The sequence below is a fragment of the Sceloporus occidentalis genome, unplaced genomic scaffold (assembly GCF_023333645.1).
Source record: "Sceloporus occidentalis isolate IW3139 unplaced genomic scaffold, rSceOcc1.0.p SCAF_6, whole genome shotgun sequence".
Taxonomy (NCBI): Eukaryota; Metazoa; Chordata; class Lepidosauria; order Squamata; family Phrynosomatidae; genus Sceloporus; species Sceloporus occidentalis.
In genome coordinates this window covers 99,805,616-99,932,780 of record NW_028316986.1, presented here as the reverse complement: position 1 = coordinate 99,932,780, position 127,165 = coordinate 99,805,616, and the positions used below count along the sequence as shown (strand labels likewise).

Genomic DNA, 127,165 nt, shown 5'->3' with positions numbered 1-127,165 from the left:
GTGGCGCCAGAGGAGATCCCTAGCAGCGTCGAGCCAAGGCAGTCAAAGCGGTCTCACACTGGGTTACTTCTGCAGTGTGTTTTGGACCTCAGAGGACTTCAAGCCCATTAAAGCTGTATCCACACTGGAGAAATGACCCGCTTTGGCCCCGCCTTAAGTGCTCCGCTCCGCTCTGGACCCCACAACAAACGCCAATTCCCAGAATTCCATAGCCTTGAGCCAAGACACTTAAAGCGGGTCCAAACCGGGTTATTTCTCCAGTGTGGATGCAGCCAAGCAAGGACAACAAAAGAGAGTCAGTCACTGCCACACTGCAGAAACAATCCTGTCTGAACACCGCTTTTAAAAACTGCTCTGGCTCAATACTGCGGAATTCTGGGAAATAGTTTGTTGTGGCACTGTACTGGTAATGTGGTCTAGGACCTTGGGTAAATCACACTCTCACCACATTACCACATCACCATACACTCTTATAGTACTCTTATTCCACTTTTACTGCTCTGGCTGCCTCCTGTTGTGATAACTGCCCTGCTACAGATTAGTGCCACAACAAACTTTTATTTCCCAGAATGCCGCAGCATTGAGCCAAGGCAGTTTTAAAACGGTGTTCAGACAGGATTGTTTCTGCAGTGTGGTTGCAGCCCCCTTGGGGTGCATCCTCAGGGTGACTGGGTGTCCTCCTCGCCAGACACTGCAAAGTGGAGGGCCTTCAAGGAAAACGGAGGACGTGACCAAATAAAAGCGAGAAGCACTCCTACAGATAGAAGTCCATGCTTGCTAGTCAGGCTCAAAATGGAGGGCGTTTTGAGATTCATCCTGGACAGAAGGTTGAAGTGGAGGACATGTCCTGGGAAAGGAGGACGTGCGGTCACCCTGGTGCATCAACACTACAGGATCAATGCAGTTTGACACCACTTTAGCTGCTGTATCTCCCTCTTAGGGAACCCGGGATTTGTAGTTTTGCAAGACCGCAGCACTCTTTTGTAGAGAAGGCCAAACAGGGAACTACAAGTCCTAGGATTCCATAGGAAGCCACAGCACATAGAGAGTGGTGTCAAACTGCCTAATTTCTACTACATTCCAGATGGATAGGCGAAGTCAAAGAAACCAGGGCCATGAATCATCAGGGTCTGAGAAGGGCAATTGTTAGGGTGATTTGGGTCGTCATAGGTCCAAGTCTACTCAAAGGCCATTAACAACAAAGATGTAGCCCTGGCCAGAAGGGTGGTATCAGGCAGGGCAGAGTCGGCCCTCATGTCTTTGTCACGGCCAAAACAACTGTGCGTATATGTGTGCATTGATGTAACATTGTCCTGGGAAATGCTACAGACGCATAGAAATATGGTAGAAGTGAACAAAGTGTGGCCCTCCAGATGATCTTGGACTGCAGCTTCCAACAGCCCTGGCCAGCTTAAGCAATGGTGAGGATGTTGGGAGTTTCAGGCCAACAATGGAGTTTATTGCACGGGAGGAATTTCTCTTAATTTCAAATGAAAAGAAAGTGGGGCCAGAACGCATTCACATGAATTCGCTAGTTCAGCAAATTTACATGAATTCGAATTGCGTTCAAACTGACTTCCCATTGCCCAAAAATAGCTTGCCATTGCCCGAAATTGCGTGTGGTCACCTCACGCAATAATGTGAAACCCCATGATTGTGTTCAGACTGACTTCCCATTGCCCAAAATAATAATAATAATAATAATAATAATAATAATAATAATGTTTATTTATATACCGCTTTTCCAAATTAGATCAAAGCGGTGTACAACAGGAAGTACAATACAAAGTAAAAAAAAACAAACATAACAGGCCTCTCTCCCCCTCAAGATGGTAGTCGGAAGGAGGGCTTTTTCTTCTTACTGGCAGGCAGTTGGAGCTTTGCCTGCCTCTCTCCCCCCAAGATGGTGGCTGAAATGGTGTGTGGTAGTCTATGTCGCAATAACGTTAAACCCCATGATTGCGTTCGGAATGCCATTGGATTATACTTTCAATTTTCCTTGTCTGATAATGTCCAATACTGAGAACACATCAGTTACTTCGCCCACCCTCTATCCATTACTCCCAGCTGCAAAAGACTCACCGATTCAATGGGAACTTGGCACATCAATATTTATGGAAAGACTGTTGATTTTGTGGGCTTTAACTTGGGCTGCAACAGTTGTAGCCCTGTTCCCCAACCACACTTATGTATCAACATCATAGAGTTGGGACAGATCACAAGGGCTGTCTAGTCCAGTGATTCTCAAACTTTGGTCCTTCATGTGTTTTGGACTTCAACTCTCAGAAGCCCCAGTCACTGTGGTCAAAAGCCAAGAATCCTGGGATCTGAAGTCCAAAACACTTGGTCTAGTCTACCCCCCCCTCCCCCCCGCCATAAAGGAATACACACTTAAAGCACTTTTGAAAAATAGTCTTCCACCACATCTCGCTGTTGATTCATGTTTTAGCTTGTGTTTTCCTAAGACCTTGTTCACATGTTCTGCTTTCAAGCCAGGTGTCACCCATCAAGTACTTGTGCATTTAATTTTTCTTGCCTCAATGTAGCATCTTACATTTATTGCTACTGAAATTAATTTTGTTAGTTTTGATCCAGCTCTCCAGTTCATTTTGAATTCTGATTCTGTCACAAGGAGATTTTACTATGACACACACAGTTTTGGTATTTGCAGAATTGATAAGCATGCCTTCTATTCCATCTAAGGAAAGTTGTGAATAGATCCCATTAAAAACAAAAGGAAAGACAGACTAGCTTAGTAGCTGAGAAAGTACCTTGTTAAGCCCTTTTGCACATTTGTAAGTAAACTAGATCTGCAAAGGATTAACAGTGCAATCCTGGGCATGAGTTTCCTTGGAAGTGGCTTTTTGTTTTTGTTTGTTTGTTTGTAATTTTATTGTTTGATACAAACAGCCTTGGGATGCTTTGGACAAATAAGACAATAGGACAATTACTTGGGAGAGATGGCCCATTGAATTTACAAGGACAAACCTAGGAGCTTATCACTCATTTTTTAAAACCGGCTCCAGCCTTCTGGGCTGGAGCCAGGATGCAGGATGGAGGCAGGATGATCACTCACTAAATTGCCGCCGAACCGCTGGCCACCATCAGCCACCACCATCCCAGCTGCACTCCGCCAGCACTTTTTAGAAGTCAGAAAGCTTCCGACTTCTAAAAAGTGCTGCCGGAAATGAGCTGTGTGTGTGTGTGTGTGTGTGTGTGTGTGTGTGTGTATTATAGACAAGCAGTCTCTATAACTGTTGTACAGCCATGAGTCAGGTGGGACACAAATGTGGATGCAGGGACTGCTGTAGCACTTTGTGTGGCTGATGCAATGAAAATGGTTGCTGGCTACATAAGTGTGCACCTGGAGTAGTCAGAACTGGCTAAGAAAAAACCTCTTCAAGCAGGTTATTATAGAGTGAAATGTCCCTCTTTTATTTTTAGAAATAATAAGGAGCTGGTGTCATCCCGCATTCACAAACTTCACAAAATGGTAGCTCTCAGAACAGAATATGAAATATCATGCTTGGTGTACAATGGGTCACCCACTGGCTCTATTAGTAAAAAGGTGGGTAAAATGTGGTCTTCTACATGTAGTCTGCAACTTGTATCAGCTGCAGCCAGCATACTATAGAGAGGGATGCTGGGAGTTATGGTCCAGCATCTGGAGGGTCACATTATAACAATGGTGGGAAATATAGTGAAATGACTAATCAATAGTGCATTGTATGTAATCATCATACAATGCATCTGGTACCAAGCCGTGACAAAGATTGAGTGTGCTGCCCTCCAGATGTTATGTGACTGCAATTCCTATCAACCTTACTATAGCTAGGCATAAGTGATCATGAGGAATGTAGTTCAGCAGCATCTGGAGAGTCACAGCTCCCCTAACCCCCATGCAATGACATATCAACAAGTACATGGTAAGAATGAGATTTCAGTGATATCTAATGGAGTTACAATACATCATTTGAATTTAAGGGAGGGTAACAGGAAAGCCGAATACATGATCTAAGAATTGCAATGATTTTTTGTAGCTGGGTGTGATGGTGACAACTTGGCACTGCCCAAAACCTCATTTCCCTTTTTAAAACCCTTTAACTCTTTTGTCACCTTGTGCCACGCCTGCCACCAATCAGTGACAAAGACCTGCTTCCCCTCCAAACTGCTCATGGGGACTAAATACCAAAATATTTCCCTCAATGTTGGTAGTGTATAACTGTATCTTTGAAAGGATGCCAGTCATTTATTGAAACATCATTATAAGTTTGTTTGAAGGTTAACTTAAATACAGTATCACTTGTGTGGGTTACTTTTCACATTTGATACATTGATACACTTTATTTGTTGCACTGTTGTACGTTTGTGGTTTCTTGTCCTTATATTTGTTTGTTACAGTAACCCCAAACCATTCAAAATCTTGATTATACTTCTGTTTCTTACAACTTTGCTAACTGTCTGTGCTTCACTTTTCACTGTCCACTACTCTCCTCAGAGACCAACACTTCGCTTCTCCCAGGACATGCCTTTCCCTGCAGTACAACCTAGCTTCTCAGGCTCTTCATCCACTCAGGGTAATTCATATTTTGATCCTCACTAGTCCTAACCAATTCCCTCCCATGGGTACCCAAAACTGTTTCAACTGCCCTTCTCAGTAGAACAACCTAGCCACCAAGGCTCTTCACCCTCAGGGCACACTCAAATATCAACTCTCACTTTGAGTTCTGTCCCTAACTAACTAACTAACAACACCAACATCAACAACCCTCTATCTTGTCTCCTGCTCTATTTATACCTACAGTACTTCTAACCCTACTCTCGTTGGCTAGGCTTGACCTATCCTGACTGGATGTTGCCAGGGCTTCCCTCTACCTGCTCAAACCTGCCTTATCACCACGCTGGGCAAGCCATTCTGAGCCTCAGGAAGGCAAAAGAAAACTCCTTCTGGACAAATCTTGCATAAAACCCAAAATATGATAGGTTTCCTTTGAGTCCCCCTAAGATGGAAACAGCTTGAAGGCACACACTAACAACAAGCATATGCTGAAGTAACCAAAGGGTTGGCAAAGGGTGCTTGTGAGGAAGAAATTTGGTAGATATACTAAGACCAGGCATCGCTAATATTAGTGCAAGCTGGATATGCCTGTTAGCCGCAACAAATTAAAGATGGCTGCCCCCCAATGAGCTTTCACAGAAATATCTTCTAGCACCACAAATCAGAAGACCCTGGGTAGTTACATGATCTTCCCCTCCTTTGTGGACATTTGTGATAAGGAAAAAGACTGAAGTGGAAGAAGAAACCAGAATTACAAATGGCAGGCGACAGGACCCTTCCTCTATAATCGCAGGGTTTTATATCTGGAAGCACCCTGAGACCTCAGCATTTCCCCTTACACAGATATAGTTTTTACTCTAAAGTAAGGCTGGAGTAGCAGGAAAAAAACCTGTAGCATGGGAGGACTTTGCTGATAGGGCTTATGTCAGGTGTAGAGTATGTGGTGATATTCCTGTAAAATAATGTATTTTTAAGTTTTTTGAACAAAATGAGTTATGTTTTCAGAAACTGCCACTGATACAAATTTTATAGCTATTTTTAGCTGATGTAGGCAGAAGAGAGACATGTCTTCCTAGAATCTTTTAAACTAACCAACTGCTATTTATTGAATACCTTTTTACGTGTGTAGGCTGAACATAAAAAGCAAATAACAATGCAATGTATCACAGATCTAAGTGAACGGGGGAAAAACCTTATTGATTCATACTTCAGAAAAATGGTTCTAAATGTTACATCAAGATTTTTTTATCTATATCTTGGTGGAGCAGGATTGGTTATTTCTTCCATAATTTTATTTTGCTTCACATACTGGTGCAATTGTGTTCCTCCCCATCCCAACTAATTATGTACAATCCTCCGTCACTGTACCAAGTTAGAAGGGGAACTTCACATGCAAACAGGTAATTTCTCCACAATTTCTAAGCTAAATTTAATAATTAATAATAATAATACTTATTTATTTATACCCTGCTCTTCAGCCAACACTATCAGAGCGGCTTACAGTTTGTTAATTAGACATTTCAGAGATGTGTATGTGTATACACACACATACACATCTCTGAAATGTCTAATGAACAACCTATAAGCCGCTCTGATTTCACAGTAAACAAAACATTCCACTAGATATTCAAGAAGGTAAAGGGGGCTGGATCCAGTCCCCCTCCCTGCAACTTCTCTTACATACATCTGATGAAAAGGATTCTTTTATAAAGGATGTGTGGAATTAGCTGCTATATACTTGATCTGCTGGACTCAAGCCCCAGCCTAAGTGCACAAAAGTAAAATACTGTACAATTGTATTTCAAATGTATGAAAGCTGACAACTGTTTATAACACACTTACAAGACAATGCTGCCTCAGGGCATTTGAGGAGAAATGATATAAAACCCATTTTATACAGTGTCCTGGATATTTAAACTTTTCACTGTTCTAATTGGGCTAGTTTAATTGTTTTTTAAAGTGTTGTTTTAATGTGTTTATACATATTATACATACACACACACATATATATAGTGAGCCGCCTGGGTCCAACTTGGGAGAAAGGTGAGATAAAAATAAAATAAAATAATAAATATTCCTAACCATTGCGCTGGTGTATGTGTGTTTCAATAACATATGTTTTAACCTACTTTATTTTTTTCTGTTAATTTTTTTTAACTTTTGTATTTTGTTAATTTTTAGCAAAATGATTTTTAATTGTTGTAATACAACTTGGAGAAAAGGTGGGATATAAACACAACAACAATAGTTAACAACAATATAAAGCAAATGTTTAGGGTCAACAGGGTCAGGATCTTTAAAAATAATAATAATCGCTGAGCAGCATTTTGCTTGTGTAACTGGACATTTCACTTCTTTCATCACACTGTAGACTCTTTCACCACTGAAAAGTTTCTCACAATGGTTGGGACACACTCAGGAAGACTGTGAGGTATGGAACAGAATGTGCTCCTAAATGTGGGTATCTCTGGCACATATGGTGGTTGCTCCTTGGGTAAAATGATGAAAGGGTTAGTCATTAGAAATTTGAGAGAAACTCACCCCTCCCCTGGGTAATACAATAAAGAATAACAGTATAATTCAAGCTCTGATCCTAAATTAACAAAAATGTAAAAGAATTAATATATAGAAACTTTGTATCAAACATTTAAACACTCATCTGCAGAATCTTTCCTATTCTCTGATGTACCTCAATCTGTAAGGAGAGGCAGGAAATATAAATACAATTATTATTATTATTATTATTATTATTATTATTATTATTTATGGAAGAAGGAAGTATAGCAATGGAACTGTCTTTCCTTGTTTTCATGGTGGAAGACTGCTGTTTGAAGACAAAGTCTACTTGCATAACACATAGTAGGAAGAACAAAAAGCATTTTAAAATTAGAAATTTGAAGTGAGCACTAAACATTGCTACACCCAGGAGCTATATATCCATCTCATCTTTAGTACTATACTAATCAAGTGATATGGTCACCTCAGAGAAGAAAAAGAAACAAGACAACAAATACTTCAGAACATCATAGCAAAATTATCCAGTGTGTTTTATTTCATGTAACAGCCAAGAAATCTGACTTTGATTCAATATGGCTTTCTTTTAGTGTAAAGGCTGCGTATACTTACAGTTAAATCCATAAACCATAGAGTATCTGCCAAGGACTGCTTTAGAGTAGCAGCAGATCATTAGAACAGTGCTTCCAGTGAAGCTTTCAGGTTGAGTTTACAAGAGATATATTTTTAATTTTTTGATTTAGAATATTTTATATTTTTATATGAAAACATACAAATTATTCTTTTATACATATGCTAAATATAAAACTTATTATTTTAACTAGTGACGGTACCTTTGATTATTATGCTCCTGTATAACGGGAAGACATAGTCAGGACTTCAGCAGATAATGAAGAGCTATGTTTAGTATCTAAGGATAAAAATCTTATTTAAAATAACCAAGCAATCTCCCCCTTCCCCCCTTTAAAGATACAAAGATCAAATCTTAATGTACATTCATAAAACAAAGAAAAAATTCTCCCTGAGATTACCAGTGTTGATTACATTGTGGTAATCTTGGAATTAACAACAACAGCATCAACAAAAGTATATAAACCAGATTTGCCAGTGAAATACATCTTCTCTGGAGATAACTTTTATAACTGTAAGACAGGTGTAACAGAGTGGAAAATGAAGTTCACTTTCTGTATGAAAAAGGTCACATGGTCCCAGTCTTAAGTTTGTAATGGAAAAAGGAACATTTCCCCTTGCAAATTAAGTATGCTGGAGCTCTAATGAACACTTTACATGGTTTGTTATGTATAACTGATTTAGCACTATTTTTTTCTGTAAAGCCCAAGTTTTGTCCAAAGGATGATAATGTCCTCAAAATGCAGATTTCCATAAATTATTCTTCGCTTACACAGCATGACATAGTGTAGTACCCCAAAATCTTCTAAAGAGCATTGTAAGTATTTATAAAATATTTATGCCAAAATTTAGATGAAATTCACCAATAAAATGTAGTAATTCTAATTCCTAGAGGGCAGATCAATCGTAGAGAAGAAATAAGGATGCCTTTAAAAAACAAACAACCTGCTCTTAAATTCACTCAGTTCTAAAGGCCATCTGCTATACTACTATATGCTTATTTATTTTGCATTCTTCAACACTTTTAGAGTAAACACAATTTTCAAAGTCAGTTCTACAAGATAACTAAATAAAAATTAAGGGATTTAAATATTGCCACAGTCTGATTGTTTAAAAACTGTTGCCAGTTTATTTTGTATACAATAACCATGCAACTGATTGCATATGGGGAGGGCAACAAGAGAGGAAAGCCTGTCCTGAACCAAAGAAAATATGTATTTATAGGAAAAGCGGAAGGAAGCTGTAATTTTCTTCTATGAAAATTTATTATGCAATAATTACAAAGTTTAAATATTTTTTCATTTTAAAATAAAAATAAGTGTCATTAAGCACATTTATATTACCATGTCGAGTGATTCCAACAAATATCACATAAAATACAGTGCATTTTCAAATCAGAGACAAATACTTTCTCATTCACAGTGTTTGACATATTACAGGGAAGCTTGTTCACATAAGGATTTATTTTAAAGTCATGCTCTTATGAACAGTCCACACCACTCTGTGCCACACACAAAATAATCTCTTAGAACGTGAAGTAACGGGCAAACCATTCCTGGCGTTGCGGATCTGGTGAAGCCACTGGAGAAGCTTCATTCTGAGGAGGGCTAAATTCATAAAAAGAAAAGAGAGACTTAACCCACAACCAATGGAGAAACTGCAAAAGGCCTAGAAAAAGCACAGTGAAGCCAATGCACAGTTAAGCACAAAATCTACATTTACAATTAATATATCACCCCTGAACAGCACATGATTTAATGCCCCTTTTTTCTACCTCTGATCATCCACTCCATTGGAGAGCATCAGCAGCACAAAGTCACTAAGCCACATGACAGGGTGGAAAAACAATATTTTGAGAAATAAAAAATGAATGGATTGCTGCTTTTGTTTAAAAATGTAATATTGTGGAAAAAGTTTTTTTTTTTGGGGGGGGGGTAGATCCTCTTTTAGCATCCTTTTCTTCTGATCATGTTTGTTGCCAAAAGTATGATGCAAGCATCATACTCTTAAAGACATGCTGAATGATTACTTGTCCGTAATGGAACAATTACATACTTTAAATGTTTCGTAATGCAAATGAAATACTGTAGTTGCATGCACATGGAGAATGAATACATTATAACAGGGAATCTAGTGCAAAATGAACATAAACATACATTCAAAATAAATCTGCATGATATAATTTCTATATACAATTTAATGTTTCAGTAAAATGAAACTTGTGGCTATTAAAATTAAGAAAATAATCCCTACCGTTTTGAGGACAATACAAGGCACGAAATAATTTGCAAATGGAAACTCCGGCATCACAGTCCATGAATTCATGCACATGCATGTTAGTGACGCCTGAACACACAAGCATATCACATGCGTAGGGAAAAAATAAGGAACATTACATATTACAGGTATTCCACTTTGCCTTTAGAAATAAAATGCTAGTACTTTGTAATCTAACTATTCGATCCCCTGTCCCCAGATCTATTTTGGAGGCAGCAGTGAGATGGAATTAAAAAGCAGGATGGAGAAGGCATTTACTCTCTCCAAAATATGAAGCATTACACATTTTGGTCTGGTAGTAAAACTCATTTCGGCATTTCCTAAAGCAAGCTAAACTTGAGTATTTTAATGCTGAAGCACAGCATTAAATGATGCCTAATATATGCACATACTGACATATATTCTAAGCTTGCTTCCAACAAAGATTTTTCCCCCTGAGGTAAGGAAAAGGAATAAAACAATACACATTCATCTAATAAGGTAAACAGTTTTGTCAGGGAAGAATCACTTTTACACAATAATGAACTTTATTATGGGGATTATAACATGTTATAGCCAGTAATTACACAAAACATTTAACACAATTGTTCATTGATGTAAACAATTGAAAACACATGAACTGTATTTGATAGTGTACCTCCTTAAAAATTTAAAAGGGTTTTAGACAAATTATGCAAGGAGGGGAATCACATTAAACAGGTTTTACAATAAAAAAGGGATACTGTAAAGAGGCTTAAAATATAGTGTGAAAATTAGAATTTCAAAATAAAATTTGTACTCCGTGTTCATCTAAAGACAGGTGGGGTTCAGCTAAAAAGAAATCAAAATTTTCTCCATGTTAGGAAAAACAAAAACAAAAACTGGTGAGGCAGTGCTCACCTCAAAACCGTCTTGGGCTCTTTGTGTGGTATTGGCTGTGGAAGTGGTCTGCTGCTGTTGAACTCAATATCGTGGATGGGTGAATTAGGAATAGGGTCCAGGCGTTTAGCATGTCCATTGCCCACTCCGCTAGATTCCAGAGCACTTAGATTGGGGACACTCACAAACCTGTTTGCTGATTTATCATTCTTCTTCTTTTGCTGCATTAAAAATAACAAATGTGAGGAAGGGCCTATACAGATGAGGCAACTGCTGGTGGTGGGTTTCAAATTTATTTTTATTTTCCAGAATGCTAAAGCTTAGGGGGTATTTATTTATTGCAATTTTACCCTGTTGCATTTGGAGTAATTATCCAGATGGATATGAAAGGCAAATGCTTCAGTCACTTGAATAATATTAAAGCTAAGCTTTAAATAATGTTAACACATTTAGTCTGTATTGAAATTATTGCAGCAAAACAATGGGAACTGCTTCTTTGTTACTGCTAACACAGTACCAGCCCCAATTCACTAACATCCTACTGTACAAATGTAACAGGAGAATATCATAGCATAATTTTAAAAACATGTTAATTCCTAGTATAATTACAGTCATCTCCTTAGCCCTATTCAATTGAGCTGAAAACTGGATTGCAAGCAAATTCTGTACCAATGAATTTCATTTCTAAGGAAAAATTTAAAAAGCCAGAAAGAAGGAACAAAATTGTCAATAAAAAAGTATATTAAAACATTCATTTTCAACTATATTGCTTCTCTAGATAGAACACTTATTCTGAAAAATGCAAGTTTAAATTAAATGGCAACATTAGTTCTAAACAGGAATTAAGATAATCAGAATCCAAACTGGAATGCTGTAAATGATTCAGGAAATAATGGGCTTGATTAGCCTTTCCAAAAATCTATCAGATTTTTTTTTAAATCAGGTTGTAGCTTCTTCTTTTTTAAATTTGGAAAATGCATCCCAGAGATGTTTTTATCTATGGAAATGGAAAGAACATTATAAGAGCCATACTGGACTAAACTAAAGGATTATCTAGATCAGCATTCCATCCCCATAGTGACCAACTAGGTGGCTATGGAGGGCTCACAGGAGGACATAAATGTAAGATTATCTTCTTGCGTATCTCCCCAATGCCTGCTACTGAGAAGCACAGCTGTCATGACCAGTAGCCATTCGTAGAATAACTATTCATTATATTTTCAAGTTCTGTTATCTTGTCATTTTTACATTGTTACTAAAGCACTGGTTTTTGTAATTAGTTTAAAAGGATTAAAATATAGTTTCCACAGAAAATCTTGTTCAGAAAAAGTCCTTTCAACTGTCATTCTAATATTTTTGTTTCTACATCTTTTCATTATTTCCGTTTGATTTGTTTGGTAAATAGTGATAGCCTCTTAATTTTTCATTTCACTGCCTCTTTTGATACCCACACAGTCAGTTTCTTTTAAAAAATGTAAGTGGTAATGGAGGCTCTAATTTCTGCTTTCTTTGCTTTATTTTTCCACTTTCATTGTTATAAAGCTATATTGCTATAAAACTATAGCTGGAAATATAGCAATATAACTTTACAAAAATGAAAGTGGAAAAAGAATACTATAATTATAGTACTATAGTACAACAGTATACATACTGTTTAAAAATCTCCCAAGAAGGAGACTCTACCATACTCCGAGGGAGTGACTTCCACTATTGAATAGTTCTTATTGTCTCGAAGTATAAATAGTATAAATATAGCACAACAGTACAAGTAATAGGGATCTAGGGGTCCTAGTATACCACAAGTTGAACATGAGTCAACAGTATGAAGCCAATGCGATTCTAGGCTGCGTCAACAGAAAGATAGTATCTAGAATCTAGATCAAGGGAAGTAATAGTGCCACTCTATTCTGCTTTGGTCTGGGCACTACAATTCAAAAAGGATGTTGAGAAGCTGGAGCGTTTCCAGAGGAGGGCAACCAAAATGGTAAAGGGTTTGGAAACCATGCCCTATGAGGATAGACTTAGGGAGCTGGGTATGTTTAGCCTGGGGAAGAGAAGGTTAAGAGGTGATATGATCGCCCTGCTTAAATATCTGAAGGGGTGTCATACTGAAGATGGAACAATGGGTTCAAATTACAGGAACACACTCCCTCTGACAGTGGTGGAGTCTCCTTCTTTGGAGGTTTTTAAAGAGAGGTTGGATGGCCCTCTGTCAGAGGTGCTTTGATTGTGAGTTCCTGCATGGCAGCTGGTAGACTGGATGGCCTTTGAGGTCTTTTCCAACTTCATGATTCTGTTTTGTATGAAAAATGAAAAGAAAAATGAGTGAAATAAAATCATTAAGTAAAGCTTCCACATCCATCAAGTGGAAGCAAAAGACTGACACTGGTGGAAAATAAGAAAAATGTTTCCTGAAGCTATTTGTTACTAATCCCACAGTCCTGATCAACTAGAAGCAAAGTCAGGAAGAATCTACAAACAGAAAACTTATATATAAATGACTGGAAGTCCTGAAAGTTTCACTAGTTATTTATGCTGCTTACAGCAGATGAGCTAGTGCTACATTTCTGTTTTACCCGGAGTGGCCACAAATCAATTTGATAAAACACAATACAGAAAAATGTGACCATGGCATCTTTATTCTCTCCAGTGGGCAAGTATCTGTAGTAACTTCTCTAGGCAGCTATTCTGTAAAAAGACAGGACTAGAGTGAAGAAACATTATTATTATTATTATTATTATTATTATTATTATTAGTAGTAGTAGTAGTAGTATCCTGCTCTTTTTTTAAAAAAAAATTAAGTTCCTGCCAAAAGAATATAAAAAAATAATGATTCTTTCCACTAGATGGCAAAAATGCTCCAGTCTTCAGAAACAGCCTTAAGTTTTAGAGAAAATGGGCTGAAGTCATTGATAGTACTTTCACATGATTTACAGTCACAAAAATAGTTACAGTCACCCTCCACATTCATGGGTTTGACATTCACTGTTTTGGTTATTTGCGAACATTAAACCCTGAGCTCCTCCCACCTTGGAAAGGCTTGAGAGATGCTTCTCCCATGTCCTTCCAGGAGAGCAGGGGCCAGAGGAAGGGAGAGCTCTGTTCCCTGAACCCCTCCTGCCCTGGAAATGGCTGCTGCGTGCGTGTGTGTGAGGTTATTTGCGTTTTTTTCCATATTTGCGGGGGTCTTGTTCTCCTAATCCCCGCAAATGTGGAGGGCCAACTGTATTTGGTTTATGTATCAAGTCAGAATGTCAGTTTATCGATATTATCTGTTACATTTTCTTTGGTCCCAACAAACACACTACCTAACTGTGAATTTTGTAAATTTTCTTTTGGGCCAACAAAATTGGCTTCTTCTCCATATCAGATGTGCTAGGGGCAAGGTTTTTTTATCCCATCAATAATGAATACATATTCCGTGCACAAGAAAATGATCAAATGGAAGGACTTTTTCTGTTAATGGAGGGGACTTGGATCTTGTGCTTACTCCAGATGGAGAAAAGCAGGGAAATAACTTTGGCCATTTTCTGGGTTCCTCTCCAACTCTCAGTGCCAATTGTCACACTGTTCTGGATGGAACCCCATGTCTGTAGAGGAGAGTTTCAAGGGGCAAAGGTGGTGGAGGAGATACTGGCAAAAGCTGGTTTCCTGCCTTCCACACACTGGAGTCAGGTTAGTGGGAGTTCCACTCCTGGCAAGTCCAGATCCAACACTAATCATGCAGGGATTAACACAGAACGGGAGAGGAACTATCACAGGCCTCCACTATTATTAGGACAAACATATTTTATGTGCACTGAATCCTAACATGTTATACTAATATATTAGACAACTAATCACTACATATAATTAATGTAAACAAGTGAATTATATTGTATTAGATTAACAAAAAGATTGATTTTCAAGAGGCACAGTGGCAATCCAAAACTGAAAAAATTTAGCACAGGTAGATATTACTATCAACTTATTTTGAGAAACTCCTTTATCAAGGGAAAAGTCACAATTAAAAAACCAACATCATACCTTCCAAAAATTAGAACCCAATCATAGCAATTGTATTAAATATTACTATGTGATAGATACATTTAACATATTTTTCAACACCATTACAATAAGCTTCATACAAAGATATAAAATCATATGAGCCTCAGTACTCAAAGAATGCACAATAATGCATAAAACAAAGTACATAAAAACTTTGAAATTTCACTTTAAACTCTCACAGCAGAGGCTACTGGGGAAGATATCCACCTGTGTAACTTTCTTTATGGCTTTCAGAATTCCCCCCACCCACAGTTGTTATTCATTTATTCTCTTTGTTCAGTATTAGCAAGCCATCGTTTTAGCATTATAACTATGATACATACCTTCACCAGAGGATTAATAACACCAACATTAGGACTTGCATTAAACACTTTGTTGAAGTTAGTCTCCCTATTGACTAGTTCCAGCTGATAGAATTTTTTGTCATCCTGAGAAAGAACAAACAATAAAGTTCATATTGTATCAAACATATTTAAAAAACAACAATTACATTTTCTTATCAGTTATCCTGGCATATCAAGCTACTATGCTTGTTCACAAATCATTAAGAAATGTTCATATCTGAAGATGATGAATTTGAACTAAGTTCAGTAATGTATAAATAAGAGTTTAGAAGACGACAATTTTAATCCTCAGCAGTGCAACTGTTATATTCATATTGTGATTTAAGTCTAGCTGCTACCATATAAACTATTACCTAGTCCCTTATTTGGTGTAAAGCTGTACATGGGGTTATATTAGCTTTCCTAACTATCTTTGCTAGAATTTTGTGTATTGGTTTCATCTATGGCCCAACTCTCTGCTATACTGAATTCTTAGCCAGTCATTTTACCATTACACCACAGCAATAGCAAGTAAATTTCTATACCGCTTATCAGTGAACCAAGTACTCCCTAAGCGGTTTACAATGTACAAGCTGGGTACTCATTTTAGTGTCCTACAAAAGGATGCAAGGCTGAGTGGACTCTGGAGCACTGCCTGTGTTTGAACTCATGACATTGTGACTTGCAGTACATGCATTTAACCATTGTGTCACCAGGGCACCATCAGGGGAAAAAGCTACTATGCTCTTGTTGTTGTTGTCTGCCCTCCAGTCAACTTCGACTCATGGTGACCCCATGAGATACTTCCAAGCTCCCCTGTCCATGACTGCTTTGCTCAAGTCCCGTACACTCCGGGCCATTGCCTCCTTAATTGTATTCTATGGGATATTAATTGTTGCCTTGTGCTAGTATTCAATGTCTAACATTGAATCATAACTTCCTGATCGACAGTGGAACACACTCCTTCGGAGAGTGGTGGTGTGTCCTTCTTTGGAGGTCTTTAAAAAGGGGCTGGATGACCATCTGTCATAGGTGCTTTGATTGTATGGCAGGGGGTTGGATTGGATGGCCCTTGTGGTCTCTTTCAACTCTATGATTCACATCAATTGTAGTGACATAGAATACTCAGAAAAAACAGTTGTTCTCATCTTGCTTTCCCCTCCTTTTTCAGGAACCCATAGAAGGTTCCATGCTTGCAGAACCCCCCCCCCCCCCTTTGCAAAATAACTGAAAACATTAAATTATTTTTAGGAAACAAAATCATTTTGATTTTAAAGGAAGCTGCCATTAACATTTAATGTTACTTTTATTACATTTCAGCCACCATGAATGGACTGAAAAAATTACTTTCGGTTTACAGCCCCCCTTATATGAATCTTTATATGATCCTGAATGGATTGAAATAACTGGGGTTGGGCAAGGGAACACTGCTGCTTTGTCATCAGTAAGCAATTAAATGCTTACAGATTGGTAAAGCAGTATTAAGTGGTTGTAGGCTGCAGAAATAGAGCCAGAACTGAATTATTTTTGAAATGTACTGTTTTACAACTAGGGCCATCTTTAGGCTAGAAAAATGATTCCTAAACAAAGAATCAGTATTAAGAGCACAAAATCAGATACAAGAATAACTGGAATTTCTAAAGTTTATGTAACTGAAATAAAAATAATTCCAAGTATCTTGTTTTTCTTCAGACATATCTGCTCTTTATCATTGTGTTCTACTAATGTTTCAGACCTTTCAGTTTGCTTTATTTCTTGGTAGCTCATACCAAAAAGAGAACAAATTGTCTTACAATCAGTTTCTTTATCAGTTGATCCCTCTCAGTGATAAGGTCTTTCAACTCAGCAATAAGCTGCACGTCTTCTGGTCTTGATTCTCTGTTTTGATACTTTTCTTCCATTTCTTCTAAACTTTATAGGACATAAAAACATGGTTTAATAACAATACAAACTTCAAATATAATGCCATAACTTTGGCTGCATCTTCACTGAAGAAATGATACAGTTTGACACCACTTTAAACTGCCATGGATCAATGCTATGGAAATCTGGGATCTGTAGTTTTGTGGGATCTTTATCCTTCTCTGTCAGAGAGGTCTGGTGCCACAACAAACTGTAAGTCCCCAAATTCCATAACACTGAGCCATGGCAGTTAAAGAGATGTTAAACTGCATGATTTCTGCAGTGCAGATGCAGCATTTGTACTAACAAACCAACTCTATTAAGTAACAAATCACAAGGGCTATGATATAATCCCTCCACAAACATGCAGGTTTCTTCCATCATCAGCTACAATAAAGGAAATAAAATTATGAGTTTGCTGACCTCCCCCTGTCACAATCAGTAATAGAAGCCATGCAAACCAATGTTGTCTACTTCTTCAGTAAATATACACTATAGTAGATCAGCTAACATGCAAGACAGTATTGGATTAACTGCAGAGAAAACAGAAACACCACAGAAGAAAAGTAACAGTTAAATCACGAAAATTGTGAAAAAGGACTAAACAGTAAAGAAGCATTAAAGGAGAGAATGGAAATAAGCACACAATTTCTAAAAACATAGAGAAAACCCAAGAAAATAAAGCCTTGTATTTGTGGAAATTCTAATAACTTCTCAGTATAACTGCATATTAATATTTGGCATCACTCTAGTTCTGAACAGGGATTTGAGGGTGAACAAACTAATGCTAAATCATGACAAAACAGAAGCCGTGTGTATTAGGAAATCTCTTGATATGGATGGAGCTGCACACCTCATTCATGGTGACTTTGCACCCTCCTGAAGAGCCAGGTATGAAATCTAGAAGTGTGCCAGCACAACTGGACTTCATCTTTTTTCTCCCTAACCCCATCGGAACATTTGCTCTGTAGGCTCACAGTTCCTCAAAGGATATTTTGCAGGCATTACAGGAGGAGCCAATATTGCTAGCTTCCCAGTACTGCTGATGGAAGAAGTTCCAACAGTGGAATTATGCAACTGGATCCAATCTTGAATTTTATGTTCTAAGTGTAAATCTACAGTGCTATATAAATAAAGCATAATAATAATAATAATAATAATAATAATAATAATAATAATAAGTGGAGGTGCAAATGGCAACAGTGTCCAGGAGTGTTGTGATCCCCTCAATAGAAGAGACCCATATCTGTGAGACATAACTTTGGTTACATACACAATGAAACTATGTGAGGCTACTTTTAAAGAGTGTTTGGAATCTTGGTACAGAATTCAGGAATGCTGGTAGGCTCAGAACAGATTAATCTTTTCCCAAACTTACTACAATGTCTATTTCTGTGGTTTTGACCTGAGAGCCTTTACTGTGTCAGAACATGGACATCTGAAAAACTACTTGTACCAATGCAAAGCTACAAGTTTTATGATCAGCCATTGAGGGGCTGGATCATCTGGCTTAGGTAGAAGAGATACTAATGGACGGTACAGACAGCCCTAAAGGGCTGGCTTGGAGCCATCCTTTGAGCACTGGATTGGGGCTATTCCTTCCTATATGCTTGAAAAGCTTTTATTGTTGCTATTAAAACCATCTCTAGCTTCACCTAATTCTGAGCTATAGCTTTTTTAACACTATACCTCCAAAATCTAGGCCACTCTTCTATCCTCGTCTTTGGTGAGATGCCCTTTTTTCTACATTTTCAAGTGTATGGATTAGAAGTTCCATTTATTTCTATGTCAAAAATAGTAATTTCATTTAAAAGAACTTTGTTTTCTGCCCTTCAAAATTAATATAAAATTTCAAAAATGTTACCCCCCCCCATTTTCTACCTTTTACTTCCCTTAGAGGACAAAACAGACAACAAGGAGATGGAGACAGAGATAAATGGCATGAAGGGGACCAAAGAGATTCAGGCAGACACAACTGTAAATGAAAACAAGCTTCAAGCCCTAGCTTTGCACAAGCCCTAGCTTTACCTAGCTATTTCTCCACATTATGTTGAGAATACCTTGGCATGCCCCTTTGTTATATCAGTGCTGAATAGACACTCAACCTGCAGCCACTATTGTACATATTTAATGTTTCAGACTTTCAAATGTATTTTATACTGGCTTGCATAATTTTTTATCTGTTGACTAGGGCTGTAAATAACACTTGCAAATGTTCACATCTACAATGAGAAAGGGTTAACAGCTGTGAGAATTTTTTAACATTTTGGGATATGTATTTTGCAAATAAATAATTTGTAACTCGTCTTTTTTTGTACAAAAGCATTTTTGCACAAAACAGTATACTTTATGCACAAAACAAAAGGAGTTATTTGTGTATATGATTGTTTTGCAAAAAAATAAATAAAATACAGTTGGGTCTCTGTAGCAACGAATTCCATATCCATGGATTCAACTATCCATGTCTTGAATATATATGCAGTCGGCGCTTCTTACACAAAGATTTTTTTATACATGGATTCAAGCATACATGGTTTGAAAATGTTCCAAAAAAGTATACATTTCAAATATCAAACCTTGATTTTCCAGTTTTTATAAGGGACACCATTTTGCTATGTCATTATATTTAATGGGACTTGAGCATACACGGATTTTGTTATACACAGGGGGATCTTGGAACCAAACCCCAGCGTATAACAAGGGTCCACTCTGTGTGTATGTGTGTGTGTATTTATTCCAAAAAGCAAGCCTTGATTTAGTCATTTTATATAAGGTATACCATTTTACTATACCACTATATTTGATGAGATTTGAGCATCCACAGATTTTGGTATCCATGGGGGCTTCTATAACTAATCCTGAGGGCCCACGAAGGGCCCACTGTAAATGATGATTTACATACTTAGTGTAAATACAACTGTAAGTATGACAGAACTCAGTGTTTACCATTTTGAATAGGCATATATAGGATAGCATAGCAGATATAAAGGTTGGAGTATGCATATTTTAAAGCAAGCAAGAGAAAAATCTGAAAATATTTTTTAAAATAATTCATGAATTACAGGAAAAAAATTAAAAATCTACCATTTCAAAGAAGAGCCTTCTAGGACATAGAAAAAACAGAAACCTTGATAATTAATTTTGTTAATTAAATTTTATTTACCAAACATTTGGTTCTTCCTAATATGTGCCCACCTGACTGCCATTTAAAATTTTCTCAAGCATTTCTTTTCTTTTTTAAAAACATAGAATATGTGTCAGCTCTTTCTGTATCTTTTGTCCTGTAAGTTCAATATTGTGCTTATTGTAAATGTTTCCACCAAAGTTAAATATAATTGGGTGTACCAAACAAGACAGGAGTAGGCATCGTATTTAGAAGTTTTTTCACATGAGCATGCCTAATATTAGTAATAATTTACTAAGGAATATTATAGATCACTCCACTCAAACTAAGTCCATATATGAAATTTTTTAATGTAATAAAACTTACGAAACTTGCAAAGCTGAATTAATTTCCTTGAGCAGCTCTTGAGTCTTATTAAAATCTGCCAGAATGCTTTGTTTCTCTCTGATGTGGTCTGCTGTCATGACATCCAGCTCTTTCTCATGTTTCTTGTTTAAATCTTGTTCATACAGCCTGTTTAATTTATTTTATGTTAAAAAAAGTTATTCTTACATCAGTCAGCTTTGTTAATCTTGATTTCCTGCCATATTTGCAAAGGCTTTGTGTTCAGTGTCACTGATAACAGATATGAAATCTAATTGTACTCAATGTGTTTCTCTAAACTTCTAGCTTATTTCATGAAAAGTCATCTCCTTTAATGCTTTATAAACATACTGGATTTAAACAAAATGCACATCAGACTGTTTTAATTAACATTAATTTGTTGGTTAAAAATATACCTTACTAACTATTGGTTTCTAATCTGGACAAATTAAACTATCTGTGATAGTTCAAATCTTAAACTGTACTGCCTCATCAATCAATATTGCTGAAGCAGTTTTAATCTGACTGCCTAAAATGTTCTATGGACTTTTAAAGTAAGTTCTGTCTTTCATTTGTTTTGGAATCAACCAGAACTTGTTACTTGACATCGCCAATATTCATACCTAATCTGCTGGTTAGATTCACTTCGTATTCTGAGAACTTCTTTTCCTTTGAACTCCAGTTCCTTGGTTAGTACACTTATATTCTCATGCAAAGCAAGTATTTCCTTATCCAGTTCTGATATATGGTGATCTCGATGCCTCAGTTCATCCTGCAGATCTGAGATCCGGCGCACAAATTCTTTTTCCTATTAAGCAAATATCACTAATAAAGAACTGTTCATAACATTCTTGTGAAGCCCTTATCCTCCTGTTTGAAAACACTAGACTTCCTCATTTTAAAATGTATATTTACTTGTCAATAGTTCAGATTAAGTTTTGAAAGACTAGCAGTGGGAGCCTGTGGAGAATTTACAGAAAAAGCTGTGCTTCTTTCTTCACACCCAACAGAATTCAGAACCGCTCTGCAGGCCACTGCCTTATACTACTAAGGATGATCCCCCTACCCAGCCCTCCTTCCACCACAGAATGAGAAGTCATATCCAGAATGTTAACACAGAGAAGAAATGAGGGAGCTACTGGGGATCATATTGACCCTACTGCTTTTTTATTACAGCATTAAATAACTTCTGATATTATAGAGCAAGGGTGAGCAATTGACAAGGATCTGTGGGCTGTACATGCTTCCTCCAGCCTTTTGGAGGGTTGCCCTCAAATGAGTGGGGTTTTTCTTGAAAAGGCCATTTGCATCCTTTAATGGATAGCAGACCCAATTTCACCACCTTAGTGCCCCTCCACCCTCCCCCAGCAAATCAAACTGAAGGAAGGCTTTTTCAAAGTCAGAAGTGATGCAAAATAATTTCTAGGTTTTTTTTGGGGGGGGGGACCCCCATGAACCTCAAACTGCACACAACAGGCTGAAAATGTGGCAAAACTGGTCCACATTATCTAGAAGGTGCTAAGTGTCTAGAGTTTAAAAAAAGAAACTAAGGAGACAGGTATAGAGGCTGACTAGAATCATACAGTGGTCTCTGATTGGACTGCTAATGGCCCACAGGCAGCATTTTGCCCATTCTAGATACAGATATTCTCCTTTACCTGCATTTAGGCATTTAGGTTTCTCAATATGGGGGTTTGGATCTAAAGTTGTTCTTCTGTAAATGCAAGAGTTCTTTTGATTCACTGAAGGGTACTTGAGCCAGCAGAAGTTTCCATTGGCAAAAAATTGGCTGGTGGCGGGCGAAGCATGATTGTTTCACTATTTGCCTCTATCACATCTTAAGCCACACCCCACCCCTCTCTGGAGGTTCCCTTGATCTGCCTGAGCAGAATTTTATGGGTCTGCAGGGGCAAGAGAATCAGGAACAGTTGCCTCCAATTCTTCTACCACGGAGCAGCCTGTCAGTTCCACTCAGAAAATCTTCTAGGTATTAATACAAAACATTATGGAGATTAAAACAGGATAAGTATAGGGTGGGAATCATCTTAAGCAGTTTTGTATGTTTAAAAAAATCAGCTAAGAGAAGTTGTATGTACCCTTTGAGAATCTACGTAGAATGGGACTAAGAACTATCTTGTTCAAATTAAAAAAAAAACCCACTGGATTATGTAAACAGCTAGACTGAACAGAAGATGCTGTTCTGTCTTTTTGAGATTGCCTCACTTTTGCATTCTGTGTATGTGTGTGTGAGGAGACTGAGAGTTTGAGAGAGAGCGATTGAGAGAGGGAAATGCACATGCAGCTACTCTGTCTGCCTCCCTCCCATCTGCTGTCCCTAAGACTCAACTGGGATGAGTTTTTCTTCTTCCTTCTCCAGAACCTAGGAGGAGTCTGCCCAAAAATGTTTCAGGAGTATCTCTGTTGATCTGAATATCCCTCTCTGCTTTACCTGTTGTGGAACCAACCAATGCAATCCTCAATATCCAATGTTCAACTGAGGAGTGGACAAAAAGGAAAGCTACCACCAAACCCTACATATACACCACTGTCTCCCTACTGCTGCCTTATATACCTTACTTTTGATGCAAAGGATGTTATAAATAAATATTATTGTTATTTATTACAACAACAACTATTATTATTATTAGATTTATATACAATTCTGGCCTCCTCGTTACCTTCTGTGTTTCATTCTGTTTTTAAATTAATCTTTGTTGTTGCATTCCCTCCCTCTTTTCTTTTGTGCTCCTACCTTTCCATACATTTATGAACTCTCTCCTACACTCCTATGCTCAGAGTGGGATCCCTCTTTACGTATTTGTTTTCATGAGTATTATCACTTAAAAGCTAGGGGAGTGTCTTCCAGATTAAATCTTATTTGGAATGCAGAGAAATGGCCATGAAGCAGATTTTCACGCATGCAGTTATTTTAGCCGTTTGGGGGAGAACATGCCTTCTTATTCTACACAGGTGATGTTGTTTTGACTAGATAAATACTGTCATTCATGCTACTGTGAGACTGAGTGGTGTAGTGGTTTGAGCGTTGGACTACAGCTCTGGAGACCAGGGCTCAATTCCCAGCTCGGCCATGACACCGACTGGGCGATCCTGGGCAAGTCACACTCTCTCAGCCTCAGGGGAAGGCAATGGCAAACCTTCTCTGAACAAATCTTGCCAAGAAAACCCAGTGATAGGTTTGCCTAGATCTGAAAAATTACAATCTCTATATGGTGTAAACAAATATTTTGTGCCATAATTAAAAGGATATTTACACTCCCTTTCCAAATAGGAAAGAAAAGTACCTGATGCCTATTGAGCTCTATACTTCTTTCCAGTTCTATTTTAGCAGTTGTTAGTTCCTGTTGATGGTTATGTCTTAGTTGATCAATTGCTGCTGCATGCTGATGATTTAATTCTGAACGCAAAGATGCTAGGAGATAAATAAACAAATTTTAAAAGAAATATCTCCTTAAATAATAAGAAAACCGAACATCCTATTACCATAGGTTTATTGCTTTCTAGAACAGAAAAACTTCTAGCTTTCAAAGAAAATGTTTTTTGCTATTTCTCACCCTCTGGAAGATGTGATTCTTTTTTTGTCAATATGAATGAATAACTGAAAATGTGTAACAACATAACATGGAAAAAATTCTAATTGACAACAACAGAATTCCAGATTAAGCATTAGCAAGACTGTAGAGTTGCTCCACAGTATTATTAGCTGGTTGCAAATAACCTACACATCTATCACATTTTCTTGACACTCAAGCACTGGAATTTCATTGCTCAGAAAATGCTAGAAATTTTGAGTGTGGCATGGAATATGACTACCTATGATATTCATAAAGAACAACCCAGCTCCCCTGCCCCGTGGCCCTGGTGTTTTGTAATGCTTTAAAGTTTTGGTTTACTTTTTATTATTTATGTACTACTTTAAAATCTGAGAGCTCTCCTGTATTCTATTCAAGCAAAGCAGCACTAATATATTTCTCTGAAAATTAAGCAGGCAGTAGTAAAATTCCTTGTACCTGCCCAAATTCCCACGCACAGGAGTACTGACTGGAGGGATGTAAATCCTTGCTTATTCTGTTCTCATGTGCACTGGTAAAATATCCAAAGTATACCCCTGAGCAAACGTTTTGTGGATTTTTGACAATTCTGGTACTTTTAAGGAAAAACTTTGTTTTGCATAGAAAGCAATATTTTTGTGGAGAAAACACGATGCAGTTTCTGGTAATTTCCTGTTTTCTGCACAAATCATTGCTTTCCATACATTTTTTGCACTTTTTGCAGAACAGAAGGGTGGAAAATCCTCTTATAGTTTCCCATGTGATTTGAAAAAAGCGTAACGTGCCAATAACAACATTTTTCTGTAGGAAATGTTCTCTTTGCATCAGTTTTCAATTTTATTCTACTAGAACTATTCTTCCAGCCTTCACAAGTTTCAATTTCAAACTTTAATTAATATTTGCAATCATATTTCATTTTAATTCTGCTTTTTCCTGGCTTTCTTGATACTAATCATGCTTTCCACACAAAACAGGAGTGGGAGTAATGTGGCCCATGTGCCTCTTGCAAGCCCCACAGTGATTCTGTGGCTCCTGGAGGCCCAAAGGTTATTATGCTTTTTCAATACAAATGAAAGGTGGAGTTTCTTAATTAAAAACAGGAGAATCACATTTCAAGGGCCTTGGTTCTCTTCTGAAACAAGTACTTCCATGTCTTTTTTAAAGCAGAAGATCCATTTTAAAAAATCCATAACTTTGTTTAAAACCAGAAGTGATTTTCCAGTTACTTCCTGTTTCATGCAGAAGGACTGATGCTTGAAGTTCCTGGGACTATTAAAATGCAGCCCTTAAGCTTGCTCACCCCAGGTACAGAAGCACTTACAGAAGTGTTAAGATGAACAAATGCTGATAAGTCACAAGATGTTGTTCAAGTTGCACCGTAGTACAATAAAATCTATTAAATTACATGCTAAAATAATAATAATAATAATAATAATAATAATAATAATAATAGCAGCAGCTAATCTTAGACTCCCAGATGTTGTTGGATTAAAACTCCCCAAATCCCTGACAATTAGCACTATTAGCAAGGTGTTCTAGGAGTTTAAGCCCCCAAATGTCTGAGGACCCAAGGTTGGCAACCATCACAATAATTTATGGAATATTAACTATACCTCAGAATCAGCCAGATTCTTTCCCTTTAAAAAGCTAGATTTAACACAATGTATAGCAATCATGTCAAGTCTTGCCAGAACATGTTAACTGTCCTCAGCACCAGAAATAATGGCTTAAGTTGTAAACAGTGACATGAAAGTACAGTACCTAACATAGCTTTTCCTTCATCTTCCAATTCGAAGCGAAGAGTCTGCAGTTCCTGTTCCATTTCCAGTTTGAAAGCATCCATACTTTGTCTGTGAGCTTCTTTCAGTGCCTGAAGTTCTTCTGAGTGCTTTTGTTGTAAACATTCCTCTAGTTCCTAAGTTATTTAAAAAATAAAATTGCTCTACATGTAGATAAAATGTTTAACAATTGATTAGGGATATAAATAATATTAACAAACTTGACAAGTAGTGTTTCAACATATTAAGACAACTCCATAAAATAAAGTCAACTTCAGGGACATTTTTTTGCCCCATGGAAGAACAAGCAAACCAGAGCTTTTCCCATTAGCAGCAGCAAGAGCATTTTTTTAATGCCAATATACCATATAAGGCGACCTCATATATTAAGTTGAGGGCAAGTTGGGGGGCCAAATTTATGGATTTTCATATGACTTGTGGATAGGTCAAGTATAAAACTTAGGGGCATGTAACAAAGGATGTAAATGATGAAGCAAAGGAAAATTCTACCAAAGAAATTACAAAATTCTGACAGGCATAACTGTGTATGCTCACCCTAAAAGGATGGATGGATGGATGGATGGATGGATGGATGGATGAGGAGGAGGAGGGAACTATAATTAACCGTGGCTGTGCAATGTGTGAGGGAGGCAACCAGGCATAGGTGAGGCTAAGAATATGTACATATATCAAAAAGGATGAAAAGTCAAATCAAAGAAAATGGCAAAGTTCTTACTTTAATTTCAGTGTGATAACTTTGCCTGATTTTAACCGAAAAAAGCTGACAAACACACACAAATGTCTATTTCAGATCTTTCAAAGCCAGATTCCTCTTAGCATTCCCTTAAGGGGAAGTGCCAAAGAGCTGCCACAGCCACCATTTTCCTGACCAGACATTCAAAAAGGTCAGAAGTGGCACCACAGCAGAGAGAGTAGAGGGGGTCCGATGCTCCCGGATTAATTAAACTCTTGCCTTTTTCTACTCTGTTCAGAGAGGGCTATGGTTCTTTTGTTGTTGTTGTTAAGAGTTAAGGTACAGTTCTTACACTGACCTGTGGACTGGTTGACCCAGTTTTTAAGGGTCAATCTTTGACTAAATATTTTATACTTATACATGAATATATACAGTAATTACAGACAAAGCATGACCACTATAAAGAGAAAAGTATTCATATGCTCGGGGAAACACCATTTGCAGAAGTTTAAAATGTTCAGAACTCATGTGCTATACTATAGTCATGTGCTATACCAGGGCCGCATTCTGGGTGTCCCAGGATGGATTAGAAATCCTCCTCCAAGGTTCAGCACAGACTCCTCACCTTCCTGCTCTCATAGGTTTTTCCTCTCAAGTTTTTCTCAATTTAAGCAATTAGGAGGATAGTGGGCAAATAAGGGTGGGGGCATGATGAGGGTAGAGGCCCCACTGGATGCACAGTATTCAACTTTGTCGTTACCACAGCTTTCAGAGATCAATTTTAGGAGTTCCCAAATGAAGATGAGCAACCTTTCTTTGAGCAAAAACACAGTTCATGTTTCTGTTTCTTGTGGCCTGTCATTTGAAAATGCCACATGGTACAGAGGTAGAAATGAACATGCCTTTTGTTTTTGTTGTTTTGTTTCTTCTAGATTCTGAAATGCAAGAATATGGGCTTCTTTCATGGATTTATGCCTCTGCTGATGCTCTTCTTCCAGCTCTTCAATTTCTTGGGCCAGCCTCTGTCGCTCCTGACTAAACTGTGCCTGCAGCTGCTGCATTGATGTCTGAGACTGGGAAAGCTGCATTTCCAAGTTCTGCTTTAGCAGGGAGATCTAGTTCACAGAAATACAAAGTTCAATAGAAATTCAAATTAAAAAAATACTGTATTTATATTTCATCATAGTTTAACAAATAATATGGCCAGAATCCAGGAAAATACATGGATGTATATCTATATTGCTTTACCCTCCCAAAGAGTAGTCTTCCCATGCTACATCAATCCATGTTTAATATGAAAAGGGGAATAGATGGGCAGTGAGGACACTAATGGTATATTTTGCTCATAAAAACTCTTGGGGTTTAAAACAATTTCTCTCTGGATTATGACCTCTTGTTAATTAACACATTCCTTTTAACAGAAAATGAATACAATTGAATTCAGTGATGCTTACTCCCAAGTAACTGGATAGAATTACAGTACTGTTTCTTTTTCATAAAAAGAGAAAACAAATCTAATAACACAAAACAAAAACAAAAGAAAAATATGTATAATATCCTATCCCGCCTTTCTTTCATTTCCTCTCTCCCACTAGTCTTCCTGAACTCAGTGGTTTTCTTCCAGATAACTGGGTATAATTGTAGCCTCAAGCCACTTTTAAAAAAATCACAAAAGCTGGTAGTGTCATGATCTTGTCTTTCAGATGCATGTGTATTTCACAGAGGTGGTTGCTGTATTGTTTATATAAATGCAGTCTATTTTTTTATAGCTGAAAATGGTTGTTTTAGTTTCCTAATGTATTAGAGATATTCTGTACCTCAATTCTCGAATATGTATACAGTTGGCCTTCTGTTTTTGTGGGGGACCCATTCTGGACCCCCCCCCCCAATTAAAATGGAGGCTTGCACATATTCAAGCTTCCTAGGCTTGAATGGGGCGCACCTTTGGAAATAGCACAGGTCTCCCCTCTGTGAATATTCGAGGTGGTGGATCTCAGATCCACAAGTTAGGAGGGGCAACTCTTTATACTTAAAGTAGCACTACACCACTATTTTCATTAATCAGAGTGTATTTAATACTTGCAAAACTGTTTAATATGTTACATTGTGCCACATAAGCAATGATAAATATTATTTTGAACTTTCTAATCATGTTCCTTTAAATCAGTGGCAGTTAGGCCCACATTTTGAAACTGACCTTTTCCTATCGGGTTAAGTCCAAATAGTAGCCTTTAGTTCACCAATGACTTGGTGCACTTCCAATTAGCGTACCTGCTAGTTAGACAGGAAACAATATACAAATCACACTCAGCACCTTTTGGTTTGGGCAGCTCTTTTAACAGTGGGTTTTGTGACAAATACCATCACTGGGTCCAACACAAACAGACTGTTTGTTGTTGTTGTGTGCCTTCAAGTTGTTTCTACCTTTCTGTCCCTATGGCGAACCTATCATGGGGTTTTCTTGGCCAGATTTGTTCAGAAGAGGTTTGCCATTGTCTTTCCCTGAGGCTGAGAGCATGTGACTTGCCCAAGGTCACCCAATGGCTTTCATGGCCAAGCTGGGAATTGAACCCTGGTCTCCAGTGTCGTAGTCCAATGCTCAAACTACTGGCTCTGTATTCTCCAAAAAACATGAAAGTACACTGCAGGATTTGATGCCATAGGTTTAGTACTGTATATAAAATAGTTTAGATTAATTGTGTGAGAATGAGGTAAGTAGTGGCTGTTGGGAGGGAGAAGGGAATGGAGTCGTGAAGTGAATGCTAATTGGTGGAATGCTTGAGATTTGCATGGAGCAGCAGGGGAATGGCAGTTTAGAGTTTGCATGAATGGAAGTCAGCTTAGTTTGGAGCTTGAGAAGAAGAGTGCAGCATGGAAGAAGTCTTTGAGAGCGCTTTGAGTCAGTCAAGGGTTGGAGTGAGAAAAAAGAGTTTGAGTTGAGTGGTTGGTAAGGGTCTGATTTAGCCTGCGAGGGGAGACTACGGTGTTTTAAATGTTATAAATAAATAATATACTGTTTTATATATACGTTCTGTAAATAAAAGTTTTTGTTTATTTTTATACAATTTTGGCCCCCACAATCCTTATCATTCTGAGAGTTAAGTTTCAGACAAGCAGTCTGTGGTAGCATCATTGAAGGTGGAGTGCTGTTGGGGATAATAGCAGTGTAAATTCTCACAGGAACCTTGCCAGCATTTAAACTGACCCCACAGATGGTGTCATAAAAGGGGAACAGTAGGAAGTCCTTGTGTGTGGTAGAGGTGGGTATCAGGGAAAGCCCTCACACTGTTTGCAGAGAACATTGTGGAAGTCTTCACATTGGGTGGGTCAACAGTAAAAACCAACCAATTTGGTGGTCCCAGTAGTGGGATATCTGGTGTAGGTAGTGGTAGATATAAATTAAAATCCCACACAGGAGTGTCTGGTGTGTTACCTCACTTTGTGCAGGTGCTAGCCAGTTCAGATTGGCCTGAATTATATTGTTAGTTCCAGTCAGTGATAGCCCACTGAATCAGTAAAGCTTACATGGGAGTTGACCTATCAAGTTGCCATTGATTCAATGGGTTTAGTGTAGTTGGGACTAACAACAGGATTTAGGCCTTTGACTTGGATAGAGGAAATACCATTCTCTGAAAGAGTTTACATGAAATAACTTAATAGACTAAATAGCCTACCTCCCATTTCCCAAGGTGTACTCAGCTTTGAATAGCATATTGGTAAGGTCTTTCAGACTGAGAAAGGTAGCTGTTAAAATCAGTATGGTTAATATAGAATGCATTAATCTGTAGTGGCTCACAACACAATATAAAAGAAGATTAGCAACTATTACTATTATGGCTAAACTCAAAAGTTCGTAAATTGAGGTATATTTACATCATGATTATAGTTGATAAGTGAAATGAAGAAGAGGGCTCCCTTGTCATGCAAGCTGAACTGCTGAAATAACCTCTTCTACACACATCAAGCAATATATAAAATGCTGGCAACAGAACAGGTACAGAAATAATTGGCCACACTTTAGAAACACACAATATATTCTGATTATCTGTGTTCATTTGACTTGCTGAAGCCACAACAACATTATCTGATCAGCTTTCTTTTTTCCGTCCCCATAGAACCCACTCTTGTTCTCTTTGTTGGGATTTTCAGTTAATGACAAGAGCTCAGAAAACCTATGCTAGGTAGCAGAAGAGTCGGAAACTGAGAGAAGCAAATAGAGTGAAGAAAACCATGTGACTCCTGTCTTGCACGGTTGGTGAGGTACAAACCAATTGTTGTTATGTGACTTCAGATTATTTCTATGATTTATGGCAACCCTATCAAAGGATTTACTTGGCAACATTTGTTCAGAAGGAATTTGTTATTGCCTTCCTCTGAGGATGACAGAGCATGACTAGCACAAGTTCATCTAGTGCAGTGGTTCCCAACCTTCCTAATGCCGCGACCCTTTAATACAGTTCCTCATGTTGTGGTGACCCAAACCCATGAAATTATTCTCATTGCTACTTCATAACTGTAATTAAATAGGTGTTTTTCAATGGCCTTAGGCGACCCCCATGAAAGAGTCATTCGACCCCCAAAGGGGTCCCGACCCACAGGTTGGGAACCACTGATCTAGTGTGTTTCCATGGCTAAACAGGGATTTGAATCCTGGTTTCCTGGAATTTTAGTTCAACAACCAAATCATTATACTATCCTGGCTCTACAAGCCCATACTAGTGGTTTTGTCCTTGCTTAATTCTGTGGTCTTTGCAGAATATCCACAAACCCATAGTAGTGGAGTTATCCTCTACACTGACCATAGAATTTAACAATATATAACTGTATCACAATTCATATATATGTTATATGTAGATTTAGAAAATAATATTAAAATTTAGAGATATAATCCAACAAGCTAAAAGACAAACATTCTTTGACAAACTGAAAGATAACCACTGCCAGCACTAAAATCACGAACATTCACTGTAATTTTTCATTTGAGTTTTCCCTTCCCCTTGCAATCTTGGATTTTTGTATGCGGTAGTAGTAACTAATAACCTTGAGAAATGAGGTGAGCCCTGACAACAGAAGGAAACTTGTAGCTTCAGTTTAACACTGGCTAAAATGTCTAACCTTATATGTTTAAGAACTGTTGCTGTTGTTATGCCTTCAAGTTGTTTCCAACTTATAGCAACTTTACCAGGTGGCCCAATTGTAGGGATTTCTGGGGTTGAGAAAATAATAATAATAATAAAAAGAGAGTGTGTGGCTTGCCCAAGGTCATCCAGTGGGTTTCCATGGCCAAGCAGGGAATCAAAACCTGACCTCCAGAGCTGCAGTACAACATTTAAACCACTATACTGTTCTGAAGTAGCTATTTAGTATTATAGCAAATTGTGTGTTTTGCCACTTGATTACTACTAAAGGATTACTACTACTAAAGGTTTGCTTAAGCAGAAGGCTTTCCTTAGTTTCATCTCTGCTACATATGCTTTTGAACATATTTGAATCTTCTATTCTCTTTGGGAACTGTGGGGATTTTAGCATTTATGTACCCCCAGGAAATCAATCAAAATGAGTAAAAGGCTACACTCCCCTGAGTCACCATTTGAAAGCCTGATTAAGCTCAAAACTCAACATAGAATCACAGAATAAAGGTTAATTTTGAAGAAAACTGCAGGCTTTCATCCTGATCAATGTGTCAGAAGGAATTTAAAAAGCAACAACAACCCTACCCACCTAAACCAGATTAGATATTAAAGGGAATAGCTTGGAAGCAGAATCCCATTCTACAACTTGATCAGCTTGTGAAAATGCATGGGGGGGAGGGGCCTGAAGACAGCTAGTGCTGAGCCATTAAAAGCCAAGATGACTTGGCTAGATTTAACCAGCTTCTTTAACCAGCTTCAAAACGGAGTTGAAAACCATCCTGTTCAGAGAAGCCTTCCCAGGCATTGCATAATTGTCGCTTACTATTTGATGTTCTTTTGGTGCCTGTTTATCGAACCATTTCCTGTATTGCTATGTACTGTATATGTATTATCCTACTTGAGAGTATGTATTTTCCCTGGAAGAAGATTAACCATCCATTATGAAGCCAAGCCCTCCCTCCTGTCCATCTGCCTTGGTCCAGGCCTCGGAGGTAGAGAGGAACTGCTGGACCTCTTACCCTTTCCCTCCACCACTCCCTTCTCCTTCTGTGTCATGTCTTTTTAGATTATAAGCCTGAGGGCAGGAAACTGTCTAATTAAAAAGATTGTATGTACAGCGCTGTGTAAATTTACTGCGCTTCATAAATAAAGGTTAATAATAATAATAATAATAATAATAATAATAATAATAGATTCATCTTGTAATGGTTTAGCCCTAAATTCAATTGCTAGTCCCAACTAGAGTAAATCCACTGAATCACTGGAAAATGATTAAGTTTCACAGAGACTAAGAATTGGATTCAGATATTAAATATTTGTTTCTTTCAAAGCACATGTGCATTTCTAAAGTTTGTCTCTGCCAACCTCACAGTATTCCTACTCCATCATATTGCTGTGTTCTACTTTGTCATCTCAGCATTAATTTATACAGTGGCAAAATTATAAATAATGTTTGGCAGTGGTACCTATGTACTTAGCAAAGACCAGGCTTGGACATAAACCTTGTTCTCTAATACATACTTCTGTAAATCAAATTAATCACTGCCATACTGAAACAGGTACCTGTTATATAAAGAATCTTGTTGTATTGTTATTTGGCAAAGAAGAGTATGAACAGTACCATCAATACTGGCAGAGACAGTAAAGACAAAATGGCTTATGTGCATTGCAAACATGCATAAAACAGTTTTAAACAAATAAACCAGTTTTAGAAACTTACTTTCTATTATTTTTTGAAGGAGAAAAGAAATGTTTAGCAACATAATCTAAATTAAAATGATGTGGATTACAAAAGCTACCTTGTTCTTAAAATAGAAAATGTGTGTATAAAGAAACTGTATTCAGCTACCATATTTTAAATCTTACTCTTCTGACGCTTATTTATTTTCCTTTTACCAGACTGTTGATATTAGAAACCAACATGGAACTCTGCAAAAAGCCTGTCCATGTCATTATGTAAAGCTCTCAATGATAAGCTTTTATACTTCAGCAATTTCCCTTATCTTCTCAAGTCTTTCTCACCATATCCAATTAAATTCCCCTCAAACATACTGAGCAGCTTTTTATAAGTGACTGTGAGGGGGCTAAGAGGGTTGCAGAGACAGGGTGAGCAAAAATTAGATGCCCTCATTTAAAGAAGTGAGGACACACTGTGCGAAGTCAGAGCAACCACTGAACACAACCCATATGCATTTAGTAAAAGGACAGATTTCCCAAATAGCGACCGAAGTAGCCCAATACTGTTACACAGTAGATATCTTGAACACCCCCCTTTCTGCTCCTCTTTTATCCTGCCATTTAATAAGTTAATGAAATATTGATTTTTTTTAAAAAAATATGCCTTCAGGGTAAATAACAAATTGTTTAAAATAAGGTACTTAAAAGGCAAGATGGAAATTACTAAGAAATGATATTTCCATTTTTTATTATGGCTATAATACAAACAACTGTTTGTACAGGCAGTGGGAAAACATATATACAGACTACTCTGTTTTGAAAATATTTACTATAATGGAACACCCATCTGGAGGGGCAAGCTGATTTAATTTTTTTTTAAAAAAATCACACAAACAGAAGAGCTGTTTGTGTGGTATGTGTGTCTTTTTCCATCTAGAACTACAACCCACATCTGAACAACCATTGGCACACTAAGGTCTAATTCCAATTGTTAGTCTCAATGTTCACACACACACAACCTAGTTATTACTGATTAAATTAGACTGTTTTGGTTAGGAGTGAAAAGGATTTGGGCCTAAAGGTTTAATCCTATACACACTTGCCTTGGGATTCTATAGGATTGCATTGTAAGGGACTATTTTAATGGAAGATAAATAATTTCATATAAACTGGCATTCTATATGAGTAAACTGGGGCATAGCCATGAAGATTTGCCCATAAAATCTTTGTCACTATAATTCACTGACACAAGGATGTTTACTATTTTGATAGTTCTGAAGAAGGAACATATTAATATTCTTGCATCTATTCTAAACATTACTTTTAAATATTAGCTGGGATTCAGACAAGCACATGTATTAACAGAAGACACTTTTGTATTGAGAAAGGGAAGTACCTACTCCACCTCTATTCCCATCTACCTCTCTTAAGGGGTCCCCAACCATCAAGCATGGTTGGTGTGTGTATGCATGGGTGGGTAGGCGGGTGTGTGCGTGCATACAAGGTGTTCTGCGCAAGGGCACTTGATCCCACCCACTCTCTTTCACATCAGAAGGAATTAGGGTAGTTCACCCATAACTGAATTGCATTATTTACAACAAAATACCACACATTTCATGCTTTTAAAAAAGCTTTACCATGTGCAAACATACTGCCTGCAAGCTTGTTTTTACAACATATAAAATAATGGTGTGATGTCAAATGATATAAACACATACACATATGAATGAAAGAATGAATGCAGCACAGAGCTTTTTATTAAGTTAAAGGGTAATATTTTACCTTCAACATTTTTTTTAATTTCAAAGGCTAATGCTTTGAAGCAGCATTGGCCAGTATGCAAGCTGAGAAGTGCAAGCATGCCTTCATGTATAATTTGTAAGTGCAACTCACTTACATTGCTGATAGATTTATGCAAAGCTTCACCGAGACAGTGCCGCTATGAAGGAAAGATCACAGAAATAAAGGGAGACATTCAGAAATAACTAAGATGGCATAAAGAAGGGATAGTAAGACACAGAATATTAATATTAATTTGACAAGGAAAATATGTTGAAAATTGATTGGGAAAAGTTCACATAGAACAATTTTGCTATGGCTTGTTATACAAGTCCACTGAACACATATGAAATGGCAACATAAAGCACTGTGCCCCCTTTAAGAAAAAACTGGAAAATTGGGGCAAAATGGTATACATTTCACATTTTTATTATTCTATGATGTTAAATTATTATTTTTAAACTCCAAATTGATATATATATGACATTTCAACAAGTATCTATTGAAGGAACAATTAAGTATCTATTAAGCTTTTCATCATGAATATTTGCTAGCATATCTTTTTAAACATTTTAACCAAATGTTCACTTGCCTTTTTGAAATAGTAAGCCCATACATTTTGCCATTGTTTTTTTTAAATTGGCAACATAATTATCTAAGCCTATTTTTTAAGCATCATTTTTATTTTTAAATATGAACTTTTCTTAAAGATTATTATTTACTGGTCCATAGCAAAATGACATTTTGTATATATTAGTGTAGAGCCATTTACTAACAAGCTGAAGATGTACGGTCAGCATGTATAAGTGGTGTATCACCATATACATCAGACACAACATATATATGAGCAATACAATTGTTAAAATCGTGTGATGGATAATTTCTTTTCTGGATACATGATTTATGATTCAGACACCACTCACTTTCAATTATTTCATCTTTCAATCAAACCAGCAAGGTCTTAATGTGATTCATACTGATTTATGGACATTTCTTCCTTAATATCTTTGCCAAAGAAACATGAGTTATATTTTTTCAAAGTCTGGATTTACAAAGAAAGAAATTCAGTAGAGTAACCAAAATACTAAGGTCTGCTCTCCATAACCACTGAATTTTTATCCACGTATTCAAGCATCCATGGCTTGAAAATAATTTTAAAACATATAAATTCCAAAAAGCAAGCCTTGATTTTGTCATTTTGTATAAGGTACATCATTTTACTATGCCATTGTTTTCAATGGGACTTGAGCATCCATGGACTTTGGTATCCACTGGAACCAAACCCCAGTGGATACTAAGGGCCCACTGTATTTCCAATAATTGAGATGATCTTAATTGAGAAAAAAATAAAATTTGAATTAAAATAAGAAAAACTTTGTTCAAAAGACAAATACCATGAACTAAGAAAGAAAATTGCTTTTGTACTTACAGCAAAGATGTTTGTTCCACTGAAAGCCATATTCTACACTAGTTTGTCACTGAAGCTGTCTTGCTTATTTAAATCAGGTGTGTATCAAATAAGTCTTTTCAAAACTGGCTCTGGACTGTAATATTTTTGTTTACTTTGAGATTTATAAGATTAACAAAAGGATGTTGTTAGCCATATCGGATGTATTTATTATGTATATATTTTGTATTTAAAATTACATAACCTATTTTAATCTATACATATTGGCAATTTATATGATTGTTTTGTTTTGCTAATACGCATATGCAACTGGGGCTCAGATTCAATGCTTAAGCACTTCACCTCATTTTCCTCTTTGATGCGAAGAACATGGTAAAAATATCTATCCTTCCTTAATTATCAATCCTGCAATTCTATGCAACACTACTCAGAAGTAATCCCCACTGTATTCAATAGGACTTACTCCAATGCAAATGTATATAAGATTGCAGAACTAAACTGTTTTATAGTGGCATTTCTAGAAGGTGTTTCTTAATGTACTACATGCTGAACATACCACAGTGCAGAATTTATCCTATTTAATTTTTTTGTTTGTTTGTGCACAGGACTGGTGGGCATCACTTGGGATTTAAATCTATGTTCCATCTGTCCATTGCCACTGGTTTCACTGATGACACTTTCAAGTCCTGAGACATTAGAGGAGTACATGGGGAAATTAACTCAATCTTTTCAGGGAAAAAGATGTCAAAAATACAGTGGCTTTAATAGGAAACACTTAAAATGTGATACAGAAAAAGAGGATACATTTTTCCCCAGTATCCGTTAGCAGAAGACATTCTTGCTCCAGTGGAATAAGATTTAGTAATTTCTTTATGGTTTCAGCCATTCCTATTTTGCCTTTTTGGTCAAATAGATTTGTAATTTTGAAAATTGCCTGACCACTGGTAACATCTGCATACAGCTTATCGTAATGATTTTCTATCTTTAGGTAACATTTGTAAATACAACAAAGAATTTCAATACACAAAACAATTTCCAATATGAATAGTGAAGTACATGTTATAATCCAGAGACTTACTCCCTGACAGCCTTCAGCTCCATGCACTGTTTTTGTTTTGTTTTTAAAGGAAAGCCAAAAGAAAAAAGAAAGAGTTGAGTCTCTCTTGCCTGAAATGCTTGGGACCAGAGGTGTTTTGGATTTTGGGTTTTTAAAAGATTTTTCAATACTTGCATTTCCATATATATATATATATGTACACACACATGATGAGATATCCTGGAGATGTGACCCAAGTCTGAACACAAAATTCATTTATGTTTCTTATATACTTGATACACATAGCCTGAAGGTAATTTTATACAAAATTTTAAATAATTTTGTGCATGAAACAAAGTTTGTGTACACTGAACCATCAGAAAGCAAATGTGTCACTACCTTAGCAACCCATGAAAAAAGTTTTGGTTTTTGGAATATTTTGGATTTTGGAATTCTGGATAAGGAAGACTCAACCGATATGTAGTTCAGATACTTTACCAGGTTCAGTTATGCTGCTATTTAGGATTTTAATTTTCCCTCTCCCCCAGAAGTTGTGTCCTATGCTGAGCATTACCGTTTCAACAATTTTATGTTTTCACATTTTAGATTTATTGCTATACTTCATATTCTGAATGGCATGAGCTTTTGAAAGAGGATGTAAACAGTCTGTTGAATAAAAACACATTTTCCAGTACTTTAATAAAAGATTCTTCTTGACTTTGGATTGCATACATTTCTTCTTATTCTTCTAGTTCAGAAGCAGGCACCTTATGGCCCTCCACGTGTTGTAGGAATGCAGCTCCCATAAGCCCTAGCCAACAAAGGCAATGGTGAGGAATTGTGGGAGTTGCAGTGCAGCAACAGCTGTAGGATTACATTTCCCTATTCTAGCCCAGATATGCAAAGTGGACAGAGCAACTATGGCTTTGTCTTTACAGACATTTTTCCAGTTCATTACTGACGCTGGCATATTCATAATTTAAAATACTGTATTTCTTGTTGGGTACCTTCAAGTCATTTCTGACTTATGGTAACCCTAAAGGGAACCTATCACAGGGGTTTCATGGCAGAATTTGTTCAGAGGAGTTTTTGTCTTTGCCTTCCTTTGAGGTGGAGAGAATGTGACTTGCCCAAGGGATTCCATGGCTGACAGACTTGAACCATGGTCTTCCAATGTCCTAGTTCAACAGTCAAACCATTACACTATGCTGGTTCTCTTTAAAGATATAAAAATATGATATACAGCATCTATAAAAACAAAACAAAACAAATACAATAGCCACAAACCTCTGCTTATGTTTCTTTATCACGCCTCCAATTTTAATTAAATGGTCTCTGCAACAATATAGTCCTCTTCACATGTAATTTAAACCTGTTAAATGCAGGTAATCAGTCTAATTACCTGATCCAAGAGATCTTCCACTTTCTTTTGCCAGCTGTCTCTGGCAGCATTTTTTTCTCTCTCCTTTAGCTGTAAGAGCTGAGTCATTGCTGACTTTTTATCTTCTTCATGCTGAAGCCTCAACTCTTCTCGAAGTTTAGTACATTCCTGCCTAAGAAGAAGAGAGAGAACTAAAACACAATCTTCCATGTAGAAGTACTGGGAATTTCTGAAACTCATTGTTTCAGAAATTAAGCACCTTTCTGTGCTTAATTCATCTAAAACAGGGGGAAAAGAGCAATGAAAAAAACCCAACACTTGCCGAAGATTCTCTGTCCATTTTATTTCCAGATCACGGGCCATTCTGTCAACTTTGAATTTCTCTTCTTCTCTCATGGCCACAATCATTGCCTCATGCTGTTGTCGTTCCTGGTCTAGTTCCCCCTAGACATACAAACATTTACATACAGTTAAAATATACAAAATTTATCCATGTCACTATTTTGTTCCGAAGGAACATTAATGTCTTTCTCAAATGCAGAAATAATGCCAGTAATTTTTAAATTCTCCAAGAATTCTCAAATATGATAGACAAAGGTTCTGAGATTACACCTACAGGCACCATTAGAATCCTTTGGTACAGTTCAATAATACTAATGAAGCTTAAATTAATTTAAAGTAGATAAGTATTCCTGTACCAAGGATGGAAAAATATTTTAAAAATGACTGAAAACAGGTTTCCCAAGTGTCAAGAAGCCCAATCAAGTACAACTTCAGATGGACAAAAATGTTCGCAGTCTGGGAATTATTCCACATGAAAAATGCACGTGGCCTTTTGTGTAAAGAAAGACTGCAAATAACTTTCCCACCCAGAAAATATGGGCTTGGGTATATCTCAATTGTAGTGGAGTGTTCATCCGTGCCATCCCATGAATGAGAAATTGGATTTACCATGGGATTCATTCAGGGATAGCAGGAGGCTAAATCCACACCCTCCCAATTATGGGGGGAATGTTAGCAAGACACTAGAGTAGTTAGGGCCAGATAAACAAACTGGTTGAAAGAGGCTGAGGCTCAATGGTTGTAACTGAAAAAGAACATGCACTCCTGCAGATCAGATGTGTAAATTTACAGCGCTTTATAAATCAAGGATAATAATAATAATATTAATAACAGTTGGCATGCGAGAAAAACCCAATCATAGTGGATTGTTCCTCCATGCCATCCCGTGAATTAATTGTTGTTGCCTGTAAGAACAAAATTTACCAAGATTTACACCCCTAACTTGCACCACCTCTTTACTGATTTTTGGGTTATCATCTCCACACTGTATCATTTCTTTTGTTTCCAACAGGTCTCACTTTTTTGTTTTTGGAAAAGACAAGAGAAAACGTATGTGTTGAGTATCTTCTCTCTTTCACCTATCAATATTTCATCATCTACTCCTTCTTTCTTGTACTTCCTCATGATTTGAACCTACTCCCACCTCCAAAAGTCTGTTTATTGTTTTTAACCTCTTTTAAACCTGAGCTTATTCTAAGCTTAGCTTGTTTGTACTCTTCTTTAGTTATGTTAGATGCCTCCTGCATTTCCTTCTTGTTTTGATATTATTGTGACATAAATATCTCAGCTTTAAGACAATCATTTTCTGTTCGAGCAATTCAGACCATGACATCTTACCTAGTATTTCCTTTATAGGTGGAGTTATATAGGTACATTTACAATAAGTGACACTTTAGTAAATGGGTAAATATCATGCATCTTCTATATCAGGGGTAGGCAACCTGCGGCCCGCGGGCCGGATCTGGCCCGCCAAGGCCTTCCCAGCAGCCCCCGAGCAGTCCTGCCGCGATTGCCGCCGATTTCCCCCGTTTTTCGCCGCTCCGGGCGCCATTTTGTTTTTCAAAATGGCGGCCGAAGTCTCGCGTGACCTCAGGATGTCAAAGGTCACACGAGATTTTGGCCGCCATTTTGAAAAACAAAATGGCGGCGCCCAAGTAGGAGGCCTGGTGCAGCCCTTGGAGCACTCCAACAGGGCTGCAGGAGCTGCAGTAGGCCTGCAACAGGCTCCACCTTGCTCTCCACCCTCCTCCTCCTCCTCCCTAAGAGCAGGGAAAGGAGGAGGAGGAAGCAGAAGGAGTGCAGAGCCAGGGAGAAAGGAAGCCAGAGCAGCAGCTGCAGCCACAGCAAGGCCAGAGGTCGGTTCATTGGGGGAGGGGGTTAGCTGGGTGTTCTTTCTGCAAACTTCCCTCTCAGCACCCTGTGGATTTTCTGGGTTGAAACTGTGTGCATGCTTGCTGCAGTTTATTTTCAATTGCATTGTAGTAATTTCCTTGTTTGTAAGTTTATTAGTATTATTATTATTATTAGTACTACTACTTGCCCTGGGTGTTCTTTCTGCAAAATTCCCTCTGAGCACCTTGTGGCTTTTCTGGGTTGAAACTGTGTGCATGCTTGCTGCAGTTTATTTTCAGTTGCATTGTAGTAATTTCCTTGCTTGTAACTTTATTCTTAGTATTATTTATTATTATTACTACTTGCCCTGGGTGTTCTTTGTGCAAAATCCCCTCTCAATGAGAAAGAGCAGGAGGAGGAGAAAGAGGAGGAGGAGGAGGAGTGTGACTTTCCAAAGTGCATTTCTGTGTATTTTTGGTGCATTTATTGCTGAAAGGTCTGCTGTAACAATGATAGTAGTGGAGGTGGTGATGATGATGATGATGCTTCGGTGGAAGCTCCGCCCCGTAGGGTGGAAGTTCCACCCCTGTCATGTGGCTCTGCCCCTGGAGGGTGTAAGCTCCACCCCCAGCATGCGGCTCCACCCCTGGAGGGTGGAAGCTCCACCCCCCGGCTTCGGCCCCCCAGTTGTCTGAGGGACAGCAACCTGGCCCCCGGCTCAAAAAGGTTGCCTACCCCTGTTCTATATGCATCTTAATCTGGATGACAGAGCTGAGCTGATATATATATATATATATATATATATATATATATATATATGGTGTTACCTCAACATTATACAGTGAATCTGTGGTCTCTCTCAGTCTTGCTCTGGTTAACTCCAGCTCTTTCTGCAGTATTTCCTGAGTTTCCTGAAGACTGGAGATGTGTCCTTCTGCTGTACCAAGACCCTGCTCACTTTTTCTTACCAGGTCTTGTAGACGGCCCATCTACAATACAAATAGAAAAAGAATAATTGGCAAACCTAACAAAGATTAACTTTAGGTGATTTAGTTATGTTTGCTGAAAGCTGCTCACCTTCTTAGCATTTATGCATTTTTTCTAAATTTAAATATCACAAGTATGGATAAAGGAACCTTGTCCTAAATTCATTTTATAGTTCAGTTTTTTTAAAAAAACATACAAACATAAACATAACAAATATTTCAATAAAAAAAGATATGTCACAATGATGTATCTACCTCAGTAGCAGATATGCTTGGCACTTGTCATCTACCCCTATTTGCAGAAGTAAGGTTTAATTTTTCAGGAAAGTAAGCAATACTGCAGCAAACCCCCATGGTTACGCTTAGTAGTCCCATGACCATCTTCCACTCATTATTTGTTAAGAGGAAGTGCTTAATTCTATAAGGTCATGCTCATGCCTTTACTCCTAAATATTTTCTGGAAAATTAAAAAGATTTCTGTAACATGATTTTGAACGAAGCAAATCTTTTATAACTTTCTATTCTATCTTAGAATGTACGCCTTGGGCAGGCTTTTATATACTTTTTAATTTTACCGACTTTGTACAGCGCTGTGTATAATTACAGCGCTTTAGAAATAAAGTTTAATAATAATAATAATAATTCACAATTTATCTCAAACTAGAGAAAGCAACACTTTTATTTGTCCTCAATCAATGCCTTCCCTCTCTACACAAAATATGAGTCTATCTTCAAAATACAGCTTTTTAAGGCAGGTTAAAAGTAAGTAGCTTCAATAAGCCACTGAATTAAAGGACCTCCTTCATGAAAAAAATCCATGATAATACAATTAGTTATAATCTACACAAACTAAATACAGTAAAACCTGAACTTCTCCGTGACAAACTTTACCCAACATTAAAGAAGCACTTTTATATCCAATGTAGATGCATTTTGCATTTGGTGTTAGTGACCATAAATTCAGCAGATACAGGTCAAATGAGTGATCCATTTGACCTTCGGTCCTCAATCAGTGATAAGTCGAGAGACAATTTTCAGGGGGAAAAGACTTGTCAACAAAACAATACAGAACAAAATAAAACAAAAACCCTTACAACACAATCCTATTTCATGCACTGCCTGAAGACTTGGTAGCTCCTAAATATGGAAAGGAATCTGGATACAATGGAAGAGGAAATCAGCACTACCTTAGCAGCATAACCTAGCCACCAAGGCTCTTCACCCCTCAGGGCTTTCAAACATCATCCCTAATGCTATTTGAAAACACTGAAATTCTGGACCATGCCAACACTTATCAGGTGAGAACGCACAGGGAAGCCATTGAAATCCATAAACACCCAGACAATTTCAACAGGAAAGGAGAAATCCTGACAGTAAACAAAGTTTGCCTACCAGTTCTGAAAAACACCAAAATCAAGACCCTGCAAATGAACACCCCACCCCCCCGGATCAGGCGGATTTTCCAGCAGACAATGGATCAATTAAATAGACACCCTGAGGCATTGCCATTCAGCAACAGAACAATAAACAGATTAACATGTAAATCACTTCCTCTCAACCAATGGTATAATTTGGTGGCATCTGCAAATCTGATAAGTATGCCCCCAATTCTGTCATCCAAGTCATTGATAAAGATGTTGAATAGCACTGGACCCAGGACAGAACCCTGTGGGACCCCACTGGTCACTTCTCTCCAGGATGAAAAGAAGCCATTGTTGAGCACTCTTTGGGTTCGGCCAGTCAACCAATTACAAACCCATGTAACAATTATTTTGCCTATCTCACATTTTACTGCTTTACTGAAATCAAGATATACTATATCCACAGCATTTCCTTAATCTATCAAGCTGGTAATTTTATCAAAAAAAGAGATTAGATTTGTCTGGCATGACTTGTTTCTCTGAAACCCATGTTGAGTTTTTGTGATTATAGAATTGCCCTCTAGATGTTCACAGACTCTCTGTTTAATGATCTGCTCTAGAATCTTTCCTGGTACTGATGTCAGACTAACTTGACGATAATTGTTTGGATCCTCTTTTTTCCCCTTTTTGAAGATGGGGACGTTTGCCCTCCTCCAGTCTGCTGGGACATTTCCTGTTCTCCAGGAGTTCTCAAAGAATATTGCCAATGGCTCCGATATTACATTTGCCAGTTCTTTTAATACTGTTGGATGTAGTTCGTCTGGTCCTGGAGACTTATATTCATTTAGATTAACAAGGTGTTCCTGTACTATCTCTTTACTTATTCTATGCTGAAATTCCCCTAAACTGTCCTCTGCTCCATTTTCCTCAGGTTGAACACCCTTTGTCTTTTCTGAGAAGACTGAAGCAAAGAAGGTGTTGAGTATTTCTGCCTTTTCTCTGTCCCCTTTTGGCATTTTGCCATGCAAATGAACAGAAATGCTTCCATTTGTAAAGACAAGATGACTTGATAGAATCTTTCCTTGATGCTGACAGTATCACTGCAAGACAAAGCAAAGCTATGAAGTTATCTTCCATGCTGAGAATCTCATCATTTTGAGCTCAGGGTGGAGAAGGACAGGTTGCACACCAGTAACTGCAGTTCTCTGGGTGATCAATCAGTACATTCAAGAAAGTAATGAACAGAATACAGCCTTCCCAAACATGGTATCGGCTCAAGACCTCGAGTCCACTCTGTAATGTGAAATGAAAGTCATAGAATGGGACCAGGTAGCTGCATGGCAAACATCTTTGATAGAAACACCAGTCAGGAAATCCTAGGAGGCAGCAGCCACCCTGGTGTAGTGGGCTCAAACCTGAGTCCTTTCGAGCCAGTTCATAAGACACATGGATAGTAGACAGAACCCACCTCAAGAAGCATTGTGAGGAGCTAAGTAGTCTCTTTTTTGATGCCAGGTAACAAACAAACAATCTGGGAGAAGTACAGAAGGCTGCAGTCCTGTCCACATAGCAGGTTAATGCCCTCCATATATCAAAGCAGTGTCACCACCTCTCACAGTGCTCACAAAGGGGGTTCTGAAACAGGGAAGGCAACACAATGACCTGGTTGAGGTGGAAGGATGCCACCACCTTTGATAAGAAGGTGATGTCTGGTCTCAACACAACTTTGTCCTGATGAAACTGAAGATATCGATCATTCATCCACAAGGCACAAAGTATGTCAGTTTTCCTTGCAGTTACAATGGCAACAGGAAAGGCAGTCCTCCATGACAGGAGTCAAAGATCATATGTTGTCATTGGCCATAGAAACTACTGGAGCAGGCGGTACCTAGGTGGTAGATAGTATCAAGTGCTAGATAGCATTGAAACTGTCGGTACCAAGGATGCATTCTTGTGGGGCTTTGAAACAGTTGTTGATGCTGGAAACAGAGACTCATTCCAAGCCAATTGGTCTGCAACTGGGAGAGACTTCTCCCAGCAGAAGAGCTTCAACATTTGGGTCTGGTTATTCAGGGCTTCAGGAAATCTTTATTAAGAAACCAAAGATCCAATCCAGTGACTTTCATTGTGAGAACTGACCAACAAATGTTAAAAATGCCTAATTAAACTACACAGAATTTCAAAAATTCTTATTTGTTACAATCAATAAGCACATTTCTCTTTTCTTTCCCACAACTTCCCTTTCACTTTGTAATTAGAGCCAGAGGCTTTCCCATAACTGACCTTGACCAAGTTTGCCTTCTGTCCTATATTATCTCAGCACCTGTGCCTGAGCTCACCTTTCTAAATCATATTACTACTAAAATATTCCATCACTAAATAACCCAACATATTATAGCGGGAAAAAAGCATATGCAACTCCTGACACACGAAAGGAACATAGTTAAATAGGGAACTTAGAGGCCACAGAATCAAGGATCAAAGAGAGTGGGAGGAAGAGCTGAAGTAAAGAAAAATATTATTCTTTTTGTATAGATAGTGGTAGGTGACCCAGCTCCACCAGGGATAGCCTGAAGAAAGTGGCTCCTCCCTCCTGAATTATCATCTTCCGGCCTCCTATTCCCCTCCAGCTATGTTCTGACTGTGTGGGGGAGAGGCTTGCGTACCCTAATGAAGTTGTGAGCTATGCTGGCGGTGGTATAATAGCCACTGGTAGGGCCTCCCATGCCAGACAGGTCACAACCAAAGGGTCTGACCAAGAGCGCCAAAGGGCAGGATGGGCTCTCTAGCCTTATGGCAACCATCCTAGGAGAAGGAAACCTCTAATCCCAAACCTGGGCAGATGGTGCTCGTCTAACCCTGTAAGGTCAACCATCTAAGAGAAGGAAACTCTCATCAAACCTACGACCTGAGGACCTCGCTGCCACCGTCCATGCTTGTCAAGGCCTCAGCAGTTGAACCTCTGGTTTAAAGGGCGAGGCCAGTTCTGTGCATGCTGTGCTCCACCAGAAAAATCCATTGCACAGGCTCGAAGGATACATCCAACGTCATCAACGCGCTTGTAGAAAGCATGGATGAGTTCTTCCTGAATCTTCGTTCACAAAGTAAAACCAAGAAGAAGAAGGTAGGTGATTTGCAAAGAAAAATGAAGCAGAAGCAGGAGACTAGATGAAAAAGAGAGAAGGGACTACTCAGACAGGAGAATACCCATCACAGCTACTCTACTGGCAGACTAAGAGAAACTGAGGGATAGTAGCTTGGCAGACTGGAGTATACACAGTAGGCAGGAGGGGGAGGCTACTCAGTCAAGATACTCAACTCTACAACATTCTCAGTGGGGTCTCTCTGCGGGCGCAAAATCCATTTGTTCGAAGCAGAGAGACCACAAAGAAGTATGAGTCCAGAAATGAGAATACTTTGCACAAAAAACAAAGCACACACAAATATATATGTGTGTGTGCGTGCAGCTGAATAGTACTTCCCTACTCGGAACTCTTAGCCCAGCTAGTAGCGTTCTTGATTTCACTGACAAAAACTAGGTGCAAGCACAATAGAGATGTAGAAATTCCGGAAATTTTGAAGCCATGGGAGGAAAAACATTTTTTTCAATTTTTTCAGGAAAAAAAAAAGGAAATTTTTGGGAAAATTGAAAAAAAATGCAACATTATGACTTTCTACAGATTGAAAGCCACGCTGTTACTTTAGGAACATAAAATATGACTATGTACAATTTCATGTGACATAAAATGATCACAATTGGTATATTAAAAACAGTGTATTCAAACCATTATTATAAACAGAATTTACTTTTATTTATTTTTAAAGTATTTATAACAAATGGAGTAATAATCTCCTGAATTTTGGTTTTGTTAGTTTATGTGGAACAGGCCAAAAAACAAAACAAAACAAAATACCTCCGAAAGAAAAAGAAAAACCACAGAAGAAATCACCAACATTAGTAACAAATATTATATATATATATATATATATAGATAGATAGATAGATAGATAGATAGATAGATTTCCTCTCCACAGTGTCAAATAGACGTAAAGCACCCATTCCCTTAAAACGAATTTTGGGGGGGGAGTGTGTGGACGGGAGGAGGGACTAAAATTCAATTAACAGGCATAAAATTTAATCAGATTCATTTTCCAAGCTCTGGGATGCATCCACACTGCAGAAATATTCCAGTTTGATACCATTTTAACTGTCGTGGCTCAGTGCTAGGGAATCCTGGGAATTGTAGTTTGTTATGGCACCAAAATTCTGAAATAGAAGTCTAAATGTCTCATAAAACTACAAATCCCAGAATTCCATAGCACTGAGTCATGGCAGTTAAAACTGGTATCAAATTCTATTATTTCTGTAGATGGAGTACTAGTTATCAGTATCAGTCTCTGTTTCTGCTTTGTTATGTTTGTCACCATCACAGTTATCATCAACTTCTAAAAACTGCAGTTTTACCCAGATTAAAAGAGGCTTATCTACCCTTCCGCATGCCAGTTTCTTTCTTGAATTAGTGTGTTTCCAAACATAGACCAGATTCTTTCAATGCCCCCTAAAGAAAGAAATGCATCTTGCTCTTGCATTGGAAAGTTCAGTTTGTAACCTAGGACTTGCTTGTCCTCATTCAGTGCACAGAAATTAGAATAATCTGATATTATACATAGTTTTTAGAAATGATTTGGGGAATACCATATACAATGGATCCTTACCTTACGTAAGGGATCTGTTCCGGACCCCCTGCATAAGCCGAAAAATGTGTACCCTCAAGCCCCATTGAATATAATGTGGCTTGGGCGTGGCAGCACGCATTAGCACCATTCATTATATTGCCATGTGGCTTCAGCATAAACTGAAAGGCACATATAGTGCACTTGTGTATGGCACGGGTGCACTGTATACTTGACTATAAGTTGACCTAATGTGTAAATCGAGGGCAGGTTTTGGGGCCAAAATTATGGATTTTGATACGATCCGTGGATAAGTCAAGGGTAAAAAAAAGGGGCATATTACAAAGGATCTAAAAGATGAAGCAAAGGAAAACAATGCCAAAGAATTTACAAAATTCCAGCAGGCATAACTATGCTCACACTAAAGGCTGGATGGATAAGAGAGTAGAGGGGGGTCAGTGCTTCCAGGGCAAATTATACTCTTGCTTTTCACTAGGAGGATAGTTCCTGTTTTTAAATAAGAGTTAAAGTACAATCTTACATTGACCCTTGGAAAAGTCAACTAAGTTTTTTGGGGTAAATTTTTGACTAAAATTTCTAGAATTACACATGAGTATATACAGTATATGAACATCTTGTCTTAAACATTTTTATTCATCATGCTAAAATAAAAAAAAAATCACAACCAGTTTTCTTCTTTTTTTCAATTTTTCCAAAACAAAAAAGGTTTCAGGAAAAAAACCCAGGTTTTTTTTTTCTATTTTTTTCTGGGCCTTCCTATCTCTAAACCCAAGGAGATATTCCCAGGGAGAAAGCAAGCCTCAAAACAGGAGTCTTCCACATGTACACCAGAAACCATTTAAGAAAAGACTTGTTGGGAGGAGGGGGAAGAGCCAGGGTGTCAGAGAAAGATGAAAAGCAGGCAAGGAATTCAAAAACAACAGGAAGAGAAGGAGGAGGAGAGGGAGGAAGACAAAGAAAGCTGGTCGGAACAGAGAACCCAGAAGAAGAAGAAGAGGAAGAAGAAGAAGTTATAAGGGAGGAGTCAGGGCAGGAGAAGATAAGAATGCAGGGACAGGTGGTTTCGGAAGGGAGGACACGGAAGAAGAGGGTGGAGTGAGGCAGCTGTGGTGAGGGAGACAGCAGTGGAATTTATTCCCTGAAGGGATGGAAAAACAGCTGCTTTACAAGAAGGGAGAGGAAAACCTCTGCTTGGAACATATGAGTGGGTGAAGTTGAGACCTAGGAGAAATTCTGCACTTGGGTGGAATCCCCACTTGTGCTCAAGAGGCAGTAGAACATAGCCATCTGCGTAGTTTGGAAGGAGTCTGGTGGGATGTAAGAGGCAGGCGTTGGGAACACGGCCATGGATCTGACTTGTTAGAAAAAGCAGATTGGGAAGCCTCAGAAAAGTGTTTTCCAGCATCCACTAATGTGTTAAAAGAGCTTTGTACAAGGATTTATGATTTATATGCAGTAGACCACACATCCTGCTCGTTGCGTCCAAGAAAGTGCCCTTTCTGTCTTTCTTTCTTTTTTTCTTTCTGTTTTCTATTCAGTCTCAGCAGCAGAATGCATTATCAACCTAGTTCAGGGGCTGGGACAATTATACAAGGGCACAAGGAGCCCCTGGCCTAATTGGCCTTGAACCAGGGAGCTGGGCAGGTGCTTACCACATATGGAGTGAGAAATGCCAGATGTCTACTCTGGGTTCAGAAAAGGAAGAAGTGCTAGAGATCATATTGGCTAATGGAGCATATCAAAGAATTTCAGGACAAAATCAGCCTGTGCTTTACGGATTACAGCAAAGCTTTGACTGTAGATCATGAAAAACTATGGATTCCTCTCAAAGAAATGGGAGTGCAACAACATTAGATTGTTGATATATAATCTATATTCTGGGCAAGAGACCACCATTAGGATAGAATATGGAGAAAGAGAATCGTTTCCAACAAGTCTGGCTGGTTTAAACCAGATTGTTTTAAAACTTGGGTTAAACCAAATGACCTTTAAAAAACAAAACAAAAAATACCCCCTTAAAAAGATTATTCATATATATATTTTTAAAAGTCTGGCTATTATTACTACTTTCCAATCTTCTTACTGGAACAAAAATGACTGTTTGAATTTAAACATTTTAACTTTATTTAACTTTATTTATGTTCATTGATACACCAGCATCCAGTATCAGTTGTTTCTTTTTAATCACTTTATTTTATAGTGCAAGAAATGTCATTCAGAAACAAATCCTTCAATTAACACAAATCCAGTCACGACAACTTGTTATAAAGGAACACTTCTTTAAGAACCATTACTATTTAAGCTAGTGGCTTAAACATTGAAAATGCAATTTGAGTACTTTGTATTTTTATTTTATATAGTCTACATATAGCAGAATAGGAATAAACAGTAAAAAATGTTTTATTGAAAGATGCAATTAAAATTAAAATTAAAAGATTATTGCGCGTGTGCGCTTGCGCGCACACACACACACAATCTTAGCCCAAACTGGTTTCAAAAACTCATTTAAAAAAAGACCTGTTTTTTTCTACCCTAGTCCTGGTTTCCAATTGGCAAGGAGTTCAGGCAAGCCTGTATTTTATCATCTAATCTGTTTAATTTACATGTAAAACATTAAATGGGAGGCAGGATTAGACAGAGGGAAAATAAATTTGAAATGTGGTGGTGGGAAAAAGCTCTACGGGTACCATGGGCTGTTAAAAAATACAAATAAAGACAACTTGATGGCACACAACAACTACAGTAGAGTTTCATTGGTTTCCCCAGTGGTTCAAGCAGTAGCGTACATATTTTTGTGATCACTAGGCATACTAATTGTCTACTACTTGTCCAATTGGTTACTCACTAGAAACTACCCTGGATTCTTCCTTTGTGCACAGTCTGGATACAAGCTATACTGACTGAATTATGAGTGTGTATGTGTGTGCCTACATACACATGCTCACACATGCTCGCACACGCGCACACATACACACACACACGTACATTCTGCTTTTCTAAACTTACTTCATGGTAGGCTTCACCACTGTCTTTTCCTCTTTTTGTAAGATTTTACTTTTACTATTATATCGCTTCAAAATTATTTTGTTATTATAAGGTTCTATGATTTTACAGTCATATTAAAATTACAATATTATAGTTTTGTGATTATACAGTAATGTATAATGTTCTGTATTATGTGGGCTTCAAATATTAATTTTTGTGGACATATCTAGCTATAGCTAAACTGTTTTATAATGTAATGTAGGAAACATTCTTCCCATCCACTGACTATCTTGAGCAACCACAATGAGGATCTCCTTAGTCAAAGCACCACTCTAGCACAGTTCTCCCTCACTGTCATCACAATTCACTCTCCAAGATTACACCAACATCTAACATCGGCATATGGATCCTGAATTCTGGCACCTCTTTTTGTGCACTCCAAAGTTTATGGGCTTTATATAACAACTGGGATCATGGGCCACTGCAAGAAATGAAGAACAAAAGGACTATCTTTTGTGTAAGCGTCTCTAGATCCCAGACAGTAAGAACTGTCAGGCCTCTCAGCAAATAACCTGCTAGACAGTGATAGACATTTTGAAGTTTTAACAGATAAAGATCATCACAAGTTTTATTTGTTTCCTCCCCACTTTCAAATACTGTATATACTCATGTATAAGTCTAGAAGTTTTAGTCAAAAAATCCTGAGTAGACTTATCCACAGGTCAATGTAAGTACTGCACTTTAACTCTCATTTAAAAAGGAACTATCCCTTGGTAACGGCAAGAGTGTTATCTGTCCTGGAAGCACTGATCACTCTCTACTCTCTAGCCCATCTAGCCTTTCGTGTGAGCGCCTACAGTTATGCCTGCTGGAATCGTTGGCACTGTTTTCCTTGCTTATCCTTTAGAACATTTGTTACAAGCCCGTAAGTTTTATTCACAACTTATCCATGAATCAAATCAAAATAAATAATTTTCACCCAAAAACCTGTCCTTGACTTATACAAGAAGTCATCTTATAGTCAAGTACATATGGAAACTGGGAAGAAGGGAGAAGAAGAAAGTCATTTTGAGTAGGCCCACTCACACAACATCCATTGTTATCCATTAAGTCAATACCACAAATTATTACTTCTATTGTCTTGCAACAGGAGTTGAGACGCAACAGCAAAATGGTGTACGTAACTACTGAAGAGGAAGCTGGCATAATAAAATATATTCCTGGTGATGTGTACAAGATTTCAGCCTGGGTAAAGCACTTCTATTCTGAAAAGTTTGTAGTTAGTTTTAAAACTCTTAACTAGCAATTGTATAAACAATTATTCATCTTGAAATGATGGATTGTCTAAATAAGCCTTTCAGGGTACTATGAAAAGTCTTTACTATGACAAAATATGAGCAATTTAATTATTTGCAAAATGCACAAATTTTAACATTTCAGTAGTCGACCATTTGGACAACAAACATAAAAACAAGTTTTTACAAGAGCACTGAACTGTTTTAAGAAAATTACAGCAAGTTGCATTTTTTTCATTAACTTGGGTTGCATTCTATTTTAAAGATAATACGGGACATTAAAATTTTCCTGGTACTAACCAATACCATTATAAAATTATTTCAGAAAAATAACCCCTTTTTTTTTTTATAAAAAAAAAGCAGCATAGCATTAAAAATGAATGCAAAAAACATTGGAGGCATAAAATAACAAATATTGCTTTGATTTTATTACAAAGATTCTTGCTCAGTATCAGGAAATTTGCAATACCTCAGCTTCTAAACCCTAAACTGTTAATTTCAATTATGGTTTGTGGAAGCAAGCCAATTTCATAAACTACACTTTGGATGTGGCTTGCTTCCATTAATCATAACTAAGATTCATCAAAATCTGTCCAACTTTGTACAACATTTCCAAATTCCTCTTCACGGCTGCACCAGAGAAAAAAGGAACATGCAAGCATGGTGTCAAGGTTAGACTCACTTTTGGAATACTAGTTTTTTGTTCAGCATGCACATCAGGCACAGTTTATATTGTTCCTCACTTGTTGTACACTGTAATGTGTAAACTGGGATTCTATGTATGTATTTGACATTTGGCCCTAAATACTGATGCTAGAAGCAAGGGATGAGAAGCAAAGAATAAGCACATTAAACCAGGATTCATGGCTGGTTTCCATAAACAAAGAAGAGACTGGAAAAGTCTAATACAAACTAGTCCCCAAATACTGATCTTGCCTTAGACATTCTGAAATAGTGACAAGCATAATATAAATCTGTTACCAACTGCAATTAATTATGTCTCTGTTTTGTGGGGGCAAGAAAAATGGCTGGTCAAGTTTCAATATTTTTTATAAAAGAGGAGCTCTAAAGTGAACTAGTCTCTAAATTCATAGGGACAAGAGTATAAAAATCATTATAAAATTTTAATCTTAAATGTTTAGCTACTCTGAGGCAGGTTATCTCAGCTATTTAAAGGATATGGTTAAACAAGAAGGTCTGTCAGTAGAGCAGAACAGTAAATTAATCAACCTATTTAACCAGAATGAAAATGTATGGTGTACTCTATCTAATAACTTAAAACCCCTTCTCCTTCATTCCTAGTGCTTACTGCAAGACAACACTTTTAGAACTTTATGATATGGGAAGCAATATCATGTGTGTGTGTGTGTGTGTGTGCGTGTATGGTAACACTGGTGATTAAAACTACAATTCTACACTCACTTACCTGGGATTTCTGTTTCACTCAGGAAGTATTATCTATTTCATTACAGAATTGTGCTTTAGCAGATGTTTCAAAACTAGCTTAGAATCACAGAATCATAGAATCATCGAGTTGGAAGAGACCACAAGGGCCATCCAGTCCAACCCCTGCCATGAAGGAAATCTAAATCAAAGCATACCTGACAGATGGCCCATCCAGCCGCTGCTTAAAGACCTCCAAAGAAGGAGACTCCACTACACTCTGAGGGAGTTTGTTCCACTGTCGAACAGCCCTTACTGTCAGGAAGTTCCTCCTAATGTTGAGGCGGAATCTCTTTTCATGCAGCTTGCATCCATTGTTTCGGGTTCTAGTCTCTGGAGCAGCAGAAAACAAGCTTGCTCCCTCTTCAATATGACATCCCTTCAAATATTTAAACAGGGCTATCATATCACCTCTTAACCTTCTTTTCTCCAGGCTAAACATACCCAGCTCCCTAAGGCGTTCCTCATAGGGCAAGGTTTCCAGACCCTTCACCATTTTAGTTACTCTCCTTTGGACACGCTCCAGTTTCTCAATGTCCTTTTTGAATTGTGGTGCCCAGAACTGGACACAATATTCCAGGTGGGGCCTGACCAAAACAGAGTACAGTGGCACTATTACTTCTCTTGATCTAGACACTATACTTTTATTGATGCAGCCTAAAATTGCATTGGCCTTTTTAGCTGCTGCATCGCAGTGTAGACTCATGTTCAATTTGTGGTCTACTTGGACTCCCATATCCCCTTCATACGTAGTCTCGTTCAGCCAGGTGTCACCCATCCTATATCTGTGCATTTCATTTTTCCACCCTAAGTGGAACATTTCTCCATGTTGAAATTCATTTTGTAAGCTTTGGCCCAGCTTTCTAGTTTGTACAGGTCGTTTTGAATTTTCATCCTGTCCTCTGGGGTATTAGCTACTCCTCCTAATGTGGTGTCATCTGCAAATTTGATAAGTATACCCCCAATTCTGTCATCCAAGTCATTATTAAAGATGTTGAATAGCACTGGACCCAGGACAGAACCCTGTGGGACCCCACTGGTCACTTCTCTCCAGGATGAAAAGGAGCCATTGTTGAGCATCCTTTGGGTTCTGCCGGTCAACCAATTACAAATCCATGTAACAGTTATGTTGTCTAGCCCACATTTCACTAGTTGTTTGTAAGAATGCAGGACTACTGTTCAAAGGGGGAAAAAAGCCCTGAAGGGCAATGGCTACAGAAGTTCTTGACCTGGAAAGTAAGACTCTCCAACAGGGTGAAGATGGGGCTCCTTATTCTTAAAAGGATACAAAATTAGAAATCCCTATATAATGCCCAAGCACAAAAGGTATATAGTGGGCCCTTGGTATCTGCTGAGGTTTGGCTCCCTCCCTGTGAATACCAAACTCTGTGGATGCTCAAATCCCATTACATACAATGTGGTAGTAAAATGCTCCTCCTTATATAAAATAGCAAAATCAAAGTTTCCTTTTTAAATGTATATATTTTTGGAATATTTTCAAGCCGTGGATAGTTGTTTAATCTATGGATAAAGAATCCCATAGATATGAAGGGCCAACTGTAATACATTATCCATTTAGCCACAAAAAGAAACTAAAGCCCCAATTACAATTCATCTGCCAAAAATAAAAAGTAAAAACAAACAAACAAATACTTATGAAAAATAGGTATGTTTTAACTATCTAAATTGATGTCAGAAAAAGAACTGAAAAAACCAACAACAGTGTAATATAGTGGAAAGGTAGGGAAATGTATATTCAATTTCTCTCAGCCATTTTCAGAAAGGTAGTTATGTTAGTATGTTCCCATATAAAAAGAGGTCAGAGGTCTTGCACAAGCTAAAATCTCAAGACGTGTATTAGGGTCCATGAAAAATTATACTGCAATAAATTGCCACAGAACTCCTTCCTCTTTTTATCACTCAGTCATGAAACTCAGTGATGATGTTACTCAGCACTATCTCTTAATACATATTAGGGTAGCTCTGAAGTTAAAAGGAGGAAATCCCAGTTGTTTGGAGGAAGAGAGGGATATAAAGCCAAATAAATAACCAAGATGTCTTGAAAAATAATTCAGCCTATACATGTAGTGAAAAGAAGCAGTTACATGCAAGGATAATAATAATATAGATTTATTTCTAGCCCACCCAATCACGGAGAATCAGGGCAGGTTACAACAATAAAACACATCAAGTTACAGTAAAATTTAAAAAAAAAATCAAACCCTAAAACCTACCCCCCATATCCAACATTAAAACATAATTAAACAATGATGATATAACATTAAAAACATTAAAAACATTCAATTAAAAATAGAAAAATTCAATAAATACATGGAAGGATAGTTTTTTCTTTTGTTTTGGATGGATCAGACAAAGGAAAAGATCTCACCAGAGCACAATGTTTCCATGGTGGTGGGATTGTGTACTCCTGTGAAGCAAGAGGCCATGCTGATGGTAGCAGTGCTGTTAGTAGGGTCTCCCATGTCAGATAGACTTTTGCTGAGAAGCCGGAATAAACATGCCAAACAGCTACTAGCTAGCAGCAGTACTTGTGGTGGGGGTGACATTCAAGGTCAATGGCAGTGGCACCATAGCCCTGGGGGCACAGTGGTTAAATGCTGGTACTGCAGCCAAAATGCTGTGAGTTCAATCCTTCAGGGCTCCAGATTGACTCTGCCTTCCATCCTTCCAAAATGAGTACCCAGATTGTTGGGTCAATTGGTTAACACACTGTGAACTGCTTATAGAGTGCTTAGTACTATAAAGCAGTATAGAAATATAAATACTGTTGCTATTGCTATTGTTAGTACTGTGCAGAAGGAGGCATTGTAACCCCTTTTGAAAGCCTTTTACCATAACACTATAATGAGACAATCTAAAATGAAACAAGAGAGTGCCAGAAGATTAAACTCCTAGGATGATGGCACTCAGAGAACTACTAGGATACAGCAGAAGACAATTACAGAAGACAATAGCTATGCAGCTAATGATGCAACTGCTCTCAAGCCAAAAGGATGTTGTGACACTGAAGTGCTCAGAAGTGAAAGGAAAGTCTGAAGCTGCAGATATTATACTAGTATGGAATGTGAAAAGCCAGAATAAGGGGAAGCTAGATATAGTAAAACAAGGAATCGAACATATAAATCTTGTAATAGTTGGAGTGAGTGAGAGAAATTGAGCAAGAATGATACAAAAAATGGGGTGATGTTAACAGTGAGGAGAGATGTAGCAAAAGGAGTCAAAGGATATAATCCAAATTCTGACCAAATCATATAACTAAGACTGAAGGGAAATCCCATCAATATAGTTTTAATCCAAGTTTATGCTCCAACTACATAGGCAGAAGAGGAAATTGAAAGATTCTCTGCTGGAGTCCAGGAGGAAACTGATCACATACGAAAACAGGACTTGTTGTTAATCATTGGAATGTAAATGTAGGAAATAGAGAAAAATCAAAGATTGCAGGGAAAATTTGTCCAGAGTCAAGAAGTGAAGCAGAACAGCAACTGAATGTCGTGAAACTAACAGCTTGTTTCCTGCAAACACATTCTTTAAGTAACCAAAGAGGAGACTGATACATGGACATCACCTAATGGCCAATAAAGAAGTCAACTAGACTACATAGTTGAAAGCAGAAGATGGAGAAACTCCATTCTTTCTGCAAAAACAAAACCAGGAACAGATTGTGGTACAGACCATGAACTAATATCAAAATTTTAGAGTAAAGACAAACACTAAATCAACCATCATTCTAAAATATGATCTGAAGAACATTACATGGAATGTAAAGATAAACTAAAGACAGGTTTGCATTATTAGGCCTAACTGACTGGGAGCCAGAATAATTCTGGACTGAAGCCAGGGACATTATCAGGGAGGAATGAAAAAGAGACTGTAGCCAAAAAGAAGGAGATGCTTCAATGGATAACAGATGAAATTCTTCACACAGTTAAGGGCTGACAAGAAACAAAAGTAAAAGGTGACATAAACTCCTGAATGCATCTGTTCAACTACTTGTGTGCAGACACAAGGACAACTATTATAATAATCAATGCAGATAAATAGAAGGTGACAACAACAACAACAACAACAACAACAAAAAGAAGAACATGGGAGTTCTTCCACAAGATCTGTGAAATGAAACAGAAATTTAAACCAAGCAAAAATGCTCTACGGCCATTAGAGTAACAAATTACATGAGCAAGTAGAAAACAAAAGACAATGGAAACAATCACTGAAGAGGAATATAAAATAATATAAAATATAAACTTCCAATTTTAGAAACTGAAGTGGAAGCTGTACTCAAGAGCACCAGGAAGAGACAGAATCTGCTCTAGTTCTAACTAAAATCTGACAACAGTTATGGAAAACAATACACTGGTCCAAAGACTGGAAATGGGACAGGCTGCATACCTGTAACTGTAGTTCTTCAAATGGTCATCTGTTCACTTTCACAAATGGGTTATCCAGCACCTACACAGTGCACTGTTCAGAACCTTCTAGAAACCAACAGAAGTGTTTTGGCAATAGCCTCATCTACCTCCAGTAACCCTGTTATAAGGGGCTTCCTGCTTGAACCATAGATTGTAAATGCTCATTATATCAGTATACCAATTTTGCAGTATCTAATACAGAGGATATCAGGGATTGCACTAACCAAAGGACCATGCATTAATTTTCTATGTAAGCAAAGTGATGCCCTAAATTTTAAAACAAAGACTTTGATCATATATCAAGCAAGAAATGCCAGATGTCCAAGATGGGGTCAGGCAAGGAAGAGGCACTAGGGAATTATATCACATGCATATACATTTGCATATACAGGCCCTTGGTATCCATTGAGGTTTGGTTCCAAGACCCCCCGTGGATGCCAAAGTTTGTGGATGCTCAAGTCATATTCAATACAGTGGCATAGTAAAATGGTGTCCCTTATATCAAACAGCAAAATCAAGGTTTGCTTTTTGGAATTTATATATATATTTAAATGTTTTAAAACTGTGGATGATTGAATCAGTGGATGTGGAGGGCAGACTGTATTGGACAATGGAATGCACCAAAGAATTTCAGAAGAAAATCAGCATGTGCACTGGATTGTGCAGATCAGGAGTTCCCAACCTATGCTCCAAGGAGCCCTTAGGGCTCTGCATGCACTTCCCAGGTGTTCCACAGCCGCTCCAGGAAAATGAAAGAAATAAAAATGGAATGAAATTAAAGAATAAGAATATATTCTTATATATAATCCGAAACACCATTAACTTGTAAGATATAGGGTAGGCCTCTTAGAGGCTCTGCCATAGAAATAAGGGCTCCACAAGTCAAAAAGGTTGGGAACCCCTGGTGTAGATCATGAAAAACTATGGATTACTCTTAAAGAAAGGGGTGTGTCACAACATTTTATTGTTTTGATGCCTAATCTGAATTCAGGACAAGAGGCACAACAGAATACAGAGAAACGGAATGGTTTCCAATTGGCAAGGCACTCATGCAAGGCTACAGGTTACCACCCTATATGTTTAAGTTGTATGCTGAACATATCATATGTAAAGCAGGATGAGACTAGGAGGAAGAAGGTGTGAAAACTAGAGGAAGGAACATAAACAATTTAAGATATGCATCTGACACCACAGAACTAGCAGAAACCAGCAAAGGCATGGAATAATTACTAAAGAAAGTTGTGAAAGAAAACGCAAAAGTAGGTTTACAGTTGAACATTACGAAAACAAAAAATAATGACCACAGATTGATCCTTTTGGGAGAGGCAGGATATAAATAAAAATTATTATTATTATTATTATTATTATTATTATTATTATGATAACTTTCAATCAGATAAATAAGACATCAAAATAGTTCAAGATTCCCTTTAAAGTAGATGATGAAGACACTGAAATAGTTCAAGATTTTCCATAGCTTGGCTCAGTCATTAATCAGAATGAACACTGCAGTCAAGAAATCAAAAGGTGACTAGGACTTAGAAAGAAAGGAACTAGAAGTGTTAAGACATATAATTAGGATGATCTTTGCTATCTTGTTTCCAGTTTCTATGTATGACTGTAAAAGATGGTCAGTGAAGAAAGTTGACTGAAAGATAATCATTTGAATGTGGTGCTGGGGAAGAGTTCTATGGATACCGTAGACTGCTAGATTAAGAAGCAGAGTCCTCCTTCCAGTCCATCTGCCTTGGTCCAGACCTCAGAGGGAAAGAAGAACTGCTGGACCTGTTCCCCTTCCCCACCACAATTCTCTTCTCCTTTTGTGTTGTGTCTTTTTAGATTGTAAGCCTGAAGGCAGGGAACCGTCTAATTAAAAACAATAATAATTGTAAGCTGTTTTGATAGCCTTTAGGGCTGAAGGGTGGGGTATAAATACAGTAAATAAATAAATATGAAAATTAATGGGTGCTACAACAAATCAAGTCTGAATTATCCTAAAAGCCAAAATCACTAAATTGAGGCTGTTGAGAAGGCACGACTCATTAGAAAAGACAATAATGATAGGTAACGGAGAAGGCAGCAGAAAAAGAAGACCATGGAGCCCTGGTGGCGCAGTGGTTAAATGCCTGTACTGCAGCCATTCACTCAAAACCACAAGGTTGCGAGTTCAAGACCAGCAAAAGGGCCTAAGCTCGACTCAGGCTTGCATCCTTCCGAGGTCGCTAAAATGAGTACCCAGACTATTGGGGGCAAATTAGCTTACTTGCTAATTAGCTTACTTGCTGTTCACCGCTATGATCTTTGGAATAGCGGTATATAAATAAAACAAATTATTATTATTATTATTATATTGTACATTGATAGACTCAATCTAGAAAGCCACAGCACTGAGTCTGCAATACCTGAGCAGCATTGTTGATCACAAGGTGACTTGGAGATCATTCATTCATATGGAACTGACACATGAAAATTAACTATTATGAGTAAGTTGATCCTTGCCTCTTGATTAGATGAGGTCAGCTTAGTTGTAAGTTCTTCTCTCATGTTTTCCAACTGCTGTCGAAGCTGATTCTTCTCATCTTCAAAGTGTTGCTTTTCTTTTTCAAATTGCTGCTCTAGCTCCTTAATAAAATAAAAAAAGAATAGAAAAAATATTACGCCAATATTCACTACATACTGAAGCAGGAAATTTCTTGGCATTTTCTTCATCTTATCACAAAACATGATACAGTCTGTTTTTCTCGTGAGGTTGTTTATTCTAAACATTACTTACAAAATAAATGGCAAGACCTGCTGTTGAAGAAAGTGCTCCGGTTTCTGTAAGTAATCCTTCACCAATAATTAATTAAAATGCCAGAAATATTAAGACTTCTTTGATTTCACACTTCAGGAAAGACAAAATGCTAATAAATGCATAAAATATAACATATGGATAGTCTATTACTAGGGTAATTCCAAACAAATGATTCAACCTAATACTGTACTGTACTTCATAGATTAGAAATGTAAAATCTTCCAGTCTAATAAAAATACTTCATTTCAAATTATTGTAACAAAACTACTGAACAGAAAAAGAGAACAGAACACACAAAAACTTTAAAATGCCAATAAAAGTAAAGGAGCTGTTGGTTTAATATTAATTTTTCCATCTGAAAACAATACAACAAAACTCCCAACTCACTCTCTCTTTTTCTCTGGATTTCTAAAAAAAGAAAAAAGGAAAAAAAATAGCACATCTCTCAATGGGAGATACATAAACAATAAATTTTGTCACTATTCTAGACTAGTAAATGTAAGTGTGTGAGAGCCAATATAGTGGTTTGAGCTTTGGACTATGAGTCTGGAGACAAGGGTCATCCCTGCTTGGCCATGGAAACTCACTGGGTGACCTTGTGCAAGTCACATTCTCTCACCCTCAGAGGAAGGCAAGGGCAAACCACTTCTGAAGAAATCTTGCCAAGAAAACCACATGACAGGTTTGCCTTAGGGTCATCATAAGTCAGAAATGACTTGAAGGCACACAACAACAATAGTAAGTGTGCCGCAAGGGATCAAAGAGGACTAGAAAGCAGAATTACAGTATTTTTTTACAACTAACATGGAGAGAAGTTCACATTTCCAACCAATGAAAACGAGCAACAATGTACTTTTTTAACCATCGTTTTGTACTGTGAACTTGTGTTTATTTTGGCAACTGGTTCTCAGTCACCAGAACATATGCAAATACTACTGCATGATCAAAATCTCATGATCTGCAGCCAATCTAAAGTCATTTCAGGAGCTCCTACAGCTCCATATATATTTTTGTTGTTTGCTCCCACTCATCCACCAATGGAAGAAATGTAAAAACTAGGAAGACTGGAAACCATCTCTAGTTAGTGTTGTGGAAGGGCGAGAAATGGTTTCCTGATTGTCTATTAACACACAACAAGAAAAGCGAGAGAAGGACCGCCTATTTTAAAAAAAATTCATATTGCAGCAATATGTGGAAATGAACTAAACTGAACTAGTTCATGTAGGTAAAGATTTTGCCGATCTGCTGAGTGAAAAATATTTGGAATGATTAAAGATGTATTGCAGTTAAACATTTTACTCAAAATCTCTTTACACAACCAAACTGGGAATGGTCCTCATATTATAGTTCTTTTACCATTTGCATCTTCTTTTTCTCCTTCATAGCACTAGCATGTGCTGCCTCAAGAGCAGTATGATGTTTCCATGCCAACTCCTCCAAGGTCTTAGAATGAGCCTCATTTAGTTGTGCAGCCTCCCCTTCCAGCCTTGCTTGCAGTTTTATCAGCTCCTTCTCATAATATTCCCGTTGTGTTTCCCTTGCTTCATTCACTTTCTGTTATGTCAAATAATGCAACAATTTCAAAATCAAAAAATCACATTAAAATATATTTTTCAAAACTACATTCACTTGAATGCTTGACATCACCTAGTTTGTCACTGTAGTAATTTTGATCCTTATGTCTAAGCTTTGATTATGCAACTCTTTCTCTTTACAACTTGATGCTGTTAAGGAGTGCTTCTCAAGCTTTCTGATGTACAGGACCAGCCATCCACCCTCCCCCCAATATGCAAGGAACTGGTATCTTATTTGTGATCACTGGTTACAGCCATTTTTCTTTCTTGGAAACCTGCCAAGGACTGGCAGTCCATGATTCATAGACTGAAACTGGTCCATGGATTAGGACTTTGAGTATCACTGTCCTAAACCAGTGGTCCCCAAACTATGACCTTTAAGAGATTTTGGACTACAGCTCCCAAAAACCTCAGCCATGTTGGCCAATAGTCTGAGATTGTGGGAGCCCAAAATCCCTTAAAAGGCACAGTTTGGGGACCATGGTCTTAAATGATAATAACATCCATAATCTCTTGCTGACTTCTTTATCTCGAGTTTCACCCCTCTTTCCTTTCCTTTCCAAAACTCATTTTCTCTATTAACTATATGTGACTTAAAAGCCAGAGTACAATCAATTCTAGATATAATTATGTTCACTAATATTCATTCTCTGTTACATCATTGCTTCTCTCCTATTCCCCTTTTCCTCAATATTCTATTAATTTCTTCCCTGTTAATCATATACAGTATAGACAAAGGATTCTGTCTTATTTTATTACAATGAAACAATAGGGAGCATCGAATAGAACATTAGCAAGTAACAAATAGTAATCTTTTAATCATACAGTGGGCCCTCCTTATCTGTGGACTTGCCATCCGCTGATTTAGGCAATACGGCAAGCCCATATTGTCCCCAACGGCAGCACGGACACAGCCACGCTGCCACTGGGGACAAGTGCCTTGCCCCCCACCTCCCTTACCTGCTTCCTTAATAAATAATAATAATAAAAATTTTATTTCTATACCGCCCTTCTGTGCAATCAGGGCGGTGTACAACATCATAAAACATTACAAAACAGGCCTCAATATACATGCAATTAAAGTTAAAATACATCAACATCAAAACAATCAAAACCAACTTGCCACTGTTGGCTTGGTGGGGGGAAGAACTAATTGGGGCAAGTATCAGGGAATGCAGACCTAAACAGAAAGGTTTTTAGCCCCTTTTTAAACTGGGCCAGGGAGGTGGCCGAGCGGAGCTCATTGGGCAGCGAATTCCAGAGGGTCGGGGCCGAGATGGTAAAGGCTCTCTTAGATGTGGAGGCTAATCTGGCCCCTGGGACCCTCAATAGCTGCTGCCCAGATGTCCTGAGAGTGCGGGGCGGATTGTATGGGGAGAGGCGGTCCTCAAGGTATCCTGGGCCCAAGCCATTTAGGGCTTTATAGGTTATTACCAGCACCTTGTATTGCGCCCGGAAGCGGATAGGCAGCCAGTGCAGATCCTTAAGCACTGGTGTTATATGACTGGCTCTGGATGTGCCTTCCTTCCTTCCTCTTTGCCCCCCACCCCAGATTGGCTGTGGGGGCAGAGTCCCAGCCAATCAGGGCTGGGGCCTGGACTTGAGTCTCGGAGCCCCATCCCTAGGCCCAACATTTGCGATAGAGCCACTAGCAGATTTTCTGTCCCCCACACTCTCAAGCAAAGAGTTGAACTGGAGGGGAATCCAAAACCCCCAACGAGCTCCAACAGCCCCTTCACCTTCAATGATGTTGGAGACACTCCCTCTTCCCTCCAAATCTAAAAGATTTCAAGTTCAGAGAGGGAACGCCACCGAAGGAGTGGTTTTGTGAAATGGGAATTCCCGTAACACTCCACCAAAATGCTTGCTCCCAACCCTAAACAGGACGGAGTCCTGACTGGCTGCTGGAGGACAGGTGGTAAATTGGCCTTTGTGGGCCCCAGGAAAGCCTGTCGTCCTCGCTCCTTCGCTTCAAAAAAGCCGCCTTTGGAGGGCAGATGATTGGCAGGCCTTTTATTGGCCCCAGGAGAGCCTGGCGTCCTCGCTCCTCCTCCGCTGAAACACCGCCTTTGGAGGGCAGATGATGGGCAGGCCTTTTATGGGCCCCAAGAGAGCCTGTCATCCTCGCTCCTCTGCCACCGAAACGCTGCCTTTGGAGGGCAGATCATGGGTGGGCCTTTTATGGGCCCCAGGAGAGCCTGGTGTCCTCACTCCTCCTCCACCGAAATGCTACCTTTTTCCACATGTAGTAGTCTCCTAAATCCTGTATCATGAAAACTCTCTACTCTTCCCTTTCCTGGCCTTGGATTCACCAGAAATACAGCTCTGGAAAATGGGGCAGATTTTCTGAACAGGTTTTGAGATACACAGGAGGCCAATAATGGGAGAAGAAATCACTGCCCCCAGCACTGGATCCTACAATTACTGTCTGACAACTTTTATTCTGACATATGACTGACTTTTCAGAAAGAACATTACATCTCTTACCTTTTCCAGTGCAAGAATTTGTTGTCTTTGTCGCTCATCTAGGCTTTGCGTTTTACTTTGTAACATATTTCTTTCTTCTTCCAGCTGAGACAGTTTGTCTTTCAATCTAGATTTTTCTGATTCCAAATCTCTTATTGTAACTTCCTGGGTCATTTGAGTAGCTTGAAGCATCCCAATATGACCTGTAAAAAGTAAACAATTCACTGAAAATCTGAGATACGTTTCCCCATCTGGGCTGTTAGCGTGATTTCACATACAGACTGTAGCTGTATGAAGGGTAAAAGCCGGCTTACCCCCAGGGTTTCCCAATCCATAGGGAAAACCCACTGACCATACCTTCAGCTCCCACAACAGCCTGACAACTGATGTGCAGTTGCACTACCACCCTCTCCCACCATGAGGAAGGACTCGCCATGATGGAGAATTCATGGCTACAAACCATGCCGCATCATTATTTTATCCCCATTCTGTCACAAATGCATGTGCATGAGTGCATTGATGTTCTGTCAGCAGCTTCCAACCACCCACCATCCTACCCAGCTGCTGGCTCATTGGATGCCCTGCGCAACTGGCCATTCTATTGCACAATCAACTGATTGCTTGTATGGTGCATCAGTGCATCTTGTGACACACTGACACAGCACAATCATGGTGCCCCCCCATACATACCCGCTTTCCCCCCATCCCCTAATGGCCCCATGTTGGACCAGGTAGTTTGTTCATATTTTATTAAACCCATTGTATTGTTGGTAACCTGACATGTTTGTGATCAGTTCACTCCACAAGGTGTGCGATGGGTTGATACTGCAGGTGACTCATGTACTTGTGCAATCAATTCATATGCAGGTGACCAAAACAAAAAAAGGCCAGCAACAGCATTGGCAGCTCGCCCAGCTTAGGATGCCTGCCCTAAGCACTTCCAATGGTCACCTTACCTCTCTTCCCCATATCCACATTAGTGAGCAGTGTGCACAGTGGTATAATAGTTGACTCTTTCCAGCTTGAATCAGAGCAAACTGAGATTTATTTTGCTTTGGCGTTAAGCCCCAGAACACAGTTTGCATCTGTTTTCCTCCCATATCAGCTATGTGCATCATCTAAACTGATGAATTCCTAAACAGGGTGGGGTAATTTTTTTCAGCCTGTGTGGACAGCCCCTGTGTTCACAACCTTTTGCCTGTGTGCTCTGCCCTTGCACCACCCCTTCCTTCCTCCCCTCTTGCAATAACTCAGAGGTCTTCAATTAATTGTCATTTTTCATTATTTCTCAACCAGTTTACCAGTTTCAGCACAAGCCAGTATTTAGTATTAATTTGGTTCACGTTTTGATAAATGTAAACCCTTGAAGTGTGAATATTAAGGACCTAAGTAGAGTAAAACGCCAGGTGTCTAGTGTAATAAACACCAGCTTGCCAGCTAGTTCTGGATATCAAGTTATGTAAACCAAAACAAAGGTGATAAAAGTCTGATGAGTGACCAAAGTATAGTAAAGAAACCAAAAAAGGTGTACTGCACTGTATGATAAACCTTAAGCAACTGATGCAATTATTCCACGGGTGATAGCCAGCAAGCACAGTGATGGCCAATCACTGGTTTCCTAGTGGCCTCATATAGAAGCCCAGAAATATCTTATTTCTGATTGGATGGGAGAATGTTTGTTGGTATTAATGGGGATTAGCTGGATCCATATCTGACTGAACAGACAGATAGCATAAAAGCTACCTTCCAGGACACAAGAAGCTTTTATAAAGCCTTCAACACGGTCAGATTTTGCTATGTATGCCAGTTATATGTTGATGCTGTTTCTGGTTGGTAAAATACCCTTTCAGTGATGATAAAAGAGAGGGTAGGGCAACTTCTTTTCTAAATGTCTGACAGCCAATATTACAGGCTATAAACATATAGAAGTTTAACTTCCTCTATGAATTAATATATAGAGATGCCTGCTAGAGATAAAGCAGATGATATGAAGCATTCCTTATAAATTCAAGTCTTCATGAATTAAGAATACCACCGTGTACAATGACAAGTTATTTATTAGACAATGAGAAGTCTGCTCCACCCCAAGAGGAGTAAATATGTATATGTTTGGCCATTTTAATACAATAGCTTGAAAGATCATTAAGGTGGCTGCTTCCCCAAAGTTCAATATTTAATAATGCTTAAGTGGCGTGTTGATGAGAAATCTACTTGTCTGGACTACACTGTTGATACTGAAGGTGATGTGAGGGACCGTCAAACTGATACAGGTTAGCTGATATATGGCAAAGAACCTTAAACCCACAGTCTAATGAGATAGGGGTCAGAAACCATGCCTGTTTCAACAGGATTTTAAATTATGTCTTAGAGTTGGCTGAAGTTTCTACTTATTCCAAACCTGGTAATCACAATTTCCTTATTCAGAAGTATCAGGAAATTATAGTTAATAAAGAATCTCATGGATAACTGGCACAATGAAAGTGCCAGGCATGGGCCTAGAGCTGCATTCCAGTTCAGAGCTGTGTAGTAGTAGACAAGTCTGAGAGGACAAATTCTCAGACAAAAATCCCAAAAAGTAAAGAAATACAACTGAGCACTAAAGTTAGAATCATCCAATCAATTGTATCTATCCCCAGGTATAGATGGGAGAACTGGACAATGAAGAAACTAGATAAAAAGAAAATCAACTCATTGGAGAAGAGTGCTGAGAATATTGTGGATAACAAAAAAGACAAAAAAAAATTTCTTGTGGCCCATTGGCCAAGTGAGAAGGCTTTGCTGGCCTCTCATTGGAGAGACCAGAACATTTAAATGAAAATGGCGCGCTTTCGCGGCCGTTAGACAGGGAGGGGGCAGGGCAAGCCTATTTAAGGCCCGCCTGCCCTTGACTCCCTGTCAGTTTGTAAGAGCTGGGTCATTGGACAGATCAAGCCTGAACTCTCCCTGGAGGCCAAGATGACTAAATTGAGGCTGTCATTCTTTGGCTACATCATGAGAAGGCATGACTCATTAGAAAACACAATAATTTTAGAAAAGGTATAAGACAGTAGAAAGAGAGGAAGATTGCACACCAGATGGCTAGACTCAATTAGGGGAGTCATGGGACTGAATCCACAAGATCTAAGGAGAGCAATGGAAGATAGGGAGCCTTGGAGGTGTCTAAGCCACAGGGTCGACTCAAGGGCAGCTAACAACTACAACATATTTAAATCTAAAGAACAATGTGTATAAAATGTATAATACTTGCCATGTATTTTCTATTAATACATCAAATGAAATCTAACATTTTGAACAGATACTATAGGTAAATCATACAGAAAGCATATAAATGTATATACACACATACTGGCTTTTAGTACTAGGTCTGTGGCCTGTTGCTGTAAACGTTCTCTAGCAGCTGCTAGCTCACTTTCAACCTCCTTGTGTTTACTTAACAATGACATTTCCTCTTCTTTGACGTCCTCTAGCTGTTTTTGAAATGCCTAGAAGAGTAGAGAACATTATTAAAATGATAAAGTAATACTCTTAAAAGTGAAGTCATAGGAATGAAATTTATCAATGCATGCGGCATTTCAGCATGGAAGGATCACCCAGTTTATAAAACAATGATAGTTAATTGCTTTATTTTCTGCACATTATAGCCTGTGTTGTAACCATTCCTCAAGATCTGCATGTTTCGTATATAAAACTGACAATGATCTGCATTCTACTGGTAGTCACAATAAGAACAGATTCATTTAATCTGGTGTTGAATAGTGAGCCATTACTTACATAAATACCATCGATTCAATGGATCTGCTCTGGTTTGGACCACCAATAAGATGCTAGCCAATATTTAAACTACTGTTTTGATGGTAAATATAACTGACGGTGAAAGAACTACCAGTAATCTAAAGCTAAATATAATGGACTTTACTCAACTTTCCTTTACAGAACCCAGTTTATAAAGATAAAATCCATTCAATAATCTTCAAATTCTTAACTACAAATTGCAGTCCTGATCTTGGTATTAATACTGTATGGGATACATTAGAAACTGTAGTTGGAGATGAAGGAATAAAATAGTTGTCAGCATTAAATAAAAGGTCTGGTTTAATTAGAATTCAGTTCCTCTCTGACATAAAATTTCTCAAGTCCAGACATAAATTAATTTAAATGAATGAATGGATGAATAAAACCATCTACTCTATGGCAAGAATTTTCATCTAAAAGCGAAGAGTTTAAAGTTCAAAGTATTTATAAAATTTCAAATAATTTACATTTTTTAAAATCAAAAATACTATGAATTTGGAATAAGAATTCTAAATTACTTGCTAACTATATTTGGGGGAAATTTATGTAGTATATCCTTGATTTAAACTGTTAATGGCAAAATAACCCATCGTCCTCATGAAATTAATGCTAAGTTTAAATAATTTTTTTACATTCATTTGTTTTTCAAACTCAGATGAACTATCAATTTATCAAATTTTAACAAGAGCTAAACTTCCTAAATTACTTCAAAAGCACAAAGATCACTTTAATTAATTGATAACACCAAATGAATTCCATCTTTCTATTAAAAGAATTAAGTCAAATAAATTGCCAGGGTTGGATGAGTTTAATGGCTCATTTTACAAATCATTTGAAGAATTATTGCCCCCCCCCCTTTTTTTTTTTTTTTTTTTTGTTATCTTTAATTCAATCTTTACTGGTAACACTACTCCCACCTCTTCTCTTGGAAAATGGCAAGAATAATTTTACTGTCTAACTCTAAACTTAGAGGAGCTGAATTCTTACTGAACCAGGATGCGAAACTTTTCACTTGCATTTTAGCCAATAGCTTCAATGATATTACACACTCATAGAATCATAGAATCGTAGAGTTGGAAGAGACCACTAGGGCCATCCAGTCCAACCCCCTGCCATGCAGGAAATCCAAATCAAAGCATCCCTGACAGATGGCCATCCAGCCTCTGTTTAAAGACCTCCAAGGAAGGAGACTCTATCACCTTCCGAGGAAGTGCATTCCACTGTCGAACAGCCCTTACTGTCAGGAAGTTCCTCCTAATGTTCAGGTGGAATCTCTTTTCCTGTAGCTTGCATCCATTGTTCCGGGTCCTGTTCTCTGGAGCATAAACTCATAAACTCATAAAGATCAGTATGGATTTGTTAAATATTGTATGGACAATTTTCTAACCCAATTTTCATTTTATTATATATTATATCTTATAGTAATCATTAAAAAATAATAAACTGGTTATTGCATCTTTCAGTGTTTCTGCAGACTTTGATATGGTAGAATGGAAATTTTTGTTAAACCTATGCAAATTCAAGGAATTTGGTGATACTTTATTGTTAACTTTGAAAACATTATACACATATCACAAAGCTATAATCAGAACAAATGGGATGGATTCTGGTCTTTTTGACATTACTGGGGGATCAAACGAGATTGCCAATTTCTCCTTACCCACAAAATCTGGCAAAACCTGATTATGAACCTTTTGCATTAAAGAAAGAAAAAAAAACCCTTAGTCTTACAAAAACTGTTCTATTCAAAAGCAAAGATACAAGAGGATTGGGTATTTCTATCTTATTTTGAAGCACTTCAAATTAGGCAGCTCTCTTGAGAGCTTGTCCCCCAGCCTGCTCTGGTGCAGAACTTCGGACATTGCACATTTTCTGGAGTGGCAAAAAGGTCCAGGGAGGGTGTTCCCCACCATGAAGCAATGAGATTGAAAGCTGCTTGTGACAAGGTCCTGTTCAGGAAAGCTGCCAACGGACAGCTGATAAGAGTGTGCCAGGCAAAGGTAAACAAAAGCAAGGCTTTATAGCAGCAAAGAAACAGTTCCGAAATGAAAATACCAGTCCAGCGTCCAATAGAGCAAAACCAAAAGCCAGTCCAGAGTCTAGGGTTCCAGAGGGCAGTTCCACAAGTCCAGTCCAGGGTCAAGAGTGCCAGAGAATAGGTCAATGAGTCCAGTCCAAGATCTAGAGGTCTAGGTCTATCTGAGGTCTAGGAAGTAAGGAGTCCAACAACAAGGTCCGAGGGAGTCAGAGAGAGCAGATTTCACCAAAGGAATGCAGATAGACTCTGACAAAGAAGCTCGGCGTCTGTCAGGAGTTTATATCAGGCCAGCTCCTTATCGCAGCTGCTGGGTGATTAATGAGCATTTCTCAGCTAACCTTCGGGAATGCCAAAAGCACGGCCTTTCAGTCCTACTTTGGCTGAAGTTAGATACCTTGCTCCTCTATGTCGCCCATGCCTGGAACTTCTGCTAGGGAAAGGCTGGGCTGCTGAGCCACAGGGTCCACTGGAGGTGATACAACCAAATCTCCAGGAGCTAGGAGAGCAGAGCTGGGGCCTGGCTCTGCCTCAGGTCCCCCCTGCACCTGAGGGCCAAGTCCTCCTCGTCGTCTTCTGAATCCTCCTTGTGACTGGCCATGACAGGTCCATTCATGTTGAAGAACCTTGTCTTGGCTGAAGGAATCTGCTAGAACAATGTCCTTGCCTATCAGTTGAACAGAACATTGAGGGCACCACATCCAGAGCTGTTGAGCAAGATGAAGAAGAACAGAGGAGTGAGTTCTGCCCTGTTTGTTGATATAACAGACCATGGTAGTATTGTCTGTAACCAAATGGACGACTCTGTGAAGGAGGTGATTTTCAAAATCCCAAAAGGCTTTGATGACAGCCATGTGCATTTCCATATCCGACGGGGACCAGCGGCCTTGTACACAGAGGTCTTCACAATGGGCCCTCCAGCCCATCATGTATGCATCTGTGGTGACCATCCTGGAAGGTTCTGGAGATTGAAAGGGCATCCCTCTGAGGATGTTCTTGGGGATAAACCACTGAAGAGAGGCACAAACCTGTTGAGGGAGCGTCAGCCGCTTGGATTGTTTGTCACTGAGGTGGTCAAACACAGAGAGAAACCATTCCTGCAAGGGCCAGAATCTTAGGCATGCCAAGTAGGTTATGACTGTGGTAGAGGCCATGAGGCCTAGAAGCGGTTGAATGTCCCTTGCTGTAGGACAGTTCTTATGGAGAACAGAGCGAATGTGGTCCCAAAGGGCTTCTGCCCTTCTGGTGGGTAGGTAGGCATGAGCCATAACAGAGTCCAGAGATGTTTCTATGTACTCTATCATCCTGACTTGGAGGGATTGACTGTCAGGCTCAAGTCAGTGAGGAGAGAGAGAGTGGTGTGAACATCTTGGAACAACTGTATGTGGGAGGACGACACTAGCAACCAATTGTCGAAAAGAGGAAAAATCTTGATTCCCTGGATGCGAAGTTGAGAGATGACCACTCTCATGCATTTTGTAAAGACACCGGGGCGGCGGGGGGGGAGTAGAGAGGCCAAAGAGTAGGATGGTATATTGATAGTGATCTCTGTCAACAGCGAAGCAGAGAAACCTGCGGTGCTGAGATCTGATGGTGATGTGAAAGTAAGCATCTTTTAGGTAGATCGATGCAAACCAATCCCGATAGAGAAAGGGGAGGATGGACTGAAGGGTCACCATCTTGAATTTCCATGGAATGATGTAGTGGTTACACAACCAACAAGCAGCAAGCTTACACTAAAATAGTCAAGGAAAGACTATATTAGCAGTATATTAGCATCTATATTAACAGTATCAAGTCTCAATAGCCACAAACAAACAACAGTATATACATGAAAAACACTGTGTTGTATCCTTGTGAATGTCAACCGTTCATCTTGCATCTGTCTGAGATGCGCTGAATGGCCCCTTTGTTGAGTAGGGAGGAGATCTCCCCTTGGAGAGGAGGGGAAGATGGAGTAGAGTGAAAGACGGCTAGAGGTGGAGTACTTGTAAACTCTATGGCATATCCCAGACACACAATGCTAAGTATCCAGGTATCTGTGGTGATTCGACGCCAGTTGTAAAAGTGGCAAAGTCTGGGAAAATGATGAGATAGCTGTGAAAAGTTTGTAGGAATTAGACATCCCCATAGATCTGTCAAAAATGAGATTGGAGGATGAGGCCTTTTTGGAGGATTGTTGTTGCTATTGTTGTTGAGGATAGTGCTGTCTGTAGGGCCTTCTAGAAAATTGCTGAGAAGAGCTCCTATACTGAGTAGAGGCCACAGAACGAGGCCTGGAGTAGTTAGAAGAGGTAGGCTGAGGGCGCCCCACTGTTGTTTCTGACCAGTGACACCCAACCTCTTGCCTGTAAGGCGTGCCTTGGCATGTGTCCAGAGAGTTGTCAGTCTTGGCTACAAAAAGGCCATCACCTTTAAAGGGCAGATCTTCAATACGCTTCTTAGCCTCCTCTGTGAGATCAGTAGATCTGAACCAAGCGTAGTGACGGAGTGCATCTGCACCGGACATCACTTTGGCCACACAGTCCACAGAATATCTAGCTGAGTGGATCTGTTGGTTGACCAAGGAAAGAACTCAGTGTAAAAGTTGAGGGTAGCCACTTTTTGTTCTTCCAATAGGAAGCGGATGAAAGCAGCCATCTTATCCCACAAAATTTTTTGGTAGGCATCCATGCAAGTTTGCATGTTACCCACCTTAGCAAAAAGGGCAGCTGAAGAGTAGAAGCACCGCCCAAAGATATCAAGGCATCTACCCTCCTTGTCCACTGGAGCAGAATGGGTCTTGCCAGAAGATTTGGAGGTAGAGTCAACCACCAAGGAGTTAGGAGTAGGGTGGGTGAATAGATAAGGTGCAGTGTCAGGCTGGACTTTGTACAGATATTCAAGCTTCCTTGAAGCAGGTGGTACAGATGAGGGCTTCAGCCAAGAAAGGTTCATGACATCAGACAATGAGGCCAAAAAGGGGAGGACTGCTGGTGAAACTGCAGTGGTATCGATGATCTGAAAGATAGGATCTCTTGCAGACTTAGGAGCAATGTCAAACTGAAACCCTATAGCTCGAGTCATCCTTTGGACCACATCTGAGAAAAGCTGAACATCCTCATTTGGGGACTGAGGTGTAGTGTCTTCAACTTCTTCCTGAGGGGATGCAATAACAGGAGAAGACGAAGCTGGTGACATTTCTGTGTCATAAGCAGATTTCTCAGTAGATTGCTGAGGGATGGAGGGTATAATAAATTGAGGCACCTGTGTGACAGCAGGAGGACACATAGACTGTGATATTGACATCGAAGACATGATTGGGATGATAGCAAGGAAAGGTGTCATGATCAACGTCGACAGTGGAATCTGAGATGCTGGCATTGATTTGGAGATCGGGATCGAGTGCGATATCGAGAGGGAGAGTTGTAACGCGGCTCCCTATGGTAATAACGATCTCTATAAGAAGGAGAGTAAGACCACCAGGAAGAAGAGTGTTCTCTCCAGTATTCTTTGGCTAGATATCGACCAATATAAGACGCTGAGGTATAAGGAGAGTCTCGATAGTAGTGTTGAGAAGATGCTGACAACTCAAGTCGGTCTCTAGATGGTGTTGGAGAATGGTGAGATCGACCCGGAGACACATCAGTGTCGAGGGGCCGAAGGTGAGAGGGAAGGCCTATAAGTGTGAGCCGGAGAGGCAAATATCTGCAGTGGTACCAAGACAGGAACCAGTGGCAGTGGAGAGACCATTGGTGGCAAAAATAAAGTGAGAATTGAACCAGGTGGTATTGGAGCACTCGAAGATGCCAAGGTCAAAAACCCTGATGTCGAGTTTAAAACAGTGACCGAGATGGAGGGGGGCTGTGATTCTGGTGACGGTATTGATGCTGGTAGCAAGAAAACCATAGTATTCTCCAAGGCTGTTGCTGCTATCGAGACTGGTGTGGAGGTCGAAGCATACATTGAGGCCAAAGAAGTGGTAGGCAGAAGAGACGCCTTAGATTTGTGCTTCTTTTTAGATTTCTCAACGTCGTGGTCACCTGAGACATCAGGCCGCTTTTTGGTCTTGTGCGGTTGTTTTCCCTGAGAGGCAGAAGGAACTTCCTGCAATGGAGGAGATTGGGCAGCAGATGGCGTAGTCTGTAATATCGAGGGAGGAGGCTCCAACGTACTCGGTATCGGAAGCCTTGGTTTCAAGGAAGGCACTGTAGATGTTAAGGCCTTTGGAGTCAAAGTCAAGCTTAATGTCGTTGCTGGAGCCGATGTTTTGGAGGTCTTAGGGATCCTGGGAAGTTTGGAGATGGGTACCAAAGTCAAAGGGTGAGTCTGAGAAGATGATTTCTCCGCAACTGAAAGGGAACATTCCCAGCAAAAAAGTTTTAAGCACTGGGCTCTGTTGCGAAGTGTTGCGTTGGTAAAGGAGCAACAGATGGAACAATGCTCAGCGATGTGGCCCTCACCCAAGCAAAAAAGGCATTTAGAATGTCCATCAGTGAGGGGAACCTTATGGTTACAATAAATGCAGAGCTTAAATAAAGAACTAGAGGCCATAGGAGAAACGAGACACCCCTCTGGGCGGAGAAAACACAAAAAAAAACCCGCTTCGAAGCTCTGCAAGGGCAACACTCGGAAAGGAAAATAAAGAAAATCACAAAAGATTGATCTACCGTACACAAGAGGACTCAGCCAAGGAGCAATCTGAAAGGAGTGTTTCTCTTGTGGCGGATGAAAGAGAACTGAAAGTGCAGCTAGATTGGTGCGATTGGACATGCTCAGTACACAGGGGTGGGCAGGGCCTCCCGCCAATCTGCTCAGCTTTTCAGCTTCCAAATAGGAACTCTGCACAAGCAGAAACCTTATTGTGTGATGCACAGAGACCACAAAGAAGAACCAACTAAAAACATACTCCTTCTTGGTTCCAAATTCTGCAAATAACCCATTTTAACTTTTTGTCTGAAATCCAAGAACAAACAACAAGGCAATTACTGCCATTACATACTACTAAATGAAATAAAAGTTAAAGGCATGGCCTCTGGGCTATATAAATGTTTAATCTTAGTAACTTTTTTCTAGTAATTTGGGGGGAAATGTGTATAACCATCCCTGATTCCAACTTGAAAAAACTGTGGTTAAAAGGACCAATGAAAGTTTTATCCTCAAATATCACAGAGCACAGTAAAAAAATAGCAAATTGGTGAATGAAATTGGAAGTATTTTTTAAAGGCTCAAATGAATATTGTTGGCAACAATGTGATGACTTGGAGTCTTGCCACCATATGTGGTGGTCATGCTCACAAGTACTTCATTTTTGGAATTTGATATTTGCAGAAATCTGTAAAATTACATCACAATTTTTTTCTTTATCACCAGCATTGGGGCTATTATCTCTTTTCTATAATACAGATGAGTCTCTTTGTCATAAAGAATTAATCATGGTTTTATGTTTGGTAGCATGGCTAGAGATCACATATAACTGGAAAGGCTTAAATGCCCTGTCACATTTTCAGTGCTTAGATACAGCCTGGAACATCATGTTAATGTAGAAATTAATGGAAATAGTAAGGGCTACTAAAAATAATCAAAGCCACTCTAAATTCTATGTGACTTGGTACAAGTCTAGCAGTGGTGCAAATGAAAATGGCCATCTTGCCTCTCCCTTTTCTTCATGTTCTGATTTTTTCGAAAGATATATATAATTGTTGTCTTGTCAGCTGGACATTTTTTTAGTTGGATACTCAGGAAACACAAACTCAGTTGTATCTCATTGTAATGGATCTGAGATGCACTGCTTGTTGGCTATGTTTGTTTCCATAAAATGTATATTTCAAAAATACAAAAATCTCTAGTGATATTCTGAAACAAAATATGCCCGCCACTCATAACAGTGTTGCCACTGCTGCAAAATGATCAATGATTAGTAAGTGCAATTTTCCCACATGAAGGACTGGATCTAAAAAGCATGACTAGAAGACTAACATCCAATAATTCTGTTATTCAAGAGCTTCCACAAGGTGTCAAATACTGCTAGCAACTGTAGATTCTATACCAATATTTGTGCAAGAGATTGTAGAAGCTTGCATAAATTCTGGGACAGACAGAAGAATTTGATTGGACATAGCTTCACTCTTATATGGCATTCTACAGTGTGGTATAAATAGTCCTTCCAATGCAGAAAACCTATCTTAAATGCAGATATCAATGCATTTGATTTCACCTTTGATAAGTGTGTGTGTGTGTGTGTGTTGGAAAAATGTGTTTAAAAGAACTGGTCTGGCTGTCCAGATGGATTCTGTTTACATCACCCACCCTGTCCCCTGCAGACCTTCATTCTGACTTGGTCTGGAGGGCCCACTTACCCTCTGGAGCAGACATCTGGCTGATCAAAGCCTTTCATCAGCAGGAGGAGATAGGTTTCATTGGACCCAGGTTAAAAAATATCATGTAAAATCTAATCTAACAGATATACTAAAAAAGCAGCATTCTGACCAATTAATCTAGGGATCAGACAACATAAAAACATCTCAAAATAATAGTTGCAACAATCTCTCAACAAGGATGAAAAGGCGAATGAAAGTGCTTTGCCTAAATTTTCCAGAGCCTTTCCACACGCTTAAAAGATCCTTTACCTTACACTAAGTGATTGTGCCTTTACAAATTCTACAGCCGTTCAGACAAGTTATAATAAAATGTTCCAGAAACACTACAGTCATGTTGGCATTATGGTCTAACAAAGAAATGTTAATTTAAAATAACAAATAAAGACGTAGTTTAATTAGAGAAGATATTAAGTTCCTGTTCCAAAAATGAACTTTATTAAAGAAAATGTGTCAATTGAAAAAGCAGCTTACAAGCAAAAGAAAGGAATGACTAAGCTATCTGCTGTTGAATGCAAATCAGTGTCATTTATTATGCATGCACAATATACAATTTTTATTCTTTCTTCAAAGCCATAAGCTATGTTAGATGACAGTCATAGAAAATTGATAAGTGCTTAAAATGCATGAAGATAGAAGAGTGAAAATGCAATTGTACTAAATATTAATGACTGCATTATTTAGCAGAACAATGTATGCCAAATTCACAAAAAGAATGAAAGTACCTATGTCTTCTGCATTCTAGAAAGTTAGTCAAGTAAACCATGCAGTGATATAACATTTTAAAACAAGCAATGTATTCTTATCAGTAATACTGGGCAGCAAGTTTGGAATTCTCAAGCAGAAAGCCATTACAAAAATTGATTAAGATCCAATAACATTTATGATTGAATAAACCAAGGATTTCATTAGCAACAGAATTAACAAAGGAGTTCACATGAATCAGGGGAAAGTTAAAATGCAATTTTAGAAGTTAGGGTCATGAAAGATGAGATTTTAGTAGCAGACAACATGGTTCAGTGAGATCTTAGATGGTGAACTATATTCAATACTGTATATTTGCTAGCAGAATTTAACCCAGTGGATTAACCTTCATAGATTTGGGATATATATTGAGATGTGCAGAACAAAAGGAAGGGCCCATTCACATTACAAAAAAAATCGGTTCTGAAACCGATTCAATCACGTGAAGTTCCTACTCACCCCGAATCTCACACAAGCGAATCCGGGGCTTGCACACCCGTTCCGTGTTAAATGGCCCCTAGCGCGGTGTTTTTGAAATCGGCGCAAATACCGTTTCTTTTGGAAAACCCCGGGTCCTGGGAATGAGAACTTGGCCTCGATCACGACTGAGGCAAATTGAGGGAGGGATTTAGGTCAGAGGGTGGGCAAAGGGCAAGGCATTTCCTCCCCTCATCGGAGGGGAGGGGGAGGAGGAAAGAGCCCTGGGAAGAAGAGAGCAAGGGAAGGCATTCTTTAGGAGCCTCTTTCCCCTGCATCCCCTGCCCAAAGCCCTCTGTCGCTGGGCATTCCTTCCCTTGCAGGAGGAAAAAATTCAGGTCACGAACGGAGCTCACGTCAGGCAACCCCCCCCCCTTTTCAAATTCAAACAATTTTTTTGGAGCAAATATGCGCATTGAATACATTATGTTTGTATTCCAGAGGCAGATGGAGCTGGGCTTGCACTTTATATCCTTGCCTTCTGCAGAGGGGGAAGCTACAAATGTTGCAAACAATCAATGTTATATTTTTAACAATTTTTTTGGAGCAAATATGCGCATTGAATACATTATGTTTGTATTCCAGAGGCAGATGGAGCTGGGCTTGCACTTTATATCCTTGGATCTCCTTGCCTTCTGCAGAGGGGGAAGCTACAAGTGTTGCAAACAATCAATGTTACATTTTTAACAATTTTTTTGGAGCAAATATGCGCATGGTTTGTCTTCTTGAGCAGATACAGCAAGGGAAGCAAAGGGAAAGCTAATGTTGCTTTTAAAAGCATAAAAAAATGCATGGCAATCCCATCCTTTGCCTGGGACAGGGGCAGATCTGACCCAAAAGCCCACAGGTTTATAAAAAGAGAGAGAGAGAGGCATCTCTCTCCCTGCTTCAGCCGCTGAAACCCCTGTGCCTGGCTCTTTAAAAAGGGAGGACACTTTCCCCGATGCCCTGCAAACGTCACCATGACGATAGCTTGATTGGCAGCAGCCACCTCGCCAGCAGACACAGAATGCATTCGATTTCTAATTTGCAGGTCAAAATGCATTCGATTTCAAATTTGTAGTGGGCACTTGCTAACGGAGCGATTCGGGGGAGGGGCATCCGGATCAGCCCAGTTCCTTCCAGGTCTTTTAGACCAGTATGAATGGGGCCGAAGATTGTTTGCATGATATTAGATGCAGTCTAATAAATTTTAAATTGTGAAAAATATGTTCTTTATTTTGTTCTTTTTATATCTTGTAATAAAAGATGAGTGTTGGACTATGATTTTGGAGACCAGGGTTCAAATCCCTGCTTGGTCATGGAAATCCACTGGGTGCTCTTGGGCAAGCCACTCTTTCTCATCCTCAGAGGAAGGCAAAAGCAAATTTCTTCTGAACAAATTTTGCCAAGAAACACCTGTGATAGATTCATCCTAGGGTTGCCATAAGCTGGAAGTGACTTGAAAGCACACAACACTTAGTGTTGTTTTGAATCAATTTTCTGCCTTTAATATGAAGGGATAGTACATGTGTCCCTCTGCTTAAAATAACAGTGAACTAAATGGAAGGTCAGTTTTTATTACTGGGGCTCAGGTACAGGATATGACATCACATAGGTGAGGAAGCTATACTGCTATCAAAAGCTGTCTGAACTGTGGCCTACAAGTACACAACCAGAATTTGAAATGCACAAAGGCCATAAAGCAAAATTTCTATGCCCAAGGGTTAATGGTGATTAATATACCTAAAAGAGAATATGGATGTTCTTTTAAAAATCTGAGTTGTCCATCCTTGGTTCATGTAACATACAGTGGCATAACCAGGCTTGGTGACACCCAGTGCAGCAGGGGTTTGCTTAAGGGGAGTGACAGGAAGTGGCCTACCCTGGCCTGCCCTCTACTGCTTGCCCTTTGTGGCTTCATTGGAGGCCCGGCTCCCTCTCTGGGGAAAGAGATGTGCAATGAAGCCATGAGGGGCATGCTTGGCCCTTCACTGCCTTTGCCAACATCTTGGCTGCTCTTTCCCCAGAGAGGGAGCCGGGGAGGCAACAAAACCACAATGGGCACACTTGCCTCTCTGCCACCACCTTGGCTTTCTTCCCAGGGCAGGAGCCAGGCAGAGAAGAAGCCATGAGAGGCATGCTTGCCCCTCTGCAGCCTTTGCTGTGTCCTCAGCAACCTCCCTTTGGCTCCTTCCCATCAGGTGCGGGGGGGGGGGGGGGTTAAGGGGGTGGCAGAGGCAGTGGCCTGCCTCACCCCCCTGCTGCTTATCCTCATGACTTTGTTGCCAGCTCCCTCACCTGGGAGGAAGGCAAGCCAATGACAAAGCCACAAGGGGTGCACTCAGCCCTTGAAGTAGTCTCAGCTCCCTCCCCAGGGGCTGATGAAGTCACAAGGGGCATGCCTGCCCCTCCACCGCAGCAAGTGTGGGGCCTCACCAGGTATCACCCCTCTTCTGGGGTATCACTTGGTGCAACTGCATCCCCCACACCCATCCAGTAACACCTCTGGTAACATGCTTGAAACTTTTAAATTAATTTTAGGCAAATAAGACTTAAAACCTAAAATAAAATTTAATTCAATTTAATACATTTTAAAGTAAATTTAACCAAAACATTAGGTTTAAAAATTCATGCAAATAAGACCTAAAACCAAATATGGACCAATGAGTATTTCCTGCCTCATTATTTCCACTGATGCCTTTGTGATGCCTCTGAAGGCCACTCTTTTGGACTGGGAAACTTCTGCAGTGTCATGTGATATGATGGGTACTATGGCTTCTTTGGGGGCCAAGTGGGAGAAAAAGTAATTGGAGACTACCATATTTTTTGTATGAACCAAGTGCCTTGTTTGTTCAAGAGTTGTTTGCATCCAAACTATTAATTTTAACTGAATGCAAACAAAGAAGAAAAGCATGGAAGGAATAGCATGGTTTAAGTTTCTTGCTTCTTAAATTTATTGCAAGGATGAAAAAGCCAACATGTCACTGCATCCAGCATAGTAACAAGAATCTTAAAATTTTGAATCAAGTTGGTAGGCACAACTAATTTACTCAGCACATGATTAAACTGAGAAATAACAGAAAAATCTGGGGACATGTCTATGGCGGGGTACAGACCGCCGCTTTGCGGTGGTCTGCCGCCGCCGCCAGTAGGTCCGCGGGGGAGCCGGAGCCTTCAGACGGCCCGTCTCCCGCGCGGACCGAAAAAGAAGCTCCAAAATGGAGCTTCTTTTACCGTCGCGTTTGCGACGTAGCGAGGCGCCAGGGGCGCGCTCGCTACGTCACAAGCGGCGCGACGCGTACGGACGCTCAGCGTCCGATACGCAAAGATGGCGGCGCCCATGTGGAAGGGGCGCCGCCATCTTGTACGTATAGGATACGTACTAGGGTTAGGGGGGTGCGGAAGCACCGCCCCTTCCTAACCCTAGTACGTATTCTATACGTACTAAATGGCGGTATGTATCCCGCCAATATTTAATGAGGAAAGGGCTGGAGGTGAAGCCAACTAAGAATTGATGGCTTTCTGGCTATTTTGAAGTAATATAGTAGAACTCCCCCTCACAAATAAAAAGTAATATGGAAACAAAAAAATCCAGATCAAAGATCCCACAGAAAATAATTGGTGGGATATTTTTGAAATGGCAGCCGCGCAGCCCTCCCACAGCTAGTGGAGATATTCCAGAGAGATTTGTGTGTTGAGTGTTATGCAGGTGAATATACTCATCTGTTCCATATATACACTTTTTTGCTTGGGTAACAGAATCCAAGGAAGTTGCTTCGGAAATGGTGGTACTCAAGCCAACAGTACAGTCATCTCTCCGGATTGTTAAGGGAACAGGACCTCCGCAAATATGAAAATTTTGCAAATAAGGTAAGCTCCTCCCATCTCCCCTGATGCCTGGGATGGCTGTCTGAGACATAGGAGGAGCCAGAGGGAGCTTGCCCGGCTCTTTCCCACCCCCTTCCTTTAACTGGCTCTGGGAAGCCAGATAAAGGGTTAGGAGAGTGGGGGGTGGAGGAAAAGAGGCACAAGCTCACACCTGCCTCTCCTCAACCCCCGTCCTCTTGTCCCATCAGCTGGCTCTGGGAAAGGACAGGAGGGCGAAGGGATGAGGAGAAGCTGGCGTGTGCAAGGGTAAGCAAGGGTTTAGCCCAGCAGACCAAAGAAACTGGGTGACCCTATATAACAAAAGTTTAAAAAGACTTACATGATTTTGGGGTACAATCCTACCATTTTTTAACACCAAAAATTTGCCAATAATTTCAACCGAACACGCTCATAAGTAAATGAACAAAGCAGTTTCTTGATTAATATCCATCTGCATACAAAAGCTTCTATTTCCTAAATCATAAGATCAGTGAAATCACACAAACAGTTAGTAAGGTGCAACTGCAATGTATACAACTATTTCATTGCATATACGTACAATAAAACAAATTATATCCCCTACCATTACATACAAATATTTTTACACTTTTTCCTACAAGAAAACAGCTTGTGTGCAGACACGCTTAACCCCTAAATGGTCTTGCTATTGAATGGTTGATACTTAACAAGAGTGATCATTCTCGTGAGACTGAAGGGATAGTCCATAACATGTGGGTTTATCCTTCATGTCAACCTTGACAGGCAGGATTCTCAAAATTTGAAACTTTTTACTTATTACTGTTGCCTCCAACTCCTCTTTTCTCAGCTTAGTTTCATAGCTTTGCCAATTATTCAGGACAACATTCCTACTGTTATATAACTGGAGCACTACTTTCTTAAAACTATCATTACCATTATTGCTAACATTAACACTATTACCTATTTTGAAAATTATTACTTACAGAAATTGAACTTTTCCTATTATTCAACACTATCATATCTAACTTTTGTAAATTATTTATCTCTTCCTGGGTGGAGGGGACTGTTCCTTCAGTCTCATGAGAATGACCAAGTATCAACCACTCATTCTCTGTGAGACTTAAGAAACAATACACAACATAAGGGATATACCCAAGCCATCAACAAGAGGAAAGGTTTATCCAGAGTTATCGGTAACTACAAAAAGATACACACAACCTTTCACTGTATTTATTAATACCTCTAAATGAGTTATAACCTTTGTTGATGGTCTGTGAAGTTGGCAAGATCTGTTTTATTATTTATTTGTTTATTTACTGTCATTGCCTTCTTCTACCAAGACTCTACTTAGTGCCTTCTTGTCCAATATCAGCTTGCCTGAGAATGGTACATTGGCCAAATTTGTCCTATCTTTGTGGTCTACATTCCAATACTTCAACCACAAGAATCACCTTCTAACTGCAACAACTGACCATCAAACCTTTTCCAAACCTATTATTTATTTATTTAGTATAACAGGAATGGAAGTTTTATATCCTGAGATGGTATTTGATGCAATACTGCAGCCAATTTACTGGCTTTTTCATGATCTAAGGAAACCTTCTGTTCAAAATGTTTGGAAGAAATTAGATACGTTAACATCACCAAAGTGTCACTGTGCTTTTTTTAAAAACCATTTTCCTAGAGCTCTTCCTGTTACATCTTATTTCTGATCCTCTATATTACCTATTTGATTTTTAGCTATATAATTTGCAACATAAAATTCATTAGCTACTCCATCACTTAAATCACGTATTTAATTAGAATTAATATGTTGAATCAATGAGCCATTTTGCAATAACATATGTAATTCTAAATTATGCTGCTTGCTAAATGAATTACTTCCTCCTTGAACCTCTGCTCTAATTAAAACACATAAAAATTCCAATGAAACTCCCTTAAATACCCAATACTATAAAATCTTAACCTATTTGACTGTGTTACCCCAAAGGTGATGTCTGTCAGTCTCAGCCCCCTGTTGGACAGCACTTGAATTTGATTGGATGGTTCCTTTCTTGGAGCCTTTTTCTAATGAGATGAGTTACCTGTTTCAAAATTAGAACTAGAAGCCTTTTTGTGCGTGTGTGTGTTTGGTGCCTGAGCATCCTGTGCTGATACTAATGGACTCACCAGGTACAGACTTAGTCTTAATTTTCATTTTGTTTTGGCTCTAATTTGTTCACTTTTACCAGGATTACACATTGTGGTGTGCTGTGGGGACCAGTGTTTCATGGCTCTTAATCATTCATTGTTACTGGGATTACCTGCTACTGTGGACACTGGATCATTCTCTTTTAACAGGATTACCTGCTACTGCAGAGACTGGTATTTCACCTCAATCTCACTAGATGAGAGGAAAATCTTTTTTAGAAGCAACTCCAGTCCTGTCTCAGAAACTTGTCACTTGTTGTTTCCATTTTTAAGAATGATTTCTGATGCCATCCCTGCCTATTTCTTAACACTAATTTATTTTCTAGTTAACTGAAAGAAAAGAAGGCTTTATGCCTGACCACTTGGCAAGGCAGAAAACCTAAAACTGAGGAGAGAGGGATTGGAAGCAACAGTAATAACGGTTTGGAATTTTGAAAATCCTGCCTGTCAAGGTTGGCACAAGGGATAAACCAAAGTGTTGTGAACTGTTCCTTAAGTCTCACAGAAAATCAGTGTTTAAGAAGTGGTTTATCAAGGAAGTAGCATAGATAGACTTGTCTGTCAAGGAGTAGCAGCAAAGACATAGGCCAACATCCTACTGTTAGACTGCACTAGAATAGACCTTTTGAATCAGTAAGATTTACTGACATGTTGACTCACCATTCAGCAATTGATTCAGTGGCCCTATTTTAGTTGAGGCAGTATGACTGAGGCTTTGGTTTGCATAGTCTGATGTAGTTCAACACTATGAAACTTCATAAACAATCTATATATGAATAATTAACCATTACTCACAAGTTATGTTCAATTATTCCACACAAAGAGTGTAACAATCCTTATTTATTTATTTATTTGTTTATTTATTTATTTATTTATATTTATATATTTATTTATATCTCACCTGTACATTGTTTTCTGCTGTACTGAGTGCTACTTGAAGCTTTTGACATTTTTCTCGTAGACTGCCTGCTTCATCCTGTACCATCTGCAATTCAGTTTTAAGCTTCCCTAGGTTTTTTCGTAGAACAGATTCTTGACTTTGAAATTCCTTTCTTAGTTCCACCTCTTTCTCTTTACAAGCTTTCAGGCTTTCAGCTGTAAACAGTTGTGATCTTTTCATAGTATCAAGTTCATGTTCATAGAAAGATTGAGCTTTGCTGAGTTTACCTTCATACTCCTCAATTAGTTTTTTTCTTTCCACTCTTAGCTCTTCAACTTTGGCATTCAATTCTTCCACATCCCGCCTGTGCAATTCTTCTAACTTTTCCTGTCCCTTGCTTAAAGTAGCATTCTGATTCTGGTGGGTTTTCATAAGTTCTTGGACCTCGAGTCTGTGTGCAGTTCTCAGCTCTTCAAGCGCTGAGCGTTTATCCTTTTCAAACTGTACTTGTAACTGTATAAAATTTCTCAGTCTCTCTTCAAACTTCTTTCTTATTTCTTCTACTTCCCGTGACATAGTTACCACACGCTGAACATGTTGAGCTTCTGCACAAAGTTGCATATCCTCAACTCTGTCCTTATAAGCTTCAAATTCAGTTAAAGCTTGATGCTTCATCTTTTTATGATCTTCCAATGACTCTTCTAAAACCTGGATCTTTCTTTTCAGATCTATTTCTTCAGAAACTTTGCTTTTATACTGCATAATTTTTTCTCTAGTTTCTGCAAGGATTTGTTGGATTTCTTCTTCATGAGCATCCTTGAGAGCTTGAATAGCAGCTTCATGTTCATCATTCTTTGTGTTCAAAGCATATATTACCTGCAAATAAAAATATATAAAAGCTTACTTCCTTTCTCACAAACAAGAATGTCAATATAATCTGACATTTTGTGATATGGTTCAGATTTCAGCACTGAAAGCTAGAATGTTTGATCATGATACTAAAACAAATGTAAGTATAATGAATAGATCGCTATGAAAATACCAGTACATATGCCTAGTAATTCCAAAACTGTTTGACTACTTTTTAAGACACAGACATCATGAAGATATACAGCTGTATTAAACAATTATTTGTATTAGAAAGCTACATCCAAACTATTTTGAATCCACTCCCATAACAGTACATTTTTGTTCTCTTCCCCCTGCACATTAAACTGGATCTAACCTCAAAATTAACCTCAAATCTGCTCCAGAGGTTCTCTAACCTCTGGGGGAGGGAGAGTTCATTCTATAAGGTCTACTAATTGCACTAATGGATAGTCATCAGTGGATACAACCCAGAATTTGTTCATCATCAACACCTTTAAATTATATGCCCTTGTTTTAGCCATCCACTCCAGCTGCTAAAACATATACATATTCAGGGAATATCTCTTTTCCTTAAAATCTACTTGCCCATTCATGACAAACAGAGAGCACCTACAGTAAATTTCTCGTAGGAAAGAGAGTGGCTGTGCAGAATCTTCTCAGTGGTAGTCCCAATCACATGGAAACTCCTGGTCTGGAGTGGTGAGAAGATGGACTATTGATTGTGGACCATCTAGTTCAGGGATAGGAATCAAATGGTCCTCCAGATTTATTGGACTATAACTCTCAGAACACCTAGCCTGCACAGTCAATGTGTGGAATGCTGAGATGTGCATCTGGCGGGCCATATGAGTCCCACTCTTGATCTAGTGCCTAATGGTTGCTGGGATCCTTGCAAAAGTTGCTTACATAAGTGAGCCTTAATAGGTCCTTAAGCAAGAATGTATACTTTAACCCAGCTAAGGTAGATTAGTTGTATCTTGAACCAGGGATGGAAATTGTTCCGTCTTCCAGATGTCATTGAATTGCAACTGCCAGCACGCTTTTTTTAAAAATGGCTTTGTTAACTAAATAAGCTATACACAAATGAAATATGTATAAATGTACTGTTATGTGTTTGTTCTAGCTGTCTTTTCTAAACTTTGTATGCATATGTGTTTATAATAAAAATTTAAAAAATGGCTTTGCTAGTTATGGCTGCTAGAAGTTGCACACCAACATCTGAAGGGTTGCAGAATTTCCATTCCCAGTGTAAATAACTGGAAAGTCTAGATATATTCCTATATTCAATTAAATATATGTGAGCATAGTAATTTCAGTGGGATTAAACATACTGATTATGCTCCAAGGCCTAATTTAATGTTGGGTTATGACTTATATGTACAGTACCTTGTATTTTACACTTTAACACAACATAGATATTCCACAGGAATTCTAATATAAAGGGAAGATGTAGAACTTACAATAAAAATAGCCGAGCCCTGATGGAAAAATCTAATCAAATGTCTCAAAGTCAGTTTTGAAACAAGCTGAACTTGACACTTAATGTATCACTTGTAACCACAGTTATATACACAAACATACTGATAACAAGCACTGGGGAGAGGAACCAATGAAGGATTTCTTCTGAGCATGTGTCAGGCCTACAGTAGAAGACAAAAAAGTTAGATCTCTTGGAGTGCTGCAGTCCTGATGTGATCAGAAATTTAGCTTCCCCTGTCTACCCCAAACATCACCAATCATATTTAACGTTAAGACAGTTTTGTTTCAATGTAATCATATTATATAACACTAGTGTATTAAGCATTTATATTAGCATTTTGTCCAATTCCAAAAGATGATAGATTTAGCAATATTTTTTATGATGCAATGTACTATCACAAGTGCAAAAAATTGTCGAGTGGGCCTGCTGTATCAGTGGACTAACTATTTGCGGCTCAAGCATCCATCAAGTGGCCCACCACATTATTGTCAATGACACCATGAGTATGTGGCCATGCACAAGTGGCAGCCCATTGACTATAGTGGGGATTGAGCATTTCTTCTTATCTGCAGATGGGGGGAGCTTGAACCAAACCCCTGTGGATGGGAAGGGTGTACTATGCTGTTTCCACTGCCCAGCATTCCATGAGAAGTAAAAGTGCCTTGAAAGAAAAGAATTCCACATACTGAGATATTCTGCTAGTAGCTTCTAATGTACTATAACTCTATCATTGCTGAGGGGCTAGCAACAGCTTGGTAAGTGTTACCAGTGGCAGCAGGAGCTGCTGGAAACATCACAGCCATAGTCTGTTTTTCTTGGTGCCTTACCTTCCTGACATACCTTTGTCTGTGCTAGCATCTGGACCTGGCTTGACAACAGACTCCATCCCTAGCTGTTCATCAATTGATTCTACAGTACTAAAAGCCTGGTAGAACTGTATATGTTGTAACAGTGACTCTGTCTTCTAGACCCTGCTTTCAGGTATTTCATACTACCTTGTTTCTAAATCTAAATATAAAAGGCCTCAGATCTATTTCCTAGACATTAGTTCTGGATACTCAGTTGCTCTGTTGACTCTTATGTGAACCTTCTTTGGCCTTTGCTAAGCTATAATTTGTCTCACTATAGAAGGCATATACTTGTAGAATGCTTTTTTTCTTTTGCAGCTGATTTATATCAGAATTGGGGAGGGAGCCTTCTCTCTGCTCCCCCCCCCAATCCTGATACAGGTTGTGTTTCTTTGTTTTTCCTCTTCCAGCTAGAAAGGTTTTGCTTCTGTACCTCTGTGAGAGCATCAGGCTTTTTAACATGGCTAAAGATTGCTTTAATATGTTAAGACAATCAAAGCCAAGCAGTCTGTGTTACTCATGATACGTGCCTTCCCAAAAGAGATATTAAGAACAATTTAATTTTTGATAGTCAACTTTATTTCCACTTCAATTCATAATCAGGTCTACACATTAGCCCACAGGGGGAAAATGCTCCATGTTTTTCTTCTCAGCATAAACAGAAATGAATGATAAAAGCATGCACTGTATAATTTAAGAACCTTGAGTAGCCTAACATTGCAAAATGTGAGTAATAAAATGGAAGGCAGTTTTAAGGATATGATCCCTAGTGCCCTTTTCCTGTTCATTTCAAAAGGACTGGTGCTCACACACTGACACAATATTCAGAAAATTATGCAATTACTCCCAAACATGTAAAAGCATCTCATACTAAAATACAGAGAACTGATATAAATATTAGTACATAACATAGTTTTTGGTGGTTTTTTTTGGGCTATGTGGCCATGTTCTAGCTGAGTTTCTTCCTGACGTTTCGCCAGCATCTGTGGCTGGCATCTTCAGAGAATGTTTGCCTGGAAAGGACTTGGCTATATATATTGTGTGACCTGGAAAGGCAGGAGTGATTTGCATATATATTGTTTGTTGCTAATGGCCATCATCATGCAAATCACTCCTGTCTTTCCAGGTCACACTATATATAGCCAAGTCCTTTCCAGGCAAACATTCTCTGAAGATGCCAGCCACAGATGCTGGCGAAACGTCAGGAAGAAACTCTTCTAGAACATGGCCACACAGCCCAAAAAACCCACAAAAAACTATGGATGCCGGCCATGAAAGCCTTCGACTTCACATTAGTACATAATACTTGACTAAATATACTATATATAGGCCACTCTGCTGCATTATGGACTATTACCTGAACTTGTCAAATGAGGTTAGGCTGAGGCAGTCTCCCAAACTTTATTCTTGGGGACTTAACATACAAAGGTTAGAAATGGCTTGGAGCACCATGTTTTTCCCAAGATTAGAATACATCTTTCACTGGCTACACACATGGGACAAGTGACACATTAGAACTTTTGTTTTGCAGGGCCTTGCTGGTAACGTAGTACCTTTCATTTAGCTGTCTCCCTTCCCCACAAATATGTTCACAAGGAATGGTTTTGTTACATTTTCCTCCAGAGTGGAGGGCATTTAGAAATATGTAACTGAGATTCTGAATCTAAAGGAGCAAATGCTTTCCCAGATTCCTGATGCACCATTTGATTCTGAAATGCTGCTGACTATCTTTGCGAAAAAGAAGGTTTGTTGTTCAGAGCCACCAATATGCTCTGGGGACACTAACAACTAGGTGAACAAAATTAGAATTAATACTATCTAGGTGAAAGCATTTTTGTACAGCTGGGTATCTAAACTTAAAGATAAAACATTCAGATATTATAGTACTGCGCTCTTCATTAAGGATTATGTTGGCAGCTTGGGAAAGCACTTCCTATACCCAAGTCCCAGGAGTAGCTAACAATGTTTTGTTCTTCTTAAGCTAATTTGCCAAATGCACTCTTTTCTGGAAGGGGCAGAAACGCTCACCATCACATTAAAATCAGCCTGGACTACTGGGGAAACAACTTGATATAGGTCTGTCTTTGAAAAGAGATTGGCAGTTGGTACAAAATTTGATAGCGTAAATTCTAACTGCAGCTCGTGTTAAAGATTCCATGACTCTGATGTTGCGCCAGCTCCACTAACTCCCAGTTTAAGTACTAGTCCAAAACCAGTTTGGGTTTCCATGTGATCCTGCCAATCTAACTACAATATCTGGGAGACATGCTTGCTATTGTGAAGCATGCCAATACTTTGGAACTCCATGCCCTGAGAGACCTGTACACTCCCTTCTTTCATGATGCCCTATCACGTAAAAACAACCTCAGAAAATGTCAGGCATAGACTTTTGCTTCTTGTCCTTTAGGGGGGGAAAAGGGAGGGGAAGCATGGAAAAAGCATAATAAAATAATTTTAGCAATAATTCTGAATTAAAACTACACCAGTCACCACTCCAATTAGCTTACATGTAGTTCATCCATATACTGTATCTACACACTTTTGCCTCATTTTCTGCTTAATTGATAATTTCTGGTTTGTAGCATATTAATGGTTGCCTTTACATCTGAACCAAAAGCCTGTTAACTGGGGATAACACAAGTCATATCTAACATACCTGGAGGGCAAGAGTTCAGAAAAGCCTACTATAGTACATGGTTAGCATATATATTATATTATAATGCATTTGTTTTATGCTGTTTCAATTTTGTGATTGAAACTACAAAGGGTCTGCCTTGAAAGGTAAGCTAAAATTCTTCAATAAACAAATCCTTCTTCATATACACAGTTAACATTAACCACATTTGAATATAGTTTTGTTTTATTCTTAGAATTCTCTCTAAGGCATTTAACACATAGGGGATGAAATATCTATTTTATATTTATAGATTTAATTTCATGTACAAAAGGTATTTATCAGAAGACATTTCCACAAATTATTCTGTTCAATAAATCTATTTTCATCTCTATTCCATGGTCTCAGACCTCTTTGAAGCAGCTTTTTCAAATGTTAACATTCCCATCCTGGAGGATTCATAATGTCAATACTGAAGATACAGACATCTAAAAATCTCTACTTTAGATTTAGACTACTGTGTGCCTTGTGAGGATTTTGCACAAATGAGTTTAGCTCTTTTAACATTAATTGCAGTGAAAAGCCTTAAGACTCACATTTTTTGGCAGACACACAATTTTGACTCTAGAGCAGATGGCATATTCTTGCATGATCAACTGTGGAAGAGCCATTATCTGCTGCTAGCAATCTTATCAGCATGATGCTCTTTTCATTCTGACTAAATCCTGTGTACTGTTTTGCCTAAAACCACTTCACAGTGTCAACCAAAAGGCAGGATACAGTTCTTCTAGGCAAGGCTCAGGAAGAAGTGTGGTCAGCTGCAGACAACAGAGATGAGGCAGTATAGTTCTGTAATGTGGCTATCTCTAATCAGACTATTATTTCTTAAATTTATTTATATGGCTTTCAGAACACAAAATTTGGAATTTGTCTTACAAGTAAAATAAAATGCAATCACAACAAAAATATCAACAAATAAAGTTTTGGCAGGATCCTTGCCACAGCTGATGACAGATGACCCTAGAAGGTGGTGTTCTGCTTTAATAGGAAAAGGTCCCAATGTCTTTTTCACTTGCTCCCTCTCTCTTGAGATTATCCACAAAGGACAGTAGATGGCCATATTTGCTCTGGGGGGAGGGGGTGCTACAGGGGCAAGCTGTGGGATTTGACACAAGATTCTTACCCATGGAGATTACGAAACAAGCAGCCACTCTGTGGGTGGGTGGACAGACAGACAGACAGACTTCCATACTTCCTCAGTCCCCCACTAGGGGCACTCACCACTACTGCTGCTGTCCAGTAGTTGTTTTTCACCCTAATACTTATATCAACATATATTCCTTTTGAGTGTGCCATCCCTCTGGTCCCATCCCATGAAGTTCTCTGTCCCTCGCCATCTCCCTCTTCTGTCAACTCCCCTCAGCAAGTTCTCCTCTGTCACTGCTGGCCAATTCTGTGTCCCTATCTCTTTTTGCTCCAATGTTGGAGATGGTGATTGGCTGGTGGTGAGAGTGATGGCAGGCCAGGTCAGCACTTTGCTCTGCCCACTCACTCTCCTGTCAAAGACAGTGGCTGGCCAGCAGCAATGATGGGCTAGATTGGCTCCCTAGTCTGCCCCCTCTTCCTCATAATATACTAACACATGTTAGTACTGTGCTTATAGGGAGGCAATGGTGAACCCTCTTGCAAGAAACCCTCACCAAGAAAACTCTATGATGAGACGAGCCAAAATGAAACAAGAGGTAGAGATAGGACACAAGCAGAGTGCTAAAGGGGCAGAGCAGAAAGCAATCACAAATAGGAATGGGGTCCAGGGCATAACAGAACAAAATCAGAAAGGTGATCAACCAGAAGAGAAGTTCAAAAGCAAAAAGAGTGTCTAAAGCTGCAATACATGCATTACAGGAACATGGAATGTGAGAAGTATGAGTGAAGGGAAGATAGACATAGTTAAAAAGGAAATGGGCATATAAACATAACAATACTAGGAGTGAGTGAGCTAAAATGGACAGGCATTGGACATTTTGAGTTAGATAACTACACAGTGTAGTACTGAGCAAATGAAAACACAAGAAGAAATGGGATGGCCCTAAAAGTGAGTAGAGATGTAGAATGGTCAGTCAAAGGATATAACACCAAGTTGGATTGAATTATGTCAATAAGAGTTCAGGGCAAACCAAGTAACATTACTGTAAACCCAGGTCTATGCCCCAACTACAGAGGCAGAAGAAACAATTAAGAGTTTTTATGAAAGAGTCTAGAAAGAAATTGACAACACACCAGAACAGGATTTCTTGATAATCACAGGTGATTGGAATGCAAAGGTAGGAAGCAGAATAGCATCCAAAATGATACAAAGATTTGAACTAGGATCAAGAAATGAAGCAGAAGAACACCAGGCAATCTATTCATTACAAGCACTGTCTTCATACAGTCAAGTATACATGGTATTACTGAATGGCTAATACAACCATCAAATAGACTATATAATAGAAAGAGTAGAGAAAGTCTATTCTCGTGGAAAAACCAAGCCTAGGAGCAGACTGTGACACAGACCACGAGCTACTAATAAGAATAAAGCTGAAGAAGAACACAAAATCAACCATCATGCCAAAATATAATCTAAACAGCATCCCAGCAGAGTTAAAAGAGAAAATGAAAAACAGATTTGCAATATCAAGCTTAATAAAAACCACCACCGGACTCTGCTGCTCAGCTGTGGGGGGCTGTGCCTGTGAGAGAGGCATTTCTTAAGGCCTGCTTGCAGGTAAAAAGCCTCAAACCACCACCGGACACTGTTGTGCAGCTGTGCAGCGGGGATAAGGGTTTCGTATATTGCTAGCTGAGCCATAGCATCAGAGGAATGACATTGCTGCTAGTCTTCCTCTGTCTTGGCTCCTTGTTGTCATTAGGGGGAGAGACAATGGACATGGGGGTTGGTTTGCATGGGGAGGTGGCTGGTAATTGTGAGGTTGTACTTGGAGCCCCCATTGGAGTAGTTTGGGGCAGGGGGAGATACGGCGGTAGGAGAGTGGAATTACAAAGGAAAGGAAGGCAAGATCGATGCTTAATATCTATCTCTCATTCCATCCACTCTCCTAACCAAAGAGAACTGAGGGTCAGTCCAACTGTACCACAAACCCTGTCTCTGCTCCTGTGCAATGCCAGGTCAGTTAGGAATAAGACTCACATAATTTACGATCTCATTCAAGATAAGAACTGTGACCTGGCTTGCATTACTGAGACCTGGCTCGGGCCTGAGAGTGAAGCAGTGTGGGCACAGGCCCTTCCAGCCGGGTACTCAGTTAAGGACCAGATCAGGTTAGGTGGGTGAGTGGGGGGCGGTGTTGCCTTGGTCTATAAGAATACCCTTCCTTTGACCAGGAACCAGGTCCGTAAAACTGATTTCATCGAGTTTTTACCTGACCCTGAATACCAGGGACAGACTGGGGATTCTGTTGGTCTACCGTCCACTCCGTGCGCTAACAGACTCCCTGGCCGAGCTGACACAACTGGTCTCGGAACTGGTGTTGGAGTCTCCTAGGCTTCTTGTTCTGGGGGACCTCAACATCCCTTTTGAGGCCAGTCAAGGTCCAACAGGTGCGGCTCGGGAGTTCATGGCTACCATGACTGCCATGGGCCTGTCCCAATTGGTTTCAGGGCCCACGCATTGCGCTGGTAATACTCTCGACGTTGTTTTTAGTACGGACACGGACACTCCGTGGGCAGAGGTCTTTAATGTCTCTGCCCTATCATGGACGGACCATTTCCTGGTTGAGGCTCGAATCAAGGCTTCTACCTTAAGCCCCTCCGGGGGTGGAGGACCTATTAGGATGGTCCACCCTCGAAGGCTGATGGAACCCAAAAGTTTCCAAGAAGCCCTAGAGGGTTATATAGTTGGAACTGACGGCGACTCTGTTGATGCCCTGACTAACACCTGGGATAGAGATCTCTCCAGGGCTATACACAGTATTGCTCCCAAGCGTCCTTTCCGGCCTGCTTCCAATAAACAACCCTGGTACACAGAAGACCTCAGGGATAGGAAGCGGGCCATGCAACGACTAGAGCGCAACTGGCAAAGACATCATCACTTAGCCGAAAAGGCACTCCTTGAGTCTCTTTCGAAGGCTTACGGAGTGGCAATAAGTGCAGCTAAACATTCGTTTTATGCTGCACGTATTGCGTCCGCGGGGTCGCGTCTGGCAGAGCTGTTCAGGGTAGTGAGGGAGCTAACACAACTGCCCCCCTCCCTGAACCCTATTTTAGAACCATCTAAAGCCTGCTGTGATGAATTTAACAACTTCTTCGTGGATAAAATCTCTCGGCTAAGGGCTGATCTCGATGCCAATATTTCTTCAGATCCTATAAGAGAGGTTTCCAGAGCTTCCGTGGACTCCATTAGACTGGATCATTTTGAGTTTGTGAGTACCACATAGCCCGAAAAACCCACAAAAAATATGAGAAGGGCAACTGTGATAGAACAAGACAAGATCTTAAATTGTAAAGTATAAAACTGAGCACCAAAGTTAGGACCACCAAATCCATCGCATTTCTGGAAACAGGAAAAGAGGAAGACCACATTCCAGATGGATAGTCTCAATTAAAGAAGTCACAGCCCTGAGTTTGCAAAACCTGAGCAGGGCAGTTGAAGATAGAAAACCAAACATTCACAGGGTCACCTTGAGTCATAGGACAATTAGTTTCGGTCACCTTGGTGGACAATCTTTGTCATAAACTGGATTTGGGAGTTTGTCCCTGCTGGTTCTGGACTCCTTGGTGGTTTTCAATATAATGAATTATGGTATCCTTCTAGGCTGCTCTTCAGAATTATGTCTTTCCTTCTCAGAGGGGTGAAGTCAAAAGATGGTGCCAAGAGATTCCTATTCATCGTTATGGCCAGTGATTTATGGTATCTCAAGGTTCTAATATCCTCCCCGTGCTATTCAATATACAATGATCATGGGTCATCAGCAACACTGGTAACACTTGACTCCTATATTGCTACTAAAATTTCAGTTCTAGAACAATGTCTGATGTCAGTAATGGACCAAACAAGAGTGAAAAAGTTGAATTTTAACAAAGACAGGATGGGAGTACACTTGGTTAGCTCAAAGTGAGATTAAAGAATAAAGATTCAACCTAATCTGGATGGGGATATACTTCCCTTCAAAACTCAGGCTCACTGCCTTGGGTGTACTTTCTTGATTCAACTCTGAGGCTGTATGCTCTTTTGGCTGTGGATGAGAGCGTATTTGCATAATCAAAGCCAATGTGCTAGCTCCAGATGCTGGAAATAGTGACCCATGCCTCAGTTACATCACATGTAGATTTCTACTGTGCACTCTACATGGAGCTATCTTTTCAAAGTATTCCGAAGCATCAGCAGATCCAAACAGCTGGACTTCATTACAGTGAGTACACAACTTTTTTTGTTTTGTCATCTTCCTTTGCAACCAATATTTTTTTCCAGGCACATTTTAAACTGCTGTCATGATCTATAGATCCATGTATGAGTCAGGTCTGCATTATCTGTATTTCCACATAAATCTGCTGGGGTTTTAATATAATCAAGAAAGGCCTTTTCTCCATCTTGCCACCCCACCTCATCAAATTTATCAAACAGATAAGTTTGAATGGTCATCCTGGTGGCTGTTTCCAGGTTGCAGAACCCTCCCTATTGTCCTTGCACCATCTGGAAAAGACCTTTTTATTAAAGTAGGCTCTGAAACTGGCTCTCAAGGAAATCACTTTTAAATGAGGATGGGGTGTTGCTGCAGTATGTCCCCCTTTCCTCTCCTTTGTCCTTTTAACATTACTTTTAAATAAAATAATCTGTTTAGTTACATTTTAAAGTATTGTAGCTTTACTCTCCAGTTTTAAACAACAAAAAACAAAATCATATTGTTAAGCATCTTGAAGCTCAGTCCTGTTGAAAACGTACCATACTATACTTTATGCCAAGAATTTTAGATCTGTTTCTATCTAGAATTTCTCAGAGAAGATTTTTGAAGGTTTTCTCTGGTGGCCTGAGATCTATGTCTAAAGGCTGAAATTTCAGGGACAAGAGGAAAATAGGGGTTATACGAAGGTTATGTTTGAGCACTACAAATAAGAAACTCCCACAGATTTGTGTAGCCCTTCTGACAGATTCTGAATATTTTACCTGCATGGAAGTAAATAGTAAACATGCTCTCTACTGTTACTTTCATGCAGTCAGTATTTGCTGAGATATTTTAAAAGATTTATGTAAAATTGCTTTAGGTGTCAGTCAGTTCTGCTTCTATCATACTTCCCTCCAATCCAGTCTTCACCTCAGGCTCAACTTTAAGTTTGAAGGCTATTGACTGAGACAGGATGCAGTAGTCAACTGGGATTTTTTTAGAGCTTACAAGCATCTATCATGCAAGTAGGTATGTACAAATATCACATTATCAATGAGCATATGTGTCATTTCACATCTGATACTAAAATGAGCATCTTCTAAATTTTAAAACATGTTATCATAAGAGTTTTAAAACTTCATATATTACAATGAAAACTTTAAAAAAATCATTGTTGGCCAATGAGCAGTTGAAAATAAAACTTGAAGTAATTTCTGGGTTTTGGTTTCTGCAAAGAAGATAAAATTCATACAAGAACGAGGAATTTCTTGTTCTTGAAGTTATTTCTCGGTTTTGGTTTGGTTTTCTATCCTCAACTGCCCTGCTCAGGTTTTGCAAACTCAGGGCTGTGGCTTCTTTAATTGAGACTACCCATCTGGAATGTGGTCTTCCTCTTTTCCTGGTGCCCACAACTTTACCAAGTGTTTATTTATGTATTTAATAGAGTTATAGTTTTTGCTAGTGAGTCCCTTCTTCTCATAGTAAGGCCAAAATATGACAACATCACTTTAGTCATCTTTGCTTCTAGGGAACAGTTCAGGCCTGATTTGCTCTTGGACTCATTTACTGGTCTTTTCAGCAGGCCATAGTAATCTCAGAACTCTTCTCCAGCATCACATCTCAAATGAGTAGATTTTCCCCCCATCAGTTTTCTTCACTGTCTAGCTTTCAGGATCATAAATACAAATGTGAAATATTATGGTAGAAACAATTCTAAGTTTAGTATTTAATGATACAGTGCGCCCACGCCATATGTGGATTCCTGCTTACATGGAAGCCATATGACAATCTTTTTTTTTAATTTTATTTTTTATTTGCCTTTTCTTTTACACACCTTTTTCCACAATACATACATTTACGTACATACATTCTTATATTTTTTCTACTGTTTCTTTATCCCTCCCATTCCTCCCCTATTCCCCCTCCCCCCACTCTTCCCCCCCTTTCACGGAAGCCATATGACAATCTAAACAATGGCATGCATGCCTGTGCCGCATGCACCGCCGCGCCGCCGCATGCACACAGCCCATTGTTTCCTATGGAATGCGAGCATATGCGGATTTTCCCTTACACGGGGGTCTGGAATGGATCCCCCACATAAGGGGAGGGCCCACTGTATATCTTTACATTTCAGGATTTTGTCTGGTTCCTTTGCATCTGCCTTTCCAAGTCCTAGTCTTCTTCTGATTTCTTGACTGCAGTCTCTGCTCTGAGCCCAAGTATAGAAAACAGTCAGCTATTTTGATCTCTTTATAGTCTACTTTAAAATTAGATTCTCTGTGGTCATAATTTTTGTTTTCTTGATGTTCAGCTGTAAACTTGCCTTTGCACTTTCTGCCTTGATTTCTTCAATAATCTTTCCATATCTCTGATACTTTCTGCTAGTATTATGGTGTCATCTGAATATCATAGATTGTTGATGTTCCTTCCTCCAATTTTCATATCTCATTCCTCTGAATCCAATCCTGCTTTTCATATGATGTTCTCAATATACAAATTAAACAGATAGGGTGATAGAATACAACGTTGCTTGACCCCTTTGCCAATTGGAAAAACCATTCAGTTTCTCTGTATTCTGTATTCTCTGCATTCTGTCTTAACAGTAGCCTCTTATCCTCAGTTCTGATTATGCACTAGAATTATCAAATGTTGTGGCACACCCATTTCCTTGAGAGTGACCCATAGTTTCTCATGATCTATATCAGTGGCTCCCAATCTTTTCTGTGTCCCACACCCCTAGGAAATGTTTGATTAATTCCCTACAAAAGTAATTATTACATTTGAAGATGAAGAAGCTTAATTTCTCTGAAGATGTCAGCCACAGATGCTGGTGAAACGTCAGGTATAAACTCTTCTAGAACATGGCCACATAGCCCAAAAATCCACAAAAAACTATTAATTTGTAATGTTTGAACCACAAATTGAACTACATACAATACTGCCGGTGAACAAACTGAACTTAAAATAATAAGCTTTTAACTCAGTGCAAATCTAAATTGAGCAATTAATTTGATTTGTTCAGAAAAAAGAGTGATGGCTTGTGACTCATCACTCAAGGACGTAAGACAGTCTTTGTAGCACCCCCTGAAATTCCATCTCGTTCCTCTTGGCGGTGCTCCCCAGGCTGGGAGCCTCTGATTTATAAAATTATATGCTTTGCTATAGTCTATAAAGCACAGACTGATCTTCTTTTGAAATTCCTTAATACACTCCATTATCCAGCACATTTGCTATATAATTCCCAGTGCCTCTTCCATTCCTGAACCCCACTTGGACATCTGGTAATTCTCGTTCCATATATGGCAAGCGTCTTTGTTGTAGAATTTTAAGCATCATTTTGCTCACATGAGAAATTAACACAATAGTTTTGTGATTACTGAAGTTCCTGATGTCTCCTTTCTTGGAGATTGGAATATAATATATACTGAATGTTTCCAGTCTATGACCCATTCTTTTCTTTCCAAATTTGTTGACAGATTTTATTTAGAACTAGAGTAGATTCTATTTCTGTAGCTTTGAACAACTCTACTGGTATGCCATCACTTCCTGGTGATTTATTTCTCTCAAGTGCTTTGAGTGCCGCTCTCACTTCACTTTTTAAAATTTGAGGTTTGTCCTCATATGATTATCCTTTAAATAAATCTGTGATCCTTTCATCCCTTTTATATAGTTCTTCTGTGTATTGTTTTCATTGTCTTTTTATTTCTTCTTGGTCATGTAATCTGTTCCCCAGAGTATCACAGAGTATCCCAACTCTTGCCTAAATTTTTTCCTTGACTTCTAGGATCTTGCTGAAAAGATACATGCCATTAATGGAGGCTACTAGGAATGACTTTTGATCATCTGCGCCTCTCCCCCCCCCCCCAAATTGGGGGACAGAGGCTTGGGGTTTCATAGGGCAGTCTGCAAACTGCAAAAGAGGGTCTGCATCCAGATGAAGGCTACAGTCTGCAGTTTGCCCACCCTGCTCTAAACAATAATATTGCTGTTGTCATTATTAAGATACAACCATATTATGGACACCATGGCACAAATTCTGACAGACTACAAATCTGAATCTTCATTTACAGTGTGTCTGCTAAATGGTCTAGCACCAGATTTCTTGTTCTTGTATGAATTTTATCATCTTTGCAGAATATTAAAATCAACTATTTTAAAATGAACTCCAGTAACTATAATCATTTGAACTTTAAAAGTTAAATACGCTTAAGAAAACTGGACACAAAACAGCTCTCAGCCTATATTTTAATTATCTGTATAAAAAGGTAAAGGCATTTCCTTGCATTTGGTTTTCAAAGTGAAACACCAAGACTGAAAAAGGGGGATCAGTGGTAATATATGTTTAGCAGGCAGAGACGGTGAACAGCTTGGCCTGCTTATGTATTCTAAGTTATTTTCAAGTGTTATTTTTAGAATATTTGCCCCTGGTTATTGGCATATTTGGAGGTCATTAGACACATACGCCTGGTTACTTCACTTCAAAATCTGTTTTAGCCAGAAGATAACATGACTGCTTTAGGTTTCACACTATTAGATCATATTAACTGATCAGACTCCTTAACCCTAAACAACATAAGGATTGACAGAGAGAAAATCAAAAATCAAGTACAAATATAAACAAGCAAGCAAACTGGGCAAAACAAAGAACAAATTGTATAAATAAGCAATTTTAAAATCTCAATGTAGTCAAATCTTTCCAAAGGAATTTTGTGAACATTCAACAAGTGCTGCAATCACAGTCCTGACTCCATGAATTGACCTAATTTCCAGGATGTGTTGAAGTTTGTGTAAGTTGGTAGAGAAGTGGTCCCCAAACTTTTTCCAGCTACACTCTTACCTCGGGATACGAATGCGCCGGGATACGAAATTTTCGGGTTACGAAAAAAAAAAAAATAAAAAATATTTCCGGGTTACGAAGGTTATTCCGGGTTACGAATAACCTTTTGGTGCTTTTCGGCGCTATTTCGCACCAAATCGCGGCTTCTCTCCATTAGCGCCTATGGCTTTCTCGGCTTACGAAGACTTCCGGGTTACGAAAATGGCGGCGGAACGGATTAATTTCGTAACCCGAGGTAAGAGTGTACTGCCCCTTTCCTCATGGGTTCTCTCTCCATTTGTATTTTTTGATATTAGGTCTACTGTTCTACTGCAAATTCAAAACAACCAATCTAGGTAGCCATTCTCTTTGCACCCAGTGACGGGAGCAGCAACTGAGGAACTGTCTGAACAGTGACTGAGAAGCTTCTTGCCTGTACTTTCTGCTCAACCGGCTGCGATCAGTGAGGCTGTGCACTGGTTTTAAGGGAGTGTGAAAAGAAGAGTCATGCAACTCTCATCCTACCATTGTCCTAAAAGCTGATGTCTCCCCTTGTGCACCAATATTTTGACTGCGTGGCCCTCTGCCACACACCTTTCCCTCACCGCCCTCCTGCTGCCACCTATCCCCCTCACTCCCCCCTGGATCTTTCCACTGCCTCCTGGGTAGGGTTGCCATAAGTGAGGACCTCCAAACCGGGACAAATGTAGGACAAATGCAGGACAACGTTTTCAAATGTAGGACACATTTTATAAAAATGGAGGACACTCAAAAAATTGAGGCTTTTTTTAGAAATGTTAATATAAATGCATGTTTCTTAGGCATGATCAAAATGGAGAACATTTTGACATTATTCGTAGACAGATCACGGAAATGTACTTCCCTTTCTGGCCACCCCCCTCTCCCCGTTCCAAACAGCACATTTGAGCATTGAACATGGCTTTATTTTAACATTGCCTCTTGCATATTTCAGAGGCTTATTCCACAACCAAACCCTTTGGTCAAGGGACTTTGGTTTTCCTTCATTTTCACTTGTTTTGTCTGTATTCCTCCCCACTAAATAAAGGAGACATGAAATAGAGTTAATGGGTACAAGTTGTTAAACAAAAAAGTCTTGTGAGACTCTGTAGGCAAGAGGTGCACCATGTTAAGAACTGCATTAAGCACACTTAGGCTGCTGCCACACTGCTTTCACTCTCATCACTCCATCCTATGGAATCCTGGGATTTGTAGTTTGTTGTGGTGCCAAGGCTGGGCTTTGAAATCTCAGGCATAAGAGAGGCAAAAGGCTTGGGCTGCATCTACACTGGAGAAATAATCTGGTTTGAGACCACATTAACTGTCTTGCCTGAATGCTATGGAATTCTGGGAATGGTGGTTTGTTCCAGCACCACAGCAGAATGGCAGTTAACCCCTGGAAAGCTCTCTGACCAAGGTGACCAATGCCCTCACCCCAAAATGTAGGGCACCCAAGCAAAAATATGTAGGACATGGCCAAAAATAAAAGCTAAAAACACCCATGTAATTATAAATCCATGCTTCTTAGCCATGATCCAAATGGAGGACATTTTGAAATGTGACAGAAGAGGACATGTCCTGGAAAAGGAAGAAGATGCCTGGTCACCTTGTCTCTAATCCAAAATGCACTGCAGAAATAAAACAATGCTGGACTGAAATGCCCAGAGTTCCTCACCAAAGCTGCATCCACACTGAGGAAATAATCCAGTTTGAGAGTGACTTAACTGTCCTGGGTTAGTGCTGGGGAATGCTGGGAATTGTAGTACATTGTGGCCCCAGAGCTATCTCTAACAGGGAGTCCCATAACCCTCCAAACGTAGTTAGGGTTGCCATAAGCCGGCTGGGGGCGGGACAATCCCGGGTTTTGACCACTAGGGGGCGTCCCTGCACGGTTTCCTCCTTGTCCCAGGTGGATGAGGTTGCCTTTGCTGGCCCTTGCAGAGCTGTGCGCAGGGCTAATGAGGAGGACTTCCTCCTCCTCAGGCTGGGTCCTCCAGGCCTGAGCCTGTGAGGGCTGGCAGGGGGCGGGGCTGTTCCAGCCCCAGTCTGCCCCCATTGGCCAGCCAGACTCAGGAGGAGGAGTTCCTCCTCTGTTGGGCTGGGCTGCAGCCAGAGGGGAAAGGAAAGGGCCATTTCCTTTGCCCTTTTTTGGTGCCAGGGAGGAGGAGGAGGAGGAGGATGAAGAGGAAGAGAAGGAAAAGGAGGAAGTACTGTATGTGTTTTTTAAGCTGTATTTTTTAAACTGTATTTTTTAAAGTGCATTTTTAAGCTGTATTTTTAAAGTACATTTTAAGCTGTATTTTTTAAACTGTATTTTTAAAGTGCATTTTAAGCTGTATTTTTTAAACTGTATTTTTAAAGTGCATTTTTAAGCTGTATTTTTAAAGTGCATTTTTAAGCTGTATTTTTTAAACTGTATTTTTAAAGTGCATTTTAAAGTGTCTTTTCTGTGTATTTTTAATGCTTTTAATGCTAACAATTCTCCCTTGCTTCGACAATGATAGTGTGGTGATGATGTGATTTGAGTCAACTTCTGAAGTTGAGAGAGTGTCACCTTCCAAAGTGTGGTTTTGGTGTATTTTTTGTGCTTTTAATGCTAACAAGTCTCCCTTGTTGTGACAATGATGGTGATGATGGTGATGGTGATATTGATATCAGCAAGCCTCTCAGGCATGGCCAATGTTAGCTGCTCTGATTTTTACAAACTCATGTGCAGTGAAAAAAAATCAAAGTCCCTTGACTAAGTACACACTTCTGAGAAGTAGAGTTGGTGCAAGAAACCTGAAACGGCAAATCCACTTCTTGTGAAACCACCTTGACATGTTCAATATGCATAGCCATGTTAAACCATGCTAAGTGTTAAACTCAAGGGGTTTGATTATGGAATAAGCCTCTGAACTATGCAAGAGGCCATGTTAAGTAAAGCCACGGGAAGTGCCCAAATGTGCTGTTGTGTGTGTTTTGGAATGGAGGGGGGTGGTTTGGGCAGAAAAGAAAGTCCATTTCTGCCATCTGACTAGGAATAATGTCCAAATGTCCTCCATTTTGATCATGCCTAAGAAACATGCATTTATACTAACATTTTAAAAAAAGCATCAATTTTTTCCGCATGTCCTCCATTTTTATAAAATGTGCCCTACATTTGAAAAGGTTGTCCTACATTTGTCCCGGTTTGGAGGTCCTGACTTATGGCAACCCTAAACGTAGTTGAACTGCAGTGCCCAGAATTCCTCCCCAGGTGCATCCACACTGAGGAAATGGTCCAGTTTGAGACTGCTCAGTGCTGGGGAATCCTGGGAATTGTAGTCTATTGTGGCCTCAGAGCCATCACTGACAGAGAAGTCTCAATGTCTCCCAAACACTAGCATTCCCAGGATTCCCTAGCACTGAGTTAAAGCAGTCTCAAAGCGGGTTATTATTCCTGCAGTGTGTGAGAGAGAGATAAAAGCTAGGGACTGGATTCATTTGGAGGATCTCTGTGTCCAAAACACACTGCTTAGACTGCCAGGGCTCAGTGCTATGGAATCCTGGGAATTGTAGTTTATTGTGGCATTGAGCTTTGGCAGTTAAAGGGGTCTCAAAGTGCAGAGGGGGGGGGAGAGAAAAGCCAGGGAGTGTGAATGAGCTCTGAGAGGAGGAGGAGGAGGAGGAGGAGGAGGAGGAGGAGAGAGGGAGCCAAGGGAAGTGGCCAGGACCATCAGCCTCCTCTCTTCCACCGAAGACTGCTGGCAAGAAGCTCTGCCCCCCTGCCTCCTCTGTGGACCATTCAGCTTCCTTTTGTCAAAAGAGCTCTGGTGCCACAAGAAACTACAATTCCCAGAATCCCATAGCACTGAGCCATGGATGTTTAAGGGGGGAGTCAAACTATTTCTGCAGCCTTTGCTACCCCAAAGCCTTCTATTATTTACCAGCAACTTGCAAGGCAAAATCTCTTCCTTCACCAAGCCATTGAAAACCAACCCAAGTGGAGGGGGGCTGATTGCTTCTTTCCCATTGGTCAGCTTCCGGAGAAATTTGCATATTACAAGGAAAGGTGTTTAGGGCCTCAAAAACGACCCTGTGATAAAGAATTACAACAATACTGAGTGGTAGACATTTAAAAGATGAGGCAATTAGACTCCCAGTGAAACAGGAACGATTGAAGGCCTTTTTTTCTTTGCTCACTGTAACCTGAAAGTAATGCCTCTTGCAGGGTATATATACCAAGTGGGCTGGCAATAGCTCTGAGTGGCAGCTGTCTTGAAGCCCTGCTCTCTAGGCTATGCCAGGCAGGGAGGCAGGGAGGGTGGCACACAACCATGGGGAGGGCTGGGAGCTGCCTCCAGGGCCTTGCTGGGGGGGGGGAGGTCCCGGGGGAGGGGCTAAACTGGGGTGGGACCGTGTGGCCCCGCCCCAAACCAGGAAAGTCCCGCCCCCAGGCGGGATATGGCAAGCCTACTCCTGGGGGGGCATACTGCCCACTTTGGAAATCACTGAATCTAGGCAGAATTCTAAAGAATTGGTACCCATGTCAGAACCCCTTATAAATGCAAAATTTGCAAAGTGACTTCAACTCTGACCTTATGAACTTAATGGGAGTTGCTATTTAAGAAATCAGTAAGATTCTTGGAGGCGAGAAAAGAAAAGAGGAATGTCTTTCTCTGTATACATCTATTCAAAGACTGGTGTAAACCTTCATTAAAATGTAACTGTACCTCCTCCAACATTTAACCCTTTATTATCTGGTGAGAAGACTCTGATAAATGGAGCGACTCCCATTTATCACAGTTCCCATAGTGTTAAATATATTCTCATAATCCCTGGATATTGTCAGCATGCCATTTATAGTCTGTTCTGTTTCATCCTTTCATCAGAATCAAATGAAATACAAGTGTACCTCAGATAACAAAGGCTCTGACAATTAAGGCAAGGAACAATAGATTAAAATACAACAACAAATGGACACATAACGCTTTTAACTGTTGGTAAAGATGAGCTAGAGAAAGACTTTCAGCATTGGGTTGTAGCAGCATGTCTTCAGTAAACAATGCAATAAAACGTGACCTGGGAAAGAATTAAATTCTAATCTAGATGATCCTACTGTAGCTGTGGGTGCTTATGTACAGCAGGCAGGCTAAGCAGATGCCTCCAGAATCACTTACAAATCATTTGTGAAGATAGTTTTTTGTGGGTTTTTTGGGCTATGTGGCCATGTTCTAGCAGAGTTTCTTTCTGACGTTTCGCCAGCAACTGTGGCTAGCATCTTCAGAGAATGCTCTGCCTGGAAAAATTGGGTGCATATATACTGTGTGAGCCTGGGAATACAGGAGTGATTTGCATGTGTATTGTTCTGTGTTGACGGCTGGCCTCAGCCTGGGAGGCTAATGCAAACGAGGAATAATGTCTGCTAATTTGTGATCATTATCTGCTAGAACATGGCCACATTGTCCGAAAAACCCACAAAAAACTATGGATGCCAGCCATGAAAGCCTTCGACTTTACATTTGTGAAGAGTAAAACAAAAAGAAAGGGGGAAACCAGATTAGCCTGCCTCACCAGCTACCCTGGCATGTTAAAAAAGCAAAGAACTCCAAATTGTGCCAACAAAATGGAAATCATTTGAAAAGTGAAGGCTATTGAAAGAGAGAAAAAATATCACAGGATGCATTTTGGAATAAGCTTTCAAGTGGTCTTTAGGAGACTGAGAAATGTTTTTTATACTTAAGTGGGGTTTATCTGATCTGGTTGTTTCATTTCACAAGTGCATAATCTTAGTTTGGAAATTTTTTTTGTTAAAACATGTTGAGAATGTTCCTTTTTATGATGTAGGAACCTATCCCTATTCTTTCCATGTTATTTCTACCTCTAGTACCTGAAGTATGCCTGTCCTGTACTGACATTCATGGATCTGGAATCAGTAAGGGATTCGATGAGAGAAAATATAGTTAAGTCTAGGACAGATGGTTGGTAAACTCACCTGATTAGAAAATGCCACTTTTGGATTGGCTGCACTCTCCCCAAAAGATCATGTGTATAATCTTGGACTCATCACTTCTGAAATAGATAGTGGTTGTGACCTAAAGTACCTTCCTTTCAGCATTGGTCGAGGTACCAGCGGTGTCCTCTTGCAAGAACACTACAAACTACTGTCATTATTGCCTTGTTGGTAAGTAGATTACAGTACTGTGCTTTATGAGTGCTTACTCTTGTGGAAAGACAGAAGTATTGGGCACATTTTATGTATGCCATACATAGCTTCTATCAGTAAGATTCTCCTTTTTATCTTCTTCAAGTGGCTATTCCACATATATTAGCTTGAAATTACTATTTTATGCAGTCTGCTGAAGACAAATGAAAAACTTTTCCTTGTGTTGGAGGAAAAAAACTTGTTAAGTCCCAGTCCCCTGGTACCCTCTTGTTTCTCCAAGAGTTAGCTCCCTGTCCCTTAGCTCCCTCTTGTTTTGTATTTTGTGGATTCTGTTGTATTTTGATACAAAATGGTCAATGGATGGTATTTCCAGAGAATATGTCTAATATTACAGCTTGATTATAGAGAAATAGTTAAACACATTTGCACATTTTTCATGTTAACATCTGAACTGTAATCCCAAAGAAAAGGCCAAACAACTTGCCTTCCAAATTAGATTATTATTTTTATCTAGATGAGAGGTTTGCATGGGTCCTTGCCATATTGTCAGCATCAGTGGCCAGGGTTTTTTCTATCACACCATGAAAAACTTATTCTTGCTAGTACAGCACTTTCTTATTTCTCTAATACACCCAAAAAGGCACAAGCAATTAAACCTGCAGAAAAAGTATTAAACAGAATGGGGAGCAATGGAACAGCAGCCTATGAATGGCTATTAACACTGATAGCAAAATAAAAATGTTAGGGTTGGGAGTAGTACAACCTTTGAGAACAGAATAGTCAGGTAAATGGATTTTAAGAAGTAGGGAGTGACTAGATCTCATCATTGGCTTAGCAACAGCTTGCAAGTGCTCCAGGAGTATGGTGCTGTCAGCCAGCTAGGACAGCTGAAAACAAAAAACAAAGTTTAATGATATGATCACATACAGGATAAATACTCAAACCAAACAGCTTTCTTTGCTTTGACTCTGGAACCTGCTACAACATTGCTACCAATCCAGGCAACAGAGATATAAAAGGACACCTCTTGCATTTCCTCTCCTACACTGTAATCTCATCTGAAGTCCATATAACTGGCTAAATGTTTTATGCTTTATCTTGGATGCTTTATCTGCGTCTAATCCATTCAAAACAAAACAAAAAAGTTAGTCTCCCATAGAACTGCTTTTTTCGCTACATGTATGGACTGAAACTTTTTCAAGACATCTTGCATATTTATTAGCCTTTGTACACCTCCCTTACTGCAAAGAATCAGGATTTCCTCTTTTTAACTACAGAGCTACCATGCTATGTATGAAGAGATAGTAATTGAATAAGATCATCATCAAGTTTCAGAAGGAAAGAGTTCTGTGACAACTTTAAGACTAGACAATTTTAGCATAATTTTTCATTCCTATTCTGCTGATGATATGTGTAAAGTGCATGTTTTTGTGCTGTCGATCCCTGCGTGTAGAGAGAGGCAAGTCTGAGAGAGTGAACAAACATGAGAGCATGTACTTCATACATACAGTACCACAGGACTGATCAGATTATTTTCATCTCCATAACCAGCTGTTAACATATTCACACAATATAGTGTCTATCATTAGTATTCACAATTGTATCTTTGACCTATGTTATTTTCTTCTACTTTTTAAGAAAAATGGAACTCTCATTTATCTTTTAAAACACACACACACTATTTAAAATTTGATTTTAAATCTCATATATACAGTGGACCCTTGTTGATCCATTCTGGATACACACACACACACACACACACACACACACACACACGTGTAAGGGAAATACCATGAGACTTCAAGTCTCAATGATTTTAATGGCGGTGGACTCTTGTGCGCCACATGCCATGTGTGCTGCAGGCATGCACACCATTAAGAGGGCCAGGTCTTGATGTCTGCGTGACCTTGAGTCCGAGTATGGTGAGCCTGCATACAGTGCGGGCACACTGTAATATTAAAAACCTGCTTTAAAAAAACATTGATTCCTACCAATCCTAGTTTAGAAGCTTCAGAGTTTCATGTTTTATATCTGCTTAAAAGAATACAAAGGAAAAAAAACTGTTGATATACACCATTTAATCTTTCTAATTCATTCACACAAACTTGGTTCTGCAATTCTCTGTTCAGTTTATGTCAGCCCATTCCTAAAGCTTCAAGAGCATCTCCAAGTTTCTTCACAACAACAACAACATCCAGCAAAGTCTGGTCTGGCAGGAAGGCAAAAGCATGCACCAATGCACGGCAGGAAGGCAGACAGAAAAACACAGCAACAGTATTAAGATAAGGAGAAGAAGGTTTTCTTTCTTTCTTTTTAATATGTTTATTCTACCAGCAACCAAAGTAGTGAAATAGAATGATGTAGATAAGAAAGTGGAGGAAGAATGAAAGTGCAGTGAGATTCTCTAACAAAAGAGAACTTTAAATATGTAGAGTCACCTGAGATAGATGTTGCCATGTTGAGCTTGGAGGAAAAGAAAATGGAGTGATATTAAGGGACCCTGTTTGCTTACTGAGACAGGGTAAGGAACTCTTGTCATAAGATTTTCCTTGTTATTGTGCTCCCAAGGGGAATGAAAGAGTTTTCCAGAGGTATGTTCAGAAGCCAGGATGGATGGCAGCAGGCAAATGTTCCCATTTTCAATGGACTGCAATTGGCCTTCAATATACACATATTTTGCATCCACGTATACAACCATGCATGGTTTGAAGACAGTTTTTTAAAAATCCCAAAAGCAAACGTTGATTTTGTCCTTTTTATGTAAGGAACACCATTGTACTACTTCATTATATATAGTGGGAATTGAGCACCCATGGATTTTAGTAACCATGAGAGGTTATGGAACCTACCCCAGTGGATACCAAGGGCTCACTGTACTTGAAATGGGAAATTAATCTGGAATGTGAGATATAATAGGAATGACAGGATGTTCAAATGCCTTTGAACATAGGCACAGAAGGAGTTTTCTGTGCCAAAGAAGAAAGGCAACATTTACCCAGAAGCCAGGTTGGCAATGGACAAGTGTATTTAAAGGTAAAGATTTCCCCTTTTACAAAGTTGTCAAGTTGTGCCTGAGTGTAAGGGGTGGTGCTCATCTCTGTTATTAAACCAAAGGGCTAGCATTGTCAAAAACAACTTTGTGATCATGTGGCCAGTATGACTGCACAGAATGCTGTTACCTTCCCACCGAGGTGGTACCTATTTATCTACTTGCACTTGAACATGCTTTTGAACTGCTAGGTTGGCAAAAGCTGGGATTAGTGATGGGACCTCATCCCATCATGAGGCACTTGGATGTTGATCTGCCAACCTGCCAATCTTGCAATCATCAAAGTCAGCATCTTAACCGCTGAGCGACCACATACCTTTTGCCCACCACAGAATCCAAGCTTAAGATGCAATTCTGGATGAATTCCTACATGTACAAAGTTAAGAAAGGAGCAATACAACCACCCTCATCTTCCAAATTTACCAATATATGTGTTTGCATTTACACACACAAACAGGCCATGTTTAGATTAAAATTATGTTGACTTCTTAGGCCAGAGGGAACCCTAAACTAAATCATGTGGAAATGCAGTAAACATCAGGAAACCATGTAACATCCATGACATCACACAATCTGCCCCAGAAACTCAATGATGGGGAATGCCATAGGAAACTCCAGCCATGAATTTGAAACTAGGGTATCACTTACTTTGCACAGTTCCGCACCATCACACCTCATCATGAAACATCCTACATGGAAGGGGGAAGGAAGCACTTTCAGAGGCTCCACACACACACACACACACACACACACACACATACACACACACACTCTGCATGGAAACATCTGTTATCAGAGGCACAGTCCAATCCAGCAAAGCTATCAGACATGATCTGATCTGGACCCAGTCTGACAGGACTGAAGCTGACCAATTCACTGCAACATTCAAGGTCTGGCTAAACCGCATGAACAACCCTAATTTTATTTAATTATGAAAGCTACATGACAGCTCCAGAGTCAGAAGTAGCATGCCTCTGAATACTAGTGTTTAGGAACCATGAAAGAGGACTACTGGTATCATGTTCTGTTTCCATGATTCTGAAAGACATCTGTCTAGCCACTGACCATGGTGTTGTACTACTTAGCCATTTGGTCTGATCCCAACAAAACTGTTCTTATGTTATTTATTTCATTAATCTGTTAATACAGTGGACAATCAGTTGTTCATAAGAAACCTGCCAGCAGAACATGAATTGAAACTGCATTCTCCATCATGCTCACCAAAAACTAATAGAGGCATGCGGTCTCTGATACTGGAAGGAAAACCACAGCCATCCTAAGTAGTAACCACTGATACCTCCATCCTCCATGGATGTCATCTTTTTAAAGTCATCAAGCTATCAGCCTCAAGTAAATTTTGTAGCACTGAGCAATATTGAATTTCTCTGTGTGAAGCACCTCCTTCTATCTCCCACGTTTAACTTTAATGGATGGATCTAGGTCCTAGTAGTTAAAAAGAGGAAGTAAAGCTTCTCTCTATCTACTTTTTCCATACTGTGAATAGCTAAGATTTCCTGCTACATGTGTGTGATATATTATATTGAACCCCGTATCTTCACAATATTCATGTTTAGCGAATTTATTTGTTCACTTATTTTTAACATTTTTCTAAGCACTGAAGCTATTAAGAACTATTTGGAGGAAGGAAAGGAAGGAAAATGGGGCGGGGGGGGGGATCTCTTACAGAAACTGTCAGGCCATACTTTAAGAAAATAAGCTTCCTAACAGCAATAGTGATTAAGCACAGTACAGAAGCAGACCAAAAAACAAACAAAATAACAACCAAACCCCAAAACCTGGAAAGGCTTTTCCCATAACGTTTTGTTATTCATTTATCTCCTTTGCATAGAAACAAAGTTTTAGCTTCTGGAGTGTTTGACTACTAAAGATAGCTCATCACTTCCAAAATGTGATCCTATTAAAATTCTAGATAAAATATGCATAAATTTAGTTGTCCAGAAGATGAATAGGTTCTATCCAGAGATACAGGTCTGAAAATGCACCACACAAGGAAACTGTGTGGCACTTCGATCTGTACACCACTGAATCCACTCCAAGTCTTAATCCAAACTATAGTGCAATTATCCAAACTGCTGAACCAGTTCTCACAAACTAAACCACAACTGTGTGGAGTGCATGCAAATAGTTGCACATTGAAACATGAAGATTTGTTACATCAGTAGAAGATTATTTCCATACATTAGACAGCAATCCCTCCCAGTGTGCCATCAAATCATATTCCAGAAGATGGAATATGGGGTGTAACAGAGAAGCTGAATTGGTAGGTAGGATCCTGTAAATATTCACCATGCAAGCCAAATGTTACTAGTCTATCTCTGTATCCATCCCACATGATAATCAGCATGAGGATGGATGGAAGTTACTGATGATGAAAACAGTAAGTGACATCCAATATTACACAAGTAAACGTCTTGTACAACAGAAATTCCCCCTCCCCTCCTACTCTTGCAAGCCTTTTGCATCCTCCCAAAATCGGATCCAGTGGTTCCTAAAATCCTGCAAAGCAAATTCTGCCACAAAGAAAATAATTTGCAAAACTGAAAAGGATATAAAGTACATTAATACGTAGTTCACATAAGAAAAGCTATGGAACTGAGCATATCTTGAAAAATCCACAATATGCAGAGAATTGGTTCTATTTTAAACCCAGGTCTATTAACATAATTCAGAAGTATAACTGAAAGGGGAAAATAATTCCATCAATTTACTCAGAGGAGAAAATACTTTCATTTAATTAGCACAGAACTAGGAAGCAGACACAGAACTCTATTACCAGTCAAGATTTATATGCCAACAACAGACTAAAATTTCTAAGACAAATAAATTTGGTTGCTGGCCTGCTAAAACCACACAGAGGCACATATACATGTAATCTAGTGAGCACTACAGAAAAACTTAGTGTGCTGTGATGCACTAGAGAAACATCACATAAACTAGTCAGTCTCCAAGATACCATAGCAGTTTTTGCATGGTTGTGGCAGACCAATGTAGTGAATCTTTTGAAATTTCACTTTGAAGAAATGTCTACCCTCATTAAATCCCAACCACCATAAAGAAAAAGAAAGGAACTCTATCATAAGCATTTTCATGTAGACAAGCCCTTCAGTCTGAAATAATGTTTGTTACATTCCAGGCAAGTTGCCAGCATTTCCACTTCAATGAATTTCTTGGTGAAAAAAACAAAGGTTCCTTCTGTAACAACAGTAGTATTAACCTTCCCTTTCCTCTCAAGTTAGGGGAAAAAAACACAGAGCAAGCCTGGCCAAACATTATGCTTGTGTAAGATTAAGGTGAGGGCATGTGTAGTGCTGATTTGAGCATGGGACTATGACCCTGGAGACCAGCGTTCGATTCCACATTCAGCCAAAGAAAGCCACTGGGCAATCTTGGGCAAATCACACACTCTTAGTCCCAGAGAACCCCATAATAGGATCACCATAAGTTGGAAATGACTTGATGGCACACAACAACAACACCGAGCTATTTCAAGCCACACCAGTTGAGTTTATTGTTTTCACTTAACAAAGAATACAAGTTCTTTTCATTAATGTAGCCTTGGGATGGAACAAGTTGTGATCATTATTCAAGACTGCATGCATAAGTCATTTGTGACAAAATTCCTAATAACTAACATGAGAGTCTGACATCATTTGATAAACTGTAACCCTCTCTATGTCAGCAGGTTCAAAACGCTGCAGCTAGAATGCTGACCAGGGCCTGTTATAGGGAGCATATAACTCCCTTGTTGAAACAGCTCCACTGGTTACTGGTTTGTTTCCTGGCACAATTCAAAGTGCTGGTCATGATCTATAAAAACCCTACATGGGTTAAGACCAAACTATTTGAAAAGTAGTATCTCCCCATATGAAACCACCAGAGTTTTAAGAACATTGGGGGAAGGCTTTCTCTTGGCCCAGCCAAGATCACAGGCTCACTTGGTAAGGACACAAGAGAGAGCCTTTTTAGTGGCTGCTCCCACCCTGTGGAACTTCCTGCCAGGGGAGGCTAGGCTGGTCCCCTCCCTGCTTTCTTTTCACTGACAGGCAAAAACATTCTTATTTAAGCATTTTTAATGCTTAAGCAGAGCCGTTTTTATGTAAATGTATGTTTTATGTAAGTTGTATGTTTTTAAATCAGTTTTATAGTGTTTTAATGTGGTTTTTTTAAAAAAAAATGTGAATCTACTGTTAATGTTTTTAATGTGTTATGGAAGCCACCTTGGGTCCCGGTCTGAGAAAAAGGTAGCATATAAATAAAGTAAATAAAACAAATAAACAGCCACCAAAACTTATGGTCTGCTTACATAAGAAAAGGCATTTCTACTCCTCCTGGGATGGTGGTCTTAATCCTGATGACTTTGTCTTCTATTATATGCTGTTCCCAAAGGTTCCATAACTCACAGGAATGTCTAGGACAGTGATGGCGAACCTGTGGCACGCGTGCCAGAGGTGGTACGCAGAGCCCTCTCTGTGGGCACATGTGCCATCGCCCCAGCACAGAGTTTGCCAGAGTTTGTTACTAGAAGGCCAGAGGGACATGGCACTTTGCAATAAATAAGTGGATTTTGAGTTGCAGGTTGGGCACTCGGCCTCTAAAAGGTTCACCATCACTGGTCTAGGAGGCAGAATGGCAGTCGGAAGAAGGAAGGAATGCTTAATTTACAAGCAAGAGTCTGCTCACAATTCTTAACAGCCAATCAACTGTAAAAGATCTGTACTGCTCAAACTTTTTGTAGTTATTTGCAAAAGCTCTGAATTACTGCTAGTATGTACATCTGAAGGGATTGGCAACAGTGCTCAGTCATATTGCTCTATCTAGAAGAGTTTACTGTTCAGGAACCGTAAATGAAACATAATAATGGCGATTACATAGGCATCTCCAGGTGCCTGACAACACAAATATGTACAGCACCTGAGTCCAGTCAAAGCATGTTACTTATGATTAATCTTCCTCTGAACTGAACCTGCTTTGGTTCAGAACTTGCTGCATCTAGTCTAATCATACAATAGTGTTGTAAATTATTTTGACATACAGTTCACTTTGAGCAGCACAAAACTGTACTTTGTAATTCAATTTTAAAAAAGGATCTAGTCTCTTCTATCCAGTTCCTCCTCATTTTTAGATTTAAACCTTGTTGTAGGATCTATGATAATTTCATTGTGCAGAATTTAAAACGGAAGTTGTTTTTACAAATAATTTTAGTGCATCACCTATTTCCAAGAAAACATGATTAGGACCGTGTTATTAAGCCTCACTCTGGAACTTACTTCCTACTGAGTTCATTGGAGTTTACTCCCTTGTAAGCATGTTTAGGACTGTAGCCTTAATCTGACAACAGCTGTTCAATGTTCCCTGGTGGGCAATGGCTGTTATATAGCCAGATTAAAGATGTGTGTTAACTTAAAGAGAGCTTGAGGCTGCTGTTTCAGCTCCTCTCAAGGGCAGAGATCCATCTCCTCTCAAGGAGTGCAAGGCATAATAAACCAAGCCATTCTGCAAGGCCCTGCAGCTAGGGAGTCTGCTTCTAGTAGAACTACCAGAGAGAATTAAATAGATGAGTTTCCTTGTTATGAAGATAATATGTAAATGAGCATCTAAAGCAGTAGTGCTGCACCTAGATCACTCTCAGCACTGGTGAAGTCACTGCACACACAGAATGAACATTGGACTCCAAGGTGCTTTGTAAGGACTTTGCTCTCCAAATTCAGGGCACTGTGTTGAAGAAGTGAGGCTTGAAATTCTGCTGGAACTTAATTTCCTTGCTAAGTTTTTAGTAAATATACTGGATTTTTAAAAAAATACAAGAGAAGTATACATTCCCTGCAAAGTACAAGGTATATTTCAGGAAGGAGGAGAGAACTGCTGTAACTCTAATGTGCTTATCACATTCTTCACTTGTCCCATCACATTCCACTTTGTTGCATATATTAAATGTCTACATACCATTCAATGACCATTATTCTTTTTATCTAATTATTATCATATGACAGGGAAAGAAAACTATGACACTGGTTTTTCCTTAGATGCTTTATAGCTGTTGAGCAAAGAAACCAGCTGAATCATAGCAAAATACATGTTATGAGGCCACCTCTGTCATTAGACAGTGGAACTACGGGTTCCTTATCCAGAATTCCAAATTCCAAAATTGTCCACATGGTGCTTGAGATTGTGATACAGTCGGCTCGCCCCAACCGTGAGCTTGCCATCTGTGGATTGGAGCATCTGTGGATAGTCCTGCCTCATTCTCCTGAACGGCAACATGTGCACACAATCCCACAAAATTATTTTTAAAATATTGTGTATAAAATTACCTTCAGGCTATTTGTATAAGATGTATACAAATCATAAATGAATTTCACACTTAGACTTCTCATATCCAAGAGATCTAACTATGTATATGCAATTAAAAAAACAACTCTAAAATGCAAAATACTTTTGGTCCCAAGCATTTTGGATAAGGAGACTCGTAATGCAACATTTCTGAAAAGGCATCCTGTTTTGCTTTTAAAGCATCAATTATAAAGAGGAAGCTTTGTAAAGATGATGGTTGAGTTTCAGGATAGATTTGAACCCCAAATATTCTTGAATATCCTCAGTTCTGCAAATCAATGCTATATAGTTTTAGTGTATCTGGTTCTTATGTCTATTATGATTCATCTGAGCCCTCAAGGTGTTTTTTTAAAGATGATTTTAACTTTGTAATGCAATGTATTATTTTGACAATGTATATGATGTTTATATTTTATGGTTTATATGGATTACTTTTTGTAATGTTGTACGCTATACAAATAAACTTATTTACTTGTAATGCCTGTGGCAGCAGATTTTGGACATTATAAAAAAGGCAACAAATACACATTTATTTTGATATTATTGCATTTTACTGTCAGTAAAGGGAGAGGCTCATGTGGTGTTTTCTGCCTCATGTGCCAAGATAATGTTGATGGATTTGGGTAGGTGAGATGCAATTTGTCATTTTGCCACAACCAGAAAAATCTCTGGCAGTCCCTGAATCTTACCTAGCTTTCCACAGTAGTCAACCAGTTGACTTGGGAACAAGTACGCTATAGCCTTTCCTAAATTATTCCTCCAAAACTGTGTTCATACGCATTATTTCCTAAAAATCTAAACATTTACATAGATTCTTGGAAGATAAATCTGTCAGTGGCTATTTAACTCCCATTTGAAACAATCAAAACAGATAAATTAGTTCCAGTTACAACAGTGTAGAATTTAAGTCAGTTCATAATACTAGTATGAGTGCCAGCATAGTGTAGTGGTCTCAATGTTAGACTAGAACTCTGGGAGCCCAGGGTTGAAATCCCCACTCAACCATGGAAACTCACTCAGTAACCTTGGGCCAGGTCACACTCTCTCAGCCTTATAGGAACCCAAAACCAAGTTCCTCTGAACAAATCTTGCCAAGAAAACCCCATGATAGGTTACTTTAGAGTCCCCATAAATTAGAAATGACCTGAAGGCACACAATAATACCACTAGTATTAGGAACTATGATACTTTCTGAATGTTAGCTTACTTCAGAATGAAATCAATGAATATATACGTGTGTGTGTGTGTGTGTGTGTGTGTGTGTGTTAAAATATTAATTACCTCCCCCACATCATAGGGCTGTAGTGTGGCATAAAATTAAACCAACAACATCCACAATCAACAACAAAGAAGCCAGTAAAGCTTTGAAAGCTTGCATCATGTATTCTATGCATTTTGGTTGGCCAAATAAATTATTACTGTTTTGTGGATTTTGGACATTATTTTACCAGTTTAAACTATCCAGGTTTTATGATCAAATGAACGCCCTCTCCAGGATGATCAGCTGTTATTGGGATGAATATTAGCATTTGGTCAAATCAGGGAGGACTACTAACATGTCCTTTAGAATACAAATACAGGAAAACTTCAATTAACAAAGCTTCCAATAAAGAAGCTCCTTTTTACAAAGACTGTTTAATCCTCCTTTTCCTCCTCATCCTCTGTCCAACTGGAAGTTTTTTTTAAACTGCAATGATACTGGGAGGATGGGAAAGCAGTGCTGGAGAAACACAGACTTTAGGTTTCAGCTTACCATAACATGCTTGCAGTAAAACAATGAGATAATGCTTGAGCTATAAAAGAATGGCATTCTACTCTAGTCAATTCGACTGCAGCCATGTGTGCCTGACAACTACAGGCAAGATAAACAGCAGCTGCCTCCAGAATCCCTTACTGAGCACGCATGAACAGCAAAACAGAAAGAACAGGGAGAAGAGATATGCCTGACTCATTAGCTACCACTCAGATTTATAAGTTTTGCCACAAAAATGAAAATCTTAATAAGAATGGAGGCTGGTGAAACAAAAAAATCATCCCTGGATGCATTTTGGAGGAGGTTCTCAATTGCTCTCTAGAAGCTTCAAAATGTTTTCCTTTACATACCAAAGCTTACCTGATCTGATTATCCCATTTCATATGTTCAAACTGCTACTTTGGGGGAGGGGGGGTGTTTGCTGAAACATGATAAGCTGGTGTCCCCCCCATGGTGCAGGAATCTATTCATATTCTTTCCATGCTATTTCTGCCTCCAGTACAGTATTTTCTATTACAGAAGTAATGCCTAGGGACACATCAACTGTGTTCACTGAGGTACACCTGTACAATGATTACTTTGAGACTCCCTCTTGCAAACTGACTTGCTGAACAATACCAGCCCCTCCGCAATTTTACTACCATAGACAATGTTGCAGTTCATAAAACAAACTTACCACAGTGGACTAAACTCAGCTGCTAGTCCCACCTAGAGTAGATCCGTTTAATAAGCGAGATTCACACAAGTTTTAACTTACTATTCAGCAGTTGATTCAGTGATTCTTCTCTAGTTGGGACTAGCAAATGGATGCAAGTCTGTGTTCCAAACAAGCAGATATAACACCATACATATTAGCCGAATGGCATACATGCATCTTAATATCAGTTTCCCAATCACAGAATCAGAGGCGGGGTACATACCGCCACTTTGCGCCGCTCTGCCGCCGCCGCCAGTAGGTCCGCGGGGGAGCCGGAGCCTTCACACGGCCCGACTCCCGCGCGGACCGAAAAAGAAGCTCCAAAATGGAGCTTCTTTTTTCGTCGCGTTTGCGACGTAGCGAGGCGCCAGGGGCGCGCTCGCTACGTCACAAGCGGCGCGACACGTCTGGACGCTGTGCGTCCAGTACGTAAAGATGGCGGCGCCCATGTGGAAGGGGCGCCGCCATCTTGTACGTATTCTATACGTACTAGGGTTAGGGGGGTGCGGAAGCACCGCCCCTTCCTAACCCTAGTACGTATAGAAGACGTACTAAATGGCGGTATGTATCCCGCCAGAGAGTTGGAAGAGAACACAAGGACCATCCAGTACAACCCCTGCCAGGAAGGAACTCACATATCTATTAGACTAGGGCATCAACAGCATGAGTATTCTATTCTACTAGGAAAAAAGGTGCATTTCATTAAACATATTTAAAGACATTTAAAGGATAACATTACTTGCCCTATAATGTGATAAATTTCTGAATCTTTGTTTTCCTTCCAAGATATATCGAATCATTATGGCAGAAGTTTACATGAGCTGACCTTACTATGCATTAATTTATTAAACCAATTTTGCTTACTATTACTATATTACATATATATATATAATATAATATTGTGTAATCTTGATCTAATTCATAATTAACCAAAACTACATATTCTATATCTAACAGTTTGAAAGAGTTAATTTAAATATATATTATAACAAGAAGCTACTGATATGTGTACCTTTAAAAAAATAATGCTTAGAAACCAGGTGCTACTGCTACTGCTGTTACTATTATTATTAACTTTATTTAAATCCTACCTTTTCTCCAAGACTGGGACTCAAAGTAGCTTACACATCAAAGAAATTAAAATTAAAAGGATACAAAAATGCAATACTAAAGCCAAATTAAACCATTAACTATATTAAAATACATACTCTAAAAAGGGTTTTAAAGTTATATAATGTAACTTAAAGTAAGACACCCCTTACAGCCCTTTGTTAAAACCCTTCAGTTCTAAAATCTGTCTCAATAAAAAAGTTTCTGCCTGCCAACAGAAGAACAGTAAGGAGGGGGCCTTTCTGGGGTTGGAGTTCCAGAGCACAGAGACTCCCACCAGCCATTCCTATGGAAGTGGTAGGACTGAGTGAAGGCCTCTCCAAGGATCTCAGGGGCCAGGCAAGGCCATATTAGGATATACAGTGTATCAAGTAGCCCGGACCTAAGTCACAGAGGGCTTTATATAGATTATTTTAAATGTTATATGTTTTTATTGTAACATTTTTTGAATTTTTTTTTTACCTGTGAGCAGCCTTGGGTCCCTTCTGGGAGAACAGCATCATACAAATGGAATAAATAAATACAGTAGAGTCTTGATTATCTGACATAAACGGGACCGGCTTGTAGTCGAATAACCGAATATGTTGGATAATCCAAACCCGCCTCCCCCCTCCCCTTCTCCCTGCGGGTGCCGGCAATGGAGCAGGCACCACATGGGGAAAAGGGAAGGGGGTGGGGCTCCCTCCTTTCCCTTCTCCCTGCAAGTGCCAGCACTGGCGCAGGCACCCGCGGAGAGAAGGGAATGGGGGCAGGGCCTCCTCCTCCTCTCACTTCCTTCCCGCGGGTGCAAGCACCCATGAGGAGGAAGGGGTGGGGGGGCCTCCTCCTCCTCTTCTCCCCGGGGCTGCCAGGCAACCGTGGGGAGAAGGGGATGGGACTGCAAGCCCCAGTGGGCTTCGCGGCCGGAAGTCCCACCCCTTTCCCCTCAGTGGCCTCTCTAATTGGTTGGGAGGGCGGGAAGGGGCGGGACGTCCGGCCACAAAGCCCACTGGGGCTTGTAGGCAGCAGAAAGTCCCGCCCCTTCCCAGCCTCTCAACCAATCAGGGAGGCCGCTGAGGGGAAAGGGGCGGGACCTCCGGCCGCAAGGGGAGGCGAGCCAAGGGACTTTTGTCCCCAATCCGACGTCCCATGCTTCTTCTCACGAAGAAGCATGGGACGTCGGATAATCCAGAGTGTCGGTTAACCGAAGGTCGGTTAACCAAGACTCTACTGTAAATAATAGGTCATAACCAGCACTTTGAATTGTGGCTGGAAATAGACTGGCAACCAGTGGAGCTGCTGAAGCAGAGGGTTTGTAAGATCCCTGCAACCAACCACAGTTTGTAGCTGTAGCTCTTTGTACCAACTCAAGTTTCCAAACAGTCTTCAAAGACAGCCCCACATAGAGCATATTGCGATAATCGAAACAGAATGAGTTCAGGGCATATGTCAGCATGGCCACATCAGTCGGTGCACAAAAATTAAGTACAGTGGACCTTTGTTATACGCTGGGGTTTGGTTCCAAGATCCCCCGTGGATAACAAAATCCATGGATGCTCAAGTCCCATTCAATATAATGACACAGCAAAATGGTGTCCCTTATAAAAAATGGAAAATCAAGGTTTCATATTTGAAATTTATACTTTTTAAAAACATTTTCAAACCGTGGATGCTTGAATCAATGTATAAAAAATCCGTGTATAATAAGGGCTGACTGTATTCAAAAGCACTCCTTGCCAAGGCTGAGTACAGGAGTATGCTGAAACTGTAAACCCAAGTCTTCTGAAGGACAGTAACCCCATCCACCACTAACAACATACTAGCATGCACAGGTAGCTGGATGTGCCAAAATACTGCATGCACTCTCACCACTGAAAACAAATTACAACATAGGTCCTTTCAGTACACGATGCAGCAGAAAGCTCAGATTTGTGACTGCACACTTGACAAGAAGTGCTAACCAATCTTGGTTCTCTTGATAATTTTCTCTGATACGTGCATAACTTGGCAGGTCATAGCACCCAGAAAAAGCCACTGTTAAGTCTGAAATATTGCATGCATACTCTCTAACGTGTACTAGTATATACATGTGGAATTTGGGGTCATGTTGGAAGCTGTAGTTAAAGCACTGACTGCTAGAGTATTATTTAAGGTCTCACAATGAGGCTCTCCTCCAAGTTAGAGGTAAAGAACAGTCTTTATCAGGACCAGTGTCTTTTCTGTAGTAGCCTTGAGGCTGAGGAACTTTTCTATGAAACAGCAAATTCCTCTCAGCTGCCTTTATGAAGGTAAGAACTTCATTGTAATTGGCCTTTGAGTACTATTAGCAAGTCAATGCTATAATGTGTTATGGCGTTGCACCCCATTCTGCCATGCAGGAACTCACAAAGCACCCCAACAAATGGCCTAAGGAAGAAGACTCCAGCACACTCTGAGGGAGTGTGTTCCACTGATGAACAGCCCTTACTGTCAGGAAGTTCCTCCGAATGTCGAGGTGGAATCTCTTTTCCTGTAGCTTGCATCCATTGTTCTGGGTCCTGTTCTCTGGAGCAGCAGAAAACAAGCTTACTCCCTCCCTCCTCAATATGACATCCCTTCAAGTATTTAAATAGGGCTATGATATCACTTCTTAACCTTCTCTTCTCCAGACTGAACACCCCCAGCTCCCTTAGTCGTTCCTCATAGGGCATGGTTTCCAGACCCTTCACCATTTTAGTTGCTCTCCTTTGGACATGCTCCAGTTTCTCAACATCCTTTTTAAATTGTGGTGCCCAGAACTGGACACAATATTCCAGGTGGGGCCTGACCAAGGCAGAATAGAGTGGCACTATTACTTCCCTTGATCTAGACACTATACTTTTACTGATGCAGCCTAAAATTGCATTGGCCTTTTTAGCTGCTGCATCGCACTTTTCACTCATGTTCAACTTGTGGTCTGCTTGGACTTCTAGATCCCTTTGATGCATAGTCTTGTTAAGCCAGGTGTCCCCCATCCTATATCTGTGCATTTCATTTTTCTGCCCTAAGTACAGTACCTTATATTTCTCTGTATTGAATTTCATTTTGTTAGCTTTGGCCCAGCTTTCTAGTCTATTCAGGTCATTTTGAATTTTGATCCTGTCCTCTGGGGTATTAGCTATTCCTCCTAATTTGGTGTCATCCGCAAAAAACAAAATGCAGAGGATGGGGGCCACCTGGCTGAATGAAACTACATGTGAAAGGGATTTTGGAGTCCAAGTAGACCACAAGTTGAACATGAGTGAACAGTGCAATGCAGCAACCAAAAAGGCCAATGCAATTTTAGGCTGCATCAATAAAAGTATAGTGTCTAGATCAAGAGAAGTAATAGTGCCACTGTACTCTGTTTTGGTCAGGCCCCACCTGGAATATTGTGTCCAGTTCTGGGCACCACAATTCAAAAAGGACATTGAGAAACTGGAGCGTGTCCAAAGGAGGGTGACTAAAATGGTGAAAGGTCTGGAAACCTTGCCCTATGAGGAACGACTCAGGGAGCTATTGTCAAGGATATTGAGCAGAAGTGGAATACCAAGGATGGTAGATGTTGTGCCAAGGCATCTCTATATAATAAATGATAGAGCAGTCATTATGAAATCAACGTAGCCTATTGTTTTATCAAATTTTGGCAGATTTCAAGGGTTGCAAAATTGGAGAGAGAGAGTGCAACCTATTCAAAGTTTTAAATAAACATTTCTAAGATATGGATACACATAAATAAATAAATAAATAAATAAAGAGAGGTGTGTGCCAAGGCCGTGTGCCAGTGAGCCCAATGCAGGGCGATTAAGTTGAAGGGTGGTGGAGGGTGCCCTCGTACCTTGGTGAGCTGGGCTATCTTCTTGCTCATTTTGAGGTGGAGGTCCTGGTTGTATTCCATGCCCAGCTGGGAGGAGGAGGCGGAGGGGGCTGCGGAGCTGGTGGTGGAGGTGAATTTCCCAGCGCCCGACGACGAGGAGGAGGAGCTGCCGTAGTAGTGCTGCTGCCAGTTCATCCCTGGTGTCGCCATCTTCCACAGCGGGAAAAGGAGGAGGAGGAGAATAAGGGGGGAAGGAGGGGAGGCAATAAGGGGCCCCTGTCAAGCGCTGCTCCAGGCCAAAAGGGAGGATGGCCCACAGAAAGGAGGGAGGAGGGGGAGGCAGAGAAGGAGGGGGAGATGGGAAGCCGGTGCTCAGGGGAAGGAAGGAGGGAGGGAGGGAGGGGAGGGGGAGGCAGCTACTCCCAAACTACCTCTTCGCCCCTCTTCCCCCTCCTCCTCCTCTCTCTGTCTCTGAGGCGCTCGCTCGCTCTCTCGCGGTCACACGCGGGGAGGCGGACACGCGCAGGAGCGCGCCCCTCCTCCGGTCTCTTCCCTCCCTCCTTCCTTCCTTCCTCCCCTCCGCTCTCCTCCCGACCTGAATCCGTCACTCTGGCTCCTTCTCCTGGGGGAGGGGGGCTCAGCGGCCCCTTTTCCTTCTTCCTTGGAGCAATGGCTGGAGGAGGGGGCAGCAGGTGGAGGGGAGAGGGGTTCTGAGGTCTCTATTAACTCTGCTGCTGCCCTTCGCTCCTTCCCCGGAGGAGCCCCCTCAGCGGCAGGACTGAAGGAAGGGGAAGAGGAGCATATCAGCAATGAAGGGGGGCAGAGGGGGCAGGTATCTATCAATGCCGCTGCCGCTGCCGCTGCCGCTGGGTGAAGCCTTCCCCAGGCGCCGCTTCTCCCTCCCTTCTCCCTTCAGTGGTGACAGGATTCTGGGGCGGAGGAGGGAGAGGGGGCCCCGGCCTCCGTGCTTCCCTCGCAGGAGCCTTTTCCCTTCCGGAGGCCCGCGAAGGCCACTGCTCTGGGCGCGCGACACCCGTTACCAGGGGCTCGCTTAACTGTTTACACCGCGCGGGCAACGTCACTTCCGGCTGCGGCGGTTGTCGCTTGGCTTATAATCCCCGCCCACTTTCAGAACCTCGGAAAGGGGCTTCTCTTACTCCTCCTCCTCCTCCCCCTTCCCACTTTAAAAACTGCCCGCGGTTGACGCATGCGCAGTGGGGGGAAGGGTATGGGCAGAAGGTGGTGGGAACGACAACACAGCGCGAGGGGCCACAACGCCAAAGAAAGAGCACGGGGGGATCGTATAAGCGCCGGCTCCTCCCACCCCCGTCGCCCCGCCCCTTTTCCTGAGAGGCGGGCGCGTGAGGGGGGCTCTCCTCCTCAGTTACTGTTTCACTGGCCTTAGCAGCAGCTGTTGGGAAGACGGTTGACACTAGGCGCTGCCACTCAGCCATGTATGAAGGTGGAAGGTCCCTCAGCTTTGGACCTCGACATACGGGTCCTTGGACCAAAAAGTGTACAAAGAGAAAACAGCACAATTGGGGGGGGGAGATATATATATATATATATATATATATATATAAATGTGTATGTGTGTGTGTGTGTGTGTATACACACACACACACACACACAAAGAGACATATATAGTAATAAACTGCAGTCCATCAGCAGTGGGGTTTAAACAGACACAACACAGTGGCTTCCTGACATTATGGCGCAATGCACACTGCAGAAATAATCCAGTTTGAGACCGCTTCAACTGCCCTGGCTCAGCGCTTCTAGGGAACCCTGGGAATTGTAGTTTTTTGTGGCTCCAGAGCTTTCTCTGACAGAGAAGCCTAATGTCTCACAAACATTACAATTCCCAGAATTCCCTAGCATTGAGCCAGGGCAGTTAAAGCGGTCTTAAACTGGATTATTTCTGCAATGTGGTTTGGCCCATTGTAACACTAGCTAAAGCCTCAGCCTCGCAGGGGCTCTCTTGGCAATGGCAAACCCCCTCTGAACACATCTTGCCAAGAAAACTCCATGATAGGGTTGCCATAAGTAAGAAACAACTTGAAGGCACCACGCACACACTCCTACCATATTGATTCATTCACCGGCCCATATTTATTAGTTGACACTGCAAAGTCCATATTAGTGTCAATTAATTCTTGCCTGCAGAGTAAACAGTAATTAGAGTCAATCTTTTTTCATTAACAGGGTATTTAATAAAGTGATAAAAACCCTATTACATAAGGATTTTGGAAATGTTCTTATCGCCCCAAAAAGTTACTTCTGCCTTCCCCCCCTTTTTAAAAAACATAAACATACCCATCCCTTGGTCTTTTACAAAGGACCTCCATTACATAACCACAAAACGACTTTGAATTTTATGGTATTGTTTGCTTATAATAATCCAGATTTCTCACGGTTGCATTAGAAAGGCAGCTTGCTTAGCTTTAGGAAGGATGATCAGGATTGAAAAACAATTTGCGATTAGGATTTGTTATACAGAGAATGAGTGGGGCTAAAATTTAATTTGTTTTGGCATGCAAAATGTTAATCTATATGTGAAGAGTCCAACAAAAGAGGACTAATCTGATTGATTATCAGTAAAGTGCACCATTGCTTTTGGCTAGTACAGAGACTGATCCATATAATTGATGGAAATGTTTTTTTTTTAATTACATAGTTTGTTAGCGTGATTGAAATG

At 39.7% G+C, this 127,165-nt stretch overlaps 1 protein-coding gene across 8 annotated transcripts; it reads right to left on the bottom strand.

The window, feature by feature from the left end:
- Positions 1-7,345: 7,345 nt before the first annotated feature.
- Positions 7,346-125,542, bottom strand: FAM184A (family with sequence similarity 184 member A). 8 transcript variants are annotated; one of them, XM_089530494.1, is made up of 19 exons: positions 124,489-125,542; positions 85,582-86,436; positions 68,605-68,740; positions 65,280-65,461; positions 62,575-62,772; positions 60,924-61,046; positions 42,054-42,215; positions 39,370-39,495; positions 39,073-39,219; positions 35,345-35,386; positions 27,541-27,753; positions 25,928-26,081; positions 23,900-24,027; positions 21,221-21,405; positions 20,601-20,747; positions 17,002-17,119; positions 15,209-15,313; positions 9,956-10,048; positions 7,346-9,309 (listed from the first exon to the last, which is right to left on the bottom strand). In XM_089530494.1, exons 1-19 carry the CDS (start codon positions 124,675-124,677, stop codon positions 9,295-9,297), a joined length of 3,318 nt encoding a protein of 1,105 aa, XP_089386620.1. In that variant the 5' UTR covers positions 124,678-125,542; the 3' UTR covers positions 7,346-9,294. The 8 variants fall into 8 exon arrangements, with proteins under 8 accessions (XP_089386620.1, XP_089386622.1, XP_089386619.1 ...); XM_089530490.1 differs by lacking the exon at positions 9,956-10,048 and adding an exon at positions 10,859-11,058 and having other exon boundaries at positions 7,348-9,309; positions 124,489-125,541; XM_089530492.1 differs by lacking the exon at positions 7,346-9,309 and adding an exon at positions 10,859-11,058 and having other exon boundaries at positions 9,959-10,048; positions 124,489-125,541.
- Between the last annotated feature and the right edge of the window lie 1,623 nt (positions 125,543-127,165).

What these genes read in the sequence shown, in the direction of transcription:
- FAM184A (XM_089530490.1), bottom strand. Translation starts at nt 124,677, where the DNA reads ATGGCGACACCAGGGATGAACTGGCAGCAGCACTACTACGGCAGCTCC. An exon ending in CAGCAGAAAACAATGTACAG is followed by an intron (nt 68,741 to 85,581) that starts GTGAGATATAAA and finishes CTACTCTTCTAG; the next exon opens with GCATTTCAAAAACAGCTAGA. An exon ending in TGGAAGATCTCTTGGATCAG is followed by an intron (nt 35,387 to 39,072) that starts GTAATTAGACTG and finishes TTTCCTTCATAG; the next exon opens with CGGCACTGTCTCGGTGAAGC.